At 43.6% G+C, this 142,284-nt stretch overlaps 4 protein-coding genes across 8 annotated transcripts in view; 3 read left to right on the plus strand and 1 right to left on the minus strand.

Moving 5' to 3' along the window:
- Positions 1-225: 225 nt before the first annotated feature.
- GALNT16 (polypeptide N-acetylgalactosaminyltransferase 16) lies at positions 226-72,848 on the plus strand. 3 transcript variants are annotated; one of them, XM_085062159.1, is made up of 16 exons: positions 226-561; positions 37,612-37,787; positions 40,605-40,703; positions 47,105-47,172; positions 49,581-49,646; positions 50,657-50,778; positions 52,832-52,919; positions 53,895-53,979; positions 55,020-55,123; positions 57,764-57,890; positions 58,816-58,908; positions 60,971-61,054; positions 62,009-62,150; positions 63,102-63,218; positions 69,149-69,288; positions 71,646-72,848. In XM_085062159.1, the coding sequence occupies exons 1-15, from the start codon at positions 358-360 to the stop codon at positions 69,284-69,286; spliced, it is 1,713 nt and encodes a 570-aa protein (XP_084918285.1). In that variant the 5' UTR covers positions 226-357; the 3' UTR covers positions 69,287-69,288; positions 71,646-72,848. The 3 variants fall into 3 exon arrangements, with proteins under 3 accessions (XP_084918285.1, XP_084918284.1, XP_084918287.1); XM_085062158.1 differs by having other exon boundaries at positions 69,149-72,848; XM_085062161.1 differs by lacking the exon at positions 226-561 and adding an exon at positions 28,612-28,712 and having other exon boundaries at positions 69,149-72,848.
- Positions 72,849-88,511: 15,663 nt separating this feature from the next.
- Positions 88,512-95,849, minus strand: ERH (ERH mRNA splicing and mitosis factor). Of its 2 annotated transcripts, none has more exons than XM_085062166.1 (4): positions 95,694-95,849; positions 92,746-92,833; positions 91,537-91,657; positions 88,512-89,010 (listed from the first exon to the last, which is right to left on the minus strand). In XM_085062166.1, exons 1-4 carry the CDS (start codon positions 95,694-95,696, stop codon positions 88,908-88,910), a joined length of 315 nt encoding a protein of 104 aa, XP_084918292.1. In that variant the 5' UTR covers positions 95,697-95,849; the 3' UTR covers positions 88,512-88,907. The 2 variants fall into 2 exon arrangements, with proteins under 2 accessions (XP_084918292.1, XP_084918291.1); XM_085062165.1 differs by lacking the exon at positions 95,694-95,849 and adding an exon at positions 94,549-94,572.
- A 109-nt stretch (positions 95,850-95,958) lies between these two features.
- Positions 95,959-115,567, plus strand: SLC39A9 (solute carrier family 39 member 9). The gene is made up of 7 exons (XM_085062164.1): positions 95,959-96,509; positions 100,294-100,402; positions 103,451-103,642; positions 106,077-106,145; positions 107,246-107,331; positions 109,218-109,352; positions 111,136-115,567. Exons 1-7 carry the CDS (start codon positions 96,414-96,416, stop codon positions 111,364-111,366), a joined length of 918 nt encoding a protein of 305 aa, XP_084918290.1. The 5' UTR covers positions 95,959-96,413; the 3' UTR covers positions 111,367-115,567.
- A 4,790-nt stretch (positions 115,568-120,357) lies between these two features.
- Positions 120,358-142,284, plus strand: part of PLEKHD1 (pleckstrin homology and coiled-coil domain containing D1) — a 31,903-nt gene continuing 9,976 nt past the window's right edge. The window contains exons 1-8 of one of the 2 annotated variants that reach the window (XM_085062163.1): positions 120,361-123,637; positions 124,029-124,126; positions 131,124-131,217; positions 131,629-131,718; positions 132,226-132,302; positions 137,035-137,126; positions 139,926-139,978; positions 142,036-142,130. In XM_085062163.1, coding sequence (XP_084918289.1) covers positions 123,596-123,637; positions 124,029-124,126; positions 131,124-131,217; positions 131,629-131,718; positions 132,226-132,302; positions 137,035-137,126; positions 139,926-139,978; positions 142,036-142,130 — 641 coding nt within the window. In that variant the 5' untranslated portion in view covers positions 120,361-123,595. Of the gene's footprint in view, positions 124,127-131,123; positions 131,218-131,628; positions 131,719-132,225; positions 132,303-137,034; positions 137,127-139,925; positions 139,979-142,035; positions 142,131-142,284 lie in introns of both variants that reach the window. The other variant, XM_085062162.1, reaches the window with a different exon arrangement.

A 142,284-nucleotide genomic window follows, 5' to 3' on the forward strand; every position in this document is an offset into this window, starting at 1 on the left:
GCAGCTGTCCCCTGGGGCTGAGCCCGTGTCACCCGCTCCCCGCCACGGGTACCCTGCCGCCCCGTCCCCGCTGCAGCCGAGCGCATCGCCGTCGGCAGCCGGCCCAGCTCCCCGCGCCGGCCAGGCCGGGAGGAGGAGGAGCGGGAGGAGGCGCGGAGCCCTCCGCCCCCTGCGGCGGAGCGGGCGAGGCGTTAGGACCCGGCGGCGGCGGCTGGGCGGTGCGGGGCCGGGGCTGGGGCCGGAGCGGTGCGGGGCGGGGGAGCCGCGCCACCGCCGCCTCCTCCTCTCCTCTCCTTCTTCCCGCAGCCGCCCCTACCCGTCGAGGCAGCGCTCCCAGGCTCCCCCGGGGCGCTCGGCATGAGGAGGATCAGGGCCAATGCTATCGCCATCCTGACCGTCGCCTGGATCTTGGGCACTTTCTACTACTTATGGCAGGACAACAAGCCCCGCTCGGCAGCTGCCGGCAGGTCCGCCGGAGGCGGTAGCGGCGGCGCCCGGAGCGGGCAGAGGGCGGCCGGCAGGCTGGAGCTGCGCCGGGAGGAGAGGACCATCCCCCTCATCGTGAGTGAGCGGCGGCCGCCGGCATCCCGTCCTGCCGCGGCGGGGAGGATGCTCGGGGAGGGAGCCGCGGCGTTACGGCGGGCGCGGGGTGCGCCGGCGGAGGGTTGCGCTTTGCCTTCGGGCTGCTTTCTGTTTATTTTAGCATTCGTGCTTGTCACCATGGCAGCCGGTACAATCGGGGAGCACGGTGGGCACTCTCGGGGGAATTGAGTAATGCCGCGGGTAAAGTGTTTGCGAGTTGTCTCCGCCGCTCTCAGCCCGGGCTCTGCTGCTCCGGCTGAGAGCGGCTGCCCTTGGCAGGGGAAAAAGGCGGGTGAAACAGCTGGAAGGTCGTTGGTTCGCGCTCAGGAGGCGCACATACACAGATATGTACACATGCACTCATGTATGTGATCGCAGTGCTTTCCCGTCAGTACCAGTTGGGAGCCATGACCTCTCACAAGCCCTTCCTCCAGCCAGCTGGGCTCTGAGCATCGGGCCGGGGGATGCGAGTGGCACTTGCAGTGGGGGCTGTACAGCTGGTACCAACCTCTGCCTCGGCCCCCTGCGCTTGGCTGCCAGATGGGGGACCTGGGCGCCACTCGCGACTTTTGTCTCTTTTAAGCCAGAGACAGCAGTGTGTGAGTCGGGCTAAGGCTAGGGTTTGGGCAGGGAGATGGAGGGAACCCTCAGGGCTCCTTCCTAACCCAAGGGATAATAGCAGTGCCCTGATGTGCTACTTCAGTTTTATTGAAAGCCCCACACTGTCCTCCCTGGGTATCTGTGGGCTCTGTAGGAGGATAAAATTGAGTCCCTGACATAAGGATGATGAGGACCTTTCTGCTCTGTCCGTGGGGGTGATTTGTCCTCCCTTCAGCCTGTATAATAGCATCAGTAAAGCTCTCCCAACTCTAGGCAATAGCTTAATAAAAAATAAATCAGCCCTTGGAGCAGGAAGTGGCCCAGCAATACCATTCCCAGGAGCGATCCAGCTGAAGCAGTTCGGGAACTGCACTGTGTGTCACTCTGGCTGTGAATCCATTTGTCAGCTGGTTACGCACACATGGAAGTGAATAAAAGCAGCAGCCTGGTCAGAGTCGGAGCAGGGGCCAGAGGCCAGGGCTGACTCCTTCCCTCCTTGGCTGGTACTGGGATTTTTTGGCCTGTGTCTCACTTTTCTTCACCTGTGAAGTGGGGATGGGAGGTGTTTGGGAAGCCTTGTGAATGTTTGGAAAGTGCTGTCAGAGCAGCCCCAGCCCTCAGGCATCAGGGTGGAAACCCTTCAGCTGAGCCCCTTGGCCGTTGCTTGCAGCTGCTGAAATTCAAAAGTCAAAGCTGAGGCTGTTGGGCAGAACTCTTATGTCATTTGCTGCGTGCTATTGGGCTGCAGGCAGTTGAGGCTGCTCTGCTCTGCAACCCTCTGTGGACCAGGACTGTGGAAATGAGTATGGTGAGGCCAGGAGCTCTGTGCAAATGCTGTTATTGCTGTAGCCATTTGGGTGCACTGGGAAACGCTCTCAGGCTGGCCAGGCTGAGTTGAACAAACGGAGGATTTGGAGCACTCCTGCTTTTTTGATTCCACCTTAGTGGCAGAGGAAGCTGCCCCGGAGCCTCTGATTTCTTGTGTGAGCTTGAACATGCTGCTCTGGCAGTTTTATTTCTCTGTTCCCCCGCTTATCCCTTCTGGTTTTTTATAGCATTTACTTTACTCCCTCTCAGAGGGCTTGTGAGGTTACATGAATCCATATCGTCTGCCAAGCACCTTAAAATCCTCATGAGGAGGATGCTGTGGCAGTGCCGCATGTTGTTATATTGCCGCTGTTTGGGGGGAGGCAGTATGTGCTCATGGCTAACCACAAAGCCTCTTCTTACAAGATATAGTGCCGTGCAACAGCCACTCCAAATCTGGTCCTGCTCTCAAAACGGTGTAAAGCATCTCAGCTCTGCTCCATGCCTGAAATCCCGTAGCAAGGGAAAATAAACACCTTTTATGTCTCCTGTCCTATAACTGGGGTCTCAGGATGTGCCAGCCCTCCCAGCAGGGCTCTCAGTAGCAGCTGAGATGAAGGAGGACCCTCTCCTGATGCACCTGGCAGTGGGGCATGGTGGAAATACGACATCCTGACCTGCCATGATCTATTCACATAGAGAAGGGAAACAAGGAAGGGTTTGTGGTGTTTGGGCTATCCCTCATGCATGCAGGTTTCCCGAGGGTTTGGTGGGCTGTCGTAAGAGTCAGGGTGGTAAAATGCACTATGTACTCCTGTAACTGTGCAGTGCCATGGCTTTGGAGAGCCTAACAAGCTTAGCAGTGACGTGCACAACGAGCTGTCCTGTCCATGGTCTTTGCCCGCACTGCTGGGCCAGAAGCAGGGAAGTGACTGTGGATGGCACAGGGCGGCAAGGTTGGTGTAGGTCTGGGAACAGCACTGTCCCCCAGGGGGTGGCATCTAGCAGGGTCTGAGCAGTTTGTCTCGTGGGCTGAGCTGCGTGTGTGAGCCTGAGGGTTGGTGAGGCTGGGGCAGTAGCTGTGTGGACAGTCCTCAGCATGCACCCAGCTTCATCCCTGGCTGCACAGCATGTGGGCTGTGGCACAGCCCACCACCCTCTCCCAGCCCGGGGGGAACATGTGCCAGTTCTATTGCCCCGCTGGAGAAATAACAGATCTAGAGAAGCAGCTGTCCTTTGGCAGTGCAGGGCCCTCAGCCCTGAGTTCATTCCCCCTTGAAGTTAGATTATTTGACTTAATGTATCATGGCAGTCATGTATAAGGGGAGGCGTGCCTGTGCTTCTCCTTCCCTATCCTTGGCTTTCTGCAGAGCTACTGAGACAAGCTGCCCATTCTGATCCAGCTTCTGGTTTTCCTCTGCTCTGCATGAGTGATGGTATTGGAGTTCAGGTTTGGGCTGATCTGCAAGTAAGGGTGACTCATGTGACTTACGGGTCTCTGGAAAAATATTTTTTCAGTTTTCTAAAATTGGCTGCTTTTCTGTCTGGGAAAAAGAAAAAAATCTTTCTTTTGGATGAGCGAGTCCAAGAGTTCTGCTCTTGCATTTATGGTATGACATTTCAAATCCTGGGCAAGTGAAAGTGTACTGCACGGGTTTAAAAACTGAAGTGCTTTCTGGGCTTGTGTTTATCTTCTTTATTGTCTCTTAATGTGAAGACTACAAGTCACCTCAGGTAAACACTATAGTCAATTGCAAGTCTCAGCTTGAAACTTTTTTATTTGTTGACCTCATATTTTTTAGCACAACTTTGAACTTAAAATCTGGATGTCTGATTCCTGGAGTCAGCCAGGGAAATCTTTGAATATTTAAGCTGGGGCATGGAGCTGTCAGAGATCAGTGTCCCAGAAACAGCTTGTGCATTAATAGTGATCCTACAGATATCTGCTTTATATATAGAAATCTTGACATGTGGCCTCTCTGCAATAGGCTCTTCACAAACAGGCTGTACAGGTGCTTGAAATGAAAATTCAGAAATTGGTGAATGGCAGGGTTCACTTGGTGGCACACCGAGCCCCTGCTTGCTTCCACTTGCCACAGAGCGTAGAAACAGAAGTGAGTACCACACTCGTAGAAATAAATTTTTTCTCTGGAGCACAGCACAGTTTCATATCAATTAGAAGGAGCCCTGGGACCTCAGATGGTTGGTCTGTGTGTTTTTGGAAGATGGACTTCTTCCCTGGACTCTCTTCTGTCCCTCCCAGGCAAAAGGTTGTCTCCTGTCTCCAGGAAATTTCCAAAGGCCAGAAGCTGTGCCGTGTGTCTTTGGAAGGGTTTTGGCATCATTCCTGCACTATGTACAGGTGGTAATTGTTCACCATGTGCTGCTTGTCTTTTTTAGTATGGCACTGATGAGCAGGGCCCAGGGCTCTGTTCTTCCTTGTCTAAAGATTGCAGCATGGGAAGCTAGCCCAGTGTACTTGTGTCCCACTGAAGAGAGCAAGGCCGTTGCTGCAGTGTGGGCAGAGCTTGTTTTAGTGAGAGGGATGGTTGGTAGGCAGCTTTGAAAGGAAAATTTTTCTGTTGGCTGACTGTGAGCTGAGGGTGGGAGTATTTGCTCCTATTCCCTAGTTAAAAGCGGGATGTGAGGCTGCCCACAGGGCTCTCCAGCTTGCTGGCTTCTCTGGGATGGCAGGAAAGCAGCAACATGCCTGGAAGTTGGAGACAGAAGAGTATCATTATTTAAATGCTCTGAATTGTGTTAGGCTGATGCCTGATTGCTCTTTGGAGCAGGTATGATGCCTCTTACCTTTGTCAGTTGCTCTTTGGAGCAGGTATGTTGTCCCTCGTCTTTGTTCTGCCAGCTTTTGTGACCTGTGTAGTTGATCTGTGACCCTGCTGGAGCCAGTCTGGCAGTGGAGAGGCCCTGTATTGTAATGCTGGCTCAGGTTGCCTGGGCTCAGCCCTCCTGGCTGCTCCCTACCTCTGTGCTCAGCCGTGTAAAATGAGCACTGGGGAGATGAGATCAAGGCATCCTTTTTCCTTGTAGCAAAGGGTTTATAAATGCCCTGCAAACATCACTGAACTGAGTGTCACCTGCTTGTGGTGAGACAGCAAGCAGGAGACTCCACTGGGATGCTTTGCTCAGAACAGGTGGTGTGTGTAGGCAAAGAACAAGTTGGCGAGGAAAGATGTCAATTGTTTAAATCCCACATCTTGTTTAGCCAGAAAATAGGCGGTGGCTGGGCTTTACCTGCTTCTCTGAGTTACTGAGCTGGCACATTTAACCATGCATGTACTTGCCACCAAGTAAGACCACCATGATGCATGCTCTTCAGACCTTGAAATACCAAGTTAACAGCACTCTCTGCTGTTTTTGTTTTGTGTTGCCTTTGGCTTCTGGGTATCTGAATCCCACAGAGCAGGTGCTGGCTGATGTTCACTGTGCATTCATGAATGATTTCACTCTCATCCCCTCATCACTTTTCCTCTGTGTGCTGCTCTCAGAGGATGCTGTTTTCCTCACAACTGGGATAAGCTGCAACTTTCATGGTTTGCTAAATGATACCATTTTTCAGGGACCTGTGTCCCATGAGGCTCCTGCATGTGTGTCTGCCTGGAGGCAGGTCTTGTAGCCTAGGCCATGTAACTCTGGAAACTGAGGTGGATCCTAAACAAGTGAAAAAAACCCAACAAACACAGCAAGAGGGGGAACAGCACTAATTCCTTGCACTGGCATATTGTCAGGCTCAATTTCATGACCTGCTGTGCCTTGGAGAGAAAAGGCCTAATTTTTAATGAGATGCCACAGCTCATTTCAGTAGCTTCCTTACCACTTTACTCATAGCAGGTTGCTCCCTCTTGAGAGTCCTGCATTTTGGGGCAAGGCTCGGGCACATGACTCTGTAGGTTTCTTTCTGCTCTTATGCTGAGTGTCTGTATTTGGGTTTGCACACATGTAGACAGAGCACAGGAGGCTCTGTGGTCTCCCCAGGGCTGGGATGCTGCCTGCAAGCCAGACCACCTTGGCTGCAGCAGCAGGAGCTCGAGGCCAGGAAGGTATGGTGAGCAAGCCAGTGAAATTGCCATGTTCAACAGCTCACAATGCTCTGGTCTTAAAACAATTTCCTTTCAAGTTAAAGGAAAAGTGGATGAGACTCCACCTCTCCATCCTACCAACCTGCAAAGCAGCTCCACTCCCTGTGGCTCTGCAGATATCTGGGGTGTTGGAAATGAGATGGAAAAGAAGCTAGAGGTTGCAGTGCCAATGCTTTTGCAGGTGAAGGTGTCCCTGCCAATTGCTGGGTTTGTCTGTGCTGTTCAGCCTGGCCCATTTCAGTGCCAAAACCCAGCACCTGCCTGGCTCTTCCCAGCACCTATATGGCCTCTGCTCTTCCCAGTTTGTATCAGGGTGGGGGACACAGCCCTTAATGCTTGGAGCTTTGTGACAGCCATTCCTGCTGTGGCCAGACCCTTGCAGCACTGATATATTTGGATCTCTGTGGCATCTCTCTTATGGCACATGAGGACTGTGCCAGCTCCCTGGGAAAGGATGACTTAGTAACTTTTCTGTAAGGGTATTACTGCAGGAGGAAGATTCAGTGACAGCTTGATGGTTTAATATTTTATTTACAGTGCTTATGTTTTAAAAATGTGGGAATGACTGCTGTTTGCCTAAATACCAGAAAATGATTTTATATTTAATTTGTCCCAGTGGCCCTTGTGGTGCATTAAAAATAAAAGAAAAATAAAAGAAATGGTTCACAATAGTAATAAAATCCAGCTGGCAACACTGGCCTTAATTGTTAATCAAAGTATGCTGTAGCTGCAGCAAGGTAGCTGGGGAGTGTGGTGGTCTGGGCAGCCTAGGACAGTGTGTGGAAGTGAGGGGAGTGCCAGTGCAGTGCTCCTGAAGATGATTTATTTTATTAGAGCCTTTTCATTAAATCAGTGGGTGAAGCAGTTGCAAGTTTTAGTGAGCTGAAGCATTCTTTAGTATGCAGCTGCTTTCTCAGTTAGATCTGTCTTTGCATATACAAAACTGTCTTAAGATTTAGAAGCTATAAATTTAGCAGTGTTGCTGGAAACAGAAAGCTTTGGTAGACATCTCAGGTTGCTTCTTGCCATGGTGAAACTTGGTCCAGACACTTCATCCCAAGGCAGTGTCACTTAAAAGGCAAGGGGAGAAGATGTTGTTTTGTTTCAGTGGCACTGAACTGGGACTGCCCATTTTGGAGCACTGAAAACTGACTTAATTATTCCTGTTAGAAAAATGTGGAGAGCACAAAGGCAATGAAGCAAACAGAGGCAAATGTGTTGGGGATGGAGCATGTGGGGCCAGAGTGCGGGGCCTCTGGCTCACTTGTGCATTGTCTCCCTTCTGCAGGGGGAGCCCCAGGGCAGGGCCTGGCAAGGTGGGATCACTTGCTTTTCCTTTTCTCCCCACAGAATGCCAGCTAGTTGTTTCTGTTTTACATCACTTCAGTGACAGTCCCAGGACATTGGCTTCTCTTTCCTGTTTTTGTTTGCCGCTCTCATGTGCCTCTCCAGCCCTATCTGCCAGCTCCTGCAGTAGGCTTATAGGTGCTTTGGGGCTGTCCTGTCAGCTGTCACTGCTGTTCTGTCTGTCTGGTGCCTAGTGCAGACACTGTGATCCACAACACATCCCATACTATTGTATTAAGGTAAAGATTGAACCACAATGAGACTCATGGACTGGGAGTTGGGCTGGCTTATTGACTGAGCTGAACTCATCCTCCTTACAGGCTCTTCACGTGCCTCAGTTTTCCCAAAGTCTAAAATGAAGATTTTATCATTTCACAGGGCTTTTGGGCAGTTTAGCTGGCAAGTTCTGTTGAGCGCTGGAGATGAGAGTGATAACCTTAGCAAAACAGTTGGTCGAGCTCTCCCTCTGTATACTTCTGAACCAGGAATGGGATTAGTAGTACTGTAGCACATCAGGGCTGATCTGCTGCAAGAGGAAGTTGTTAAAGGCACCGTGTGGGCTGCTCTGTGCACTGAAAACCAGGATTTGTTAGAAAAGGCTGTGTCTTACCTGCTGCTGTCTTTTGCCGTGTCTTTACAAGCAGATATTCTTGCAGCTAATAAAAGTGATAAAGGACTGGAGGTGGACTGTCCGCTTCAGATATCCATGCCCCAGCTGTGCTTGGGGCTGTGGAGACAGTGAGATATATTGCAGTACATCTAAAACAAAATCAAGAACAAACTTAAAAAAAAATACAGTAGTCTCTTGGGCACCATCTCTGCAGAGAAATTACCCATGTTGTGATGTGCCTTGAGCATATGGGTAATTTCTTGATGTTGGTAGAGACTGGGTTTTTGATAAGCAGCTGCGTGCTCCCTTTGGAGCTACTTTCTTTCAGCTCCTTCAGGGACATCATTCCTGCAGAGACCTGCCTCAGCTCCCTCTGCAGTGCTGCTGCAGGTCTTGCAGCACTGTTGGTGTCCCTGTGCCGTCCCCAGGATGTGAATGAAGCCGTCACATGGGGCTGCCCCTGGGCAGGGAAGCTGTTTTGGCTGGTCAGATGATGCTTGGTTGGTCATCCTGCCATGATGGAGCTGTGGGGTTGACTTTGCAGTTCAGGCTTCAAGGCTGCCATGGCTGGACTGGGGTAGTGCTCTAACTTCTGACTGTTACAGCATGGTCACTGATGATACTCGGCTAAAGCTGCAGAAAGTTATCTGCTTTAACCTCGTGTTTTCAATTCTCCCACTTAAAATTTTTTTTTGTCTTGTAACCTGTAATGTGATCCTTTTGAGGAGGCTTTTTTTAACAGTAGCAGAGAGAGAAAGCACCTGTGCTCAAATCTGCATCAGACATTTTGTGGGCCTGTGAGGAAAAAAAAGACTATTTTTCTTGCCTTTATTGTTTTGGATAACGGCCCTGAAACAGCTAGGGCTTGGCTGGAAAAGTGCTTCTAACTGATGAAAGTGTCTTCAGAGGTTCTCTGAAAAAACCTTTCTGCAGCACAAAATTGGAAAAATGATGCTTTCCATCTACTTGCATGCTGAGTGCCCTGAACAAAGTATTTGGTGCCAGAGAGTGTCATGCCCAGAAACGCCATGCTGTAACTTTGTGCCTTTTAGTACCAAGTATGCAGTAAAAAGGATAATATAATATCCTTATAATATATAAGGAAGAGCGTATAAGAGCTGCAAAAAGCAGTGCAGCTCCTTGGGTAAGGTCAGCTAGTCTCTGAGTACAGGAATCTGAACACAGTGGCAGTGCAAATGGGAGCCATCACATCCACACAATGAAGTTGAAACAATTGCATGCTTCCTATGTAGTTTCTGGTAGTCTGTGAAATGGTAAAAATTAATAGTAAAGTATTTGAGTTAAAAACTGTGAATGTTGCAAGCACTCATTGCAAAGTCCTGGTGCATGTGGTCATGCTGTATTTCCCAGGCGCTGTAATATGCATGTAATTTTTGGTGGGGTTTTTTTCTTTTTTTTATACCTTTCAGTGAGATTTTTTCAGATGTGGCTGTGTGGCAGGAATTACCAGCTACCAGGCTGCTGATGGAGTAGGCTGTACGTGTCTCCCAACCTTTTGAAATGTCTCAGTTTGGCTGAACTACCTGTTTTATGCCTAAAGATAGGGAACAGCTTCTCACAGTGACCTCTGAGGGTGTTGGCAGGAGCACTGACAAACAGATAGGGGCATAACCCTGTCTCTGGCCTAGGGATGCTGAGTTGCCACATCCCTGCTGGTGCTACACTTGCAGAGCTGGCTGCTCTGTCAGGGGCAGGCTGGGGTGAGCACAGTTATGTTTCGCTCATTGCTTGGGTGCAGGGTGGTGTTTATACTGAGCTTGGGTTGGCAGCAGAAGGATGGATGTTCTGCAGTGAGGTAACTCTTCCAAAAATTCTGTTGGAGCAAATCTTGAATGAACTTGGCTTCTGTTTGTGTCCTGCCTGTGTTTGGGTAGTCTGAGTCTGGTTGTGCTGTGCCTTGGAATGCCAGACTGCTGTGCCATGCCTGCTAGCTGAGTGGCCCTGTGGGACATTTTGGGGCATTTCCAGTCTGTGCTGGGAAAACTGGATCACACTGTCTGGGCAGCCCCAAAAATTTTTTGGGAAGGGCTGGGAAATCAGTGTTCCTTCAGGACTAGCTGTGAATCTGTCAGACCAGGCAATGATGAGATGCAGTCAGCTGAGGTCTGGCTTTGGAGAGGCTGCCCAAGTACCTTTCAAAAGCTGCCTTTGGCAGTGTGGAAAAGGATTTTAAGTGAGCAGTTGGACTGCTTGGTCAGGTCAGGTCCTTGAACAGACATGTCTCGTGCTACATGTTAGGCGAGCTATGAGGAGGTGGTTAACAGTGAAGGCAAACACTGTCCTTACAGCACAGGATGCAGATTGAGTCACATTGGGTAATAGGAAAAATCTGCTGATCTGCCTGCATTACTCTTCTTACAGCAGTATTCAAAATTATTAATTGTAAATTACTTACTCATTAGTTTTCTTGGGCCCAAAGCCTCACTTTCGGAAAGGATGTGCTGGAATTGAAAGGAAACATAGTGGGGTGATACAAATCATTGTGTGTGGCAGGGCTAATGTAATGAAATACAGGTTATGGCTACATTCTTCTCCCTGCTGCTGTTGAGCTGTTAATTGTGCAGTACTGCCCTGTGTGGTTGGTACCTTTGCTATCACTTGTATATGTGACTCAAAAGGGCTACCTGAGTGCTTCTGCCTCCCCCTTGGGTTTGGATACATCAGTCATGGATGGCAATGCCGTGGCAGTAGTGTTCTCTTGCCCACTGCCAGCATCCTTGGGGCAGTGGGTCTCACCAGCTCTCACTTGCACTGAGGAATTGGAGGGGACAGTGTTCTGTGAGGACCTTATGAGAGACATTTGATGTGTGCAAAGCTGAGCCCTTTAAATCTTGGTGCCCTAGTTAATGGGGATTTAGTCCTTCCAACCTGTCACAGTCCATCTCATTTTTCACCCTCTTTCCTTTTAGTTAGAGGATTAAAATTGTCGCATTGAGCTTAAAGGGGATTGGAATGCTCTGTATTTTTCGTCTGCTTTTGCCCAGTATCTCCTAAGAGACATCATAAAGAATGGTCAAGAATGAATAAACAGGTATTAACACCACTGCAAGTGCTCCCTACCCTGCATTATTGCAGGGTCTGCACAGGATGCTGCATGACCTCCTGAGCTGTGGCAGCTGCTTGACACACCAGCATTAGTCTGTGTCCACAGATTGCCTGGGGGCAGCAGCAGGGACTTGTAGCACTCCTTTGGGCAGGACCAGCAGCTGCAGGAGGGGAGAGTGGTGATGGGAACTGGATGTGTGAAGGGATTCCCTTCTTACTCTTCTGTGCCTCCCGTGCCACAGGAGCTTTTAGGGCTCCCCAGCTCACCAGTGCACAAAAGGAACTTGCTTCTGCCAGTGGGCTGCATGTTCAGAAAACCTAGTACATGGTTCTGCACAGTTTCTTCAGCAGAATCCAAAATCTAAACTTTAAATGAAATATCTTGACTTGTTTTTCGGGGGGGACAGGAGAGGAGGGTGTAGCTGGATGGTGCTGTTCACCATGCAAGAATACTTAGAAGTGTTAGAAAGCAGAAACACAGGGTGACCATTTGGATTCCTTAGTTCATACTACAGTGAAACTGAGAAATTAGGAAATAATGCCATACATGGTATTTATTAAATATCCAGGAAATTGCGTAACTAAGTCTTGTGACTGATTCATAAAGACTAAGTAAACAATACATCATCAATTTTCCTTTCCAACTTTCTGTTAGTGCTTTTATGATTCTGCTGGAAATACACCTCCCACTGCTATAAAGCCCTGCATGGAGCTTTAAGTGTGGTCTTCACCGTTCTCTGTGGCAAGGACAGCCATGAAGCACATTGCCAGAAGGTTATTTTGAATCATTAGAGGCAAGTTATATCTTTCTGGTCTTGAGTAGGTGGGTTGAATTTGAATGGAAAGTATTTCCACAGAGGTCAGAATTTGCTTTAAGTTTTCTGTTCAATATTTTTCTTTCCAAAGTAAATTCCCATATCACTGTCCCATATCTGACAGGGGTAAATTTACATGTATTTTGATCAGTGGCTGTCAGCTGGGAGCCATTTGAGAGTCAAATGGTGCATAGTCTGGGGTGGGCTCAGCAGCTGTGCGACGCAGAGATCAGATTTGCGCTGGGTCACGATGCGGGTGACTCCAGCCTTACCTGGGACTGCTTGGCAGGAGCTGGGTGAGGCTTGGCAGTGTGCTGAAGGTTCAGGTGCAAAAGGAGAGACATGGAGAGAAGCTGTTCTCTGTGAAAGCTCCTTTCCCCTGCCCCTGCTGTAACTCTGCGTGCCAGGGAAGTGCATAGCTCACTGTTGGTGGTGTGTTTCTGTAGCAGGTTCTTCCTGCATGTGAGGGACTTGTTTGGGGGCCCTTGGTGGAAGGGAGAGTGAGATAGGGAGACTAGCTGAATAATAAACCATTGGGGGCTGCCACAAATCTGCTTGGAGTTAACAGTTGCCTTGCCATCCTTTTTCAAGCAGTTTGCATGTAAGAGTTTTGTGAGATCTCGAATTTGTCTTGCTCCTATCCAAGACCTCACACAAGGCCTGTGCTGCTGGGTGCTTCCTGCTTATCTGCTGATCTCCTTGGGTATCCAGACTGCGGGCTCTTTTGCGCAAATGTGAACAGAAAAGACAGCTTCTCTCCTGGAGTTTATAACCTCTGTAGATGAGTGAGATAAAGAGTAGGGGATAGAATGCATTCTTTCCCTCATTTCCCTGATACAGAGCTGAGATTAACCCTTGAGCTCTGCTGAAAGGAAACAAAGCATTTTTCAGAACTGCTAATCTCTGATTATTAACTCTGATGAAAATACCAGTGAAGCCAAGATAGCTTGGCTATTAATTGTGTACCAACACATGTTCAATGAATTTGCTACTGGATTCCAGTTACTATCCCATAGACAATTAAAACTCTGTCCTGTGGTAGCTCCTATTGTAGCTGGCCATACCTTATTATATTTTGCATTGGTAATGTGTTTGGACCACCTCCCCACCCCTTGTAATTTCTATCACCAGTGAAGGGTTGGCACCTAAAACCACTTTGGCACATATTGTATGTGACCTGAGTGGGCTGGGACGCCATAGGGGGAACAAATTTGGCTTATGGCTGGAGGGGAGGTCTTGGGAAATCTGTTTCCCCCAATTACCTCAGTTACTTCAAATGCCAGCTCCGGTTTTGATGTGCATTTCTTTCTGTGTGTTCATTTTGGGGGAAGAAGCAGCATTTGAGAATAAGCTGCTGGGATGGGAGACAGGTTAGGAAAAGCTTCTAAGTGATGTGTAAATGTTAATTATTAAACCTGTTACCATGTAGCAACATGACTTACCACGAAAAACTGCCTTGCCAGGCTATACTGAACTAAATCTCAGGGTGTTTGCTGAACTCTGGAAGCTGGACTTCAGTTTCTCCCACCTCAACCCAAATACTGAAACAGTCAGTTGTCAAATACTGAGTGTTTCAGTATTTGAAACACTCCTTAACTGACTGCGGTAGTGACCAGCAGGGCTCCTTGGGGCTGATGCTGCTTCTTCATTCTCAATTCTGCTTTTGAAGACTTAAATTCTTAACTTAATCAGGGTAAAGTGATGTTCCCCACGTTACGTGTTTTCAATGCCAAATGACATCCTTAACCATTGTGCTTAAACCAGTATTCTGTGTAATTTGCTCTTCTGAGTGGAAAATACACTGTAGCACTTTTAATCATTCTCTCTGCAGAAAAAAAAAGAGTGTTTTCATCAGGGAATATGTTCCTGGCTTTTGTAGCATGTACTCTTTCATTGTCTTGCTACCCAATTCTTTGCACAGATAGGTAAAACTAGGAGTGCTTGATGCTGAAATGCTTATATGTCTGGCCAGTGGCATGTGGCACAAGTTGTCACGGGCAGTACCATCTGACTGGGCATATGGCCTTTTTCCCACAAGTTATTAATAGTCAAATGCGAGTACAGCAGCATTGTATACTTTTGTAGGAGCAGAATTTTACAAGGGTGAATGTAGCTGGTTGTACTCATTTTCCCTCAAATAGGAGTCTGAACGTAGGGCACCTGCTGCTGCCACTGCACGCCCAACTTTGTGTTGAGAAGGGGTACTTGGCTACTCCAGACTCCAGCAGTCTGGACAACATCAGCTGGATGATGACAAGTTACAAATGGGATGGCCAGGCCTTCACCACCGTTGTTCTGGCAAGTGATATTGGGTAATATTGCCAATAATTCTGTAATACAAGCAGGGAAAACTTGGCAGTCTAAGTGTGGGGCCCTGGGGATACAGCCTGTACCTGGGCTGGATAACCCACTCTGTGAAGCATGCTGGAGAGCACCTCTCCTGGTTGGAGGGGTGAGGGGTAATGTTTCTAGGTCAGCAGCAATATGCCACCTCAAAAAAGCTCCTAACAGGTGCAAGCAACTCAACATCCTTAGGTAAGTCTGTCCTGTTTGACACAGACTTGCTACTGCTTTTTGAATATCTCCATATAGTGCTGTTGGAGTAGTGACAGTGGGACAGAATTGGTTCTTCAGAATGACACTGCACTCTAAGCAGAAATGGGCTCTTTGGACTTACTCGAGGGGAAAAGATGGCCAAAATAAACCAAAAGCCCTGATGATCTCAAACAAATACCTTTGCTCCTGAAAAGAGTGAAAAATCCTCACCGGTTTGGTAGTGCCATTCAGGCTCCCTGTAGGCTGTGCTTCCAGGAGAACTACGTGCTATTCTCCTCCCAGTTCAGTACCTCCAGTGTTACCAAAGCATGTGTGAAAAACAAATGCATGGGAATGTCTTCGATGTTAGAGGGCAGCTCAGCTATCTGTTCTCATCACAGACACCAAGTCTGGCAAGGAAGAAGGTATTTATACTGTGGTTTAGTAAGTGTTGACCTGAAAGGACTTGTCACTCTGCATTTCTCAAAAGCATGTTTAAAAAAATGTCTCTTGGCTTTAATTAAATTGATTTGGTACATTTCTGAGAGTGTGATGGTGTGATGGCAATATTCTCCTTGATTTGCTGAATAAGCTTATCTGAATTGGGAGAGCTTCCTTGGTGCTTCCTTGGGATGAGAAAGGTGTATGAAGAAATGTGGGATGCAAGTACTTTTTTGTTTTTAGTGTGTTCTCCTAGTATAGAGAAAGTGTGGAAGTATTAAAATATATGTAAATCAATTTTAATACATTTAAAATATTTGAATGTTCACTGAAATGTAGGCTCTTCATATTGCCTTAAAATAAGTGCAGCCTCCCTGCAGATGCTGACTGCCTCCTGTAGAAATGGCTCCGTGGCTCCTGGAGCTTCTGGCTTGCTTTGGGAGGTACAGAAACCATCTGATAGCTCTTCCTTTCCTCTGTTCCATTAAAAAGGTTGACAATATGAAATGCAGGAAGCACAATGCTGTGGTTTTAGTCTATATTGAGGCAGGTTAGAACCAGTCTGGAACCAGCAGGAAAGATTACCTAAGCATGCTGGGGTTACAGTGTAGAATTCAATGTGGCTGGGCTAGAGCTGGCTGCTCTTTAAATATGTGTGGTTTGGGAGGAGAGGATTGCTGTTAGAAAGGCCTGTCTGCTCCTTCAGAGGTAATTTAACAGCCTGTCTTCCATTCAAGCAAGGGAAATGCTATCAATGGATTTTTTCCTATTGTATTAAATGACCTGTCTGTATGTCATGGCCTAATTGTGTTACCCCAGAGAGCAGTGAATAGAGGATGATTTTCCTTGAAAGTTTTCTTTGCTGCACTGGAAAGGGACTGCTCCCATCTGATTCAGCTGCCAGGCAGCCAGATCTCTCTGTGCTGGTCAATAAACAGAAACTGCTGTTTTGTGCACCAGAAGCTGGGGTGCTGGCTGCTATAGTTATGACTTAATTACTAGTGTCAGATTAGTTAGGACTTGGATATTGCATCAAGCCAAGGACCTATCTACTAGAGATGTACAGTTTGAAAGTGAATCCATATATCTATGTTAAACAGATTTGTAGTGGCATCTGTTCTGCCCAATGGTTTTTACAGGGAAAACAGTCCGCAGACAATAACATTGAAACACTTCAATAGGTACTTTTGTTAATAAACATTTTTCGCATTGACAGGTCATGTCCACTTGACTCTTCAGAAATGTGGTGAGTGCTTAAGCATTTTCTTTTACACATCAAGAGTCTGAAGAAGGCTCAGAAAGGTTAAAGTCTTGATTTACACTGATTGCTCAGGCTCCATTGACTTTCTTTTTGAATGTCTTTCCCTCTGGGCATTTAACTGACATCCCTTTCCTTAGAGCTTCAGTGCATGTTTAAATAGTCATGGCTCTTCTGCAGGGAAGGCAGGGGTAATAAGGAAAATGGAAGTGAATACACCCTGCTGATGCACAGTGCCAGCATCCTTTGCCCCCCAAGGATGATGCCTGTCCTCATTGGGTATGTTTAGGGTGCAGCATTGAGAGTGCTCAGGTCTCTGTTTGCAAGTGGGACATCTTGCAGTGCTGTCAGGTGAAGGCCTTTGTAATGAGTGGCTCAAATGAGGCAGGCAGTAACGAGTTCTCCAGGAATGCTTCATTGGCTCTTGCCTGGCAGAAGGAAGAGTGTCACTGTGATTTGTTGCTCACCTAGCTATGCAACTGAATTTTATCCTTGAACTGGGTTCCTGGTTTAGACAAAATCCCTCGTGTGAAACACATGCCATTTGCGCAGGGTTCTTAATTAGAAGAATTCATCATAAACATGGGCATCTTTCTCTTGTTATTATGGCAGGGGATAGAGATTAATCACATCCTCAGAAATTCCTCAGAAATGTGTCTGTTTACTGTTTCTATGAAACTGGCAATCCTTGATATCCGCAGAAAGATGAGGTTCCATATGATATTGCTGTGCTACCACTATAATGCTTTTAATTAGTTAATAAACTAGTGACTTTTGAGTTCAGATAGCTCCACAAGCCCTTGCTATCTGTTGATCATCAGATACTTAAAACTTGCATATTCAAAAATATCTGGATCTGCAGGGATAAAGGGGGAAAATCATGGCATATTTAAATTTTTAGCAGCAGCCCTCTCCTAAAACATCTATGTTCTCTTCTCCCATACTGCCACTAGAAAGGAAGGGATAGACTGCAAGAAAATAATTTGCAATGATAATTTCGAAGTGAATAGCTTGGTTTGGGGCACTTCTTGCACCCTGCTTTCTCTCTCTGCCCTCAGGTGGCCAAGGCATGCCATTTTGACAGCATTCAAAGAAGAGAAAGTCCATTGTCTGTGCAAAGCTTGAGAATTAGAGGTTAAAAATGGCTTATTAGGTTCTTCTATGTGAAACCTAGCTTCCAGCATCAGGGATTAATTGCTTACCTTCAGCTTTTGAAGGGTCTTTGTCTTTCTCAGAGAATAAAGCAAGAACATCTGGCTGGCTGCAAAGCACATAAGCATTATCTGAAATGCTTGCCAGGGGGATGCAGCAGGGCCCTCCTCCTAACCTATGAACTATTGGACTACTGCAGAGTTGATTTTGGTGGGTATTTTAGCCAATAACCCCCATTTATCTCCTTGGGAAAATTTTCTTTTAGCTGGTTTGTCTCCTTTCTTCCTCTCCAGATGGATATCATGGTATTAACAGATGGCTAAGGAGAAATGTTTGCTTCCCTGACTAAAAAGGAAGTGAACGTATGGAAGCTGTCTCAGACATGAATTTTGAGCCCTCTTTTAACTTGGCAAAGACTTTGCTCTCAGCCCTGAGTCTTGAGGGGCAGCAACACCAGTGTGGCAGGCAGGGAAGCCCACACAGGCGGCTTACAGGAAGAATGGAGTAAGGGTGTTTTGAGGAGGCCAGTGTTGTAGCAGGTGGGCACACTGGTACTGTACTGGGCCAAATCCCACTCCAGCTCTCACAGTGTGTCAAAGTTGGGATTTTCAGCTGCTTCTGTCCTTTAAGCATAAAAGCTAGGTGATCAGTGGTATTACTGGAGAGGAGATGAATATTTGGCTATGTGTTTAATGAAGACCTGCTCTTCAGTGACTGCTTTGCACTGCTGGAAGCAGTTAATTACATAAAACACTGCGGGGTTTAGACTAGCAAGATCTTTTGGGTGAAGGACTTGGGTAGATCTGGAAGTAGATGTTTGATGAAGCTGTTTTATGCTTTGTAGTTTTCCCTTTGAGCTGAGATGGAAAGGGAGTGTTAATCACTTCTCAAGGGTGCTACAAGATAGGACATGCTGTCTTGTGAACATCTTTGATTGTGTCCTCCAAAAGATCTTGCTGGGACCATGCAAATGGCAGAAGGAGTAGACAGCTGTGGTGGCTTGCTGAAAGAAGCGAGAATATTTGATTTGAGAGTCTGCAGGTAATTATTACTGCTTCTCTTGCTCTGAGAAGGCACTAATCTTATATTTTGCTCTGCAGGTTATGATGAGCAACTATGCCATTCTGTCAGATTTTGCCAGCTGCCAGTAGGGACACTGCTTGAGAAGTCAGGAAACTAGTCTTACCAAGGCATCCCTCTGTCTGCAAATAACGCCTGTATTTCCTTGTCCGTGGGTGCTGCCTACCCTTTGGGTTGTGGCAGAGGCTGAGCCAGTACAGTCCCATACTTGCAGGAGAAGTGGGCTCTGCTATGTCATGATAGGTCTAGAGACAGAGGTAGTCTTCTAGTAACTGGCCTGAGAAGACACTGAGGGATGTTAGTTGTATTTGGAACAAGTGTAGGGGGAAACAGGAGAAGCAAAAGCCAAGTTATCTCCACCAGATGCTGGCTGTGGTTCCTGAGGAAAACTTTTTTGTTCTGTTGCCATGATGTTTATACTCGAGGTTAAAGTACTTGGGTGGAGGTGAAGACACCATTCAGGTAATGTTTTGCTTCAGATGGATTGACTGCAAAGAGAATTCCTGTTGTTAGCCTGGTATTAACCAGGGGCTGTGAGAGGGATGATGGCTGTTACTTGCCTGGTGACATGAAAGTGTGCAGTGAAGGGTAACAGAAAGTCACTATTAACCAAAATAAGATGAGGGAGTTTCTTTCCCTTTTGGATAGAAACTTACTGGTTCACACAGGTTAACAGTGCTCTGAGAAGAGACTGAAGGGGTGAATGTGTGTAGGAAAACAGAGGGTGGGGATGGGTGTTCTATGTATGCTTTTTCTGCTTGCTGCTTCCCTACAAAATTTATCAGTCATTTGGAAATTGGTTCTGGCAATATTGCACTATATGTTATAAGAGGAGGAGTCTGTTAGAGGCATGTCTGATGGATGAGGGAGTAATTATAGGATCTTTCATCTGTTAAGATATTACCAGGTTAGAGATGGTTGTTTGCTGGGGTGGTTGCTGCACCCCCAGCTCCAGCTGAGCACTGAGTGGAAGATGGGGTGGAAAGGTGCCAGTTGGACTAGCAGCTCTCAGTTCAGCTCCAAGGGCTGCTGGAGCAGTCTTGCTGGAAATACCCTTGCAGTTTGAGACTGGTCTAAATAGCTCCATAACTCAGAGAGTGAATATTAATCTGTAGGTAGAAAAGTTTCACAGCCTCTGACTCAGTGCATTTAAGTGACATGGGATGGGAAGAGCTTGCAGGGGGCCTGGCAGGATGGATGAAGAGAGGTAATTTGGAGGGGAAGTATGTTGCAGCTGGCAAGATAGGACCAACTTTTTTCCTTGTGCTTTTCCTCCTGTCCGTAAACTGCAGAGAACACAGCAATTTAACATCCCTGTAGACCTTCCTCTCTTTCAGATGAGGGGAAGAAGGCACAATATTTTTTTAGGAAGCCGAAGATATGGCTACATTCAGTTTCGAATTGAGTTGTCTGGGAAATGTGTACATGTTATTTGTGTGGGTATATACTGAAAACCTTGAGGTTCTTGTTGCAGAGACTTTTTTCAGTACAGAGGGTTTTTATCATCTTTGTACTTACTTTCCTATTTTGTTTAAAGTAGTAATTCAGATCTCGTGTTTCTCCTACACCTCTGAGCAGTACAAACAAAATACTGGCAAGCCATTTGGACACCTGAGCAAAAGCACTGGAGATCAGAACACCTCCCTGCATTTGCCAAAGGAATTGACATACCTACCTAAAAAGAGGCCAAGCCTGATCAATTTGGCTGATGCACTTCCATCCCCACCAAGCAGAGGTTCATCTTGAATACCTTTCGTTTAAAAGCCCCAGAGCCATCCTGCAGAAATGGCTGATGGAGCAGGCAGTTTTGGGACCCATCTGCCTTCCTTCCTCTGAAGCTTCTTTTATCTGGGGCACCCGTAAGCTGGATTTGAGGCATCCAAGAGCTGGGGACAAGCCAGGTTACCCTCCTGTGTGAGGGTGGGCTTGCTCAAGATGGGATCACTCATGTGTGCATCCTTTGATAAAATCCCCAGTGACTTGCAGCAGGTAGACCTCTCTTTAGCTGGAGGTGATCTCTGAGCCTTGCAGCAGAGGCCCCACCAGCAAAACTAGTGAAGCACTTTCAACTCCATTGATTAAAACCACAATCAGTGAGCATTTACTTGTGATTGCTGTGTGAAGTTGCAGTACCTCAGCCTGTGAGATTTTAATAGAATTTTTTAGTGTTCCCAAGTTAATCAGCTTCCTTGAGATAGGTATCTCTTTTCTCTTGACACTTATCAGCATGTTTTAGATGTGGCACAGTAGGATTTGAACTGTTGACACTGCTTAATGCAGAGATATACATTGCTATTGCATTGCCTTCACCACAGCGCACAGTCTGTGTCAAGTGTCTCTCTCAAAGGCAGCCATTTCTGAAGCAGTCTTCCTCATGTTATAATTTTGCCTTCAGTGAGGAAAATCACTTACTTTTCTGCAATGAGAAACATGATTTCTTCCCTAATCTGTGACTAAAGATCAGTGAACTTTTGAAAGATACTTTTCTACTATCCTCTAATGAAATTATTAATTTTCTTGTTCTGCATGACTGACAGACATCTATCAATTCCAGGCCTTTTGTATTGCAGTACAAACCTCTGCTGCTGTGTTTATTATTTGTTTGCAGGAACCATACCAGGCAGTTACCCTCTGTGAACTGGCATACAGACATGGCTAATGTGCAGTCCAAATGCATCAGCAAGATAGGTGTGCAAAAATTGCTCCACTTTATGATGGACATACCTCACAAGGGTTTGATGGTGGGAGGCAATTTTCTATTGTTTAACTTCACTGGTTTTAATGAAGTGTGCTGCTAAGCTCTTCTGCTCCACCAACTTGGGGCATTGGTTGCTAAAGCATCAGCTTTCCAAAATTGCCCAAACATACCAAGTGTTTGACTCCTAAAAAACGATAAAAGAACTCTTCTAGCAAAAGGATACCTTTTTTTCTGCTTTTGGAAGGATTCTCCTGTGGGTATCCTTGATTCTGAACATGATTACAGTTAGTTATATTTGAGGAGTAAATAGCTGTCTTTTTCACATTTTTTGGAGTAGCCTGTGAACGACATGCTGACAAAAAAGCTGTTGACCAAGTTGTATGTTAATATGGCAGGCCTGGGAAACAGTCTTACGACAGTTGTTTTGACTTCTGTAGATCTCTACCAGATCCTGAGGTGAGCTCTAGCGTGAAGGAAAAGTTGGCTTTACATTATTTGTGCTGGTCTTGTAAGCTGCTTTTGGCTGATCCATTTAGGAGAGAAGCTGAAAGTGGATGCTCCTAACAATTTGATGGGTGTTCTGAGAAAAGCTCATCCCAAGATCTCTCCGAGAGGTAAGAAATGCAGTGGTGTGGTGCTGATCAGTGTGGGTAGGGAGCAACACTATGCTGGGTGCAGGCGTCAGGAATGGCTGTGGTGAATGAAGTGGGCAGAGCCCTGCAATTGCAGTGGGGCTGAGGCAGGAGCTGAGCATCTCCTCTCAGCACTCTGCTCCCAGGGAGGAGGCTCTGCCACATCCACGGCACACCGTGAGGTTTCCTTCTCACATAACTGGGAACTGGCTCTGTGTGTGCTGCGTAAGAACCTAGCTTAAAAAAAAACCAAAAGCAACAAAACAAGCTAAAAAGTACTGTGGCATTGCTATGGTAACAAACATCTAGGAATGCAGGCAGATCTCTGTATTAACTGTTGGCTTGGGCTTTGTAGCCTGTGCCCTGGTGTGCCCTGGTGGTTGCATATGCAGTCAGGAGACAGAAATGTTGCTGTAAAGGGAAACAGCAGCAGGTTTATGATACCTTGGGATCTTTCCAAATGTGAGACCTACTGCTCCCTCTGCTTGAGGCACGCTAGGAGCAGTTGCAGGCTGTTGGTGTCTGTCTGTCACTGTCTGTTCGCTACCCATCCAGGCAATGAGAGATTAGTGGCCAAATGCGTTTTGCAGCGCTGGAATATCCTGCAGTTTAAGAACAGCTTGGGTCTTTCATCAGACTTTTGAAGGGCTTAGACTAGTTGAAAGAAAACAGGTATCATTTGCAGCTTCCAACACCAAATTCAGTGGCAGGCCTGGGAGAAGGCAAAGGGGGTTCAGCTTTTTCCCTGGTGTGGTGCTTATTTGTGTGGGCAGTAGTTCTGGGTTTTGCTTTGTTTTCATTCTTGTTTTCCATTTTTGCACTGTTTTGGGCAGTGTTAAAATCCTACTGGGGGGAGGTACCAGTAGCAGAGCACATTGAGTTTCTGGCAGAGATGGAGCAGGTCTTTCCAAAGCACCCCTACAGCGTGGGGTTTCTTGGTAGCTCAAATAGCCATTTCCCTCTCCACAAGCATCTACCAGAAAATATGGCAGGACTGGGCAATAGATAAGGAGAAAAAGGGAAGAAACTTCCAGAATGGTAATTATGGAGGTGTAGGGGACCCTGCTATAATTATAAAGGCTGATGTTAGAAGAGGAAAAGACCTATCCTGAGAAGGCCTGGCTTTGAAGAGGAGAAAAGACCTCAAAATGACAAAGATGATGAGGGAACTGGACCATGGTGAGGAAATGCTGAGAGAGCTGAGCCTGCTTAGCCTCTAGAAGATATGACTGAGAGGGGACCTTTTCAGAATATGTAAATATCTTGAAGGGAGGGGGTCAGAGGATGGAGCCAGGCTCTGCTTGATGGTGCTGGGCAATAGGACAAGAGGCCATGGGCAGGAAATGATGCACCTAAACATGAGAAAGAACTTCTGTCCTCTGTGGGTGACCATCCACATGGAACAGAGAGGCTGTGGAGTCTCCCTCACTGGAGATATTCAAGAACCATCTGGACACAATCCTGTGGCATGTGCTCTGGGGTTACCCTGGTTGGGCAGGGAGGTTGGCCCAGATGACCCACTGTGGTCCCTTCCAACTTTACCTGTTCTGTGATTCTGTGAAAATACTGCCTCCTAAAAAAAAAAAACCAACCAAACAAAAAAACCCTCTTGTTTCCTACATCCCTCCCCAGGGATGATCCTGACAGCATCCTAGCATGTGTAAAGGAAGCTGCCTCTTGGAATACAAGGACTTCTCTAGCTTGGTGCTGCTCTGGCTCCCCTTGGGACCAAGTTGCAGGCCTGACTACTATTTCAGGCTTCAAATTTGGTAAAGCTACTGTGTGTGGGATTTCACTGGGTACTTGATCTGGACACTTTTGGCATACCACTTGTTTGTGTTCTAATTTGCACATGATTGCAGGGAAGCAGAGGAAGAACTCCAGGGAGCTCAGTCTCCTGCATGAGGTTGCATTGGCATGTAATGTGTAGTCATGCCAGCTAATGCTTTTAGTGGACATGGATGGTAGAAGTAGCTTTGTATTGACACTTATGATTCAGGATTGCCCTTTTTGCTGAGTTCCTAACTCTACAACCTTAAGTGTGCCTTTTGATATTGGCTTGGGGAGGAAGGGGTAAGAGAAAGAGCTGTAAGCTGTATGAGTTACAGCTGTATAAAGAGCTGTATGTGTTGACAGATCATGAAGAGTCCTTCACCAGTACATGTTGCTTAAACATCTATTAATTAGGGAGAAGTATTGAAGAATTCTGTCTTTGCAGTTGGCTGGATCATGAGCGGTCAGTGTTACTGGGCATGGGAGCTATTGTGCACATTCTGGCTGCAGAGACCTCACTGGTAGCTGCCTTTGTGCCAATCAAAAATAAGATTTGAACAGTTAAATCTGTTTTATTCAGAGCAAGGTGCTCTGCTAGAGAGTGTTACTCTTTATTGGCATTTGGGTGTGTTGCTGGTCTAACCACCTTCAGCACTGGCAGGGACGAACTGTCTGGAGTAGGGCATGCAGATGAATACCTTGCCTGGGTGCTGTTGGTCCACAGTTCTGGCATGGTCAGACTTGTTATACAGAATATTTTTTTACATTCAACCAGCTATGGTAAGAAATGCTCATTCTAGACTGTGATGCTGAATTACAAGCTAATTTCTCTTTCTCATTCACCTTTTGTAATCTAAAGAACAGGCCTCCTGCATCTTGTTCCCTGTCTATAACAATTCTTTCAAGTTTTGGGCAGTTGGTTTTCAGGGTTTGGAGGTTTTTTAAAGTTTATTTTGTGTTATCTTTGGTGCTTGCAACAACCGTTCTGCTTTTGTTTGTGTTGTTTTGTGTTTTTTTTTTTTTTAATCTACTTTGAACAAACTTGTCAGCACATTTCCTTTGTTCATGTTTGTTCATCTCCCATGTTCCTTTGTAAAGCCAGAAATGCTGAAACCCAACTAGAGCAAGCCAGAAATTTGAAGAATGTTGCAACTTTTTTTCTATTTGGGAGAAAATGAACTGTTTTACAGACTCCATATCTTGAACAAGCTTGTTTGCTTTTAACCTTTACATTACCACCACAACCTCCAGCTATAAATTTATACATTATTTGTTTTCTGGTAATGAAGGCCATTTACAACATAGTTAAAATGGTTTCTAAATATGAGTCATTTTCCAGAGCAAGTAAAGAGTTGTAAGAAAGGGAACTTTAGTGTGCTGAGCAGTTTAATTTTTCCAAAGGTCTGAAAGGTAGCAGGAAATTGGGTCTTCTGTGAGTGTTTGTTTCTCATGGTTTATATTTTTGTTGTGGCTAAAATCCTGCTGATGTCACTGGCAGTTTTACCACTGAATTTGACCATTTAATTTACAGTCACTCAGACTTTTACACTGTGTTCTTCTGAACACAGGCAAAGCCTATGTGCTTCATGCAGCTCTCTGTGGAGAGGAGAAAGCAGAGCTCACTGAGCAGTGTTCATCCTCATAAGCAACCCTGTGGGTTTTGTGGAGCTGTGACAGGACTGGATGTGTCTACATGTATTTTTCATTCATATTTAAGATGGCTGCTGAAGGCCTGGGCAAGGTTCTTTGGCTAGTGGCTTTTTGAAGCTGTGCTGTCTCTTTGGTGAAAGAGGTCCATGTGGTGAAAAAGGCACCTGCCCAGTGCTCCTGAGGCTGTGGGAGGTAGCAAGGCTGTAGTGTTGCCCAGGGTGGTGAATGGAGCAATCAATCCTTCTGGTTATACTCAGCTGTCATACTTTGGAAGAATTGTTAAAAAAGCATCCAATGGATCTTGAGAAGGGAAGACTGTGTCCTCTTGACAATATTGGCTGTACTCATACAACACTCCTCTGGGAAGCCAAAGGTTAGGATCACAGCCCCAGCTATCAGAAACAGACACCCGCATTTCTTGCTATGACCCATACATGAACTTTGAAAAGTGAAAACTTGCTCACAGAATGGAAACTGCTGAGCTGGTGACTGGGTTGTAAGCCAGCTGGGTGGCAGGGAGCAGGGGGTGGGTAGGGCAGGAGTGCAGTTTTTACAGTGAGAGGGAAGTGGGACGTGGTTGCCTGACTCCGGGAGATTTCTAAAAATTAAATTTGGGCAAAATTTCACTAGTTGAATATGTGGAGAAAAATGTCAGACATACCTTTTCATAAATGAACTCAAAACCAGCAGCTCGCAAAATCTGCCTGATCAAATTTAAGGTTAAGGCAGGCCAAAGGAAACAGCTATAGCCCAAGGGCTTCATAGTGGTGTTATTGCTGACCACAAAACATTCAAACATTACCTGATTTGAAAATCAAGTTCTGTGTCCTTTACCTTTTAAGTTTTGAATTTCTAGACATCCACCTTTTTCTTTTTTGCGACTGTGACAGCAAAAGTTCGTCCTATCCATAGAAAAGCTGTGAGTTCTCTTAAGAGCATAACACAGGAGTTGTATCTTTACAAGATGATCTTACAATGCAGAACTTTGAGCATTGTGTGTGCAGGATCAGATGATGCCCTTTTTGTTGGACAGGGATTGATTGAGTAATGGATTTTAAAGATGCTCACTATAATTGACTTTGTTTTCCTGCAGTTTGCACCTGCAGAATGAGACAAGGACCTATGTGAGGGGCTGCGGTACTTTGTGTATGAGCAGAGCTGTATTTCCATGAGCAGTGGTTGTGGCCATACCTGTCCTGACTGTATTTTTGTGATGCTTCAGTTGTTCTGCTCTTCCTGATGTGCCCAACTCTCTCCTGGTTGACAGTGATGAAGTGGCAGAGCCGAGAGGCTGTTGAGGAGGCCTGTATTATTAGTGTGATTGAAGTCTAGAATGGCAGAGGCCTGCATAGCGTAACACAGGTGTTTTTCATATTTGACAGACATATATGAGCCCATTGCATGATTGTTTGTTGGCATGCATCCTTGATTACATTTGCTGTTGGGGAGATGAATTTAATGCCTTTGCAAATGGAGACCCAAGCAGGAGCAGAGTGCAGCTCTGAGATTTTGTCAGTTCACATTGATTGCTGAGTCCTGGAACTGGAGCAATGTAGTCACTGAAAAATTAATCAATTAAAATGGAATATAATTTGGCTCCTAAACAAAATGGCAATGGCCTGATAGTCTCAAATCTTCATGGACAAATAGGCAGTGTGTTTTTCCACTATTAGAGAACAATGTTGCATGCCGCAGGGTTGAATGCCTGGCAGAGAAGATGTCTGAGTGAAGAAAGTCTTACACAAAAGGACTCATTTTTTTAATAAATCACGGATGTATATGCACCATCGCTATTGTCACTACAGAAGGAATGTCAGTACAGTCTTTGGGAGTAGAGCTTATGGCTTCAAACCTCCAAAATACAGATCTACATTGTGAGCTGAAGGTCATTCTTGAAATTCTCTAAGAAACCAGGTCATGATTCAGTGGCGACATGAGGAGCTATATTAAGTCACTCTGCTAAATGTCACTTTGGTTGTTGGTTTACAGATAATTTGCATTTTCATATTGGGCCTGTCTGACTCCCAACCAATATGTCCTGCCAAAAGCCTGTCTCTGTGATGTTAAAAAGTTAATGTGAGGAGGAGCTGTGTGTGGAGCACTGTGGTAAATTAACTTTACTGGTGTGGAGCATTGTGGTAAATTAACCTTACTCGTCAAGGTCCGGTCCTCCTCAGGTGTTATTTCCTGGGAAGACAAGGTCTGTGCAGGCTGTGGGTCAGCTTCCAGAAGCAGCATGGGACTGGGCCCAGCTGGCACAAAGGCAGGAAGGAGTGTGGCTCCTGAGGTCAGATTTCCACCCAGCTTGGTCTGCAGGATGTGCAGTGCTTCTCACCTGCCTGATGCAGCTACCTGTGACAGGTGTGACAGGATCAATGTGGTGATTAACATGGGGAGAGAGGAGAAAGTTGGTGCAGAATTGGATAATATTTAAAATCATGACTGTTTGAGCAAGACCTGCTGACAAAAACACATTAGGGAAAAAGCTTTCCTTTTTGGAAAGGAGAGATTCCCACCTCCTGCTGTGGGGCTGAGTTTGTCCTTGGTGGGAGTGTGAAATGTTCTGAAGTGCCCCTTGTCTTCCTGGCTCATCTGTGTATGTGCATGTGCACAGTATTTCTGTGGAGTGTGAATGTTGGCTAGTTTCAAAACTACACTATTTTATTCTTAATTTTCTAATCTCCATTTAAAGCTCCAACTCTTGAGGATGAATGATTAAAAAGGTACTTTAGCCTCCTTTCTCTAGCCTTAGCAAAAAGCCCTTACAGCATGATCTTGAAGGCAAAGAAAATGAGCCCCAAGCTTAATATAATTAAAGACTTTAATACTTTGGGTGAGTGGTGCCTGCTTCTCAGTGCTGGCTGACCTCTGTTCATCTCTTAGGCAACCAGTTCACTGCTTACTATGTTAGCAGCTTATGAGGCCTAAAGTTGCTTTCTCTTTTTCCGTGAAAATATCTGTGGCGGCATCTGTCACTCCAGACAGTTGTGATTCACTGGGAGGAAAGGACTGAATGTAGGTCACTCGAGTTCAGAGGGAATAGATTAGTACATCAGCACGGCAGGCACATACACATGTTGTGTCTGTGCAGACAGTGTAGGTGGGAGAGTGGGCAGAGAGAGATGCAGTTTATGATGATTTGTGTTGCAGTGGCTGATGATTTATGAAGACACAGACCACCCTCATTTGAACTGTCTTCTTGGCTTTTTGGGTGTTACCAGGTGACCATGGGGGCATTATCTTGATACAGAATGCTGTATGTCAGTCTGTCTTGATCCAGGTGCTATAAATCAGGGCTCAGGTAACACACAAGTGGCCACTGAGTATCTGACACTTAGAAGACAAATAACAAAACATCGTTCCTTTTTCTGCTTTGTTTTCCTAATTCAAAATCGCTGGGAAACCAGAAGCATTCTATGCATATCTAAATGTCTATGAAGATGGGAATGTTTTTCCAAAAGAAAAAGATGCATCTTCACACAGCAGCTTTTTTACTCTGAAGTATCTCAAGACACACTTTTACAAATTGTGTAGGTGTGGCCTTTAGCAGAGCAGTATTCCTACACAGAGTAAGTAACCTGAATGGCTTTGGCTGAGGAGATTTTCTGTGTGACACTAAACAGATGTCTGAATGCAGTCAGCTTCATGTCCATGTGACCATCTTCTCTGTGTGAAATCCTCATACCCAGAGGCACTGTGTCCCCAGCTACCCACTGGGATCTCTTTCTGACAGTGCTGCTGCTTTGGTGCGGGTGCCAGCATGAGCAGCCTAGTCCCTTAGGTATTCAAAGAGTGTACTGTCCTCTCTGTCTTCTCCCTGGCACCAGATGTTGTCATGGATATTTATGGATACAGGGAGGTGTGCTTGGAAAACAAGTGCTGTTTCAGGGAACAGCAACCCTACGAACCTCACAGTCCTCTCTTGTGTTGGTGGTACTCTGCAATTTTGAAGACCATCCACTCACTATTTTTCATGGGGTTTTCCACATTGTTTTTCTCCTGGAATGAATTACAAAAGGATAAAGGTTTCTGTAAGCAAAAGTGGCAGTGTTCATGTCACAACAAAGTTTGCCAAATAGGGAATAAATTACTTTAGTCAAGGGTATGAGATGAAGACTCAACAAACATAGAAACCAGATGTATGCAAATCTGGATGTGTGGGTGTTTATACAAAATCAATGTATGTAAATATCACAAATATATTAAAGCAAAAAATTGTGTTGTACATTTTCATAATAGACATCTGTGTGCATTAGACTTCAAACTGAGACAAGAAATGGGCCTTGGCAATTGCCTTACCTCATCTGAGGTCTGGATTTCTGTGGTTCTGAGCAGCCTCATTTCCTCCAAGCTGTTTGGAAGAGAGTGTCCTCAGGCATCTGTCTTTCAAGCCCTTTTGGTTTCCATTGCTTTGCTTTATTCAACACTCCTGAAAACAAAAGACCAGAAGGGTACCTCCAGTTATGGGCAGTGTCTTTCTGCCTCTGGGCAGTTGGGCCAGAACACTGTTTAGGGTCCAACCCTTGTTAGTTGCTGAAAGTCTATTCAGGACTGAATAGCTGGGTCTAAGATGGGCATACCTGGTAGAAGTAATCTCCTGCTATGTGTTTTGTCTATATATACCATATCTGCCTTGGCCAGCAGCAGAGCAGGATAAGCAGTAGTATTGTGCAACTGTGACATGAGAGGTTGTATAATAAATTCCAGCTTCTCAGGTTATCATTCTACAACGAATATACATCAGGGCTGTATTCAGAGGGGAGTCCAGCTTGGCAGGATTTATGCACTGATTGTTAATCTGCTTGGGCATGGAGTTGGTGCTGAAGCCAGTGGCTGCACTGGCTCACTTCCCCTTATGTGGAAGTAACTCGTTTGCCCACAGTGTGGTGCTGAGCTCTTGTAACGGGCATGGCAGCAAGTACCCCACACTCTTTGGGGCTGCTGTTTGCAAAATGAATGAGACTGATGTGTGTTGTCATGCTGGCGCTTGCACACTTGTGTTACTTTTGGCTGTCCTTCACTTGTCAACCCATGTTGCCTTGCATATATTTGAGACCTGGGCAAAGTGATTCAGACATGCTTCCTGGAAGCATCTCTTCCCCCCTATAGATGAGGACGTGCAGAATCTGGGTGAAATATTATGGGAAGGGTGCTTCTGCACAGATACAGTGAAGAGATGGCTAAAGTGGGATCGTTAGGCAGAGGCCACATGGCTGCCTCAGAAGCAAGACTGTGAGTATTTACACATGAAAGCAAGGAGTTGGGAGTGTGATAGGACAGACACCACCTTTTTGTGTACTGAGAAGTTGGATGAGGGTATCAGACAACCACGCCTCATGATAGAGGCAGTAATTTAATTACTTGAGGGTTTGTTTTTGTTTTTTTTTTCTTTTGCTGCTCCCTCTGTAAACTACCCATACTGTTTTGCTTTCTTCTGTTGCTTTCTTTCCTAAAACTGCCCAAAAGACCAGCTGTCAGACTATGGCAAGTCTGCTTGAAAGTTAGTGACCAAGCTTTGTCCATCAGCACACTGTTGTGTCCTGTAAGTCAGCAACATCTTGTTTCTAAACCTGTCACACCAACAACCCATGTCTGCTTATGACAGACATCATAGTAGCGTATGATGTTCGTCTAATCCATGCTGTAGGAAATAACATGGAATACATTGTGCCATCTTTTTTGTCCCTTGGAGGAGGCTCTGAAAGTGGCATCCAAAAATTGATAGTTGTGGGAAGAACATTGCTGTGGAAACCTAACACAGAAATGTAGTTGTTTCTCCTTTCTTACCATGTATGGAATTTCCACCTTTACAGGCCAGATTCTTGAGGACACTTTCCTTGTCAGCAACTCAATGCCTGGCAAAACTGTGAGGGAAGAAAAGAAGAACAAAATAGAAAATATTTGGTGGAATGGCATAACTTTCTAGTCATGAGGCAGGCATAGAGAGAAAGGGCTTCTCAGGGCAAAACCAGAAGAGAGTAGAGGTGCAAGTCTTGCAGTTGACAGGGAATTGCCTCTGCATGTACAGAAGGTACTAAATGCCCAGAGACTATGGAAAAGAGCAGGGTGGTGGAGAGGAACTTTGGGCAAGCATCGGTACTGGAAAGCAAGCCCCAGCAGGCAACCTCTGTTTCTTACTTTCACCATCCTGTGGCAGCTATAGCTCTGCCACAGGGCCTGGAGAAGCCCTGGGAGCTGGTGAGCATGGGTTCTTCTCAGAGGACATTGGAAATAGATCCTGCTGGGTGTCTGCTGCTGGAGCTGACAGCAGGCCTCAGGATTGCCCAGTGTTCATGGCAGGAGAAATCCTTTTGTGACCAATTAGGTGATGAGCTGATCAAGTTGCTTTGCTGTTTCCATTGTGCTACTCCAGTTTGTGCAAGCTACAAGTGAAACATTCAAATTGGTCTCTCAGCTCTGCTGTCAGCACTTGCACTTCTAGAAGAACAGTGATGGTTCTATTTAACTGTGGTAATTTTTATTAAAATTTCATAGTGGAAGTTCCATAAGTGCATGGTTCCCAAACCACATTTAAAATGCTTTACACAGTTTAACAAAGCATGAATAAAACAGGTCTTGTGCTGTCAGGCACAGTCTTTTGTCTCTGAGGACTATGAGCAGTTTTTTTGAGAAGTGTACAGACTATTTCATGAGACATAACAAAAACTATGTACACACTGGGATTCCTAGTCCCAACTGGAAATGGAGCACACCCTCTAAAACAAATGCTTTTGGCAACAGGCGTTTAGCTCACATGATCTTGCAGGTTCAGCCCATAGAGAGTAGCTTGCTCCCTTGGAATTTCTGGGGATTTGCTACAGCTCCCTGTCCTACCCTGCCTGTGATCTGTGCCGTTCATAGCCCATCCATGTGCCAGTGTATGGCTTACAGGTCTGAGCAGCACCTGTCTCTTTAGCATCCCCAAGCACTATTCTGCTTCCCAGCAACTCACTGCTCATGGTGGTGCTGTGCTGTCTTGTCCTCTCTGGGACTTGTCTTCAGGTCACTGGGACAGTGTATGGAGCGTGTGGAGTGAGCCCACACAGAAATGTCACCCCATGCAGGCGCCAGTGGGGTTTGTAGAGGTGACTTGGCTCTGACCTTTGCTCTGAGGGATGAGGATTTGTACAGCCAGCAAGTTTCTATCTCAGTTTGATGGGTTGAAATTGGCATTAAACCAGTTCAGAGGAGAGAAATCTGGTGGGGGGAGTTGGTCATGCAGAGCTGGTGGGAGGGAGGTGCTGGCTGGGTTGGGAGTCACACAAGTGACAGTGTGTGAGGCTGTGGCAGTGGGGTAAATTGAAGGGGGGCCTCAAGAGGGAAGAAGGTTTGGTGAAGTTATTACTCCCTGGCTAGCTCTGTGTCCATATTGGTCAATTAGACCTTCCTGGTCAGTTGGGTCTTCCTCAAAAAGACACTTATTGGGAATGGCTTGGAATTGATGCTTTTCACTTATGGGGTTTGACAGAGCTGAGGCAATTGTGAAAATGAGCTTAAAACAAAGGAAAAGCATGGCATCCCCTGCTCCATTTGTTGTACTGGCACTAGACACCTGTTCTTACAGCAAGAGCTGCAAAGTATACGTCCTCTCACATAAAACTGGTGTGGGACTAATTTCACAGTAATTGTAAAATGATTAATTGCACTTACCTTTGAGAGTTTTACATACCTTACTCTAATTAAGTAATGATTCCTCATGACCCCTGGAGTATGGTTATTCTTTTTGAATTTGGCCAAGCCTGCTGTTAAAAAAAAAAAGCATCTTGGGACCCTGAATTCCCCAGCTATGGTTTTAGTGGCTGTTAGCACGATGTGGAGCTGGTGTGCTTGTGTCTGATGGCAGACTGTGACAATGCACAGAGATGAATGGCACTGTCTGTATTATAGTCTTGCTGTTTCACAAGGAATCAGGCCTAGAGGAATATCCGTGTTAGTCGAGAAATGAGGCTCTCAAGTTTTCACAGACATGCATGGCATTAATTCCTTTCCCTTAATCCCTCTCTTACAAAGTTAATTTTGCTATTTAAATAGTTTCTGGTCTCTTGAACCATATCAAAACACAAATAAGAACATACTTTCAACAGCAGAAGAGCATCTGGGTCCATTATGTCACTGAGAGGGAAAAGCATATGTGAAAATGAGAAATGGTGAAATAAGATTAGAAGGTTTATAGTATTTCCTGAAATTTTGATATGTGAATTTTTTTTGGAGATCTCAACAATGGTTGGGACAAATCTTAATTTGTGCAAACTGTTTGCTAATCCCTAGTCTAGACACTCACATTTCCAATGCCTATTCATCTTTATTTCTGCTTTCATGTACCACTTTTTTTTTTCTTTTAATCTATCAGAGAGCATCAGTCATAAGGAACTGGGCTCTTCTTCTCTAACTTGCACTTGTAGTTCCGGCCCCAAGCATGGGGATACAGGGTGTGTAACTACATAAGGGACTTAGGGATATGAACTGTCCTGTTGGGATGGTAAAAGTCTTGACTCTGCACTCGGCTGTACATACTGTGCCTTTAATATACCAAAGCTAATTCTGCTTATATTGACTTCTTCCTGAAGTGAGAGGTGCTAATGTGAAGAGACAAGAAAGAGGGGGGTAGACATTAGTCTGGCCTTCTCACAGCCTTTGGCAGGGTTTCACAGAGAACCTGTACTGTTCCTGTCAAGTATCATTTGACTCCACAGTGATAAACGTCCTGTAGTCCAACATCATGTTCTAGGAAAATAATCTGATAAAGTAAGTCCGTCCTTAAAGATAAGCTTTATATTCACTTTGTCAGGCTAGTTCATAGCTGTCTAGGCTCCACTCAGGACTGTGTTTACTCTGCTTTTTTAATCTGACTTTGCTGTCGCGTGCTTTGTAATGAGCTGTAATGTCTCAGGCTTTTCTGAGGAGTTGCTGCTGTGCTGTCTCTACCATATTTTGTATCAGCATGGGCCTGGTGAACTGTAAAGGTCTGCAGTATCCTTATTGAATTGCATTTACTGTTTTCAGATGTTTTTCCCATGTGTTGAGATAATTTTGAATTCTAACGCTGTTACCCTATGTTCCTTGAGATTTTTTCTGGATTTCCTATGGATTTGATAAACATACTGTGTCTGAATATCTGAAGTATTTATGAAAATACTGAATAGTGATGGATCCAGAACAAACCCCTAAGACCTGCTCTTGCCATAGCCCCTCTGCTCTGACAGTGAACAGCTAATAATTCTGCTCCAGCAGCAGCTTTCTAACCAGTTTCACCCATTCTGCAGTTGCTTCACCCTGACTATTATTTCTCTAGCTTGCTAATGACAACATCTTAACAGCCCCTACCAAAAACATTATCAAAGTCATGATGTATCTATCTCCTGCTTCTCCATACCCTTGAGCCTGAGTACTCCATCACAGAAGAAAATTAGATTGGTCTGACATGATTCAGTCTTGACAAATCTCAGTTAGCTCCTATTTATTACCTTGTTATCTTCTTGGTGCTCATAGATGGATGTTTGGTTACTTGTTGATTATCTATTGATTAGCTGCCTTTCTGGAAGCTGAAGCCAGGCTCTCCTAGCTGTCATCCTCTGAATCCTCTGTTTTCCCTGGCTGAAGAGAGCACAAAGAGATACTGTCTGAGATAAAACTGCAAGTGGGACTTAACTCTTAACTGACAATCAATTCGCATCGCTCTTCATCACTTTTTGAAGTATAAGTAATGTGAGAACCGTGATATCTAGGGGAATTACCCCTGTTAGTTCAAGTCTAAACATGTCATGGCCTTGAGGGCAATAAAGGGCCTTCTTGTCCCTGCCCACTCCCCAGGACTCTCCCCTCCCTTCCCATGGCCAGGACCCCACAGTCTCACAGCCGCTGCCCCAGTGATACTGCAGCAGGGCTGGTCTCCAGCTCCCAGTAGCTTTGCCTTGACCAGCCATGGCCCTGCCAATGTGGGTGCCCATCCCGTCCTGTCCCCAGAGAGGTGCCCAATTCCCAGGGCTGGGGCTGCCTGTGTACCCCCACCTGGTGCTCAACTTCTGGCTGGGGTGTAGGATGGTTCGTGGCTGCCAGACTCTGCTCCCACAAGGGAGCCCCCAGCCCTTGTGCTGTGCTGAGAAAAACGTCTCCTGAAGGTTTGTTGTCATTTCCAGCATTTTCTGGTATGTTCCTGGCAACAGAAACCAAGAACAGCTGTTGCTTTTGCAGGACTTGGGGAAGCAAGAGATAAGGAGGAAAGGGCAAGTGAATGACAGCAAAATATTTGAAGGTATGTGATAAACTGGGCTTTTGCTGCCAATCAGCATTGTTTTCTCGGTCAAAAAGAAAAAGAGAAATGAAAGCTAAGTTTGACAGAACTCCTTGTATGATTTAAGGAAAGAAAAGATTTCACTTTTTAGAGGTATGAAAGTAAGTATTTTCTCATCATACCGAAAATAAAATTTCAAGGAAGATTCTAGGCAGCAGGCTGTGAAACCAGCCATAAAAGTAGCCAAGATGTTCCAGTAACCCAGCACCATGCCCAGGCAATGTGGTGGTGGTGGCTGCAAGGGGCAGAGAGGATGGTGGCAGTGTCCCTGGAGAAGGGGTGTCAGAGCAGGGCACTCTGCCTGGAGAAGTGGAGCAGAGGCAGACTCACGCACTGGAGTGTGCCTATGAGTGTCCTACACCAGGGCAAATCCATAAACATCAGCTTGGTTGTGCAGTGGCTGAAGGAATTTCTTTGTGTTGAAAATAGTAGCACTTTTTTTCTCCCATGAAAAGACATTTCCCTCATTCTTGTATGCTGAGAAAGGGAAATCTGAGCATCAGGCTGACCTTGGCTGTACTAGGCATAATTTTATGGGCCCTTCATTTTTTTTTCTGACTTAATTAATCTTCTCTCCAAATGGAATAGTCCTAACCTTTAATTTCTCTTCATCCTCCAGTAGCTTCCTTCCAGATATAGGCTTGACAAAGCTTGTGCTCTGGCTGTGGCTGCTGAGCTGTCACTGATTTCATATAACTGCTCACGATGGTTTCAGTTTTCTCTGTCCCATTTGCAGTGCACTCAATTTGCTACATTTCCCATCTTGGCAGACCGAGTGCAGGGTTTCATTTGAGCTGTCCACGGGGATGCTCAGATCTGTAGCCTGAGTGGTCACGGTTCATTTGAAATCCATCAATGTACATGAGTAGTTCAATTTATCTTTTCTAATGTTTATTGTCTTGCACTTCTCTATGCTGAAATTCATTTGCCATCATGTTGTCTGACTGTCTGGTTTTCCTAGAGCTGTCTGCACTGCAGAGTAGCCCTTGTCAGAGAAAGGTACAGAGATGAATGTCCTTCTGAGCGCTCTCCTGCTTACGGAATTTGCCGTGGTGCTGGGTCTCTTGGAATTCTTTCCCAACCCACTAGGATGGCTCAACCAACATGCTAAGTGATACTGGGGATCATTCTCTGATCTCTTGGGCTCTATAATTCCTAAAAGGAGCCCTTTAGCAGAGGGAGAAAGAAACATGATCAAGCCTAGTATTAGAGGGTATCCAAGCTATTTTACATGGAAGGATCTCAAGATCTGAGGATTATCTAGTGCATTGAATGAGATGTGTATGTGCCAGTATCTGTCTCTTGCAGTAGTTCTAGGGTGCTTTAGCACTCCCTTGCCAAGATGGGAGTATTTTGTCTTCTTCATGATTTGGTCTATCAAACAACTATCACAGACAATTTGTTAAACTACTTTTATTGTAGAAACAATATTGATTGCTTTATAAGCTGATACTTTGTATGTTGTTTCCAACCAGAATCACGTACCTAAGAGTTCAGCATGGGCCAGAGCTGTGCCTGTCCTCCCTCCTGATCACCCCATTAAATGGTTTTCAGGCACTGGTATTGTACTGACTCTGTGGCTTAGGAAAGCTAGAAGAAAACTGGGAGAGGGATGGCCTAGGTCTTTTAACTCTTGTGGGATACTGGAGACACTCATCTGCAGCTTTCAGCTGTATCAGGGACATCTGTGAGATGGGGCAAATCTGAGTAAGGCACAGCAGGAAACCTGTTAAATCAGCTGCCTGGGTGTTTGTATGCTGTAATGATTGTTGGAAGGCTGAAACTGCTTTCTTCAAAATACTGTGTTTCAGCCACCTTGGCTGGAGGCTGTTCTCAGACATTCATTGCCTGGAAGGATTTCCAAATGCCTGCAGTCTCACACATTCTGTGTAACAAGCGCTAAAGGGAATTTGGCTCTGCCTGTGCTATCAGGAACAGCAGCTTTCATCCCAAGCTCAGTCAGTAAGAATAGCAAATCCTGCAATTTTCCTTGGAGATGGCAGTTTTAACACCCTATCTGTGAGGATTTCCTGCTTTCCTTTCCAAGCTCTTGCCTGTCCTGCCTTCCCCCCAACCTGAGCAACTTCCAGATGTGTGGCAGTGTCTGAACTTATTCCCTCTGTCTAAACATGGGCTGGCTGCTCTGCCTGACGCTCTTGATCTTGTCTCTGCTCTAGATGACGAGGGCTCCCCAAGGAGAGAAGAACAGCCGTCGGGGTTTTGACGAAAAGGCTTACTTGTCCTCCAAGGTGCTGAAGGCTGGAGAAGACCCCTACCGCCAGCACGCTTTTAACCAGCTGGAGAGTGACAAACTCAGCAGTGATCGCCCCATTCGGGACACCAGGCACTACAGGTACCCTGCAGCCCCTGCTCCAAGCCACAGCTGCTGCTTGGTGTGGGGAGTCCACTGCCCTCCTGTGTTGGTCTGCAATGTTGGTAAAGGATATTTTGGGTTTTTCTTTGCCAGCTATGGTCCACTACTTCACTGAATTTCATGGTTCATCTGGAAAGGTCTCAGATGGTCAGAGAACTCTGACTAATTCAGCCTCAGCTTGTGACTTTTCTAGTATCTCCTTTTCCAGGTCCAAGCATCATCTTGTTTTAGCACAACCCTCCACTGCAGCTCAAATTGCATATCAGACAGTTGTTTTTTGCCCAGCTGCTCCCACACTCAGGGCTTCCCTCAGCATCCCTCTGTCCTGGCTGCAAAGCGAACCTTTGTTGCTGCCTTGCTTTGCTCTGGTGTTTCTCACCTGCTGTGCCCTGGCTGTGTGAAGCTGGTTTGGTGCTTCTTTCCAGCCTCAGCATCACTGCTTGGATGAGGGCTGCTGGCATAGAAATGAAACTAATGTGCAAATACAGTATTTCTTGGCTTGAAAAGTACTTACTGTTCTGTCCTTTTTTCACTGGGGGTCAATTTATTCTGCTGAAAAATCTCATCCTTAAATTGCTAATAGTGCTCAGATAACTATTTTGTAGTTTCTGGAGTACAAAAAGGTAATGCTGGGTCTTGAAAACTGTAGCTTTGATAGTAATAGGATAGTGTACAGTAGTCTACTTCTGTCCTAGACTCTACCTAGAACCTACCTGTGGTTGCAAAGCAGCATTTCACAGCTTTTGGGAGCAGGAAACCAGGCATCTAACTTGACTGAAACTGTGAAAGGGATGCCAGGAGACACAGAGCTGTGTGAGCCTGCCAGCACTGACAGCCATCAGAGTGCTTTGTGAAGGCAAACAGTTGGGACCTTGGTTATGAGATCCAAGTCTTGTGCTCCTATTCTCCAGCATAGTATTTGGGATTGGCTTCCTAGTGACCCGGAGGCAGTGGTGCCATGTCCTATGTTACCGACAAGTCTCCCTGCCGTGCAGAATTGCTGTTTTCTGTTAATCTGCTGTCATGTCCTGGCCTAAAACCAACTCACTTCAAAGGTGAATTATTGTTTATTTTGATCTATGAAAGCATGCAGAGCATGCCATTTGTGCACTTCAGTCAGAAGAGCAACATATATGTGATTCCCTACAAATGTATGGCCATTTCAGACCCAGCTTTGCCAGGATTCCCTTGAGCAATGGCGAGTCCAAAGTAGTGTATAGTCAGAACAAATAAACCTATTTCCATGTTTCTCCCCTTTAAAGGGTGGCAATTTGGGAATGAGCGATCTGCGTTTGAGTATCTTATGTTGTATCAATATTGGAATAGTTGCTGGGCTGGCAGCTTAGGATGAGGATTTATTTCAGCTGATTCAAGTTAGATTGTGGACATGACTCTTTGTTTGTCTGTAGGTCACTAACATACCAATTTTTCTTCAGGCACCCAAGCAGAGCGTGGACATACTTGTCTCCACATCCTACAAGCTCCTTCTGACTTAGCACGTAGCTGTTTCTTTGATCCAAAGCAAAGAAAGGGTCATCTTTCAAGCATGGACCTTGTCCTTGTTCTCTGTGATGCTGTAGTAATGCTGAAATATTGGGAAGACTTCCCCAAATAACACATACACCAGCCTCTTTTGCTTTTCCTGATTCCTTAATACATTTTGTATGCATTACATCATGGAGTTATTTTGAAATAATATTAAATATGGTCTGTCTCATGTCTGGTCTCATGTTTTCCACTTTATTCTTTATCAAGGTTTCTTTGTATGAAAATTGTTGTATGAAGCTGCTGTCCCCTTAATAAAACATTGCAATGAAAAAGTCATAAACCTCTAGGATGGGAAGTGATGATAAAAACAGTAGCAGTTTAGCAATAATCATAAAAGAATAGTAAGTAAATATGGAGGTACAAGTAGTGTGTCTAAGAAGTGAATTGTATTCCCTCTCAGGATGGAGGTTCAGTCTTTGCGAAGCCTTGAGTTGTTAAAGGTAGGTGTGGGTTCTGCATCAGACAGCGAATTAGAGCAGACTGAGTGCAGTTTGATGCTGTCTGGAAGTAAAGAAGGCAGACAGTTTGGAGGAGCAGGTCAGCCCAAATCTGCCATGCTTAGCATCTGCCAGAATTGGATTCAGGATTCACATCTGTGAGTTGTTCCCCTCACAGAAACTTTGTTCTCCACAGGGAGAAGCAGCCTAGAGCAAGTTAATCCTTGGTTCTGAGTGTGAGAATGTATGTATATACCTAACATTACAAAGTCAGATGAGAAGATTGAAGGAATTGCTCTTCATTGCCAGCGGTGCTATTAGTGTTGAGCCTCAGCAGCTCCCCAGGGCAGATCACAGCACTAGCTGTTCTTTTCCTTTCTGTAAAGTTTAGTGTCCAAAGAATTTGAAGTGCTTTATACAGCAATTCCTGTGTGTACCAGCTCCATGCATCCTTAGCATGTGCCTGTCCTGTGTGTGAATATACAAGATTTTATGTGAATCACAGGTAAATCGAAGGACAAGAGTCCACAATATTGAAACTTAGTTCACTATAAGACCCATGTGGCCTCTTTAGCATGCAGCTTTGTGAGCTTAGGTATCACAGCCTCCAAACTTTGCCTTTCAAAAGGCACAGTTCTTTTTAAGCTCTGCCGGCCTTGATGCAGGAGCTGCTGAGACCTGCCTTGCTGCAGCTCAACTGTGCTGATTCTGATTTTAGCATATTACTCTCTTTTTTGAAATTCCAGGTAGGCTGCTGTAATGGCTACTGCTGGTTATGTTTGGCTTACACTTCTGCTCTCCTGTGCTGCAGGTGCACTTCTGTACACTATGACACTGACTTGCCAGCCACCAGTCTCATCATCACCTTCCACAATGAGGCGCGATCTACCCTGCTCCGCACGGTGAAGAGGTGAGTTCAGCTGGGCTGCTGCGCCTGGGTGGTGGAGTCTGGAAGTGCTCTGGTGGAAAATCAGGCATTTTCCAGCAGTTAGACAAGCAGGGTGGCTGCAGTTCCCCAAGTGATAGTGTTTTACTCTCGAGCTGGCCCACTAGGACAGGCCAGGGGCTTGGATTGGCATTGTGGGCATATCTTCAAGGGTAGAACATATCTGCAATTAGGCAGTGTATATCTCTGATTGGAGGGATCATGAGCTGCAAGAAAGGCTAGCTGGGCTTGCATCCACAGGTGAGAACAGTCTGTATGAGCTTGGTTTGGAAGAATGAAGGGGGAACCAAAGAGAACACTGTGTGTTGCTAGGTGCAGCTGAAGAATGGAGGCTTGGGAGGGACTATGTTCAATAAATGGAAATAAGCAGCCAGCTCCCTGCTAGGGCATGTGTTACAGGAGCTGAGGCTGGCTCAGTGTGGGCAGGGGCACAGCTTGCAAGTCTTTCAAGCACAAAGTGGTGAGCAAGTCTCATGGAGGCCAAGCCTTTGCTCAGAGTCCCTTGCTGGTAAACAGTTGCTGGACCTGATGGCCCACCAGGTGCTCCCTGGGGCGTTGCACACAGACCCTGCTGAGCCTGCAGGACGCTTGCTATCTTGTACCAATGTCTCTTCATATCTGAGTATCAGCAGTGGCCAAATCTAACGAAGTAAATAGGTGTCATAGGGCCTGTCAGCATCCCCAGGTAGATGGAAGCTTGCAGTCTATACCACAAAGCAATGGTCCAGCTGCTCCTTTACTGCCCTCTTCCATCACCACCACAGAACCCAGGGAGGCTCTTTTCCTTTTAGTTTCCACAGAAAATATGCCCTCTGCCTTCTCTGACTTAAGTAATTTCTCAAATGGTTTCTGAAGTCCACAGGCAGGCCCTGGAACAGCCTGTTGAGGCTGAAGGACAAGTGAATTGTCTGTGTGGAAGGTTGAGCTGCTGGTATCACTAACGGGAATGCATTATTCATCACTGCCACTTCTTCCCTTGACAGGTCCTACGGACTTAAGGAAATGTGCTATGTGAATAAAGAACAGGCTTTTTCAAGTTGGCCTCATGTCTAGAAGGCTGGGTTTCTGCCTGCCAAGTTTGGTGCTACTGTGTTTCCAGAGACCTGTATTTTGCATTAACACTTTTTGTCTTTTTATTTCTATAATTTCATTTTCATTTGAACCATACAATGAGTTCTACAGAGTCACTGTCCAGAAAACAAGCAGACTTGTTTGGAATCATGATGCTGCTAGGGCAGCTGGAGGAGATTTCTGCCATTTCAGTCATAGGTCAGACAGTAAATAGTTAGGTGCTGAGAAACCATGGTAGTAAGAAAATTTCAAGGCAGGCAATTAAATAGCCAGATACCATGATAGTTCAAATGAGGAGAAAGTGATATTCAGAGCAGAGTGTTACACAGAGAGATAAATTGATATCCAGATCCTATGGAAGTGATGTGTACTAATGAACAGGTGAGTGTCACTGATGCCCAAACAAGCCAGGCTTTCTCAAAGCGAGGTCAACTGGAGTCGCTGCTCAGGGTTGTCTCTGGTGAGTTTTTAGTATCTCCAAGGACAAAGACTCAGCAAACTCTCTGAGCATTTTTTTTCTCAAGACTAAACAATCCCAACTCTTCCAACCTCACCTTGTATGTCTGATCCTGCAGTCTCTTAATTATCTTAGTGGTCCTTCACTCAGCCTGCTTCAGCATGTCCCACTTTCTCTTGTCCTGGAAAGCCCAGAGCTGGACACAGCACTTAAGATGTGATATTACCAGTCTCTCCGATGAGTATTCCTACAACCAGAGCCCCCAACAAAGACCTTGAAAAATGATGGGCCATCTGTTCAGATTGGTCCTTGCAATCCTGCTGCCACTGGAGGAGTGCTGTTGTGAGGAACTGGTGGCACTTTGCTGTGGTATGGTGGATGGAATTTTCTCGCAGACCTTTGGCTACAGCTGGAGTCTTCACTGCCAGATGTTTTACAGCCAATGCATGTGATGGATTTTCTCCTTCCTTAAATCATGTCAGAAGTGTCAATAATTTATCACTATCTCATGAGATATCCCAAAGACCGAGTTTTTGGGCTCTTCAGTATTTGCAGTGCCACACAACCAAGCATTGGCTGGTAGTCTTGTCTTTGAGCACAGAAGGATTGACAACCATACACACAGAGGGAAAGGCTGAAGTCATAGCTGCACTGCTAGAAGAGGCATAGGCATAAGTCTGACTTACAGGTTGACACTGATCTTACAGAGGGATTTGAAGACTTTACAGCTCTCTTCAGGGCCTCTTCTGTAAGCTGAGAGTTCCATTTTTCAGCGAAACTCATCTGAATGTGCCAGGCTGAATTACTGCTGTGACTGTAGTTGTTGCTCAAGTCATATACGCAGTCAGTGCACCAGTGCTATGTAATTACTGTGCATCCCTGGCACTTTGGGATAAGTCAAGTATCAAAGCGATAGAACTGTTCTGTTCTGTTGCGTTTATGACCTGGCTGTGAGTCTGCAGAGGACCACAGTGATATTAAGCAACAGGAAGCATAAAATTGCACTGCCTGCTTACCTGCTGACTGGTCCAGCTTGCAGCTTGTCATTATTTCTGTATCTGTAAATGCTTTTTTAAACCAGGTAGAGCATGATTATGTAGAAAATTAGAATGAACCACTTGAGATGCATCTAGTGAAAGTTAAATATGAGTCTGCTGTTACTATGGGCCTTTCCCCAATTTCAGTTATCATAATTACACTGTGAGGATGCTATAAGAGAAATGGGTGTTAAAGAGGAAAACTGATGGAAATGAGCAGCATTAAAAGCAAAATTTTCCATGTCTGTAAACATTTTTAGAGGCCTAATCTTTTGAGATTAGTAGAATATGTATTACCAGTTGAAGTTTTCATACATGAGATCTTTACAGGTGTGGCTTTTGAGTGTCTGAATTTGGGCAGTCAGAAGCCAGCTGTAAGACTTTGGGAAATTCTAGAATGAAACAAATGAAAAGGGTACTGGGATTGAACTGATCTTAAGCCCAGAGGGAGCCCAAATGCACTCCCCTGAGCCAGATACTGCCAGGTCACTCAGCAGAGTGGCAATGCTGGTACCAAAAGATCTTGGGAATTGACCCAGGGATGATACTCCTGCATTACAGGCTTATTTCTGGATGATTTAAACGTGGCAGCTGTAGAGGCCAGATCCTGATCTGAATATCTTTCTTACTAACCCCACATGCAAGTGTGACCATAGGGACTTAAATGCCTCTGGCAACTCAGCAGTTACAAGGTTCTCCCTCCTGTCTCTGGCATCTCTGCTGCTGGGTGGAAGCAACAGGAACACTGTGCTGTTGTTGCTCCTTGAGGAGGGAGAAATGTTTGTGTATGAGGGAGAGGGGGAGATAGAGGAGTGACTGTGAGGAGGAATAACTTATTCCCTCAAGCACCCTGTTGCTTGTCCCTCCTGGTCTCCAGAGGCAGCATGGGCTGCATACCTGCCTTCTAGTGTGGGCTCCAGCAATATGTTTTCAGTGTAGAGGGAGACAACTGGTTAAAAATATCCAGCAAGAGACTAAGAAGGGGAATAGGGAAAAAAAACAAAGGGGGAAATGGGCTATCAGACAAAACCTGTGAACGTGCCAGTTCAAATAGCTTGTTGCCGGCATCCTCAGTCCTGCAGGAGATGTGTGTCAGTCAAGAGCTGCTTGCCTTCTTTGATCTTTTTTCCTTTCTAGGACATAGCTGTCATTCTCAAATCAGTCACTTGCTTGGCATACTGTTCTCCTTCAGAAACAGCTGTCACTCAAAAGGCATTTTGTGTGATTGATGTCTATGCATGATTAGTCATTAAGCAATACCATCACTTCTGCTGCCATGACCATTCTTGCAGAAGAAAAAGTCAATTGCTTTGTTGTTTGGTCCCTCTCTTTCTCTTTCTGGTTTCAGTCACTATTGCAGGGACTGCTTGGTTTTGGTGCAAATGTAAAGGTGAATTGTCAGGCTTTAAGTCAGTGGATTTGAACAGCTGTCAGTGGTTCAGTCCCTATGCACAGAGCCTGTAAAAATTCTGATTAAGAGGATGCTGTTGTAATGCTAGAGCATTTGGTGTAACATCTCATTACAACAACAATTTAAATAATGGCAAAAAAGGATATTATTTCAGAGCAAAGGGGAAAAGAGATGTTTTTCTGCTAACATCCACAATAAACAAGATTATCTGTGAACTGAGGGGGGATGAGCAGAGGAGAGAAACTCATTGGCAGTCCTGATGTCATGTCATGCAAGGAGAGTAAGGGCTCTGATACTGAAAGAAGAAGGAAGCTGTGAGAAAAGGCAAAGTAGGCAGGGAATCCATGAGATGAAGTGGGGAGCAGTCCATTTTTCTGCTGTGAAAGGCAATTGTCATTTGGATTTTGGAATTCTAGTAATAAATTTTCTGCCTAGAAGTGATTGTCATGGCAGTCTCTGCACATCAGTGAAGGGAAATATTAGGATTACTGTGCTCCTTATCAAAAAGAATGGCAAGACAAAGTGCAAAGACAATTAAGTACCTTTCCCAAGGATCCCCAGCAAGTTATTGCAGAGCTGAGAGAAGAATGGGGCACTGTACAATGAGCTGTGAACTCCTCAAGGGATGTGTTTTCTCTGCTGGAGAATCAGTGGACAGGTGAAGAAGAGAGAACAAAATGGTTTTTTTTCCCCAGTTATGTTGAGTTTAAAGACCTGAAACTTGTGGAGAAAATGTGAGCATTGTCAACAGTCAGGCTAGTGGGAGAAGCTGTAGAATGCCATTTTACAGCCATTATACTGCAGCATATCTGGGTTGTTTTGCATTGTGTTTGCACAGACAAAAATTTCAGCAGGGCAACCTTGTCTGTAAAATATGCAGATGATGGCAGTGCTGGGAGAAGCTGCACTTAGAATGGCAGAGGAACATCCCCCTCACCTCCCACCCCACCATACTACAGGATCCAGAGAGGTATGAGCCAAGAGAAGCAAATGAGATTTAGCTTTGGAAAATGCAAGCTCAGTCATCTAGGGACATGTAAGTTCAAAACACAAATACTATCAGAGGCATATAAAGCAGTGTGAATCTGAAACAGAGTGGGATGTGATACTGAGCAGCAGAACAGTCAGAACTTTGCTGTGTGAGAAAGCAGAAAACTCTTCCAAACTTTGGAAACTTCGGCTCTGTATGCAAAGCCATCAGTGATGTTACTTAAGAAGATGGTAATTTGTTTCTCTACAGCTTCATTCCTGGGAGTAGGAGATTATTCTTGTTGTCTATTATTTATGTTGTTTTATATTTCCTATATAAAACAGCAACAACAAAATCCAAAAGAGAAAAAAACCCGAAATTTTTCTCCAGTATTGCACAGAACAGTAGGTGCCACTGAAATGAGACAGGTTGCTAGAACTAGGAGGACCATGTTTGCTGCTGTTTTTAGTATTAAAATTTGCATTGCTGCACTCTTCATTGGACTGCCTAAGCATCACTGAGCAACCTTGTTGAAGTTAATGAGAACCTGCCTATGCATAGAGACATTGGAGGAGGCTTGAAGGGGGAATATACTGTGTGATGGTAGTAAAGCCAAGTGAAAGACATGAAGAAGCTCGTGGAAAATGAGTTCAAGCATTTTAAACAAATGAGGCTGATAAAGAGGTCAGAATCAAACTGTTCAAGACTCCAGGGTACCAGAGTGCTTTGACCTCTGAGGAGGGCAGAAGCTTTTATCTACTCTCCTTGTGTGTGTCCTGCAGATACAAACTCACTGCAGACCCGAGGGTATTACATGGTGTGGTACAACCAACCTGAGAAAAGGGGATGCTTTCAGCAAGTGTGGTGCTGGTTTGAAAGACAGACATGTAACAAGCAAAAGGTGGGGGGAAATCCAAATCCAGAATATTTGCAATATTTCCTTCCAGAGAAAGGAATTGGTGAGAAAGCCTGAGCAGGTCTCACCTGTTGCATTGAGATAGAGCTCCTTACTGGGGAGAGTGGCAGCTCTTTCTGCTCCCCAGCAGTGATGAATTTTGCACAGAGCCTGGCAGATGGGAGTGGCCATCGAGCTGCCTTGGGGCAGGTGGTGCTCTCCATTTCACCTCTGTTTAGAGGCAGAGAGCATTCTGTGCTAGCTGTCCTCAGGCAAGTCCACACTCAGCTCCTGGCTGTGGGTTCTTGTAAGGTCTGGCTGAGATGCCATAGCTCTCTGGGATATTCTCACTTGCAGTTTGGCTCCTCCCAATGAATGCTGTTACAAGGGCAAGGTCACTGCTTTCACTTTACTGGAGTTTGGTATTCCTGCTGTAATACGTAGCACAGCAGATTTCTATCAGTCCTAATGTTGTTGTTATTATGGCAGCTCACAAAGTGTCTTTTCCTCCCTTGTCCTTGCAGTGTTCTGAACCGCACCCCTCCCAGTCTCATCCAGGAGATCATTTTGGTAGATGACTGCAGCTCAGATCGTAAGTTTGGACCTATTTCCTTTACACTTATTTCTTCTCTTCTGTTTTTCCACTTTTTCCTTGCTCTGTTGAGTCCCCCTCCCTCACACATTCCCTCTTGTATGCAGGAGAAAAAGAAAAGAAAGTCTTTCTGTGTTTAATGTGCATGGCAGAGGCCAGAACTTCTTCCTCTCTATTTTTTTCCTTTGGGTCTTCCTTTTCTGTCAGCGTGGCAGTTTTTGCTTGGTTGCCAGAGATCTCTGTCAAGTTTCATGATGCACCATTAGGTGAGCTGTTTAGCACAGATATGTATGTGGCAGTGGTGTACAGGAGCAGAGCAGGTAATTACAGACCGAGAGACAGGAAGAGGATGCAGTGGAGCCTGCAGAGAATTGCTGCCTGGGGTCCTGCAGGCAGGCCAAGACAAGGCTGTCTGTCTGCCTCCATGTGTCTAGGATCCCAGGTGTGCCTGTGGGAAGCTGTGGAAGATCTACTGCTTTGGACATGACCATACCTTCTTCTGCAGCTTGGCACAGGGAGTGTCTACTGCATGAGTTCCACCAGACCTGCCAACTGGAGGCTCTGGAGTCTTTCCATCTGTACAGTTGCTCCTGCTCCTGGCTGTTGTGTTGTGAGGTGGTGGGGATGGAAGATTTCTTGCTTCTCCCATAATGTGTTCTAGATTCAAGGACAATCTAGTTATGTACCATTTATAACAATTGATAATTACTCCTCCAGAACACTTTACAGATAGCTGCGAATACCCACCTTGGCCTACTGAGGTAAGGAAGTAATGCTATTTTGGTTTTGCAGCTAAATACTTATGGAGCTTTGGCCACAAAAAAACTTTAAAATGGTGGATTCTGAAATGAAGGGTTTAAGTTTCTGAGGGCCTTGCAGTATGATCTGAATAAGTACCTAGCTGTGCTCAGCTGTTTTAAGTTCAGTGTTTCTGAGCGCTTCCAACAAACAATCCTAAGTGTTCCACATTCTGCACCTAAAAATTCAGTTCTCAATGGGCAAAGTGCTCCAGATCAACACTGATGAATTTCTGGTACCTGTTCTGCACAGGGTTCAACCAGAAACTCTCATTTATGCTCCTCAGTAAATAGAAAGATTTTTTAAAAGCTCCATCCTATCACAGCTATTTTTTCACTGGCAGCTGGGTATTTGTGGATATGGCCACTTCCCTGAGGCACTTCAGCACATTTGAGGTCTGACACTGCTTTAATACCTGCCTCAGTTTCTCCAAATATACTGAGAGTCTGTCATCTCTGTCAAGTAGCTACTGGCAGTGATGTGCTCCACTCCTGCAGAGTGAAAGACTTAATAAGGATTCTCATTTCTGAAGTTGTGACTTGGCCAAGATAAGAGCATTGCCTTCCCCTGTAGCAGAGGTCCAGCAAAATCTTGATGCTCTGGAATTCAGAGCACCTGCCACTTCTCTTGGATGATGCAGCATCTGCCAAAATTCTGACATAAGAGCAGTACTTTAGATTGCACATATCCTTGAGAGTGGAAATGCTTGTACAAGAACGTGCTAAGAGGTGCACTCTGGCTAAGGGCCTTTGTGTTCTCTCCAGAGTGCTCTGTCTGTGGGAAGATGACAGCACGAAGGAGGTGGCATGAGATATGAAAAGGAATATGGAATAAACATGGAAACTGGGGTGAATTTGATGGAGTGAGAAAAAAGAGCAAGTCAGAAATTGCTGTTCCTATGACCTCTGCTAGGGCAGGAATAGAGAGAGGATGACAGAGAGCTAAAGACTCGGTGGTCATTGGTACCTGGACTGGAGCAGGTAACTGTCCCTCTCCCTCATCTTCCCTAGCTAATATAAATGAGGGATGCCAGGAGTTTCTGGCAAGTTGCTAGCAAAGCCCTCAGTCAGGCATCCATGTGTGAATGTGATGGTGTCTCCAAGGAAGCAGGGTCACATCCCAGTGGCCTTCATTAAGTAAAATCAAGCAGAAACTGCCATGAGAGCAAATGGCAGGAAATGCCCAGATGAGGCACTGAGGGCAAAGAGAGCAGATAAGATCACTTCATGTTACAGAACTCTTTTTTCCTTGGCACCTTGGTGATTTGCAGTCCCGGTTCCCTGTGTTCCCTCCATTTCATTAGTGCCCAGTGCCATGCTGCCAGCACATGCCCCATTGTTCTTGTGAAATGCTGAGCAGGGGAGATGGAGGCCTAGCTGCTCGGAGAATTGGGAAACACGGGCTCAGCTGCCTGAGAAGGACAGCAAGCAGGCAGTTCTCTTCTGTGTATTCTTTAGACAGCAAGATTAGTGCCATCAGGTTGATGTGATTTTAAGTGAAAGCAGAATTTCCCCTCCCATGGAGAAGCAGGAGGACAGTTAATTTGGGCTCTCTGTTGAAACCAAATAATTCATGCATGTATCCCAAATGTCTTTTTTGCCTTCCCTAAGCTGAGGACTGCCAGCTCCTTACCAAGATCCCAAAGGTCAAGTGTCTACGAAACACCCGTCGAGAAGGTGAGTATGGAAAGCTTTCCAAGTACAGAGATTTTTTCTACATGACCCTGTTTTCCTGCCAGCTGATTACATGTTGTTTCTTAGAGTTTGTTTTTCCATGTAAGCATTTGGAAGCTCTGTGGAGGAAGAGCGTGGCTTATCAGCTCTCAGGCTTCAGGGGTCTCATTTAATACTTCAATAATGAGAAGGCCCTGGCTGGAACAAAAACCACATTTTAAGATCTTTATAAATAAAGATGCAGATGTAAGTCTTGTCCTTTTAAACTCAAGCTAACTAACAAGCTGTGTAGGAGACGTGGGAGTAGGAAAAACAATCACATATCTATCATAAAGAGATAAAATTAAGGAAAGCTTTTTTTCCTGTATCTCCTATGTGCATAAATGGTAACTCTGACTTTCCCAAATGCTCTTTAGTTTGACTCACATGTGCTGGCTTTTATCTAGAGCTGTCAGTGCACAGCAGGTCTGGAGCAAGGATCTAGAAGGAGAGACAGGAATCACTGTTTAGTTCACAAAGAGCATCCCACATAGTGGGATGGTCTGTAAGAAAGTAAGGAGTCATCTGAGAGCCAGGCTGATATCTCTGCAGGGTGGAATAAAGGACTGACGGGAATAAAGCAGATAAGCAGTAAGGAAGGCAAGAAGCAGAGAGCAGAATTTGGCCATGGGGAATTGGTGAGGGGGGCAGTAGGGTGCTCAATGGGAGAGACAGCAAGCAGGCAGCAGCCAGGTATCTGTGGGGAGGGCTGGAAGGGAAGAGCAAGGAGCCAGGTGAAAGTTCTGTGTCTCAGAAGTGACAGGAGAGGACATTCATTGTATGCTAGGAGGGCTCATCTGACTGCCCCAGGGGATGCCCTGCTAAAGCTGCTCTCTGCTTCTGATGGAGATGTGATATGGGAGAATCACCCGCTCTTCCCCTTTAATGGCCACACAAAGTATGTTTTCTGAAGGAGGCTCAACTGTTTCCCTACCCAACCTTGCTGCTCCTTTGCTGTCTTTTCGTCCTTGTAGGCCTGATTCGCTCTCGGGTGCGAGGAGCTGAAGTGGCAACTGCTGACATCCTCACCTTCTTGGACAGTCACTGCGAAGTCAACAGCGAGTGGCTGCAGCCAATGCTTCAGAGGGTGAAAGAGGTGAGCACCATGTCCTGCTGTGGGGTGGATGGAGCTGGCCTGTCCTGTGCTGGTGGATCTTCTGCCCTCACATGCCATCAGCAGGGCTGGTGAGGACAAGGCCTGCAAGGTGCTCCTCAGCCAGGCTGCTACAGAGGAAGGTACAGGCTGAGCTGGATGGGCAAGAGATCCCTGATGGGATTCTACCTTCTGCCAGCATGACAAGGCAGGAGGTGCAGAGTGATGGGATGCAATGGTGAATGCTGGAACCACCAATTTGTACCTTGTCTCCTGCAGGCATTGTGCTTCCTAGTCCTGTTCAGCTGTATGTAGGACAGGCACTTGGTCAGCATACACTGTGCAACTTTCCCATGGTTTCCATCTCCTTTCTTGTTGCTGGACACTCCCCTCTGCCTTGTCACTGCCAAAATTTTCCTTCCAATAATGTTCCCACTGAGCTGCCAACATACATCACCTGCATGTGGGCAGCTTCTGAGCACAGAGAAGCTGCCTGTGAGTGCATGGATGTCCCTTTGATGGTTCACTTGGCAAAGGATTGATGTAAGGCTGGAATAACGAAAATGAGGTGGAAATATTAGCAGCTGTCACCCTGACTGCACTGTAGGGCTGGAGTGGGGAGACCATACAGCTCTGCTGTAAGAAAAGGCAGGGGAGACGTGATGGGAGAAGCCATGTTTGCAAATGGATATGATTGTTCCCCTCTGAAAGGAGGATCCCATGAAGTAATGGGCCTCAGGAGAAGGGGTGGAGGCTTTAATGATGCTTTGTAAGCATGTCTGATTAGCTTTATATGAAGGAGCAGAAGAAGGTGAAACTTCAGGATTGATGAATTAAAAGCTACTGCTTTTTATTCCTGTTCAATAAATTCTCTGACTCAGAAGCCCATAAATGTTTACTTTACTATTGATCTTTAAGTCAAACTGCTGCACCAACATAGGGGTCCCTAAGCAGAAAGAACCTCACTCATTTCTTTAGGGAAGGATCTAAATTGCAAAAGTCTGGGAGCTGACTCTAGTATACAAATTTTTTAGTGAGCAGATTTCAAGTCAATCTATTTCTGACCAATTTTCTACATTCCTGATGGGCATCCTAGTTCCAATTTCAGTCTTGCCATAGCCAGTCCTGGCACTTACTGGTTGGAGTAGGGGGTGGCACACCAGGCTGCCAGGTGGGTGCTGGGGGGCTCAAGATGGGCAGACACACTCTCATTAAGCAGCCATCACAGCTCTGAGGGGAAAAAACATGAATGATAGCTCTTACCAAGGATGTCCCATCCTGGCCAAGTGTTCTACATCATGAGGAACTATTGCTAGGCACAAAATGAAGGTTTGACAGGAAAGGCAGGGAAGCTGGCAGCTGTCCAATAACAAGCTGCTGTTTCTAGCACTGCCAGCTCAGTTTCATTTTATATGTCAGCTGTCACAATGCTCTCTTTAATGCCCTGTCTCATGATGTTGAAAAGTTGTTTAACTTCTACTTACTAAAAGGATTGTGAAGGAAAACTATAAATATCTATATGCCTTAGTGGCAATAGTTACAATATCTTTATATTATAATATATACACTGCATCATATGTATTATAATGTTTGCACTATCAATCTTAAATGTGGGGTCCTGATTCATAGTACTTCTCAGGAAGATGTTTTATTAGGGGGTTGATAATTTCTAGGCTGATAATAATGAGTTAATTCAAGGATGGCTGAGCAGAAGGTATGCCGTTGATAGATATCAAAAGCAAGCACAAAACCCTTGGGACAGTGATTCATGCCCTGTGACTTGGGCAGGAAGTAAAGAGCTGTTTCTTAGCAGCATTCGTAAGTGTTGGAGTCTGACTCCATTCTCCACATCCATGAAGTGCAGCTGGCTAGTACCCACAATCTCCATGTTTGGATGTAGTGGCCACAGATCCCTTGCACAGCTAGCAGAATCATATTGGAGAAACCAGACAAAGATTTACTTGTGCAACTTTGTGTTTCCTGATCTCTGGCAGCTTTGCCGGACATTCAAGAAAAGCCTGACTCTTTTTTTCCCCTCTGTCTCTCTCTCCCTGAGGATTATACCCGAGTGGTGAGTCCAATCATTGATGTTATCAGCCTGGATAATTTTGCCTACTTGGCAGCATCAGCAGATTTGAGGGGAGGTAAGTACAATGAATGGCTTATGTAAGTTAGACCTGAGGGATGTTGCATGAAAAATAAATTGTGTTCTCTTCAGCTTTCCAGGAAAACAGAGTGATGATCTTTCCTGATGGGTTACCTGTCCCTTTTTCTTTGCAACTTGCAAAGTCAGATCTTTTGAAGAGTTAGAACAAAACGTAGCTCGTATTTTCCTCTTGAACTTGGATCACTTTCATAACATTTAGCAATTTCAGGACTTAGTTAATTGATTAAATACCTCACCATGTCCTCACTATGCTACATGTATACTGGAGTCTGACAGGCACTTCCAGTTGCCGCTTTGATCTGCCAGGCTGTTTCGTGGCATCTTCTGAAAAACATTTTCACCTCTCTCCTCACAGCTGTAACTCCCACAGCTGTACCTGTGTTCACCTCCCTTCCTGGTGCCCTTCTACATCTTTTATGGCTGGGGCTTGCTTCTGCACTGCTTGCCAGCCAAAGGCTACCTGTTCTTTGGCTACTCTTAACAATGGTATAAAGTTAGCAGCTGTGCTGTGCTCTACTGTCCAGCACAGGCCATTGATAAGTACACAGTACTTGAAAGACATGGTGGTTACAGTGATCTGCAGGCCTTTGTTCCCAGAATATATCACATCCCACAGGTTCTTTATTAAAACCTCATAACTTTGGCAGACAGGGTTTGCCTTTGGTAAGACAAACTGGCCAAAATACAATTACATCTCAGAATGACAACAGTCTCCTGAAGATGTGGAGTGAAACAGAGGAGAGATCTGTAATGCTAAGGAATGATGGTGCCAATGCAGAAGTTGGTGAGGTCTACATTAGAACAGGCTATTGCTATTTTGGGTAGGCTGTGAGGGAGGTTAGGGAAGGAACATAGGGGTAGCCTGTCATATAATGGTGGAGATTATCACTGAAGCTAGTAGCACTGTTTTTACAATAATGAAACCAATTTGGCATGTCTTTTTCCTTTTCAGGGTTTGACTGGAGCCTTCACTTTAAGTGGGAACAGATTCCTATAGAGCAGAAGATGTCCAGAACAGACCCAACTCAGTCTATAAGGTGACTGTCTCTGATGGACAGGGTACACTCCTCCAAGTGCCTTTACCAAGCCTTCACCAAGGTGGCAAGGAGGGCACAGGGACTGCCTTGCTGGGTGTGAAATGCCACAGTGTGCACTTGTTGATGACAAACTCTTCATGTTATTTTCTGTATACACTGAGGTCTATACCGTAAGTGTGAGGGTATTGCTCTCTGAATATTGTAAGAATAGCAATTATATACTGCCATGCATTATACCTCTCCAAGCCATCTCTTCTATATGTTTGTTCTTGTGGTCTCCCTAACTGAACACTCTGAATGCCTCCGAAATCCCTTTGGGGTTTTTTAATTACCTCCATGTTTCAGATGAAAACTTAGGAGTGAAACAGATAAACAGTCATTCAGCATGTTTAAGACAGATTAGAGAACTGAATCTTACCTAGTTATGTGGGCATAGAATTACTCTCGCCTACTAAATCTGCATGTCCACAGACAAAAGAGATTCTGTTGGCTGGAACAGTTGTTGCCAGCCTCACCGCAGGGTGCATGGCTCTGAGACATGTAGAATGTAACAAATCATGGTAAGTCACAGTGCCTGTCTGTATAGGCAGACAGCTCCCTATTTGTAATGTAAAAAGTATCATTTAATTCTTCTGTGTAATTTGTGAGCCTCTGTTTTGCACTGCAGAAGCAACCAGCTTGCAAACAGCAGAGCAGTACAGGCAGCAGCCTGTCACACCATGTCTAATTGGTGAACACAGTCATCAAACAGTGCCCGTCATTCCTTCACACTGTGTGTATTTGTATAAATGCAAAAGACACAGCATTACTCTTGTAGTGCTTGCAAGACCATCTAACAAAGGCAAGAGGATGGTCTACTAAGGGGCATCTCAGAAACCTGCTGCAGGCCCACATTTCAGATCTACTATTTTTCTCTTTTAAATGAGGTATGATTTGTGAGGCATGGACAAGTTATCTGCCCTTTAAAATTAGGTTTGTGGTGCTACTTCAAAATTAGGTTTGTGTGATTATTTTGTCTGGATTTCTGTTTTCTCTTCCAGGACCCCTGTCATAGCAGGAGGCATCTTTGTGATTGACAAGTCCTGGTTTAACCACCTGGGAAAATATGATACCCAAATGGACATCTGGGGAGGAGAAAATTTTGGTAAGTTTAGGATGTTTCAAGGGAATGACATGCTAATGCAGAACTACTTCCCAGTCTTCATGGCTCACCAGAACTCTTTTTTGTAAGAGATCTGATCTGCATGTCAGTGTCAGGTTAGGGATGTGGTTGGGTAATCCCCAAGGTGGTCAGAGCTGTATGCTGTCAGCATGAAGTAAATGGAGACTTTGTGTGATCAGGGCTACACACTCCTACAGGCATATGTGGTATTATAAGGGAGCTTTCACAGTACAAGAAAGAAAAAGGAACCTCCTGATGTTTAAATTGTTGCTTGTTTTTGGAAAATATTCCTCCAGTTCTTCACATGACAGTCTGTGTTGCCCCAGCTCTGAAATGGGCAGCCACTCCTACAGTCTCTTCTTATACCTCTTCCTGTCTCGAAGATGTCTGAATTGCTCTCTCAGCTTGACAGGTCAGAAAGATATTTTTCCTGATAAAACAAGCTTTTTTGTAAATGGAATTTGGTTATAAATAGATTTAGAAAGCAAACATTTTAGAAGCAGACTAGGGCATCACAAACATCTGAGGAATTCAGAGGCCCAGTGTAGTCTGTCCACTCACGTGCTCTTACAGGGCTTGGTGCTTAAACCCATCTCCTTGCACTTAATGGTGGCACAGATATTCCAGGCATCTCTCTTTGCCCCGTGTGAAGGGATGCTGCAATGTCACCAGGTGTTAATGACAAAAGCAAGAAGAGTGTTAAAGAGAGATTCAGGGAGACCTCAAGTATCTGGGGCATTCATTTAGAAATGGTGCAGGTGAAGCTGAAGAGATAAAAGCCTTCTGTAAATTCAGTGTCTCCTGTCACTTCACCCTCATCCTCCATCAAATCTGTTGCTGTTGAAAGCAGAGGGATAGAAATCAACCTGGATTTGACACCAAAAAGTATTCATTTTCCTTGAAGAATTCAGAGTGGTTAATTTACCCTCTTAACGAAAAAAAAGTGTACCATACTTAATTGAAAACTGGGGTTTCTGATCAAGGAAAAATATTGATAATGTTCTGAAACATTATTTTTACTAAATATTACAATTTTGAGTGGAAAGGAACTGTTTGGATTAGGTCAACATTTGTAGATAAGATGAGAGAGTGATTCTGTCTAAGATGGTGTGAGAAATCCTCTCTTGTGAAGTGGACATAACTTTTAAGTTACACATGCCAGACTGAGAGTTTAGTTTCTGTTGTAGGCCAAAGTGAGTCAGACGCTCATTTCAGGAAAGCAAATGTCAGCTGAACACATCACCAGACAGAAACTTATGTCTTGGGGTTTTTTTTGTTTCTAAAACCGTTTTTCTCATCAAATCTGGAGCTCCCTGTTAAAAAGAATCTGGAAAGATTACCCTAGAAAACTCAGGAGAGAAAAGAGCTAGTAAGAAATACAACAAAATACTGTCTAATCAAATGGGTTTTTTACTTAGGAGCTAGATTAAGTACACCATCTCCCCACACCCTGCAACTCACTGTTTGAACTACCTCTCAGTATGCAGAGAGGAAAGCTATGGAGAAAGATGAAGGCTGGGGAGATGTTAGTATGTGTACATGGTTTCAAACATCCATTAGGTCTGGATACATAATTTCTCTTTAATTTCTAAGCATCAGAGCCGCATAAATAAGGCATTCATGGAGGGAGATCCCAAATGAGTAAAGTTTTTGTAGTAATCATTCTATTCCATCTGAAGCCCTTTCGGTAAAGACTACCAAACTACCCAGCTAATTTTCATTTTCCTTGTTCCTTCTCTTCTCATCACCACATGAATTGCAAGTGGAAAACCCCTCTGGTGTGGCAGATTAAACTTGTGAGGACAGACCCATAAGCTTGAGCCAGGTCACATACCTTCTGTGATGCAAATCAGTGCCTGTACATCAAAGCTCCATGCTCTTCTATCCTTTAACAAAATGCTGAATCTAGCTTCAGGACAGAGTGGATTTCTTCAAGTAGCAGGATTCTCCCTGTATTTTCACAGTCATACTATATTAGACTGGTATCTGCTCTGAGCAGTTCCCTCAGCAGAGGCAACTGTTAAACAGTCATCCTCTTTTTTCTTTTCATTAGTAACAGAGCCAACCAGAATGAGAACAAGGAACTGTTGTAGGGTGGGTAACATAGAGGTATGAGGGAGGGGACTTCACTCTGGACATTGACTCCCTATGTCCTCATATTGTTCTCTTCTTTCCTCTTGTCTTCTAAACTCCCTTTCTTCCTCACAAGATTTGCTTTACACAGTAAATTCTTCCTTTTTAATTCCATCTATGTGCAGGGATGAGAGTGACAGAAGGTCAAAACAAGGTGTGTGTGTGTGACTGGTCTTGGTCCATTGCCAAATGCCATCCTGAGGGCCTGACATCCTGAGCAACCTCAAGGAACTGGTCGAATGCAAAGGTGTCTCACTGAAATGAGACCAAATAGAAGCAGGACTGGAGAATGCTTGGAAGTCCCTGAGCCACAATGGTTGCCTCCATTTTTACAAAGAGGGGACAGTTTCTGTGCTCTCACCATGACATTGCTTTCCCTGATTTTGCTGTTGCAGGCAATACACCTATAGCAGAGGGGCAAGGCAGTTGCCCTTCTTGGAGCTGTTGCTAATCTGTCTGCAGCTGTATTACTGTTGGGGTTTCTTCCAGAGCTCTCTTTCCGGGTGTGGATGTGTGGTGGCAGCTTGGAGATCGTTCCCTGCAGTCGAGTGGGACACGTGTTCAGGAAGCGCCATCCCTATGACTTTCCTGAGGGCAACGCACTGACTTACATCAAGTAGGTGTTGGGTAGCTCCTGGTAGCAGCCAGGCCACCTTCGTGTTGGACATGTCTAAATAAGTCTGAATTCTTTGTTGTGCTTTTGCCTGGTAACAGAGCACAGCTTGTGACTGAGCATCTGCTCTCAAGGGAAGGATGAGTTGCTGTTTTCTGTGAGCAAAACCTGTTCCCTTCTCTGTTGTTTGTATTATTGTGCCTTATTCCACCTCAGTCACTGGTGGAGGCAGGGAGCAGTATGGCTGAGTGAGACCCTGGCCATTCACGGGTGCTGCCCTGTGGCATGTGCCTGTGTGTCAGCAGTCCTTGGACATCCCTGTTGTCTCTGAGCTGTACATGTTCTAGGATAAGCCTTGAGGACAGCTTCTACTGCAGAACAGATGGGAAGAGAAAAGAGATGAGACAAAGTGCTTGACAGTGAAAGCAGTTAGGCACTAATGCAGGGCCTCAGAGAGATAGTGAAATCTCCATCACTGGAGATTTCAAAACTCAGCCAGTCAAGACCCTGAACAACAAAACCTAATCTGAAGCTAGTCTGCTTTGGGCAGAAGATTAGAGGTTAGATAGAGGTGCTTTCCAAGCTGAATTATCATATGGCGTTATTCTAATCTGGAGAAAGGGATACTGGTAATGAGTGTGATGGTGACAATCAGGCCTGGTGTCTCTGCCGAGGAAGCGTGTGTGAAAAAGTCATTGTAAACTATGGCAATTAAATTTTTACCTTCCAAACTGAAGTGTTCTTGCAAGGCTTTGTAGACTTAATGTGTTCAATCTCTATCCATCCATACTGTTTCGTGTTTGAGTGTGTCCCCCACTCCCTCCTGGCAGACAGGCCTTGGGTCTGCCCACCCAGTACCTGCTTGCTGGGAGGGCAGGTTCTGCAGCACAGCATCTCCTCAGCACAGCCTCTGCTCATGCCCATGCAGGAACACCAAGCGCACAGCAGAGGTGTGGATGGATGAATACAAGCAGTACTACTATGAGGCTCGGCCGTCTGCTATTGGCAAGTCGTTTGGAAGGTAAGCTGCCCCAGACCTTGGAAGGTGGGCTCTGGTAAACCCCTTGGTAACAAATAGTTTTTAGGTCTTATCTGGGGCTAAGTGTGAGAAACAGAGATGCTCTGAGCAGCTGGCTTGCCAGAGAGGTTGAGTATCTGTCTAATGAGGTTTGCTTCTCATTCACTTTATTTCTTCCCCAGTAACCTTGCATAAATCATTTGTTAGCAGAACGCCAGAGAGATCTGTAATGACATTAAAAGACCAGATATTTTAAGTGGATAGATAGGGATATTTTTCTAACACAGCATGCAGCTGTTCTGGAAATGTTCTGGCTGTGCAGTTACTAGAGCTTGATCTAGTACAGTTCCTGTGCAGATGTAAAATCCTAGGGCAAGCACGGCTGGCTGGCACATGGGGCGTGTTGCACTTGGTGCACTCCCCTCTTTCCTGATGGATGAATGCTGCTTTGCCTGGTTTGTAGGGCAGGAGAGAGCATGGCCAATGGAACACAGTCTGCAGAACTGTGCTCCTTACAGCACCTTTGTTAAAGATTAATTGTTTCAGCTTAACAGTTCTCTGTGACCCAGAAATCAGTGATGGACACCAAACCTTGGATGAGGGGAGAGCTTGCTCTCTTGTGGTCTCAAGCCCCTATGACTCCCAAATAAGAGTAAAAATCCCAGGAGTGCTGTGTTTCTGTGGGTTGTATCTGCCTGTGAACAAATGGCTATTGTTGTATCAGTGTCAGGACTTGGCAAATGTGGTATTATCTCAAATGTGTAGCTGTGTGCACAGGATAATGATGCATCTCTTATTTATGACAACCAGGCCACTTTTTCTTGCTGTAGACTGTGCTTTATTATCATGATGCATTACATATCTTCATAATAATAGCTTTGCCTACCTAATTTATCAGTTCTTGAGCTGACTGCAGCAGCTGGGCTGGGACCAAATAGCAAGTAACCCTGCTGCTTGTGAAGGAAACCAGACTATTGTATATTGTATGTGGATATATTGCTCATGCGTTTTAGCAGCAAAACCTGCAGTTCTTGCTTACACAGATTTCCTAGTAACTTCACTGGCAGCACTGGCTGAATAAAAGCTGAAGCAGAGCATAAGGCTTTGATTTCAGGCAATTTCCTGTAGTAACAGCTCTGTGAACCTGCATTAAATCTAGATTTTAGGGTGCAAATGCCTTTGACACCATCACTGACAACTGGGCGTAAAATGGACCCTCTTTCCCCATAATTCTGATGTGGATATAAAATCTAAAACATTCCCCTGAGGTATGTAGCCTCATGTATATGTACAGTGGCCTCTGTGGGCTGAAGATGGAAAGGTACATGGGTACAGTTGAAATTACTTCCCAACACACAAATGTAGTATTACAGCTTAAAAGACAAGAGTTCCTGGTTTTGCTGCTTAGTAAGACTGCTGGAAGGAAATCCTCTTCTTTAGCCAGCTAAAGCCAAACAAATCAGCACTGGGAAGACTGCCACAGCAGACAGCTACTGAGATGTTGAGGTAATCTCCCCTTATATTCCCACCCTTTCCCCAAACTGCTTAAGAACAAATAATTAAGTTCACCAGGTCTGAGTTCTCCAGCCTGAGACTAGAGCAGCTGCCATGAGCTATACACATGCTTTAGCATACACAGATGAATCGTCATGTACCTGAGCACAAACTCTTTCTAGGCCTTCTCAGCAGCTGACTTGTGCAGGTTTCATGGTATGCCTCTACAGGGGCACCCAGAGGCAGAAACACTTTCCTGATCTTACAGCAGTTTTACTGCAATGTATTATTTAACAAGGTAGGACCTGGGCTCTGCCATCGCTCTGAGTCAAAGGAAATGCAAGAACAGCTCTCTAAAGTGTTTGTCTTCCATTTCTATTTCTTGTCACTTGCCTCTCTCCTCCTTTTCATCTCAGGCCGCTGCTAGTGCTCTGAACCCAGCAACAATTATGTGGGAGAATGAGTAATGGCAAAAAGTCACATAATTTCCCTCAAACCTCCTGGCCAGTTTCCATTGTTCCCCTCCCTCCTGTTCACTGTCTTATTCTCATCAAACTGCCTGTGTTTCCAGTGTTGCAGACCGAGTGGAGCTACGACGCAAACTGAACTGTAAATCCTTCCAGTGGTATCTGGAGAATGTCTACCCTGAGCTCAAGTGAGTCAGTTCTTCACTTGTAGAAATCTCTGAGGGATTTGGGAGGTGGGTCACAATGAGAAGATGAACCTTGACAGCACTGGGCGAAAGAGAGACTTATACTTGGAAAATGTTTCCCTCTGTTCTTTTGGTGAGAAACCTCCTGTGTTTTCCTGGCTTGTATTACCACAGCTCTGCAAAAGGTCTGACTTCCATTCTGCCCCACATAGCTGTCCCTTGGAGATGTGCAACAGTGGTGTTTTCAGAGGTGTGGGGTGTAGACAAGTGCCAGAACACTACACCCCTCCCAGTCTTCACTTGGTCTCTGCCCTTTGGATGTTCTGCCTGGAGGTAGTTGAGCCAAGTAGAACTGAACAGCTTCAGTGCAGAGGTTTGGGTGGTTCAGAGAAGGTTCTAATGACTGCCAGAACCTGCTGTCCCCATGGCTTCCCCTGCCCTGGGTCAGGACACAGTAGTGTCGTGTCCTTTCTCAGCTGGGAAGTAGCCTGGGTAGAGCTGTGTTTTTGGCACGTGTGTGCCAGCATGCCCTGGCAATGCATCTTTACCACTCAGTCTGTGGCTAGCATGAGCTAAAACAATGAGGCAATGAATATGTGTTATCTGGGGAGAAGACTGAAAAAGGGGGAGGCAGAAGCAGAATAAATCCTTGTGGATATGGCTTTTTGCTGGAAACAGCCTCTTTCAGAATTTCGGAATCATCACATTAAACTGCTTGGGGTACCTCTAAAGATCCTGGTATGCCTTATGAGAAAAAAAGGTGCCAGTCCTCTGACCAAGTTCTGCTTTGATTTTTGCCTCCTCCAGATATTTCCAGTGGATAGCATGATATTGTACATTCTCTGTCAAATACAGGCAACTGTGTTTCAGTCAAGGGCCAATTACGCCCTTATAATGTGAAAGTACTTTGGACATTTCTCTGTATGAAGTGCCATGCAACTGTCATTTTACTTCAAGGATTCCTGAAAAAGAGTTGATTCCAGGAATAATTAGACAAGGAGGAAACTGTCTGGAGTCTCAGGCACAGGATACCACAGGGAATATGTTGGCTGGCATGGGAAACTGTAAAGGAACAGTGAACAATCCACCTGTCACTCAGGTAAGGCAGGCTTCAGTTTGGTGCTTTGCTCCTGCTCCTACCCTTTTTATTATCTGAGAATGAAGAGGCAACGCTGGCCTTGGTGGGTTTATAGGGAGGTGAATGAAGAAAGAATTTGACCCTCTTAATGATTAATGTGGTGCAGTTCTCCTAAATGCACTGGAGCTATGATGGTTTCTGTGAGCTGAAGATATGCACTCAGACTCTCCTTTGGTGACTGAAAGCAGCAGGGAAGCAGCTTGAGAAAGTTAAGGGTCACGGTAGAATATTTTGTGCCAGAAAATTCAAAATATTCACATCTGTTAACTGTTGGAAACTAGTTTGCAGCCAGGATTCAATGTGCTGTTTAATCTGACTCATTGTTTTTTGTCATTACCATTTGAAATCTCTAAAACTTACTGCAATTTGTATTCCTTTCCTTAAGGAAAGTATAGTAATAATAGTTAATTGGATCAGGTATCCATCTAGTCAGAGGATGGAAAAATGAGTCAGCTGTCCTTTATGCATGCTGGTGATATATGGATATGCTTGGATGTGTTTTGCTTTGCTGGACCATCCATAGGTCCTGGATACCTGTAACAGATCATGTCTTCTCTGTGGAATATGCAGAAGCAGGTGCACATCACGTATGTCAGGGCTCGGGATCCACCTTGCTTTGTAGGTCTGAAATCTGTAAATCTGCAGAGCAGAGAGTTGCATGGGATTCAGGGTTAATCAGGCACCTCAGATAGTGAGGGGAGACAGCTGCAGGCTTTGAAATGGTCATGATGCACCAAGCCTGAGCATAAACTTCTGATCAGGCAAAGACTGCTGTGGTAGTCTTCCCAGGGAGCCTTCGGTAGGAAGAGAACAAAAGGTAGAGGTTTTTTGAATATCTGATAGAAAAAGCTCTCTCCCTCATCTGATCACTGTTTGGATCCTAATGGAACCTTTCTTTTTCTTATTCCAAAGGAGTGGATATTCAGTGATCCTTTAATTAGACAGCAGGACAAGTGTCTTTCCATTACCTCCTTTTCTACTGGCTCTCAAATCACACTGGAAGCTTGCAATCAAAAAGATGGCAGACAGGTAGGTAACTGTGCACCTGTTTCTAATGCCTCCATTGCCACACACCAGTGTACCTACACCAGTGCAGCCAGCAGGGGCAAACCCAGTGCTATCCAAGCACATAGAAGTCCTTTCCATCTTCTGCATCTCCCTCTCTGCTATGTTTCATAAGCTTGGATGTATGAGAGTGCATTGTGACCAAGAAGGAGGTGCAGTATGTGGGTGTGTGCTCTGCCTGGGCCCTTGGCTGCATGGTTGGCTCCAGTTCAGTAGCACCCCGACCTCACTTGGATAAGTTTATGTGCAGCCAGATTGATGCATGGATGAAGCACAGCACCAAAGAGAGGTAGATTGGGCAACTGCTTTGACATACCTAAGGGAAGAGTGGTGTGTGCTATCATTTGTTTATTTATTTAGAAATGGGAGAGCTGTGTCCTTTGTGCTGTCTTTGGACATGTGAGCAGACCTTTAAAGCTGAATGCATGCAGCTGGTTTAAGAAATGCTGACTGACATAAAGCACCGTATGTTCCACCTGAACTGCTCCCTAGAGGAAAAGTACACGGCAGCAATGTTCCCAACAAAATGCAGCTCTTTGACTTATGCTGTTCCCAAGATGTGCATCCCTGATCTGTCAGGACAAATCAATCATTTTGCCTTACAGCACTAGGTAAGGGATGGCCTCTGCAATGGCCAGGGTGCCCTCAGCAGCGATGTGATGTGCCTTTTTATCAGAACTGGGCAAAGCACAAAAGGGAACAATGCTACACTGGCAGACAGCAGATTGGATTTGTTTCATTCCTAGTTCCCTTTACACCAAGAGAGAACAAATTTTCTGTCATCGAAGCCTATGCTGACTCTGTGCTTTCTGACGTATCTGTTACTTTGATAGCCCAAAAGTAAAAGATGGCTCAGCTTTGACCAGTTCTCAGCAGCATTTGCTTTTGTCAGTACTTTTTAATGCTATATGAATCCTTGAAATTAGTTCTTCCTGAAAGAAAGCACTGAAATCCAGTCCTGTCCATTTATGGAAAACCTGTGTAGACTTTCCTCTGGAGGGCTGGTTAATGCAGAAATGCCTTGAAGACTTGTCGCCTTGAATACGCTGGGAAAACTCTTGAGTTTGGATTAGTCTGTAAGGATATCCCAGGTGGACTGTGCTTGCCTGCTCCTTTTTCTTGTTGGCAATCACTCACCACCTTGCTGTGTAATTAGGTCACTCAGCTTCTCCTTATGTGCCTTGCAGTATTTTCCTCCCTGGCAGCTGAGAGGACTCTAGCAGCTGCCAAAATCAGCTGTCTTTCCCTGCCTCCCCTCTCACGAAGGGACAAGGGTCCCTCAAGGAGGGTGGAGTCCAAGCTGTATCAGCCAGAAGAGAGATTAATCCACAGTAATACAAGCAGGCTTATTCTGCTGCTGGAATAGGATTTATTGAATCTTGATGTGTTGATTATATACAGGCTCATTATAAAGACATGCACACACACTTAAGGATGTGAGCTGTTGTTTTCCATTACCTTATGTGAGCAAACTGCACTTACATCAAGGACTTGACCTAGCAGATGATTTAACCAACTGAATCTAAGCAAGGATTTTGTTAAAGCATTTCAGATAATTAGAGACTGATTTGAATTGCAGCTGCCATTCCAAACTGCCTTGCAGCTGATGGGATAAGGTGGGGTGAAGTGGGAGAAATGCATTTGAATTTTTAATGTAATTTGGGTTGAAGTGCTCTTAAATGTTTGGGTCTTTTTTGTAGTCCCAAACTCCCATTTCAGATTTCTACTTATAAAGCCAATTCTACTTGAAATGCTCAAGTTTGTTGTGTTGCTGGGGAATGTTGTTATGGTTCTTTCCTTTCATAAACACAACAGTAATTGTTGTTAACACTGACATTAGATTTTAATTAGCTAGAAGTCAGTCAGTTTGCAAACTATTCCATTCTCTCTCCTCCTGATATTTGGGAGGTTGATTTCCAAGAAAGGGCAAAGCTGGAGGGAACAAATTCCCTCAGTTGCCCTGCAGCTCTCCTGTCTCCCCACGGATACTCACAGCCCAAAGTGCAAGTGCTGAGGGGGAGAGCAGTGTTTTCAAACTGTGCATGGGTGTATCCACTTCTCAGTTCAAGTGGGCTTCTCAGAAAGCCAGAGGAGCTGGGTGGAGGGAGGGGAGCTGAGCTACTTCAGAGAACTGGAAATGACAAGCAGGAGCCCTGAGTAGGTGGTCTGAGTGCAGGAGGGTGAGCCTGGGCAGCATGCATCACACTCATCACACATACAATATCCTAAGAGGAGATGGCAGCATAAAGAAAGTCCAGCTTTGAGCATCTTTCCTGTCATTGTCATCAGAGATCTGTGATGAAAGATATTTGGATTTTCCTGAATCTAGACTTCATGTCTGTGTCTGAGTAATAAAAAAGCAACGTTTCTGACAAAAGACAGTACACGTGATAGCTTTGGTTTTTAGCGTCCCTGGAGTAGATTGGTTAGATCCTTATGACAGCACCACACAGCTCCTAAAGTTGGTTTCTGCTTTCAAGCATACTGAAGCTGTGCCCATGCTACACAGCTATTCTGCATTAAGCATGTCCCAAGGACAGATAATTCTGTTGTTAATTGTGAGTGCTAATAACCGTCCATTTAATATATAGGTAATACTCTAGCAGAGGCTTTAGACTATTATGAGTTGTGTCTAGAGTATTACCTCAAAATAAGTCTAGAATTTTGCAAGCAGGAGGATATGAGACAATAGTCACACTTTAGATGATTTTTGGTTCAGTCAGACTCCCTTGGGTTGAAAGAAACCAGAAATGAAATCTATTTGGCAACATGATCCTATTGATCATTCAATAGCAACAGCTGGCACTGCTAGCAGAAGACCAGCCAAAAGCTATTGTGCATAATCAGAACTAGATTTCAAACCAGATGGATGTTATCCATAATGTTATTTGGAGAATAGCATTTTTAGTTGAATACACAATAAATTATTGCCTTCAGCTTTGTTTTTTGGCTCTGACTGACAGTAGGAGTGGTGTTTTAATTTGTATTGTAGTGAGGACAAATAGAAGGCAAAGTGAGAGTCAGACACTAAAACAAGAGAATGAAAATGAGAAACATTGGCACAGTATTTCCCAACAGAACAAGAAATGCTGAGAAATCCTATTAAACAGCTATATTTCATTAAAATGTTCTGAAGGAATGTGACCTCAGCCTGAAAATGAGGACACCATTTTTTTGTGAGACAAACAGTATTTGAAATCCTGTGTCTCTTTGTATGCCATTGGGAGAATTTTCCCACTTCTCTGTGTATATTACCTGAAGTGAAGATGAATGCAACTTTATACAAAGTATCCAAAAGAAAAGCAGTGAAAGCCTGTCTATTTTGAAAGCTCCTGACTCAGCATCTTTATGATAATAAGTAGATAAAACAATGCTGGCAATATGCCATACTTTGTAAGTAGTTTTCAGGAGACAAGAGTTTCTCTCAGTTATGATTTAGTTTTACAAATTTCAGTGCTCAAAGGAGGACAGTACTTGCTGGATGCTGGTGTGAGCTTTTCCATCACACTCTGTCTGCTCGTATACTTAAAATTCGGTGTTCAAGACGAGCTTCAGGCTGCCCATGGCTCTGCAAATACATTCAATTACAACATCCTCAGCTACTCCAGTTATCAGCTCCCCATACATTTCTGTTTGAAGCATCTCAGTCCTCATAAGCAAAATATGCCTTTCTCAGCTGTGCTTTCTAAGCTTGGCCAATTCCACAGTTAGGATTTTGAGAAAAACCCTGGACTGCCTTGGGTTACTGGGGGTTAAAAGAAAACTTTTGATTATCATGAAAAATTAGACTAGTGTAAACAATTTCAGCTCTTGTGTATATTGGATAGAAGAGCACTGGCTATTTGTGACTTTTCTCTTAGTAACTGCACATAGAGTACTTCTATCCAGCCACCTATAAGTACTTTGAAATTATAGATAAAAAGGGAGAGAGAAATTTACAAAAAAGTGTGGGAAATAGCATGTTCTTTTACAGCAGGGTCTTCTGGTGAGCTGCAGGGTGTGTGGGAGAGGCAGCTGGCAGGCTTCCTGTAGCACATGCACAGGGGAAGGTGGAGACTGGGAATTCACAAATAGAGAGAGGTAGTAACAAAGTGGAGGGCAAGGAGGTAGGTGTGCTTTGGAGAAGGTCAGAAGGCTCTTCACTGAGGTGTCTGTGACACTGGGAGACAGTGTTGGGAAGGCTGTCATGCAGCAATGGCACCAGCAGGCACAGAGCACAGCTTTCCAGGGAGAAGACCCCCTCCTTTACACTCCATCATTACAGCTGCTGCTTTATGGTATTAACTCTTCCCCAGCTCTTTGTGGGAAGGCTTCTGCCAGATGGGAGCCAGATGGCTCTGGGACCTGTGTAGGCAGTGGGTTGCAGCAGCTGGTGAGGGCATTGCAGTGCAAAGACTGCATTGTATCTTCCTGTCCATCATCACTGCATTCCTCTGCCCCCTTCTCTGTTAAAATCAGCTTCCTGCTGCACAAACTCTCCTTTAGTGGTATCCTGTCGAACAGGGCTAGCAGTGCTGCAAATTGATGCTGCCTCTGGTATTTAGTCTTGAAAAAATATGTGATACAGGAGCAACAGATTACTCTGGGCTTTGCAACTGCCCTGCCCTCCAAGAAACATAGCAGCTGCTAGCAATATGTGAACATAACTGAATATCTTAAACCACACAGCATGTGGCAGTCTTTTTGCTATGCTACTCAAGAATTTAAATGTTTGTAGGTTTTGACATTGTCCAGATATTGCAGGAAATTTTTTAATTCCCTTTGCTTATCTTTTCTGCAATACCCTTGAGGTCCATCAGTGTTATCAAACTGATTCTTTTTCTTCGTCAGTCTCATGGGTTAGCCAACACGTCCTCATAATATTCGTAAACTGTTTACTGACTGAGCACCCCGACTGTAATTCTAACTGGGTCATCTGTATGACTGAAAAGAATGAAGAGAAAATCCCTGGAGCCTGGACCCCTCAACCTTCCAACCTGTTGAGCTCAGCTGTGCCCCACTGGAGGTGAATGGCACCACCTCATCTGGGAGATCCCAAATCCACAGACTCATTTCTAGTTTTTTCTCTTCATTATCAGCCAGTGTTACCAGTTTTTTCCAGCAGGGATAGAAGGTACAGCCCTTTCCCAGCAAAATTTTCAATTCAAGGTTAGGATGTATCTTTGTTTCTGGTAAGTAGCACAACCAAAGTGGACCTTCAGGAAAGGGGTGTATATGGGACCATTTGAATTTGATGAAAGAAGAGATGAGGGGACAATGGAAGAGAAAGAGATCCAGTTGAACAGTAGGAAGTGTGATTTTTGCTTTCTGTGGATGGGTTGCTCTCTGTGTTGGGAGACCTTTCAGTGCTTTGCTTTCCATGGATTGGAAAGGAACCATAGAAAGGTTTCAAGTTTTGACAGGTGTCTGGGTGCCCAGGACAGAGAATGGCAAGGAAACTATGAGTATAATATGCTTTGAAAACACCACTACTTGCTGATTTTTGTGTTGATAGAATCAAACAATCATAGAATGTGCTTAGTTGGAACAGACCCATCCACATCATTGAGTCCACTTCCTGGCCCTTCACACAACACCCCAAGAGTCACATCATGTGCCTGAGAGCATTGTCCAAAAGCTTCTTGAACTCAGACAAGGACTGGTGCTGTGACCAATGGTGTTGTTGGCCTTCTAGATGTGTCTGAGTATCCAGCCCTATAACTCAGCTAAACCCTACCTCTACCTAACTGCAGGTATCCTTAGTACAGGAAACCAGTGATTTAGAGATATTGGCTGTACCCAGATTTTCACTCTCCACAGTTACTGGAATTTACTTGAGATTACCCTCAACCTTGAAGTTACAGTTCTGTAGGGGAATGACAGTAACATCATGTTTTTTCTGTGTCTTCTTGCAGAAGTGGAAAATGAAAGGCAGTTTCATTCAACACTTTGTCAGCGGTCTCTGCCTGGAAAACAAGACTGGAAAAGTGGTGACCAACCCCTGTCAAGCAGGAGTACCTGGCCAACAGTGGGAGCTGCTACAAGCAACATGATGGTAGCACAGAGATCTCCTTGTTTCTTTGTGCATGAGACTTTGGGAAGAGAGGGGGATCAGGAAGGGAGGAACAGTTTTGTATGTCTGACCCTAAATGTTTTCATTGTGCCCATCAGTAAGCACTTCAGCTGAGCACTTGACGTTTTTGAGCTTTTCAGAGAAGAAGCTGGGGGTGATAGGGATAGGAGAGTTGTTGAAATCTTCCCATCTGTTGTCTTAAGTTCTCCTTTGTAGCTGATGCCTGTGCACAGCTTCACCTGGAGATGGAGGAGCACCCAGCCCAATACTTGGAGTGACCAGAAGTACCTTGCAACTCTCCCTATCTTTTCTCTGCATCCAGAGTCCATGACCTTCAACTTAGGCTATGCTTGTACAAACATTGGTAGCTCTTTGGCTTCCCTGGCTTTTTGTGCTAACATCATGCATCATTTATGCATATGTCTCTCAGTGAGGACTGGCCAGAAGAGTCATCATGATCAGCAGAGAGGCTAGGAAAGAGCTAGCAGATCATGGGGGCAGGTTTGTCACCTCTTTTTTTGTGATCCCATTCCTTCCTCTGCCCACAGTAGCTGCCCTACAGCAAAATGTGCTGAGGTTGGGGCAACCCTGACAAGAGAGATTGAAAAGGGACAATCTGTTTTAGCAGACTAACCATGGATTGGTTTTAGAATTCTTCCTTGTAGCTTTTTTATGTGTGGAAGGCCAGCCCTGCCTCCAAGAGTGATCCAAGCCTGCAGGTTGAGGGTACCACGCTCTGGTGGAGCCAGAGACAGGTGCCAACACTTTGGGGTGTCAGGGGAGCTGGGACTGTTCTCTGGCTGCTTGTCCTGGTGCTACCAACTCACAGCTGCATGGGCAGCACACACAGACACAGGTGCTGCACATGGCTCAGGCCTGTGGCAGGAGCCCACCTGGATCCCCACTGTGAGAGACAGGAGGGGACAGCCCTAGGTGATAGCAGACTTCTTGCTGCTGGCTGGGCAGGGCCACAGTCCTCATGCCTGTCTCTCCAGCTCTGCACAGTCCCTGTGAACACAGCCTGGCATGACAAACCACCCAATCCCTCTGTCTAGTTGCTTTTCCACCTCTCTTTGAGAAAAATGAGGCAAAAGGGCTGGGGCTGCTATACTTTTGTTGCTGCTCTCTCTTCCCAGTGAGCACCCTGGGGAGAGGTTAGCTGGTGAAGCTGAAAGTGCCCCCTGCACAAATGCTGCCACAGTGTAAGCCTGCCCTGAAAGATCTCTTCTTTGTATTCTGGAAATACCAAAGACACTGGTGTTTCTAGCTAACATCCCAGTCCTGCTCCCAGTTACCAGTCAGCTCCAGCTGAGTGTGGTTTTCAAACCTGCCAAGGGAGGCTTACCTAGTCAAATAAATAAAGTCCCCCCAACCTTACCTTCTCCTAACTAAATCTGTGAAATTTTCCTCTTGAGCTAGATTTTGTAAACCAGCCCTCTTTGCCAAGAAACTGACAGGGGAACCAGATGGTGGGACCATCCACTTTCATAAGGCAATTCCCTGCCTGGATCCTTTCTGATCTGGTGCAGAAGAAACAGGTTCTTCATTTGGATTCTGAACAGCAGTTGGCTTTTGGTCATGTTTGTATCTCTTTTTAATTCTTTCTCAAAGCTTGGCATTAGCCCAAACAGTTGACAAAAGAACAGATAATGTTCTTCATACATTGCATGTGCTTAGTGTGAAAACAGGACAATGTTTTTTGTTCTTGGTTTAAAACAATTAAATCCATCATGTGTCAGGAGCTCTTTTCCTGTCTTCCCCTTCACTTTGACATCAGCTCCCCATCTTGGCACTGATTAGCCAGAAGAGTGATCTGCCTGCACTGTGTAAACTCATGAGGGAGTTCCTTTTCATCCTTACAGAATGGTGCAGCTGCTCTTCTGTGTGGAAATGAGGGCACTGACTCTGCAGTGATTTCTCCTTCCCTGTATAGGGATGCTTTGGGCTGGAACCACTGAGGTCAGGAGAGGGCAGAGAAGGAAGGAAAATGACCTAGGAATGGAAAGAGAGCAAGACAGACAGGCCCACCAAGGGAAGAGATGCCATCCTATCAACTACTGCATTTTTAAACAAGAATATACAGGATATATACTACTTCCTGAGTAGCATCATTATGCAGTAGGAGACAGGAACAGTCAAATTCTTACACACCTGCTTGAAAAATATTGATGCAAAGGGCCACTGAAAAGGTGCTGTGTGTAAGCTCCACATAAAATGAAGCATGAAAGGATTACATATTTTCATCAAAACACAGCCTAAGTGGATCATCTGACCTCCCCCCATTTCACTCTCCAGCAGCTTATGGGCTGCAGCTAACAGCATATTCACTCCTCTACCAGGTACTGCATCCTTCCTCCCTGCTCCCACTCTGTGTGCAGCTTTCTTGCAGTTCCTTCTTCATAACCACTCTGGGGCCAGGGCCCAGCTCCTCCACAAACACTGCTCCTGACTGCTGCAGACCTCAGAAACTCTGCTTTATATATCCAGTCTCCAAGCTCTGGGCCAGGCCTAATTCAGTGGTCTCTTGTCAGCACGATGACTACTGCCCTTGACTTCGTGTTTGGTTCCAATGCTGGAGGTTGCTGACTGCTCCTGGAGCAGAATTACCTGGACCAGCTGTGTTGATTTGTGCCTCTCTTCCTACTGCTCTCCTCCTGGCAGAGTGTGAACTGGCATCCTTCTTGGGCTGTAAGCTGGGGCAGCTGAAGAAGATACTCTCCTTCTTCACTCTCCTCCTGGGGGAGGAAAGGGCAAAGGTGGACATATGCTAGATGTCAATAACTCAAATTGCTTTTGGAGTATGAAGTTTAATTTTTTAATTCTGCCTGGTTTTGGACATGTTCTCCTGAGGTCACCTCCCAACTGCTCACTCTTCTGTCAGCTAAAGCATTGCTTTAGCTCAACCTAGACCCTCCCCCCCCTTCATTTTTCGGAAGCCATTGGTTTCCAATGTATTTTAGCAGTTGCTGAAAAGGAGGTACATTACAAAAGGCTGCTGTCAAGTATGGGCAAACTGAACTTCTTGGAATAAACAAAATCTTGTCCAAGCTTATTATTAGCATACTTTCCATTTCCCTTGCTCTGAAGGGAAGAACAATATTATCTCTGTTTTTTTTCCCCAAAGTCCACACAGTGCCATGTTTTGGAACAGGTCTGTGTTAGGATATTTTCAAGCAAATGGACTGTTTTTAACAGTCAAAACAAGCAGCTGCTCACTGTTGTTTTCCTGTTTACTTTAAACAGCCCCCTAGACTGTCAAGACAGAGCATTTGCATTGGTAATACCTTTAAAGAAAGCTGTTATTGTATCAGAGCATCCAATGTAATTTCCTGTGCTATGAACCAATGGGGGCTTATTTAAGAGGAGCTGAATCTACTGTTGTACAGAAATCAATTTCACAAGGTTTATTTTTCCCACTCACTTGTAAGTTGCACTTTGCCAGATGTAATTTATGTGGAACCCAGATTAGTTTTCCTTTTTCTTCAAAAAAGCATGTGCCAGAATCTGTTTATTGCCTGGAATAAAATCCATTTTGAAATAAATTGTTTCAGCCTGTTCTTATTCCCCTTTGCTTCTTCTGTTGGAAAAGAGCATCCTTTCTTGTCTGATGTCCTCCTCTGTCTCTCACTGGGTTTGTTCTCCAGATAGACGTACCTCAGTCCTTTGCATGGGTTCAGGGGCTGCCTCAGGAGGGATACTGCTGGAGCTGGCAGAGATGCTTCTAGGGTACAAGGATGTGCCAGCTGAAAAGGACTGAAAAAGTCCTTCTCAACTGAATAGGGAGACAAGTATCCTTCCTGGCAATTAGTGAACTGACTTACATGCTGAAAGAAATCACTGGGGTTGTGGGGAATTAATTCTTCCTTTACTTCCTCCTTGATATTTTCCTTAAGCTAGCAGCTTGCCTTTATTTTACATAAGCCTCCCAAAGACCCTTCTTCTGCTTCTAGCTTGAGGGCAAAGAAGCATCACCACCCACATATGTCTCCTAGCATGTGCATTGCTGAGCTTCAAATATTGTGACTACCCAAGGAGGCTGGTAAGCTTTTCTAACCTCATATTATTTAAAAAGAAAGGAGAGGGGACAAAAAGAAAAAAAAAAAAGACAAAGGGAAAAAAAAGAGAGGAAAAAAAAGCCCAGCCAGCAGTGTCAATTTGGAGACTTCGAGTTTAAAATTGAAGGACATAGTTGGGCTGTGTCCCTGGAGCCCTGCCATGCACACCCTGAGTGATGACCACCAAAGTGCCCTAGAAACCAGGAGGTTCTCCAGCTGTAATGATGGCTGGAAAGTCTTTAATTAGTCCTGCCTAGGACAATGATATACTGATCTTCTGAAGAGCCAGACTGGAGGGGGTTGGGAGGGAAGGAGAAATGAGTGAGGGATGAGGAAATGAGGAGGATAGGGTCAGACATGCAGTGGTCTGACACATACACAATATACAGAAGAGTTTGGAGTAGAAATAGGTGCCTCAAAAGGGACTAGACCCTAGACTGGGAAAAATTATATGGGAGTAATTTCTCTGCTGGAGGCTGAAAACATTGAAGCACTATGTGCACAGCAGTCATACAGCTGGGTCAAATTCAGTAGATGCTTTATCTAAAAAGGAAAATCAAGTATTGTTTGGATTTGTTGCCAAATTGTTTATTTGAGTTTTTTAAATACTCACATACTTCACTTTAGAACTCACAAAGCAGATTACTTTCTTAGAAATAGAGGTATTCTCTAGGCTACATTCAGTAACAAATCTAGGTGCTAAGGGACCATCATTTTCTGCAGTTTGTTAAAAGGGATTTGCTTCATACAGAGACCTGATGGGAATGTCTCTTAATTCTCAATACTCTCTGCTGTTGGGCTTCAGGGGGTGTGGAAGGAGATATCTCTAGTCCTTTAATTGGACTTCTTCATCATTTTATAAGTACATTCTAAGTTCGGAAGCATCTGGAAACCCAACTGTTGCTCTTCCCTAGGGCAAGCATCCTAACATGCTCCCTGCATCCTTTCTCCTTTGGTCTTTACTGCTTGGTCCAAATAGGAGCAGAAGAGCTCCTGTATCCCTCCCTTTTAGGGAGCCAAAGATTCGTTCCTTCATCATGACTTCTGAGAACTTTAAAGAGAAGCAGAGTAGCCCTGGAGAACTGCAAATATGGAAATTCAATGTTTAGATCTACCTGAAGCAAAACTTGTTTTCAGTGTGTTTGCTATAGCAGCAAAAAATCAGCAGTGAAGTGCCTTATGAAAATAAACAGGATATTTGCAGCATGCTGTGCTTCTGGCTCTGCTTCTCCAGTAGAGAACTCTGTGCCCATGCTCAGGCAGGAGGCACTGTCCCTCCATCGCTCTCCCAGCTTGGCTGCAAGGTAACAGCCATCCATGTTTCTAGGGCTTTGTTTCTGTAAAGTGTTTTACAGAGCTGTGTCCAAAAATGTTTCTTTGCTGCAGCATGTTGCAAAGGAGCCGCTGGCAAGGGGAGCCTGGGGATGGAAGTGAACAACCTTTTGCTTTTTTGACTGATCTGCATCTGTTTGAGAAATGCTGCTTAAATCTCACCAGTGACTGACCAGTAATTAAAACCAGGCCAGAACAAGGTAGTATTTCTGTGCTGAAAGTGACACTGGTAAGTCTTCGGATATGCCTATTTTTGAGACATCCCATCTGAATGGAAAAAGCAGCTTCTGCTTGACTTATTGATGAAACTTGTGCTATACAAATCCGAGTCATTAAAATAAATTCAGCTTCACTTCTACTGCATGTTGGGAAAATAAAGAATGGGAGAAAAGATAACAAAATAATCCACTTGGGACGAAATTGTGTTTTTAATGTGATTTTGGTGGAAACCAGCTTCTCTTTTATTTCCATGGAAACTAGTAGAGCTTACCATTGCCTGCAGCAGAGCTGAGCTTGGCAGTAACAGCAGCAGCAGTGTGCTGGGTGATGAGCTGGCCAGTGCCTGGGGGAGGCACAAATTCATGAGCATAAAGTGAACAGAATGGGTTCACTGACCCAAAAGGCCACCCGTGGATCCCTCTGCACCTCCAGGTCTGTCTGCTTTCTTTTCCCAATGGCTCTTCTCCCTGAATTTTGTGTTCAAAGAGCAGTGCTGCTTTGCTTTCCCCCATCTTAGTCTCAGCTGAAGGGTGGATCTCAGTGTCCCCTCTCTGCAGCAGCCTGAGCTCCTTGTAAGCATGGTGGCTGTTTCCTGCCAGGGTGGTTGTGAGCTCTCACAGGCTTCATCCCAGCTCTTGAGGTCCCTTCCCACCTCATAGGGCTGTCATGGGGTCTCCTGGGGGTTAACTCTAACCTGTAGTCCTGCTGCTGTCTGCTATTGGCTTCCCTTCAGCAGCTGGGTGACCAGAACTGGCCCTGCAGTATAGCTGTATTTTGGAAGTGCCCACAACAGTTAAAGAAGTGGGACAGCTGCATACAAAGTACAGAGAATGGTTTATTTGAAGAGATGACATATTTTACAGTTCACCAGAGTTTGTATGAATTTCTTTACCCACCAAACACCTTGTTTCCCAGTCCTCCCAACATATAACGCGGGCAAACCAGAATTGTCAATGCTGGTATATTTTGAAGGCAATGGCTTGCATTTTCACCCTTGCTGAATAGAAACAGTGTTGTTCCCAGCACTGTAGCGAGCAGAAAAGCAGAGAAAGGGGAAATGCTGAAATAGGTATGAGGACACTCAAATATGGCTGTAGTTTCCAGTGTAGGAGAAATGGGAAGAAGCTTGAAGAGTGGCTTTCAGCCCAACCAGTAGTAGAGCAACAGGGTGAAGAAGAAAGGTGTGAAAGGAGTAGGAGTCTTCCTGTGATGGCTGGGAGTGTTTCTAGGACAAGACTGATGGGTCAGGCTCTTAGGACAACAGAGACCTGTCTCTTGTTCCTAGTGCCAGCTGCCCCCAGCCCTTCTGCAAGCTGTCCCACTTCCCTTTCAGGAGACAGATTGGCCTGTGCCAGCCAGCCAGGACTTGGAGGAACATGCTCAGACTGTGACTTTCAAGCCTGGCTCCCACTGAAGGGATGTTATGCCCCTGGCAGCATGGTGCACTGTGTGAGGGATCTGTATCTCAGGCTGCAGCAGAATGTGGGGCACTGGGGTGAGCTGAGGCTGATGTCCCAGCCCAGTCTTGCACACACCTGCTTCTCTCCTTGCTGTCTCTGAATATTGTTTTTTTAATCTTGTGTCTCTGGATCTCAGTGAGGATTAGGCAGTCCATGGCTGGCCAGGACTGAACTAGATCTTTTCCACCACTCATCCCTTATAAATTAAACAGTGATTCCTTATAAACACAAGAACCATCAGTACTACAGCTGGAGGTTCAGTGTCGAGAACATAAATAGGACAGTTAATTCTGAATTTTGCCTCATCTTAACGAGGGCCAGAGCAAAAACAATGTGTTCTGCTGTCAGCTGGGATCCTCAGTAACTGCAAACCAGTCACATCAACCCCATACTGCAACATGAAGTGACCACCCTGCAGCTGGTGTGTGCACCTACACCTATGGCCTTGCCTGCCCAAGGATGAAATTCTTGCTCTATTTAGTCCTTGTGTGTTCTGCCATCACCTTCACTTACATCTGCATTCTTCCTTTCTGGTCTTTCAACAGATTTTATGGGTGAGGAGACTGAACAGAGAAACATTTTTCTTAGCAGAAATTGATGTTGGGCTTTCTCCTCACTGCTGCATTTTTCTTTCTCTTTTTGCAGGGTTATATGAATGTTATTCATTAGTGCATACACTTGTCAGATTTGGGAAACTTGGCCTGAATTATTCCTGCTTGGACTAAATTTCTGTTTGTGTATGTTAACATTATTGGCTTTAAGAAATGTCAGTGGCTGGGAGAATGCTGCTGGGCAGTCACTGGCTTTGTGGCAGAAGCAGCAATAAAGAGCTGGAAAAAGGCAGTTGTGAGATTGAGAGCTAGAAGACAGCTTGGTGGTTATCTTGCTTGGTATTTCTTCAGCAACAGACACAGGGAAACTGGTAATATGAATCTTGAAGGGGCTACTAGGAGGGAGAGAAATACATTTCAAGAAGGAATGCTTGAATAGGGTCTGCCTTCTGTTTTGGCAGCATTCAGGGGATGCTCTGTACAGATCCTCCCTCAGTGTCCAGCATCACTTCCCTTTTAATGCACCCTACCTATCTCAAGTTTTTAATCTGCAACACTGCTTAATGCACTGATACTTCTGCCCATTAAAATTATCTTAGTGACAGCTGTAGATGAAGACTGTGTTGGCTTATCACCTGGAGTGCCTTTGCTGCTCAGTGTGCTGCAGGGCAGGTGCTTGCCAGTGGTTTCAGTGACTCAGGTGTGGTGGGATTTATTTGAGACAGAAGTCGTTCTCTTCAGGCCATTTCTCAGGTTTTTGAGGAAAAGTAGCAAATTGTAGCAGAGACTTATTCTATATTGCTGGTTTTGCTCAGCCTGGTGTATTAAGCTTGCAGGTTGCTTTGTCCTTTTGGCCTGAGTAGCTTTAATCCACCCCCTCAACCAGGCGTCCTGGCACAGGCTGGCACAGTGCAGCCTGACTGTGGGTGGAGATATTCAGCTGCCACAGGGCAGTCAGGTTCCTTGCTCTTACCTGCTGCCGTATCTGGGATTTTCATGGAGTGTTTATCTCCAGGAGTTTTGTTTAGCCTAAATCACTCGGCGTGTGAGTGCTGATAATGTGGCAGCCTGTTGATGAACACGGGGAATTAAACATGCAACAGATGTAGCTAAGTCTAAAAGCATACCAAAGGGTCTTCTGCTTGGGGTGGAGTTATGGAGTGTGATTGGGTTCGAGTTCCAGCTGGTTCTTTCACAGCTCCTCTCAAGGCTTCAGTGCAGCATGTTCAATCTTTTGTATTTTATCTCTGAAACACTACTGTGCGGTTCTTTAACTGGAGGCTGCACGTTATAACACTGTTTATAAGGACGACCAATGATGTCAGAGTGCTTCTAATTACCCCAAACTGAAGTGTCTCCTCTGCTTTCTTTCTGAGGAGATGAAAGCAAGGTTCAAAGAGACCCACTTGGTACCAGAGCATTTTTCAAGGCAATCAACTCTTCCAAGTTCTTTTCCCCCCAAGCAATCTAAATGCTAAATAGATCTTTAAAATAATTACCGTATCTAAGGCGAGGAGCCATTTTCCCCTGCAAACACCTGATGCTCATTAGCAACATTTAACGTGTCACATCACGTCTGGTTACTCTAAACTTTCGTGTCAGGAGTTTGTCAGCTGTCTGCAAATTCTGAGCCTATGCTGAAAAGTCTGAGGAAGGCTCTAGAGCACAAGTCCTATGTCCTGAGAGGGAAGAGGTCTGTATTTCTTCGAAGCTCTTCCATTTCTCCCCTCACAGTTTCATTTTGGTATTATTAAAAATAAAAGTGCCAGTGAACGACACCAGCCAGGTACCCAACTCAGAGATGAGCTTAGCCCAGAGCAGCAGGGTTATAGGAAAGTTGGCTTCTGCCTCTCTTTGCAGCTTTTCTTTCCCAGGTTAGAACGGGACAGAGCTGGGTCACTGGTGGCTGCTTGCAGCATCCAAGAGGCCTTGGCGGGACCAGCAGCTCCAGCACAGTTGCAGCCCCTTTGCCCAGGGACATCTGTAGCACATGCTGAACTGTGTGTGAATCCCCCGGGGCTGCCACTAGCCTCGAGCAGTGGCTTTCCCACTGCCAGCAGAGTGTCCTGCTAGGGGAAATATGTAAGAGGGGGCTGCTCATTGTACCTCATAAGGCTGCCAGGAATCACTCCCACCCTTGTACCAATGCAATACATCAGACAAGGAACAGACTCTTTGGGAAACAGAAGTTTCTCAGGGTGGAGCTGTTCTTAGCTCTGCCTGCTAAAGCTGTTCTACGTCAGACTTCACATGATAAAGCCTGGTTTGGACAAAGAGTGTATGATTCTAACCTAGTGGTTCAAGAGCTTTTCTCTGGAGCAAGGTCTGGAGCCCAAGATTGCTTCAGGAATTACTTTGCATTTTTATTCAGCAACTATTTAATTTCAAGCTCATAAACAGCCTTTGGAACAGTGCCTGGAATGCAAGACCTTCCTGTAAATATCCCAGCTGCTACTAGAAAACTATAATTACTTTCCCTCTGGTACAGGGCATCCTCAGATATTCCATACCAAGGATTTCAAAAGAGCCTCATCATAAGACATTCAATGTTTTGTCCTCTAATCCCTCTTGCTAGCCCCAGACAAGCCTATACAGTTTGGTTAAACAGAGCAGTGACTCTTGTCTTTCCATTTATTTGCAATGGCTATGTTTGGAGAAGGCTTATCAAATCAAGCAAACTCTTTATGAGTTCCCTTAGCACTTATGGAGGTGGTCTGAACACAGCTGAGACCAGAGTGCTTCTGTGTGGGTGTTGAAGTGGATCCTGGATTGTGAAGACTGAGATGTGCATATCTGAGGTGTATCCAGCTTCGGACAATAACTGAACAGAGACTTTTTTAATTCCAAAAATCTAGTGATCCAAATGATTCAAATCCCACCTACACCCTTTGGATATGGACTTCTGGACATCCTACATCATCTGGGGTGTAGCCTGGAGAAGAGTTTGAAATCGTCTCTCTTTGAGTGGTGTTTTGGCTAGGATGCCACACATCCCTCTTAATGCACACTTCTTAAACTTCTTATTCAAATGTCTCATTTGAATAATGTGTTCTTCATTACCACAGAGGTTCTTATCCTGTAATACACTGCAAACAAGGCTGAGGGTCTCAACTGAGGGGAGTTCACAGGACCCTTTGGGTGTGCTGTGTGTGGTAATGCTGTCTGTGACCTCTGTGAACCCAGAGCTTCCAGACACCATGTTCATTAGTAAAAAGGATGATAAAATCTCAAAAGGGTTATTTTTGGTGTTGCTCAGAGGAAAAGCAAGCACTGCTGTAGAAATTTCCTCTGAATTAGATAACTAATAAAACCTGACCCAGAGGACTGTGAGCATGTGTGAGAAGGGTTATTTGGGGGCTCTCCCTCATACCCCAGGGTCCCCACCAGCTGATCTGTTCAATCACATCTTAATCCAACCATAACCCTAGCAAGCAAGTGAAAGGGAGCTAGCAGGAAAGGTCCGGTGCCTGCTGCAGTGAAGAGTGACCAGGCAGATCCTGAAAGCTGTGAAAGGTTTTAAGGAGATCAATATTTCCTGTGCACTCATTTCTAATTGGGCTTTATTGCAGGTCTCTGATTCATGTAGTTCATTAAATGGACTCAGATGGAGTTTCTATAACTGAGTTTATACTCCTAGGGCATAGGATCAAAATAGCAGCAGCAAGCAATTGCCAAGGCCCCTAGAACTCATCTGGAGAAGTAATTGCAAGAGTGCTGAAGCATTAGACTTCAAAGAAATGCGGATGTGGCTAAATCAGTATTATTAATTACATTTAAGTTTACAAAAAAAGTTATCTGCCATGTTAAGGGTCACTTAAAAAACCACCCAGTGCCATGAAGAACATATTTAAACTAATTTATTGTACCACTTGCATTCTGGGGCAAGTATTTCCTGAGTTTTCATGAAGCCCATGAGTAAACAGCTCCTAAACAATGACTGTATCAGCTAGTTACATCATCTCCAGTTGTCTCATTCTCAGGACACCATGCCCAAAACATCAAACTTGTGGATATAATGGGGAAAATACATGGAAAAAACCCACTATTTTTCTACCTTGGGGCTGCATAAACCCTTTCATCTTCCCTGCAAAACATCTGTGGAAGGTGTCTGCCAAGTAAGTAAAAAAATCCAACAAGACCCCCAGCAGTAGAGTGCCTCTGTGTATGTGATCAGATGCAAGTGCCACCAAGCCAATTATTAGCCTGTTTCTGTCAACGGCCCACACCAAGGGTCTGAGGAAAAACATAAGAACAGGGGGATTGCATGGTGCTACTGCACCATGTTTGGTGTGCCCAAAACACTGTCAGGGCCCTCAGTTACTTCTGATGCACTGGCACCCTGAGCCAGGACTGTCATCCTTGCATTTAACAGCCTTCATGGATTTCTCTTTATAAGGTTTATCTAAGTAAATAGGAAAAGGGTGTGTTTCCATTCTCTAAGGATCCTCTGCATTAACTAATTAGCACTGCTTATTGCTAGTTAGGCTGAGTGTCAGGTTTTTGATGAAGGTAGAGCAGGAGATACCAGGTCGATGCATGTGTGAGGATGGAAGAGGGTGAACTGCATGAAAATGCTGCTCAGCTGGCATTGGTCTGGGACCTGCATTTTACTCTGACATTGCTCCAGGAATCGAAGGAGAGTCTGGCAAGACACACAGGTAATTTTTTCAATCTGAATTATGTGTCAGATACATTGAGGGTGGACCTCTATTCTCTCTATCCTCTCCAACTACATTGGCGTGATGACTAACTTCTAAAGGCAGCATGCCTGGAGGTAGTCATGAATTTTCCATAGAAATAGTTTAAACAGAGAAGTCAGATTTATGGAGCTTAATATGTGTTATTTGAGGTGTCTTTGGGTGCAGGTGGAGGCTGATAAAAATTCTACTGGCTGCTATTCCCCCACAAGAGGAATCTGGGGCTCTAAGTGAGCTGCCTAGGTGTCCTGTACCTGAGGAGAAGGGGGTCTGAGGAGTGAGGCAGACAGTGAAACCAGCACACTGAGCAGAAACCTGCCTAGGTTATGCAACATGCTATCAAAATGTTTAGTCCAGTAATTATAAGATGGAGGGAGGTGCCTATTTTCCTCGGGTTTTTCAGAAGGGAAATACCTCCTGGAGCTATGGCTGACCTGATTTGGGTGCCTTTCTGCCAAAGAACAGAGCAACACAGTTAAATGTAGCTCCTACTGTGCTTATTTCAGACAAGCTTTGAGTTCCCTGGAATAGCCGAGGTGAGCGTCCTCATTAAGATCAAATACTTGGTTATTCTCTTCTGTTTCTTTCTCAAGCTTTCTAGTTGAAGTTATTAAATTTTGTATGAATAATGAGTGCTTTTACTTGGAGATGATGGCAGCAGGGAATAGAGGGTGCACTGAGTGATCTCTGAACAATTGTGTTGTAAACACAAAACCAAAAAATGCAGTTTGAGGGGGCATTAAATGATTCATTCCTGGTTAAGACTAAGGCAATATCATTACTACAGTATGAAATACTGGTAATCTTCCTTTAGAGCTGCAGGTGCAGTTATTTAATTGAACTAGGTTCCAAAGACAGACAGGAAAACCTGCAGAAAACTGCTGGGATTAACAGGACACAAACAAAGTGGATAGAAATTGCAATTAAACTTACTTAACCCAGAATTTAGAAAGATACTAATGAGCTGAGAAATGTGTTCTAGAGGACCATTGCAAGCCAGGTATTGGTTTGGCACTGGCTAAATTTCTAGAGACAATGAGGAGGGAAAAGAAACAATTCTGGATTTGAGAAATGCACTTTGAAGAGAAGATTTGAACACTGACTTTTTTTTTTTTTTTTTTTTTAATTGTTGGGGGCTGGAAAGGTGTGGGGAGCATGGAGGGTTGCTTCTGGGTGGCAAGTCTGATTACCTCTAGGGACTAAAACTCTGTGACAAGGCATTATTCTCAGTGTCCCATGTGAACCTTCAGTCATACAAAGAAAATGATAACAAAATCAGATTTGACTGTTCTGCACCCTGTCTTTATCACTGGGGAGTAGTTGTACTTCGTGTAGCCTAGAGAATACTACTCTTGTGTCACCCAAACCCACTTGAGGATACTTGATGGATTGCCATTTTCAGCACTGTCCTTGGTGGCCTGGAGAACACTGAGTATGAGCACCTGCATGAAACTAGTTGGAGTAGGGACTCAGTTTAGATTTCCCATCTTTCATGATGTGGGATTTTCTAGTAGTGACTCTGATAGAATGATGGATAATTTAGGTTGGAAGAAAGCTCCAGAAGTCATTAATCAAATCCTGCTCAGCATGGGTCTAATGGATATAATCAGATCAGTGCTGTGTCCAGTCAGGTCTTGAGTCATCCCCAAGGATGGATATTTCCCATCCTCTCAGGGCAGCAGGTGTGTGCTGCATGTGTGTGAAAGCAAATCCCCTAGGTAACCAAGAAGATAATTTAAATTTAGGAGCCTGTTTCCTGTGTGGGTAATGAAGTGTTGCAGAAGCAGGCATTAAATACCCTAGATGGAAGAATCAGTGCCTTAGAGATCTGGGAAATACAAGTGTTGGATCTAGTCAGTGGTAGAGCCCAGACACAACAGCCTCTACGTACACTGGCAAATGTTTCACCTTTGCAGGTCTTGTTGACTTACATGGCACAAACACAAGGCAGGCAGCAGCTACAGCATTCCAGAAGATGCAGTCCATAGCAACAGTCTTGGTTGGGGACTATGGGGACACTGCAGGGGATGCAGCAACAGATGACTCAGGTGTGTACAAAATTGGTAACAAAACCCTTGCTAATGCTCACCAGGAATGGCACTGCCCAGGCATATGTAGCATGCAAGTTTTACTTGTGTGTCATTGCAAACTTGGCACAAAGAGTTGGAATAAAACCTATTAATTGGAGTTATGCCCAAACTTCATCCAGATAAACTGTTCCTACAGGCATGGTTCAGACTACAGTAATGAGAAAACTAATTCCTAGAATCTAATGTTTTCCTGTAAGAAATCAGAACAGGTTTTACTTTAATCCTTTTCAGACACAGTGAGGAAGAAGCATGTATTAATGGGTGATAGTAGAGAGCTGTCTTGTACTATGCAAACCCAGACATCTCCATTCAGTGAGTTTCAGTGGCAGATTCATTCCCCTGCTTTTTCCATGAATGGTACCTTGTATTTGGGCAACACTAACATGATAGCAGACAATACACTCAGTGTAGAAAACCTAAGGAAATTGACTAGTATGACAGAAGTGCAAAAGAATTTTCTATTTCAACAGATTTATTTTTGCAGTTTACCTATAGCTAGTACAATTTATCTTTTTACCTTGAGACAAATACTGAAGTCAACACTTTCAGACTTCAAAGGCAAGTGGGTACCTAAGGTGAGTGGCTCAGATGCTCAGTGAGGCTATCACCCATAGCCCATGTACGGCTGGAGAATTGCTAACTTGTGCTCCCTGGTCCCCCAAACATTCCCTGGCCCCCTCAACCTATGATAATGGTAAAACAATTTGTTTCAATGCTCACCAGGGTCTAGGAGACACCAATTTCATTGCAGTTGAAAAATTGGGAGCTTTTAATTATTTTGCACTTGTTACCCAGCTACCCTTGATTTTTCAGTTTATTAGCTTTTTTGATGGATTGTTTGAATTTTCAGTGTAGCTGAGTTCCAGAACAATCAGACCCTTATTCAGTGGGGATTACGAATGTACGTAACTGTTTATATACTCTAAAGTCAAGCAGCTGAAGCTTTCCTCTCTTCCCTCTGAGAGTAAGTAATCTTAAGAAGTATCCACACTTTCAGTGCATCATGTACTAGCACAAACAGCTTGACATATGGTAATAAGAGCCTAACCAGTATCTTTGCAACACACAGTCTTCAAATGCTAGTGAAAAATCTGGTAGTTCGTTCAACCTTATAAATACTGTGGGTAGTCAAGTCTCCTGTTGCTGTAAACAGGTTTATTAGTTACTAAGGAAGATAACGAGGTGGTCTTGGCTACTACTTTCATCTCCACTGTATGCTGACAGCGGTGATAAAACACAAGAACAGACTGATCTAGCAATGACGCTACTTTCCTGCTGTGCTTATTGTGATGGATGTCAAGATTTCAGTCTGTTTTAAAAGAATGTGATGGAAGTAACAGTAGACAAGTATTTTAACCACCTAACTTATTTTACCCTCAGAGCTGGAATACAAACTCAATTTTGCTTTTCACAATACCCCTTCAGCATACTGAAGGAGGCTGCAGAGTGGATTCCTATAAGAGTGATCCTGTTATTATGGTGGTGTCAAAAAATTCTAATCTTAGTGGGATTACTCCCTCACTAAGTGCATCACTGACTGGCAGGAGCATGCAATGGTAGACAAACAAACGCTTTATATATACACCAATTTATCTACCATGCTTGTCCTTGTTCTCAAAATGTCAGGTTGTTTTTGTTTTTTGGTTTGGTTTTTTTAAGTGACCAGCTGCTCTGCCTGTTGGTGTTGACTAGCAGTCCTCCCCTTCCCCACAACACCCAGTGTCTCTTTTATATATACTGTGAAGTAGCATTATGCCTTTCAACAGCAGGGAACTAGATCAGCTCAGCCATCTCACACAACTTCACTCTAATATTTACTTAGTGAACAGTCATACCGAGAAATTAGTTGTACCAGTCTGGTCATGCATTAACTTGAAATCCATGGCAGGCAGACCAGAAACTGTAGGAGGACTTCCCAAGGCTGTGATTAGCAAAGAAGCAGCATGGCTCATGGCTCCACAAGGCAAGCAGAAGTCAGGCAAGCACCTCAGTTGCTCTGCAATCCTGGCAAATAGTTGAGGGCTCATACCCCTCCTTGGTGTGAGGCAAAGCTTCCTTAACAGACTTGCCTTTTAAAAAATTAAGTATTTCCACACTTTGAACTATTAGTTCTCTGGATTGCATTATTAATCCCTGTTTTAAAATACTGTACCACTCTCCTGCAGAAAGCAGCCAATATAATTTCCTTTATCATTCACTCCCACACTGTAGCAGACACGACCAGCACAGTTACTTGCACCTATTGTTATGTAAGAAGCACCAGACAATTTGCTGCAGGCAAAGCATGCATGGGATGACAGATCCTTTTCTGACATAATTTCTGTAATCATGCCTTTTTTTTTTTTTATGGCTTTACTTCCTAAATGCTGCTGCTGAACCTCACTTTTATAGTAGCTGAACTTGGGCAAATTATCAGTGTCTCGTTACCAAAGTGCTATCTGATGCCTCTGAGGACAAGTGCAACTGCAGAAGGTACTAAGCACTCTGCTGTCATCTGTTACTCCACAGGACCCAAGAAGCAAAGTCAAGAGTCACTTTTCACGGCCTGCTAGCGCAGACTATGTTCCAAGAGCACCAGTCTCCTAGCATGTAGTAAGTTCCCAAGTGCTTATAACCCACTTCACTAAATTTCTGAAGACAGTGGTTAGTGGGAGACAACTTTCCAGATTCTTCTTTCTAGCTTGATGCACATCAGATAGATGCTGTAGCATTTTTTCTTCCTTTCAGGGTATTTGGTCAGCTGCTCAGCTAAGCAGCAACTCTGTTGTTTCATGAATAGTTAATCAAGTCAAATGCAACTCTAAAAGACTATGGAAAACAGCAGCTCAAGAATTAGGCACTGGAGATTTAACTAGTAGCTTATTTCAGAAAAAAAGACTTGTAGCTGGGTGAAAAGGGGGAAAAGAGATGATGCCCAAGTCCCTTCTCTAAAAGTGGCCTACAGACCACACTTTTTTATCAGCAGAAGGCCAAGTCTGGCTCCAGAGGTATGAAAGGACTGTTTACTTGCATTTTCCAATTCTGTGAAAACTTCACTTACTGAAATGACCACAGAAGTGAAAAAAACCCCAAAACCCAAAGTGAACTAACTTTGAAGTTAAAGCTTGGAATTTCTGCTTTTCAAAAAACTAAAAAACATACCTTCACTAAGTCCCTTTCAGAAAGCAGAAAGGTTAATTACCACATACTTTAAAGTACCTTCTTCCTATTTTCTGCTCTGATGTAAGAAATTTGTATTTTATACTTGTTTAGTGGTCTGAGTTTGCAGTTATTGTGCTAGAACCAAAATCAAGGATGATTTTTTAAAATCAGACCAAACTTAGGTTACCTTTGAATGAAGAGCTATGTTGTGTTCTAATGCCTGATTACTAGAGAGTCAGCATATTCTTTGTGCTTTTCACAATAGGAAAGAGCCCACACTGCTGGTTTTCCTTAACCTGAAAACAAGTTCACAGAATGTGGTAAATATTAAATCACTATTTTAAATGGGATAGTGAGAAGGGATAGTTTTTTGGCTTCATTTAAAGACCGCAAAATTGCATCCATGAGAATATTGGAATTTTTATTAAAAAAAAAATTGAAGTTAACCTCAAACATGTTGGGAAAGAACATGTTACTTTAGTATGTGCTATCCAGGAAGATAAACTATAAAAGCTATTTAAATAACATTGCCTGTATTAAACCTGAATATTATTATAGGGGCAAGAGTGAATTTTCCCATTATTACTTACTGTGTCAAGCTGGATATAAAACTTCCATCCCAAAGTGTTTAGAGATTTAAATAACCTTAAGTGGATTAATATACTTCTAACCTACTATGTTTTGAAAATTATAATTCATTATAAAGGAAGCATGTTTTGATGTTAGCAGATTGAATTTATTCCTGGTCAATATAATTCTAGAGCTAGTAGGTCTGATCTCCAACCTGTATTTGTGTTGAGAAAAAGTTTAACACCCTCACCCAGTACCTTTCTAAGAATTTATCTCTCTTCAGTAATTTGATTCCAAGTCTTCAGCAGCTATTACTTATCACTTAAGTAAAGCTGTTTTCATTAAAGCTTTACTGTCAATTTGACCTCAGATGCTTTTCAGCTGTTGCATTTGCTATGAGCTCCATCAGAAACTACTGATGTGTATTAGGAAGTTAAATGCTTTGGAGAGAATTGCAATCCTCTGTCAATCCCAGAACTGCTCTTGGTTGAGTGTATCTGTAGCCTCTGTAGCTATAGTAGGCAAACTCTAAAGGAACATAGCACCAGCCTTTCTTTTCTACCTGCTCTATTTTTTGGTCTGATGTGTCTTCCAACCCAAACCTTTCCAGTACATCAAAATTACCAAAATATCAGCATTCAAGATAGATGGGGGCAGATATAATTTTACAGTGTGTGTGAACAGCTAAATCCTTATCTTCTGTAAAGAGAAAATGAAGTTTGGGGCAGATTCCCATAGAATCAATCAGTTTTGACTTTTAGTTTATTGGGGGAATTTTTAAGTAGACTAACTCAGGGGGCCTGTGATGTGATACATTTAGCCTGCTCTTACCCATCACCTATTTCAGAGCTGACACACTTGAAAACAAATGCCTCACAGAGAGATCACTTGTGGTGTGCAAGAGGGTTGCTGTGTTTCCCAAACATACCCAGGGAAAACAGTATCAAGAGTAAGCAAGAATTTGAGCTGTTCTGTTATACAGGAAACAACTGTTGGTTCAGTCCACATGACCTTTCAAACCCTATTCCTTGGATAACAAGGAAAAGAGATTTGTGTTTTTTGGCAAGAACCACAAAATTGAGCATTCAAATTTAACTAAAGGGTAGTTTTTTATTTCCCATTAAGACCATCTCAAGGACATAACTGAATGTTGAAAAACCCACAGAAGGGCACATACAGCAAAAGTGGTGAAGTACAGTGTGAACAGCCCCAGGGGTTCAAATAAGGTAGGACCATTAGCAAACTGGAGGGAAAAAAAACCAAATTAAAACTCCACTAAAGATGTTGTATTTTCTTCTCCATTTACATTAAAAAAAAAAAGTCAAATCCAACAAAATCCTTGTATCTCTAAAAATACAATCAGTCCTGGCTAACGAGTTTATCAAGATGGCAACAGGATGACTATAATACAAAACGCTCACTACTACACTCTGTACACACCTGTTGTCCAAACCCTCCCCCAACCCACGTAGCAATGGTGTCCCCATTATTTGCTTGCTTGCTGGGCCTGCCTGCGGAGGAGGACATAGATCTTCTCCTTTATCCAGTCTTTGTTGTATGGTTGGTATGTCTGAGTATCAGCACGGTAACTGCAGAGAAAACAGGAAGGAGTGTCAGTCTGCCCTGTAGTACATTTACCAGAAGAACTTCACTAACAATCAATTGTCCTCAAGTGTATGAGGCAGAAACTTGTGTACAGAAGACAGTATCAGAAGTAGGTGGGAACTGCCACTTATCAAATGGATTTATCCTGTTCTCTAAGAAACAGTTACCCAGCAGGTCACTCTGAGCCTGAAACAAAACTAGATGCTCCAAGGATTACTGAGTGACTGAGTGTGTGTTCACATTTTAATTCATGCTTTTAATTAGAGACAACAAGTAGAGAATTTTAGTATTCTAGAGCTCAGAATGCAGAAGAATAGTTCCACCAGGAAACAATCTAACTTGTCTAAATAAGTCAAGCACTTCTTCAACATTCTTTCTTTATTTAACTTTTCAAGGGTTCAACTTCTGTCTGGAATTTTTTGAAAATTAATAAAACCGAACTTTTCCAGGAGCAAAGGCAGACTCACAGATGGATGATGAAGGATTCTTGCCAGTTGGCAATGAGGGCAAGCTTACATCTAACAAGGACACTTCATAAAAAGCAAACTGAAAACAAGAGCCCACAGATGCATTTTTTTTGCTACTCAAGGACAGTTGATAAAAGCAGGTTGCTAGCAAGGGCCAGAGAATTCAGTCACTCGAGGCCTGTTGAAGTGAACCAGAATGAGACTGAAAAATGAAAGCAAACTGTGTGAAGTTATCTGTGTAGGCTCATGCCCTCCTTTCTCCCTCAGTCATGAAAGCTGAATATTTTGTTCATGGAGATGGTGCTTTCAGTGAATGCTTCAAAACTACTAAGCTCCTGGTCAGTCTTTAAATCTTGGTATACTTATTGCTGATCAGATAGGAAGGGTGAGATGGTCAGTGGTAACAAGCGGAGTAAAAATCCGAAGTTCTTACTTAGGGAAAAAACTCCTAAGCATGCTGTTTCTAAGAAAGTCTTGTTATTTGAACCCCAGCATGAGTGGATCAAGGCCAAATAAAGAGAGGTTCGGTATATGTTCATACAGCAGTAGTACTAGTGCAGTGTAAGAAAGGTTAGTTTCAGGAAAAGTTACTGATTTCTACCCTCCACCCTCAAATCCATTCATAATGCTCTACTGCAAGAGCAGACATCAAGTACTTCAGGAATTTCTGTGAACACAAGACACATCTGATACACCTCGTGCTACGTGTGCCATCTGCTGGAAAACTGGAAGCTCATGCAGAATTTGGCACAATACTGATTTTACAAGCCCAATTAAGAAAAGCAAAACCCAGAAAACAGTTGCTAGTATCCCAGAAAACACTTGCTACCTCCTCAAACAAATGGTTAGTTTCTCTGTTAGGTAAAAATTGTGTTTCTCAAATAGCATCAGCCCAGCACTATGACACCTGAAGATCAAATGTGTCAGAATGTGTAGGGACAATGTAAATCTGCAGAATTGTGAGCTCATTTTACTTACTTTACTGAAAACTTTGACAAATGGCATTTGTAATAAGTCATTGCCAGTAACAGATTCTGTCCTGTACACCAGAATCCAAAGGAAAACCATCTGATGCTCAGGTTTTAAAAATAACTTTGTATTTTGAACTGGGAAAGTCTGTTCACTGGACAGCTACACAAGTACTTATGCTGGGATTTCAGGCACAGCAGTACAGCTGCAGGAATGCCTATACCAGAATCTCACTCACTTGAACATTTTCTGGAATTCTGAGATTCAAAAGCCTAATACAAGACTTTTGTTACTTGAGTATGAGATTTGTATCCTTATTTCTACAGCATTTCTGCCAAATTGATACCACTGTTGTATCAAAACATCACCTTGAAATTTATAGTATGGACAGTACTCAACCTGACATTGTAAATTTTGTTCTGAACAGTGAAATTTAACATCTGATTTCACAGTGAAGTCAGAATGGGAAGTACACAAGACCATCTTTGCTTGCCTACAACTTTGACATACAAATGAGAGCTGAAGGTGTTTTCAGAAGAGCAAGTAAACAATTAGCTAGGGCTCTCCAGAGGATTCATGTGTTCCTCAATAACTTCATCATGATTTACAGAAACCTGTATCTTGCTGTTTCTTGATCAAAACAAACTTTTAGCTGCAATGCACTTGTGCAGCCTTCTGCCCTACCACTAGTACTGCCCTCAGCTGAAAAAAACTCTGTAATCATCCTGCCTCTTGAAGAATCAGACCAACACCACAAAATTGAACAGATTCTAGCAGTAATGAAAGGAGCAGCTGTAATGAACAGTTAGATTTCAGTATCTGAAATGCTGTGAGCTTCAATGTCAGTAAAATCCCTGTGCAACTGTCTATTTCTAAGCCTTCTTTAGAGATACCTTATTTCTATGCAATTAATTGGATTGGGCAACATGTTATGGCAGCTGCAATACTGCTGCATTACAGTTACTGCAAAAAAAGACATAAAACAGGATTATGTTAAACTCACATAAAAGAGTTTAGAAGGAAGACATGTGACTTTCCTAAGTCACTGAAATGGACTTGTACAATTGAACTTACACAAGACAGCTGAGGTCTGCCAAGTCATCGATGAAGTCAAACAACTGGCTGATATCATATGTAATGGATGGACTGTTGGGATTCATTCTCTTCAGATGCTCTTCATACATTTTACAGACTCCTACAGAGAAACAAAGATTAACAATGCAATATTAAAAAAAACCCTGTATTTGTTGAAAATTTTTCAGCTATTGATCCACAAAAGTTTAAAGATTACTACCATGAAAACAACCAGATTTTGCAGAGTTGAAATTCTTTTGTTCCTAGTGATTTGCATTGAAAATTATAAAGTAAGATGTAAGGAAAGTAAAGTTTTTATCATCTCAGGGAAAAAGTTTTAGTTCTGTCAAATATGTAACTTTCCTTGCAGTAAGCTCCAGCAGATACCTGGAACTCCTCCTAATAATTTTAAGACAGAAATTACAACATATATTCCTACTGCACAAACACCTAAGAAACAGAAGAACTCAAAAGATCATTCTTGATCGAAGAGTCAAAACAGGGCTACTGAGGTAAGAGTGACAGCACCAGCCTTGTATATGGATTTAAACCACTTTTATTTATTTAAGCTAGTCCACTAGCAATTCAGATACATTTGAGAAGAAAGTAGTATTTAAATGAGCACAGAGACTTTACATGGTCTTTATTATACTTTTGTTTGCCTCACAAAACTTCCTGGAAGATTAATGTTAAGTGAACTACAGCTTTAACATTTCAATCTTCTTTCCATGCTCATTGGGTTTATCAAAGTCTTGTACGATCTTTACTCTGGCAAAAGTGCCATGAGACAGCATATTATGTATCAAGTGCACACAATCTTTTATTTAATATATTGCTTCCAGTAGCAATCTTTCCTTTACAGTGCTAGGACAAAGATTAGCAACAATTAGGTGCTGATCCTGCAATGAAATGCACTGAAACAAGTCTACTGAATGGCCCCAGCAAGAATACTGTCTACTCTCCCAAACTGGATGTGGTTTCATCTAGTTAAACCAAAACCAGACATTTAATATAAAAAGGAAGTTTTAGAAACAAATAATAATTAGTTTTTAGTTTGCTAGAACATTAATAAACTAAAAGCGTAAGGTTTTTTTGTGAATTTCCTTTAAAAAAACATGAACAGCGACTTACTTTCTTACCAAGTTTGTGAATAGGTCAAAAATGAGGTTTTAACAACAGTTTTTAACTACCATGTCTGCATCCACCCACCTTCCATGCACTCATTCACCGATTCATAATCAGCATATGTTCTGCCTTCTGGCCTCTTGGTAGGCTGGACAAGTAGAATTGTGTGAGACTGAAAAACAAAACAAACACACACAAAAAAAAGTTACTTGCACAATTTGAATGATTTTTGTTTGAATTAAGTTATTTTTCTGAAAGAAGGAGTAAAAAGAATAGTAATACTAAAATATTTGACTAGCAATCAAGGACATAGACATTTTCCAAATAGCATTTACTATTTATATAAGCTGTGTTAATAATTTTAACAAATCCTGTCAATCCTTATGGAATTTCAAAATGTATAAAATCACCAGTAAAGCAGCTACTGTGTTGAAAAAAAATACTAGAGAGATAGTAGTTTCTATTTAGACAGACAAGCAAAGCAGTAAAGTCAATGCATAAAAGCTGTGGCATTAGTGCGTTTACTTATTTTGCTCCAAATGCAAGCTGTTAGCAAAATTTTCAATGCCCCAATGAAAGAGCCAGGAGGGGATACAACTTAACCCCATTGCCAATCTCACCTTAAAGATTTTAACAGAAATAGCTATTTTGAGTTATCCATTTAACTCCAAGGGAACACAAATGACACAATAAATCTGCACTTAGCATTCAAGATTATTTTCCCCAAAACAGATGTACTGGTTTTTCACACTTCAATGAGTTTACTTAAATAGTAATTATGGCACAGAAAACTGTTCCAAATGTTGGAGTCCATAAGCCTGTTCTTCTGCAGAGAAGACTTCAGTGACTGTACACTCTGTGGCTTGCATTATTTCCATAACATTTTTCACTTGGCTACAGCAAGTAATTTGAGCAAGGAAGCAAGATTTTTGAAGTGTACACAATCTGTGATCTAATTAACAGGTTGCATAGCACAGAAAGTTTGCAAGCATGCTGCAAATGGCCGTTTCCAGTGCTGCTAATTGGATCCAACATTTTCAGTGCTAATATATGAGGTGAGCACACAACATAGAGGCAACTGCAGGGTAAGACATTATTTGGCTTAGATTAATCAGCTGCTGATAGAAAAATCCTGACCCTCGTTTGGGACATCAGTGAAGATACCTGTTTGGTGCTCATCAAACGCAGTGACAAGAAGAGGAAAGGCAAATGTTAGGATTTACAGGAAAAAAATCGAAAAAAAGAGGAATTCTGAGTTGCATATTGTAACAACAAAAATCACACAAAGGAGAGTAGATAATTTAAATCCACTTTCACGTATGCCAGAGGATGTTAGATTTGAAAGGCATTCCCCAAGGGGGGGCTGGTATCTGGCTGTTCCAAAGTGCATTGTACTTGAACAGGCATGTCTTAGCAGGGAGTCCAAATGACTGCCAAACATTATTAAAAAATAGTTTGTCCAGCAATATCATTTTAATTAGCTGGTCACTAAAGAGCATTAAATGAATGCATACGTTCTGAGATTATCCACACAATCAGTTTATAGAAAAATCAGTAAGCCAGACATGTAAGCCAGTTTTTCCAGAATTTCACAGTGGAAATCATTTGGGCTTCTGAATTTAAGCCACTTATCACTTCAGACACTATACAATATACATTGTCAGATACTGGCCTGTAAAAATACTAATTAATTAAAATTAATGTCATTGGGATCATTTGTATTGTAGAATTAATGCTTTCCAAACATTTCTTTGGAAATTGGACATTATTTTACTTTAAGGGGGAAAAAAATTGATTTGATAAAATTTTTGGTCCTATCCTATCACACAGGTACAGAAAAATTACAAGTTCAGAAGCCCGAGGGAAGTTTCCTCCAACTATTATTACCTGCCCCATGTGCCTAGGTGACATAAAACCAAAACAAGGGAAGATCCATAAACCTTCCTGCATTAGCACCAGGTTACCTGGAATAGCCCAACATGGACCCTTGTTACTATGATGCATATGTTGGATTTCTTTGCATTTTCATTAAAAGCACAGTTGTACTGGCTGCTTTTAGGCAGGACACTGAACAAGACACCACATGGTTTATATTATAACAATTTCGAACTTCTAGCGAGAGCTTTAGAAATTGCTCCTGTTACTGAAGGCAGAACCCTGTAAAACTGGTTAAGGCAGTGCCAACAGCCAAACCAGCAGGACTTAAAAGCTAGGCAACATCTGCTCAAAGAGGCTTCCACCAATTGTAGTCTATCAGACAATAAAATGTAAAAAAAAAAAAAAGTCCCAAAACAATCAAGAAGGAAGACAAACACGTATTGTAAGGATAAGATGTGCAGTGATGCAAATACCAGCCGCATACTGCAAACACCTAAATGCCTTGCAGTCACCTCTGCCAGGCAGAAAAAGTGGTCTAAGGGGCACCTTTCCCTGTGGCCAGCAGGGACAGGGCTGGCAGCTGCTCATCATGGCCGAAGCCAACGGCTTTGGAGCAAGGGCCAGGCCGGTGTGCAACTCCGCTGCCAACCGAAAAAGCCGCTGTCCCACCCGCCGGGCAACAACTAGTTTCAGCAGATGTTCATTTATTAGATGAACGCAACAAACCGCGGTGATCGGGAGGCCTTTGAGCTTCAGCGTGCCATTCCGACAGCCCACCAAGGCAAGCTCCCGCCTTTCCCTCCTCCGAGCAGAGGGGAGGAGCAGGGAGAGCAGCATGGAAAGCGCAAATCAGCCATTTAAGGCAGGCTCGCTCCACGGCCGAAACTCTTCCAGCAGCGCTCTGAGAAGGGGCCGAAGCTGCCGGGGAGGGGAGCGGGAGCCTCCAACGCGACTCTCGCCGAGCGCCGCCGCCGCCTTTGTGCCCCCGCCCCGTGCTGCGCTGCCCCGCCAAAACGTGCTGCCGCCCGCCCGGGCCCGCACTGCCGGCCGCGGCCTTCCCGCCCGCAGTGACCACGCGGCAAGGGAGAGGAAGGAAAGGCAGCCCGGGCGGGCGCGGAGCGCGGCGATCCCGTCCCGTCCCGTCCCGCTCTCACCATGGCGGCTCCGCTCCTTCAGCACCGCCGGGCAGAAGTGGCGCGCGGCGATCCCCCACAGGCCCTCGCGCCCGCCGGAAGCGCCGCCGCGCCAACGGCCGCCACCATCGAGCCGCGCGCGCGCATGCGCTCACAGGGCCGGCCGTCAGGCTAGCGGGGGCGGGGCGGGGCGCGGCCATCTTTGGTGAGGGAACTGCTCTTTGCCCACTGCGGGCCGTGGCCCCACTCGCCATCTTGGAGTCGGGAAGCGCGCGGGGGCGGGGCGGGCGGCGGCGCGTCCCGGAAGGGGAAGCGCGGAGGTGCCACTTGGCCGCCCGGGCAGCGGCCGTGGGTGCGGGGTGGGATCACTGGTCCCGCAGGCTCTCCTGGGCTCTGGCTGAGGCCGCCCCGCCGTGAGGAGCCGCCCGAGTGCTCCCTGTCCGCCAGCGCTCCCTCCCGCCTCCCCTGGGAGCAGCGCGGTGCGGGTAAAAGTTGCCCCGCTTCAGGTGAGGGCCGGGCCCACCTGCCGCCGGCCGAGCCGCTCCCGCCCCCCGGCCGTGGCCGGGCTCTCCGCGAGCCCCTGGCTGGGGGCCGAGCCGGCCGGAGCCGGCGGGCGAGAGAGACATGGCTGAAAGCCTCTCCTGGGAGCTCGGTGTCTGCACGGGTTAAGGCGTGCGGTGGGGCGAGGTGGAAAAGTTGCTGTTGGATTTCACTTCAAGGGACCAGACAGAAAGCGGCGAAATGGATGACTTCCCCTCCATCTGCCTGCTGTCCCTGGCCATGCTGGTCGCCTGCTATGTGGCAGGAATTATACCACTGGCAGTTAATTTTTCCGAGGTAAGACAGCTCCGCCAAACTGCTCGTTGGTTGCTAAAGGAGAAACAGGAGAAATCTCCCAGTAGGAGTTGGTGCCGTCCTCTTGCGTGCGGCAGCGCTGTCGAGGATGAAGCTGTAACTTTATGGGTGCAAAATTAATTGTCATTCAGAACTGCTGTGTAAATTTTTGTTTGTTTCACAGTGTGTATAGAAGCCATTTAAACTTGCCAGATTTGGGTCTCTGCTACAGGTGAAGCGAAGTCTCAGCGTGTAGTGTGAGGACACGAATAGGCATGGCTATTCTTAGAAGCTTGTGTAAGAAACTGCTGAAGTGAGAGATTATCTCTCATTATGTGCCTGTGGGCTACTCAAATTAAGGCTTTTAAAAACAATTCCAAGAATATTCTCAGAAAACTTTGATTCACAATTTTGTTCACAGCCTACACTGTTGAAAATTAAACCTTAGCTCTTTGATTGCCATACAATTTCAAGTTACTGCCCCGTGTAACTCAAGGCATTCTTCTGAAAAATACCTTGGATAAGTAAGGTACTGTTAAAGCAGAGAGAGACTTCACAGATTGGGTGAGTTTCCAAACCGTACAGGAGTTCCTTATTAAACATACTTGGGTGTTTCTAAGAAATAGTTGTTGAGGTGATGATGATTGTCACAGTCTTTGGAAGTTTCTTAATATCCCCTGATGCCCGAGGGGTATTTCTCTTTCTAAATGATAATTGTCGTATATAGCGGTATGGTGTAGTGAAAGTTTAGTTGTTCCAAGGTAGTAAGAGCACTCTTATGAGGGGTTTCCCATTTCTCTGGAAATGGTGCTGCTTTTGGGAAGCAATGTGCTGGTGGAGAAATGTGACTTTGTCTTCCATCAAGTCCAAAGGCTCCTTGCACCTGTCCTTTTGTTCCATTATTAGGAGGCTTTGGGAGCAGTAGACCTTGAGCAGCATGGAAGGAAAGGCTGTTCATTTGAGGAAAAGTACAACTCAACTAAATGAATTGAAACCTAAGAGTGTATTGGGGAGGCTTATATGAACATCACCAGAGTTCTGTTTTGCCAGTGCTTCTTCTGATTCTTTGGTGGACCTTCCCTTATGTGTCTTCACTGTTGTTGCTGCCACTGTCTTCAAAACTTGCTTTTGCCCTGGAGCTTACAAAAGGTTTTCTTGCAAATTTGCTGAGAGCACTGCTTTGTGTGCTAATATTGTCTCTCTTCTTAAATTTAATATTGCATTTTGTAATGTATGTGCTTGACAGTCACCTGTTAACTTTATATTCAGTGTAGTTTGAAGGTAAGGTTCCTGATCTGTCTTTGTTTTCCCTTTGTATAGTTGAATCAGTGGTCTCCTAAACCTTTCAAGGCTTTCAGCAGCTGCAAGAATACAGATCTGTTGTGAATCCAAAACTCTGCCTAAGTAGTAATCATGTACTTATTAGCCTTTTGTGTGTGTTGTATTTTACCATCAGTACACACATGTGCAGTCAGCTTTGTTATGGTATCTTAAGCTATCAGAAATTCTTGACACAGTTTTGCACTTGATTTAAATATGATATATTTTAAGGGTTTGCATGCAGTGCTTGTTTAAAAGAGGAGCAAAATATCTCTGCATGTGACGTACAAATCCTAGCTAATCCTGGAAGTGTCTAATTAGAAGTTACAATTGTTTTGTTTAAAGTTACTACTTAGGATACTGCAACAAGGACAATTTCAAACTGAAAGGAGTTTGTTCATTCTACAGTTTGCAGAAAGTTTTGCAGGTTGCCAAAGTGAGTAAAAATGCCTCTTCCCACTGGGCATTTGTGATAATTGAGTTGAAGACAAAAGTGAATGCTGTGCATAATACACCCCAGATGCTGGAGAACAATAAAATTATTCATTAGTGTTAATACATTCCTTCAGGTGACTTTTTTTGCCATGGAACTGATTTACTTGTGTTCTGATCTCATGCTGTGTTCTATTGTTTCAGTTAGATTAGGATTCTTGAAAGTATAAAACTCTGGGAGAGCCAGGTATGACTACACATGGGTGGTAAAAGGTACAAACTGAACAGAACTTAGCCTTATTTCTGTGTGCAGAGGTACCCTTTCAGGTTAATCCTAATTTACAGGACTCTGTTGGTCTAATTTAGGGCTGGAAACAACACTGTACCAGTTCTGAGGCAGTCTCTTAAGATGTAGGCTAAATGCAGAAAATTGACAAAATAGAGTTGTAGTAGTTTGAACGTTTTGGTAGTGTGACAGAGTCAGGAACTGGGGCCACTTCCTGCTGAAAGTAGGTGTAAATTTTTGATAGGTCCAAGTAAGAGTTCCAGTGCCATGCAGATTAAAAAAAATACCGAGCGGTGGAAAAGTTTGCTAATTTGAGGAATTTGAGATTTTTCCCATGGATTTTTAGCACTGTTTACTGTGTTACTCTTGTTTTTTAACATGCAAATATCTTTAACAGAAATGGTTTGATTTCTTGGATAAAACTGTATTACTTTTGCCTGCCTATGTAGGCTGTTTTTAAATTCCTGTATTCACCATATCTAACTATTTTATACTGAAAAGGAGGTGGAGACTTATCTTGAAATAAAAACTTGTTAATGTATATTATTTTCATGGATCACAGGTGCCCAAATGAAATAAACAATACTCTGTATTTGCAGTTGTAATAAATCAGTATTACTTCTGACACTTTTCCCTGTGTTTATGTGTGTATGCAAAAGATACTATAGTGTTGCAGATAAAAATAATCTATTTTCCCCTTGTAAGATACTATATTTTTGCAAAATGACTTTATGAACAGCAGATGTAGAAAATTTATCCTCTCGTGTAGATTGCCAGCGTATAACAATTTACCAGGTATAGTTATTATAAATGCTAGTATACAGTGCATGTTTGTGGAAATTCTATGCTTGTTTTCCTCTCTTGCATGTTACTATTTGAGTTTTCCCCACTAATGCTGCAGTTGTTCCCTTATGGCCACATTTGGCTTTCTTTCAGGAAGCTGCTTGTGCATCTCCCTAGTGCCTCCTTCTTCTGTGCAAGTGCTGCACGACTCAGTGACACTGACCAATTTGTGTCATTATGGTACATTAAGGAGAATGGATGGCATAATAATGATATGCAACAAGTGACTTCCTGTTAATCAAATGCTGACCTCTGTCTCTAGGTCCTCAGTAGTTAACTTTAGTATTTTGGTAGCACTCAGACTTCTCACTGAGCACAGAAGACGATGACGGTTCTGCCTCAAAATGAGGGCTACACGGTTGTTTGGGCGATCTAAACTCCCATGGTTGCAACACATTATTTGAGAGAGATTCTTACAGAAATTGAGTAATGGCCTCTGCAAACTGTCATACTTTGATGACTCTGTCATATTTTATTATGTTTATGTAATTGGATTTTAGTACGTGGCTTTGACTTTAGCCTGTCATTGTAGTCACAAGGAAGTGAATTGGTGAATTTATTGGTAAAACAGAATGTAGTTAGTGTGGGTGGAAGATACCTCTAAGCTTTTTGCCCCAAACTAGAATGTAACTATGAAAACAAATCTAAGTAATAGTAGCAAGTACTGATAAACTGTGCTTGTGTTGTGTTTTTGTAGTAGAAATTCTTCCCAGAGTATGAATAAAACTATTTTTCTTTACTATACTATAAAAAACATTTTTATGTATTGTTGCTAAGCTAAGGTTTAATTGTAGATTCTCAATATTTATGTCACAAGTAACTCCCTTCCCAACCTCTGTTTATAAGGGAGAGTAAAGAAAGCATTTTCATTCTTAAACATATTACTTGTTTTGTACTTGCTTGCAGGAGAGATTGAAGTTGGTGACTGTTCTGGGTGCTGGGCTGCTGTGTGGAACTGCCTTGGCTGTCATTGTGCCAGAAGGAGTACATGCACTTTATGAAGACATTTTGGAGGGTAAGAACCAAACCCCGATGGCCTAGTTCAAGATTATTTTAGGTCATGGTGTTATGGTATACTGAGGCTTCTTTTTAGGGTTTTTAACATGAGGTTAATGGAAGAGCTTCACAGCCACGTGACACAAAGCAGGCATAGAAATGCAAAACTGCTGTAAGCCTGATATTGCATGTTGAAGAATGTGATTAGACTGTAGATTGATGACTTGCTGAGTTATCCAGTCATTTATGGGTCTGGATACTGTACTGTTCATGGAATAACAGCCTTTCATGACAGGTCATTTGTAGTGTTTCTTATTCTGGGGAGAGTTAACTTCCACTGCAACTTCAAAGGAGGTGTAAGGATGCCTTTGGCAGAGAATGTAATTATGGAGTATTTGCTGTTTCTTTTTGTAGTTTAGACTGCAATTAAAGCAATTGCAGGAGATGTTTTACAGATCTGTGTCCTTGCCATAATAAGAACTTCCTCTGAAGCTGAAGAACATCTTGAAATTAATATACTTAGCTGAAAATTATGGTTGTATAGGGCTAATTCACAGAGTAGCAGGCATTTCTTTCTTGGGTTGTGGTGTACACTGCACATCTAAATCTCTGTGTGTTTCCAAGTTCAAGCATCCAGTTCTAGTCTGCTGCCACTGCCTTCACCACCTCATCATCTCTAATGAAGAGCTCAAAGTGAGCAGTGATCGTGTCTTGCAGGGATGTGTGTGTGGAGCATGTCTTAGAGGCAAAATCCTTAATAGAGCTCAATTTGAGGTTATGACATTGTTTTAAACAGCCAGGGCTCATCACCTCTGTTTGGAGTGCACTTTAAATTTTGCTTTATCTTGGAGATTTGTGCTGTTAGATGACTGTTACATGTATGAGATTTTTCCAATATGCTCAGAATCAGATGTTTGAAGGTAAATGGCAATTACTTACTGGTTGCAGGGGAAACAACAATAAAGTTGAGGCTGTAGAGAACTTTGCAAGCATCTGGTGTACTGTTGTTGCTAATCTGGGATTGGGAAGTAACTGTAGTCCTTTGCTTTTCTTGTAGTACTGGGTTTTTTCTAAGCTTTTAAAATTCGTTTTAGTAATATGCTTTAATGTATACTGTTTTAGCTTCCACTAAATTTATGTTGTTCTGATTAGTTTTAGAATAAATAGAAGATAATACATAAAATCAGCCTTTATCAAGAAGTGAAGGAAGCTCTAATTATGCTTTTATACTGTACTATAATTTGTGCACTCCAATGTCGGATGTCTCTAATGAGCTGTAGTTGTGGTTTGCTCTCTATTGAATTTTAATTCTGTGTAGACTAATTTTCTCTTGTAATGGTACAGCTAGCAGCAAATACAATTGCTGTGAATGTTTGTGGGTTTAAATACTTTTTCACTAAATGGGGTATACTGTTCATGTATGACATCTACAGCTTGCTGTGTCGAGGTGTATGGGCTGCGCCTTTCTTTAGTGTATGGTGAAAAAAGACACTTCACAGTACTGCAGTTGTAATAACAGAAGTATTTACCTAGGAGAAAATAATTTGTCTGTGAATGGCTTCAGACGCAACGTCTAGCTCACAGTATTGTGTCTAAAGCCAGTCTATCTGTAAGGATATTTTTTATATTGTAAAGAGTAACAATTAATGGGTATTACAGATTTAACTACAAAAGTTATTTCTAATGCTTTTCTTAGAAATGTTGGATATTCAGAATTAAACTTAAGATTATGAGAATAGATTTCTCTTTTTTCTTTTTTTTCCCTCAAGTTCACCTATTTACATAATTAAACCTAGAAAGGTGCAGCTAAGGGAAACACTGAAGTATATTCACATAAGTGGAAAAACAAAGAGAAGTCTTTGTTTTCTCTGTTTCAGGTGTAGCTTAACTCTGGTTGCTTGTTATCAGTCATTTGAGTGTTTTTCATTGATAGGGAAGTAATTTACTATTCTGTATCTACCCACAGGCCATGGAATAAATAACTTCTAATTTTCAACCTTGTAGGCTGAGAGCAAACAGCATATAATGACTTGGATTATTCTTTAGTCATAAACCTGTGTATATGTGTGGAGAAACCTTGGTTTGTGTACTGCCAGCAAATGAAATTCCTTTGCTGACTTCAGTCCTTTGTTTTAACTGCTGAAACTGTATAACCACTGTCAGAAAGATTGCCCTGAGTTACACACTATGTTTTATGGCTTGAAAGGATCTGAAGCAAAGTCAACTTCATAATACAGATGGCAGCAACCTTGTGTGGTCTAAAGCAGTTTTATTGATCAGTCTCGTTCAGCAAAGATATTTTGAAGTCTTTGCTACCAAGCGTATTCTGATGTGCTTTGACTGTAGTAATGGCATTGTGACATTTTGTACAGTGTGATGAATGTATACTTGTGTCATCCAGGAAGACATATGAATGTTCAAGCAACACCATGACTTGCTAGAGTAAGCTGAGTTCTGATGTAAGCTTCTAAAACTTCTGAAGAGAAGTTGCCATCTAAAAAACCTGCTCAAAATGAAAAAAGCGTGGACAAGCTTTAATGGCTTGTGTAGGAAAAGGCAACAGCCACACATCATTCATCCCCAGGGCTTGGACTTTGGGTTTCTGGGACGGTATGGCATTTGTAGGTCAGTGTGCTTGACTTTTGTTCTAGTCTATACCAATAGGATGTATCAATATCTCAGAGCATCAGTTAATCTTCTCAAAGGTGCTATTAAATTGTTGAGTGGCTGGAACCTATTTTATCTCCTCATCCTGTATTTTCTCACTTAAATCAAGATAATGAAGTAACTGCTTTATGGTATCTCTGAATATTGACAAAATTGGCAACTTCAGTTAAAAAAGGAATTATACAGCAATTTTTATGAATTAATTTGTATTTAAAATGCAGCCTGGCTTTGTTATAAGCTTATCAATGCTTTCCTAAGAACATTGTCTAAGAAAGACCTTAAACAAGGTCTTTTGTGTTTGTCCAGGAAAATGTGAGGAAGACTTTTGGCAAAGGAGGAAAAAAGTGACTATGTCATGTCTAGTCCCCTGTCCCCTAACCTGTTTGATTGCCTGTCACAGGGAAGCATCACCCAGCGAGTGAGATGCAGCATGTGATTGAGTCTGAGAAGGTAGCGAAAATCCCAGCTGTACATGAGCATGGCCATGACCATTCCAGGTTGCATGCCTACATTGGCGTGTCTCTTGTCCTCGGCTTTGTCTTCATGCTGTTGGTGGATCAGATAGGCAGCTCTCATGTACACTCTACAGATGGTAAGTAAAGATTCACTTCAATTAGACTTGCTAATTAGTCTTAATTAGCAAGTTGGAATTTTTCTTTTTTGAATGCTGCCAGGATTTAATTTGTCCAGTCATGTCCAGAGTTTCAGTAGGTGCTTTAAAAACATAAAGCAAGGTCCATGTGAGGTGTTTATGCTGGAAACCTATCTTAAAGTTCACCGTAATTTGAGAACTTGCCTCACTAACATGAAATAACTGTATGAGCGCGTGGGGATGAAAGGTGACCTGACACTTGAGTTATTGTCTGTTTTACAGTATCACCCATAGGGGATTTCTTTGGCTTTCCAAAAAACTTCAGGTTAGTCATATTAGTTTGTTTTTTCCTACTTAATTGTCATATATGTAGGTAAAATTTGCAACAAACAACAAGATATCTGAAGTAAGATGGCAGAAATAAGTAGATGTAAGCTCTGGTATTTTAACTGCATAGCTGGGTCTCCCACACTAGTCTAGAGCCTTACTTACTTCAAAATACTTTCCGCTTTTTCTAGAGATTTGTCAGCTTCTTTCAAGACTCTAAAAATGCCTACAGTTGGCTTTGTTTTCTGCCTGTGACTTCATGCTCAGAGTGTAGCTTGAAATGCACAAAAGGTGTTCTGTCATTTGAAAAGCTATTTTATTGCTTTTGGCTGCTTATTTTCTCCCACACAATGTCCTCTGACAGTGGAATTTGGCCCTGAAAAATTAAGGAATTGATCTTAAAGTAAAAGTAAAACACACACACAAAGGAGGGGGGATATGTTTTGGTTGGACTCTTGTCTGTTTTCAGTGTAGCTTGTATGGGGTTAGTGTGGTGGGACAGATGAAAGGCTATGGCGCTATGTCACCTTTGTGCTCCTGAAGAAGTGTAAATGGAGCCACAGCCATGGGTAGCTGATTTTCAGAGCTGTTCTAAAGAAACAATGGCAATGAGGATGTCAGGGAGATACAGGTGAGCAACTTCCAAAAGAATCCTTGATTCTTTTGGAAGGTTGTGACTCTTTTCTATGTCTCTGATCATAGCAAATACCAGGAGAAAACTGACTCTGATCTGTGATAGAGATACACACTAGAAAATAGAACATTAAGTAAAATTTTATCTAGCCAGTACCTGTCACAGGAGATGTAGTACTGTTTTTGTAACGCTTTTTAAAGCAACTGAAGAAAAACACTTCTGTCTTGAATCACTGTCTTGTAGTTTTATTGCCTGCCAAGCAACTAGATATTACTTTGTCTAAACTAGAAAAATTCAGTAGGTCAGAATGAAGATATGAAGTCAAATGTGACTCTTTCAGTGTGTTTAGTAGTGGTCAACCCAAAACAATGGTAAAGGAAATAGTTTTTGTATCTCTTCCCATTTGACATGAGTATACCATTGCTGTCAAGCAAGCTGAGCTGATGCAATTAGTTGTTCACACATGCTCACCTTCATTCAGAAATTTAAGCGGACCAAGGACAATGCATTAGTTTTAGCCAACTCACTTTCCTGATCTGGCATTGGGAAACTACATGGGTGCCTGGAAATAAAGAGAGACTGGAGGGTGAGAGGGCAGGCAGGAGGAAAGAACAGGACTTGAATTTCTGTTTCAGCACCACTGCACACTTAGTGAGGCAGCTGTGTAGGTGTGCATACAGTTCTCTTACAGAACACTGGGAGAATTCAGTAATGGCTGTTCAACTGTCTGGAATTAAACAGTTGAATAATAACATGTTTCTATATGTGTGTAGGGCTTACCCGCCCTGCAGTGATTCTTTGTAACTGTTTCACCACTGGTTTGTGGTGGTGGATATTGATGTTGCCCTGCCATTCTGTGTAATGAGCTAACCTGCAAATGCCAGACAATTCTGGTGAAAAAATTGGATCTCAAACAGCACTGGCTGCTTTTCTCCTTTGTGGTGTATAACATTGAAGGGAAATCTTTGCAACTGGCGCCATGACACATAGACTTGATTGTATACTGGTAATTGGCAGAGAATCACTGCAACAAAAGCTGACCCAGATTGTCACCTGAAGGAAACTACAAACATTGAGCTGTGTGGGGAAAAATAACCCTGACTCTTGGAGCAGCTCTGGATTCTTGGGATCCAAAAGTAACTTTTCTTTCCCTTGATGCCACAACCTTTAACATTTCATTTCAGGAGGTAAAGAAAAACATCTGCTTCTGCCTGTGAGAGAGATCCTGCAAATTGCAAAGAATTGTCTATTAGTCTGTCACTTATTTGTTGGCAGAACTTCCGATGATTTGAAGGTGTTAAGTGTCAAACTGTTTTACAGTAAATCTAATGCAGAAATACAGAAGCTGGTAGTTTTGAATATAACTGCCTAAGCAGCTGGGTGAGATGTGTACAGTGATACTTAAAATTTTTTTTTCCAACATAATTTATTCATTTTATCTCTGTATCCTAACTGTTCTCATTACTGTTTCAGATCCAGAAGCTGCAAGATCAGGCAATTCCAAAATCACCACAACACTGGGTCTAGTAGTCCATGCTGCAGGTAATGTGAGACCTATTGTTAATGCTTGACAAGGACATGCATTGCTGTGTGTCATCTTTAGGTGTGGTAGAGACACCTGGGTTTTGCTGTTGAAGGTGGCTTTTTATACAGAAGAAAAAAAAAAAAAAAAAGGCAGGGAGAACTAAAGATCTTCCCCAGAGTTAACTGGGAGCTCATATGCTTCACGGAGTTTTATTTGGGTACAGAATTTTCTCTTTACTCTTTTATTTTTGCCATCTGAGAGGCTGTGTGATGCTCACTCTCTGCCTCTTTAATTCTTTTGCTGGCTCCTTTAGTTGCTAAATTTCAAATCATGCTAACACATTTGATAAGTAGCATGAAACACCTTTGGGTTTGCTTGTTGGTTGATGTATTTTTTTAGGAAATACTACTTTAAATGAATAGTATCTTATAGGGGAAAAAAGGCCATTATAAGGTGGAGCACAAAGACCTGACTGAAACACATTTAGGCTGACTTGCAAGGACTGACTGTTGGGTATGTATAACAGTCAAGCCATCATGTTGTAATTCTTCACTATATATGTGTAGCATAAATATGGTGCTTTTTCATCTCCTGCTGAAGGTTGTTATCTAGATAAGGCAAAAGATGTTGATCAAAAAGGTACTTCTTCACTAAGCAAGTGTTTATTAAGGACTAGTATAGTATCCATTTTCTATTTCATTTAGACAGTATATATAAAAATAGTATTTACAAAAGTATTTATATTTGAAAAATCATTTAAAGGGTAATAATGAAAATTCTTGCAATGTTTAGTACCTAAAACAGATTTTTTTAATTTAGCCTTTTCTAGTGCAGAAGACTAAAACAACTACACTTGTTCTAATTTGAAAGAATGTGTCAATACTGAGTAGATTCCCAGTATGGTTTTTATGGTCTTGGGAAACATGAGACAGCTCCTGTTGAGGGTTGTCTGATATTCTGGAATGTTATGGCTTAACAAAGGCAAGTGAATTCTGTGTTGGGTTGCTATTTTTAATGGTGATTTTCAGTAAATCAACATGTTTTCTACTGTCAGCCTTTGCGGGGGTGGGGGAGCTCACGTGGAGGAATAATCCATGATTCTGCACTCCTTTTTCAGCTGATGGTGTTGCATTGGGTGCAGCAGCTTCTACTTCTCAAACTAGTGTCCAGTTGATAGTGTTTGTTGCGATTATGTTGCACAAGGTGAGTTATCATCAAAAATATCTTACTTCTACAAAAGACCGTTCAAGCTCACAGGAATTGCTTAAGAGCTACAGTTTCATTAGTGATGTAATACAGAAGTGTTTAGTGCCATTGAAACAAAGATGTTGGTAATACAAAGACCAAAAAGCACCAAAAAGTATGATGTATGACAGAAGAACATATGATTGATGCTAAGTCTGAGTGGGGTGCAAATTGAGAGAGAATTCTAACTGCCTACAGCCTACCTTGGTTGCAGTGGTTGGGAAAAGTCTCCCAAAAGTAGGGATAGAAGAGTAGCTCGTGGAGAAATGTGTCAGCTTCACACTGAGTTCTTCTGAAGCTAGTGTGGTAGTGTTTATTTAACAAACAAAAACTCCTAGGTTATTACTGCTGTAAGAGGCATATTCAGAGAAGTTTTAAAGGGTGAGGCACAGAAGTATATGCTAGTGCACTCAGAGAGGAAAAGCAGTTTTATGCTGATTACAACACTCTTTTCATTCTGTGATGTTTGTAAGAAAATGGGAAGGATATTTGTCGTGAAGGGTTTTAGTGTTTAAAAGGTTAGTCTTTTGAAACCACTGAGTATCAGAGTGCTAAATTACAATTTCTGGTTGCATCTGTTGTAGTAGCTTCAACATCACATATTATTTTTGTAGGAAAACAAATGTTTTGCTGATGGTAATATGCAAACAGTGCCTCTTGAAGATAGGGAGATCTTTGTTTAATACTTGTGTGAATGTACCTACTGGCTATATAGGCTCTAAACATACATGTGCAGATGAGATTTGCCTTATGGTAGCACATGCATAGATCACAGGGGTTAGTTATAAATTCATCAGAAATCTTGCTTGCATAATTACATGTTCAAAATGTTAGGAAATGCATATCTATTGTGTCTTTTCCTCAATGTTCACACAAGAAATTGTGGTTTACACAACTCTTTGAAGGTGGCAGTGTCACTGTTGCCTCTTGACTTACGGCTATTGCCAAGTGAAACTTGCTTTTGTTATTCTTCATGTTCAAATTAACTGACTTCCGAGATTGTACAGTTTTAGAGGAGGGAAATTTCTCCTATGAATATTTGGTATTAGAAGAGAAACTTATTTCTTCTCTGGTGTCTTTTTTCTATTCTTCTGATCTTGATTGATGCTTTAGTCTTTCTCATTTTTTTTCCTTCTTCTAAGTTTAAAAAGAAAAAGGATTCTGTGTATAAAAATGCTTAATGTATTTTAGTTTTATGTCGTATCTCAGAAATATCAGGGTGGATTGCATTGTCTTTATGCAAGAAAAAATGTAGTAAATTCTGTGAGTAGTGGGACACATATGCCTTTTGTATAGGAAACTGGATGCCAGCAGAGAGAGAAGACGGAAGTATTTGGTTCCTGGTGAGAACAGGAATGAACTGAATGATAAACTAATCAAAAGAGCTCTTAAGTATTTGTTAACATGGAGGCTGACTGTTATCTGTCTTTGGGCAATTTTTTCCCTCTGTGGGTTAGTTGTAGAATTTTTCTACCGCAGATGAAGAAACTATCTATCTAAGGATGTGTGATAGTAACAGGATGAAAAAAGAAATAACCTAAATTAATGGAGTCTTAGGAATTATAGCAATGACTCAAGTAAAAATGAATATTTTAGTATTTATAATGACTACACAAGTACATGTTTTCTGATAGCCAGAACATGAGTTTTCATTAGGTTTGGTTATTAAGGTGGGGCAGTCTGCAAAATGCTCTTGATTTGTGTTAGCTGCAGCATGCTAGTGCCTGCCCTGAATGTTTTCCAGATCAGTCCATTCCGATGTAGTAAGTAATATTTCAACTTTTTCTCATCTTTCAGGGGTTTTTAGAAGGTATTGTATTACCAGTGAATATTGTTTTTTGCAGGCACCAGCTGCCTTTGGCCTGGTTTCCTTCCTGATGCACGCTGGGCTAGAACGGAATCGAATCAGAAAACACTTGCTGGTCTTTGCGTTAGCAGCACCTGTTATGTCGATGGTGACATACTTAGGGCTAAGCAAGGTAGGTCCATGATTTTGTTCTGCCCAAAATCTGGCTTAGTGGTGGAGTTTGGGAAAAGGGCTGTGATACGAGTTTCGTATTACATAATTCCAAACTGCTTGAAAAATTCAGCAGAATGAAGATTTAAGAAAAGTTGATGAAAAGGTAGCAATATGAATGCACAAAACAAGTAATAACCCATGCTTTTCCATCAGAATCAGTGACATAACTTCTTTACAGAGTTTGGTATAGTGTTTTTTAGAAATCTGATTTCTGTCTTTTATCATTTCTGCTGCTCCCCACTGAGAACAATTTTTTTATATAGCAGATTTTATCTGATGCCTGTTTAAATAAGTAATTTTCAGCATTGCTGCACACATTCTTCTTTTAGTATGCAGGTAGGAAATAATCTCCTCTAGTTTCCCCCACCATCCCAGAAGTCATCCTCTTACATTCAAAGTCTGTGTCAGAAGTTGAGTCCTCAGCTAGAACAGTCTTTTTTCCTTACTCTGTAAAGTGTTGTGTCTTGGGTCTGTACAACAAATGGCCTGTGAAATGGGATGCTGCACGTGAGTTTATCATCTCTGTCCAAACGAAATGTTTCTGCTTCTCATAGCATATCCTGGGATGCTCCTGTATTTCTTAACTGTGTTGTGTCATGCTGGTGACACGCTGTGATGGTCTGTTGTGAAGGATATAACACATGATCTCACACAACTCAAGGCATGAGAGGAAAGATTAAATAAATCATCTGGGCTAATCCTTTGCTTGCTGGAGTTATATTTGTCATTACAGTACAAGACACAGCAGAAAAAAAGGTTGGGTAATAAAAAAAAAATTTAAAAAATTAAAAAAATTTTTTTTAAATAAAAAAAAATTTAAAAAGTTTTAAAAAGGTAAATAGCAAAGAGAATTCATTCTCTGAGTACTCTTTTAAAGTGTTCTTGTCAAGGGTTGGGTTTACATTTTGTTCTTCAGAAAGAACAGAGAATTGATAAGGCATCAGGGCTGTCATAGTGTTTTTATACTTCCAGATGATGTATCTTTGCTCTTTGGAAAAATGACCTGAGAGTATACACAAGAACTAAGATTACGTCTGAGTTGGAGAGTGTTCAAGAAGGTTTTGAATCTGATATAAGTGGGTTTGCATTTCATTGCATTTACGGATGTGTAGCGTATTTTAATCATAGTATGAAGGTGAAGAGACGCTCAGTTTTGATGCAGAAGATGCATTTCTTCATGAACTTTGCATGGAAATCATGGAAAAGTTTTGGGTGTTTACTTCTACATACAAATGAAATATTAAATGAGTGATGTTTTGGGACTTGGTTCCAAAGAGCAGTGACCTAGATATTTAAAGGTTAACATCTTATTTGAACCCTTTGTTTAGAAAAAGGGAGGGAAGAAGTCAGTTTTGAACATCCTCTCTAAAATGTGTGGCTCTGCAATATGAGCTTTATTTTTTTTCAAAATGTTTGCTATGTTGGCTGTGAGATGGTCAAAAAAGATACGTCAGCAGACTGTGACTTTTTTGCATTTCTGAGGGTTCTTTTGTAAGGGTTTTTTTTCTTTTGTAAGTCCAAAGAGAAATAACTAGGAGGACAGGTGTCTTCCTGTTCCCCTACAACTTTAGAGTGCCAGTTACTATATGTAAGGTGCAGGACACAGAAAGTCACACTAAACCATTGTCATTGTGAGGCAGTGAGAGTTGATAGAAATCCTACTGTGCCTGGATACTGAGAGAATTTTTTATTACTGATTGAAGAACTGCTTATTCTCACTTTCTTTGCTCTTTGTGTTTCAGAGCAGCAAAGAAGCCCTTTCAGAAGTCAATGCCACTGGAGTTGCTATGCTGTTTTCTGCTGGAACTTTTCTTTATGTTGCCACAGTTCATGTCCTCCCAGAAGTAGGAGGAATTGCTCATAGCCACAAACCTGAATCAACTGGAGGAAAAGGACTCAGTCGTCTGGAGGTGGCAGCCCTAGTATTAGGGTGCCTTATTCCTCTAGTTTTGTCCATTGGACACCATCACTAAACGCTCAAATTTCACTGTTCTCCTCCTCGATACGACATGAGCAGTAAATGTCTGCTGCTCCCTTTATCATTCTCTTACCCATCGTCCATCCCATCCACTTTATGGAGTTCAGAGGGAATCTTGATTATGAAATGAGGAATATTGGGAAAGTTTTTAGTGTAGCAAAATGTACTTTGGCAGCCGGACGTAAATTCTGTGTAACTTTCTTTTCTGAAGAACATTTGCTATTTTAATTGTTACTTCTGGCCCTATTCTCAGGGAAGATGGAACTTGAAGTTTAAGAAAGGTGAGCGGGGAAGAACATAGCGACTCATCATGAATTTGCAATCACCAAAGTATCCTGCAGTTCAGCTTTCACAGCTGAGAGCAAAACCCAAGGATGGCTGCATTTTGAGAGGTTCAAGTCTCACTAATGAAGAAGGGGGCTCTCCCCCATGGGTTCTACATTGTCCTGGCAATGTGACTGGACCTTGTGATGCTTGTCACTTACTGTATTGCAGAAGTTGGCTACACTGGGAACTCTGGATAACACTGCTATTGTCACAGAAGTGTCACTTGATAGGAAAGAAATTATGTAGACTGTGTAGGATTAGGGTAAGAAATCAGCTGGGTAAGAAAGTGCAAATGAGTTTTGCAGTGTATTCCATTATTTAAGTCAAAGGATAGAAGCAAGGAGAAAAGTGTTTTGATTGTTTATGCAATTGTTAATAAATTCTAAAAAGGCACTGTTTCCTGGGAGATGGTCTTCTGCCAAGTCAGTCAAGTGTTAAGCACCAAAAATGTTAGCAGGAGTTACGTATTGGCTACTGTGATACACTACTGCTTCTGTTGAGCGAGAGACCCATAGTGCCCTTTGAAATAGAGCTGTTCTGGGCTCTGAGGACTAGAATTGTGATGGAGACAGCTGTTGAGGGACCAGAGAACTTGACTAGCTTATTTTCAAAAATCTGAACTGCTGAAATCAGTGGGGGACTGTATGGGTTTTTCACTAAATAAAGGTATTACAGCTAACAAAACAAGGTCTTTAGTTAAATAATTATGCTGCAGATAGAATACAAAGTGTTTCTAAAGCAGTTCTGAACAAAAAAAAAAAAAAATAACCAACCCACAAACAAAAAACCAAACTGGTGGATTCCCAGTGGACCTGTTAGACATTTAGCTTTTCCTTTGGTAATTGTTCATTCACCTCTTGCTTATATGCATTCGTTTTGGTGCATCTGCTGGAGGACTTAATGCCAATTGCTGATGTGTCTCACTGCAGAGAAGTGGTAGAAGATCCCTCCATTTCCAAGGCATAAGCTTTGTCTTATCAGGCACCATTTTCCTTTATGCAAAATATGTTATATTCTAATAACTGTAGTGCATTGAAAAGTCGGGAGTGCTTGACATGCACAGAATCAGCATAAAATTCTTTCTTTAGGGGAAATCTTTTTAATGCTGTACCCCTTTTAAGCTATTCTTTGTCTGCACTATTTGAAGATAACTTTGCCAAATGTATTTTTTCTTTTTGATTTTTTAAAATGAATTTTGAAGTCTTGAAATATCTTCTTAACTGAAGTGCTTCTTGTTTCCATTTGAATGAGTGCAACTCTTTTTCATGTCATTTATTGCTTAAACTGCAGAGCCCATTGTGCCTCATAACTTCTTTACATTTTTGCTGTTGTCCTGTTTGTTATTTCAGTATTGGGTATGGCCTGGCTCTTGGACTAGTGATTGCTTTGCTGTTGGCTCTGTAACGATATGGGTGTATCCCAGGATTGAACCTAGTATTGATTCCCAGGAGTGCTTGTTCATTTGTGTGTTTTACTATATAAGATCAATGCAAAATTATTAAAAGTCATATTTTCCCATGAGACAGTATTTTCAGATAGAATTAGTGCTTCAGGCTTAAACAAGCATTTTTTTTTTATATTAGACCTTCAATATTGTGTTCTGAAAAGCCAGTGCAAAATTAGTGATGTGGATGAGATCCTCTTCAGTTCATTTTTAAATGGTTTTGTCTGTTTTGGTCTTGGGATTTTTACAACATACATAATGCAAATGGTAAGCTACTGGTTTAAGAAGTTGAGCAGGACAGGTTCTTAACACATGCAAATGATACACATGGATGTTTACTCCAGAGTTCTGTTCTTCCTGATTTCTCCTTAATTACCTTCCTTGATAATCTCACTGTTTTACCATATTTAATCTTTCCACATAACCATTTCCAAAAGCTGGAGAGTTTGCAGGAGCAGGAGATAGCTTAGTGCAGCACTTGGTGCTTACATTTAGTGAAGCAGTAAGTTTTTATTCTTTAAACTCTGTCCTGTCACTTGCATTTACACCCCACCCTGGGAGTTAAGCTGACATCCTGACTGCATTCCCCTTCAGCCTCACTTTGTGCACAACAATAGCAATGGTTTAGGGAGGTAAGGTCCTGTTTCATGGCTTTTGTTCCAGGTTGAAGCATGTGGATAGTACCTTTTTACATGGATCTGTGTGTATTGGTGAAGATATGGCAGCCAGGCTTTTCACTGCTGACATAACCTCTGGTACATTAATCATGGGTGCCGCTGCTGAGAGGTCTTGTCATCTTCCCGTTTTCCTGTACCTTCAGATCGTGTTTCCCATTTCTGAGGCAGCCATCGGAAATAGTAGTACTCAGTTTAATGATTCATGAAGTGTAGAGGCCAAGTTATAGCAGCAGGTGAGGGAATTTGAATGAAAACATTGGCAACTTAAAACTGGCACAAAAATTCTGAAAACATACTTTTCATTTTGGCATTTGTTTTAATGATAAACTTATGTATTTTCATTTTTTCTTCTACCCATTTAGAAGTAGCAACAGCATTTTGTTTTGGCTGCCTCTTATATCAGTTGAATTATTATTTTGGATTCTGTAACTTAAACTGCAGTGGCTAAAGAAGCTTTTGGTTATGTTGATACAGAGAATGTAAAAGTTTATATTACCAAACCTTTCCAAATTATTAGTGCCACATGGAGGATTATTTTCTTGAAGCACAGTATTTTAATGAGTTAAATGAAATGGTCCATTTTATTATAGCCCTTTCTTTCTACCTATTTCCCCATCTGTCACAGTAAATCCAAGCATTGCGTGTAGTCAGGGCCATCTGGTATCATTTTCTGCTCCTCAGGAGACCTCAGTGCAAACAGATTCCTCTTACTCTCTCTGTAATAGCCCTCTCTACCTGTTTTTTCTTCTGTGAGGGAGGTGGCAGCAGGTCTAATAGGTAAATGCTTAAACCAAGTGCCAGTCATGTCCCCCTTTACTTCTGTAAGTCCCTCTAGGAAATCCATAATCTCATCACCTGTTTATTTTCAGTTAATGATTTCTTAATTGGCAATAGGAATTGGCCTAAAGCTGTTTCTGTTGATCCTGATGTCTTCAGGTACTTTCCCTACTGTTCTAATGCTTTTATTTTTCCACATATGAAGAAAGAAAGTACTTACTTTTCAGCACTCAATGACAGATGCAGAAGCTGCACTGACATTAACTTCAGTAACAATGGCAGAGCTGTCACACCAAGACAGGATTTTTTGATTGTTATGGCTTGTCAGGTGGCTGGGTGTTAAACACAGAAACCCACTGTTGACTACAAAGAACTATTTCCAGGTGGATTATGTAAAAAGCTAATCTTATCCAAGAGGCCTAGGAAAACCACTGTGTTTATTCAGGAACTAGTTCAGAGCCTTCAAGGAGCTTTTGACAGTGGCAGGTGTGTCCATGTGATATCAGCTGAATGCAGAAAAGAGATGATGTGGAATAAATACTCCTGCTGCTCCCTTCCCATTCTGTGCTGGGACTTGGAAAAAGAGAAGGGAAGTGTACTTGTATTCTTTTGAGGAAGGAGGAGGAGTGATTGCAGTATAGAGGTAAAATCTATGATGAATATCAGATTCTTTGTCACAAATTTCAGATTCCTGTTCCCGTCAAACTTCTTTTAAAATGTTTTCTTTTTTCCTTACTGTTCTTATATCTCTTAGCAGCCTTGGCTTTCCAGGGAAAAATATTGTGTGGTCATTGCTGTTTACCTGACTCCATGTATGGAACTGTAATTTTAATGTCTTTTTTCCAAACCATTTGTACACAAAATCATTCCATGAATGGCTGCCTTATAATTTTTCCACTTTAATTGTGAATGGTTAAAATAATATTGCCGTTTTCAATTTGTTTTATTATATTAAATTTTTACTAGGTGCAGTGCTTTGGAGTTGGCTTGTCATTTACTGCATGGGGTTTTGTGACAGCTCTGATGGAAAGAAATGAGTCTTAAATGGGATGCAAGCAGTGCAGACAGTACATTTTATTTTTGTGGGAGTGTATTTGCTGCTTTTCTTCATGATGTCTGAGCACCTCCTGCAAACCTGGAATGTGAAACTGCATGTCGGGAGGCAGTCCAGCAGGTGGATTTGGATATGGGTGTGAATGTGTTCAGAGGTATTAATGCAGAGATGATGTGACAGCTCTGCTTGAGCAGGACATTTGGTGACTTTCAGCTTTCCTCTCTCGAAGAGTGTTTAGGAGTTGGCATTGCCCCAAGCGATCTCCTGCACCCCAAGGGAAATCTCTGGAGCTTACAAGGCTGAGACCTCTTTGGAGGCCAACAGGGAGATGATGGGCTCAAGGTTGCTCCAGGCCACTGTTAAAAGGCCTGAGGACTTTTGGCAGTAGCAGGTGTGTCCATACCTTTAGCTTTGGAGCTAAAGAAAATTGTCTTTGCTCCATCCTATGCTCTCAGTCTTGTCCGTCCCAAACCCAAAATGCAGCCACTAAGTTCCTCCATTCTTTGTGGTAGTCTTTGTGACAGAGTAGCCTTTCCTATACATGTGTGGGCTTTAATGATTTTTGGATGAAAAGTCAGCTTTAAATCTTAGCCCAGTTTTTCTTCTTGTCTTATGGGGGGAAAGTGCTGGTGTAATATTTCATGCCCTGTTAATGATTCATGGGTTTGTTTGGGTTTTTTTTTCCTCCTATCTTCCTGCTGTTTTCAGGCACTGAGTCACAGCTCAGCTTTCCTTGTGACTGCCCTACAGTGATCCTACTGCTTACCTGTTGACAGCTCTTCAGTGTTGCTTTGCCTTCACTGTTGATGCAGTTTCACTGGAAGGCAGCCTCACCTTCCTCCTGCAGCCTGCAATCACATGGAAGCCTCTTAAGCTATAGCTCCCTTTGTTCTCTCTAATGTCATGGTGGTCATTATGACTGAGAGGGGACTGTGCTCTTGCTGTGGAGAAAACTTGTCTTCTCAGGCTCCTGAATTTCTCTGGCTTTTATTTTCTGCCAACATAACTTTGAGTGGCAAAGAATAGTAGTATGTAAAATGTTAATAGTGGTCTCTGAGAGGTGCTCAGGCAGGGGTTAGGAGGAGTGCTTGGAAAATTAGTTCTGTTTTATCAGAGCTAAAGCTTGTGGGGCTTGCAGTGGGTTGGTTTTTTTCCTGTAAGACACTTCAAGACACATTTTTAGGGTCCATAGGTTTTATTAACAGATTTTTTTAAAAATCCAGTGAATTGTACACTGTGTACTGTGATTATAGAAAAGGAAAACTTTTAGAAAAAGAAATTCAGTGGATTTATATGGCAAGATGCAGCTTTAAAGAATTACCAGCTTAAGCACCTTTGACTGAAAATATTACTTTACCAAATATGGTTGGGACTAGATTTAACATTTTAAATCACATGTAGGGCTCAAATAATTGAATTAGAGGAGCAAATGGAAAGGTGCTTGTGGCTTGCCAAAGTGTCTGACATTGTGTGTATGATATTAGGGGTTTGTAAAAGAAAGTTATTACCACTGCAGCATTCTTTTGCTACTGTCAGGTTTTAGGGCAAGGATGAGAATTTGAGTTGGGATACTTGGAATAATTAGGAAGTTGACTCCCTGTCACAAGGCAGTCCATAAAGAATTACCTCCATAGGCTTTTCAGATCTGTGGGGTTTGGGTTTTGCATGCCAGTGGTCTGCAACTTTGCCTCCTGACCTTGCATGATAAAACTATCAGCTGGAGCAGCAGGAAGGGATAAAGCAATCTGAGCAGCTTACAGATGGACTGACCTCCACCTCCCTGGTGCAGGGATGGTACTTGGCAATTTCTTGAGCATATTGTGTGAAGGCACTAATAAAATGTGGCCTAGAGCACTGATTGCAGAGTGATGGAGGCTGGAAGAGACCGCCAGATGTCATCTAGTCCAATAATACCTCTGCTCAAGCAGGGCCACCTAGAGCCAGTTACCCAGGACCATGTCCAGATGGTTTTTGAGTAGCTCCAAGGAGGGAGACTCCACAAACTCCCTGGGCAACCTGTGCCAGTGCTCGGTAATGCAGTAAAAAGCATTCAGAGGGAGTGCCCTGAGTTTCAGTGTGTGCCCATTACCTCGTCCTGTAACTGGGCATCACTGAAAATAGTCTGGCTCCATCCTCTTTGCACCCTTCTCTCAAGGGTTTGCATACATTGATGAGATTCCTCTTAGAGCTGCTGAGTTGACATGATATATAGATGTTCTCCATACTTCCCAGCTGCCCTGTAAGCAGGACTGGATTTTAGACCTGCATTTTCAGAAAAGAGAAAGGGGAATGTTGCTGTTACAGGATGAGTGATGTATGCATTTGCAAACTTCATGCATCCATTTTAGAGATAGCGCTTGATGGAGATGATTCATAAGCAATTCATTAGAAAAAGGATTTATGTTTTTCTGCTGCACTTGCTGTCTAGAGACTTATCTAAGATCCTGTCACACAGTGTTGTAGCTCTTTCACTTCACCAACAAGCAATCCTCTCAGCTGGTTGCTTGCTTTTGATTTTTCTGGTAGCTCATAAGACTTGTGTCATTAATAAAGAGTGTAATCTCCTTATACTGGCTTAAGCACAAGAGAATATGATTAATGTCAGTAAGAGAACTGAAGCAAACAACAGAGGTGCTGTTAAAGCTGATACAAGCAGATGTAAAGCAGTAAGGATAGAAAGCCAGTGTTTTTCCCAGCCAGTCTTCATTTTTTGGCAAGTAAACTCAGTTTTAATGGTGAAGCATTATGCAGTATATTACCATTCTTTTAGTGTATTTAGTAAATGTGTCACCTCTGTAACTGGAGATTTAATCACTGCAGTTTGTGGTAAATCATTTTGGAGATGTGAGGAAGTGCTTTAGGTGCATTTATGGTATAGAGTTACCACTACAAACTTAAACATTTAGGAGCTGTGGTGTTGCAGACTTCCTGATGATTGCTGTAGAGTGTTCCTTCATTTGTTAAGGCAATAAAAATGTACATCAGCATTTTTATGAGAGACCCATTAGGGATGAGCACAGCAGCAAGAAGATGAGCTGTCATCTATTGTTCCAGCTTACAAATTAAGCCATTCTTCTACTGATATGTGCAAGCCTTACCCAAATATCCCTGCAGGCAGAATTGCACAACATTCCACCCTCCTTATCACAGCACTTCTCCCTCTTGTCTGAGATGCTGAGAGATTAACAAACCCTTATGGTGGGTGAGGGGTAAAGAATAATGCCTCATTCAGAAAAACTTGTAGGCCTAATTAAAATTAAGCTGTATCATACTGACTGACACCAAAGCTACATAGTATTCAGAAAATCTAAAAGCAGATTGAAATTATTAGGGAAAAATGCTTATTCTGTGTCTGTATGCCCAGCCAGTATCTGAAGTGGTAATTAACTTAAGATATATGATTATAGTTACGTTGGAGTCTGTGGAGGTTAATGAGTTTCTGCTGTCTAAAGAAACACTTTCAATGACATACTCATGGTTATACAGAGTTGAAGAGGGCTGCTAAAACCCCTGCTTACAAGCCTTACTACTACTCTAAATGACTCTAGTGTTACACCTCTTACGCAAGCATTTCTTGCCCTCAGAGGGTGATGCTGTTAGTACAATGAATCGAGTTTTAGGACTGCAATGGATTTCCCATGTTCTGTTTTCTCTTTTTGACGGAGAAACTGAGAGGCGACTGATCTTGAGCGAAAGTTGGTACCCCTGATATCTTCTCTGTGCAGACACTTCATGGGAAGGTGACTGGGTACAAGTGGATGACTAGGCAGTAGGTCTGGGAGCTTTTCCATGTTTATCCCTACAATCTAAGCTTCAGCATTATGAAAGAAGCCTCATCTACAAAAGGTGTGTGGGAGCATGGCTCACAGAAGAGTGAAAGGAGATAGCCCTCAGCCTGCTGTATGTTGCAGAGGACAATGTCTTCGATGTCCTTCCTTGCCAGTTTATCTTTCATCTGGCTGCTGGCTCTCCTCAACATTGCAGAGTTTGCAGTAGAGCTGTTATGGTCTGCTGCTATGATAGATGGCAGCAGTAGATCTTTGTGCCTCTTACTTAGATAACCACTTGAGAATGTGGATAGGAAGGAGGCAAGAGATATGTCTTGTGCCTGTCCTGTGTATGTACACAGCAGGAGCCCTGACCTTGCTGTGACTGGCTGGATGACCAGGACCAGGAAGGAGAGACAGAAACTTGAAGATGCTGCTGCAACTTCTTTCCTGTCCCCGTGTATGGCGGTTCAGCCGCTCCTCCTGCTGAGGGAAGCAGCACTCCTGTGGTGGCTGCTGCGCTCTCCCACATCCTCAGAAATGGGACTGGGGTTTGGTTGGCTGGGGCTGCTGGAGCAGTCTGGCTTGCAGGCATGCAGCACTGCACTTCCCCAGGGAGGAACGGAAAGGAGAATGTGGCAGTAGGTTCATAATCTGCGGAAAGAAAAAACAAGTAGAGCAGTATTTATTCACTGCTGTTGAACAAGTTTCTGGTTGGAGGCAGCTTATTTAACTATGGAGGGTCCAAGCACTTTTGGCTTGTCAGCCGTGTGATCACTTTGTGGTATTTAGGCTTCATGGTTGAAAAGCTGGTGCCTTGCAGGAAGCCTGTGGACTATTTTCTGGAGGAGGCTTTCAAATGTAGCTGACCACTCTGATGTATTCTGAAAAATGGCTTTTTAGCAGAAATCTTTGTTTAACTTTGAGATAAATCTTTGTTTATCTTTGAGTAAATTAATTTTCTTTCAGAAGACATCTCTTAGTAGGATTTAAAAAATAAGTTGTATCTCCTTTTCATGCTGAGAGAAATAGTCATTGACTATGGTGTCAGTTCCTGAGAAGCTACCTCCCAAAAGCCAGGCTATGGGTCTGGCTGCTTGCTATCAAATCCCTTTGCTTCAGTAAACTGATACCTTATTTTCTGTGTTCCTCTAAGTCTCCTGAAGTGGCACTATACCCGCAGCAAGTACTTGGATTAATATGACTCCTGGGCTGTCCAACATGGATCTGCGTGGGTTTGAAGGGCTGATGAAGGGCTTTGGCTGGAACAGGTCACTGAGACCACGTAATTCTCACCAAGGGATGATATCAAATGGAGTTATAAATCTGTGAGGGTGATGTCAGATGGGGTTGCAAATCTACACAGGCACTTGACTTCAATGCCATTGCTGAGTGACTTTTCTCTGATTTCTGCAGAACAGCTTTAACTTTACATCTGAAACTGAAAATGTAATCATGTGCAAAAGAAACATGCTCTGTCAGTGCATCTCACTAGAGGTGGATTGATGGTAGTTGCTTTTGTTCTATTTAAAATAGCCTCTGCTCACAACTGTGTTTCTAGGAAGCTAAAGCATCCCTTTGAGGAGTACGTGTGACACTTTGTCTTTGCATGAAAGATACCAGAAATTCAACTGGAACTGGACTTTATTTCTTCACCTTCAGGTACCTGCTAATACCTCCCATAATTGCTAGTGTTTCTCAGTGTTAAAAATGGCTGTGGAACCCATCAGAAGCTAAAAGGAAGTAAAAGGAAAAGGAGTCTATACTGGAAGGTAAGATCTTATCTCTCCAACTCCAGGGCAGCTCAACTTACTGGCCCCAGCCCAAGAAGCAGTTTGCTCTTTTCTGCATAATGCACTATTGTAAGTCTGCCCAGAACATGAAGGTATAACTTTTCACTTAAAAAAAATTAAAAATACAAGCCTTCTCAGCAGCTGAAGTTAGCCAGTATGTGTCTCCTTAAACTAAAAGGAATCAGCTTTGAGCTGGAGAGTGGCCTGTGATGAAGGCACATGCTGTGATTCTTGGGTATGTCCTGTGCAGGGCTAAGATATGGCCTTGATGACCCTTGTAGGTCCCTTCCAACTCAGGATATTCTGTGAAGAAGTGTTACTTCTATATGGCTTGCACTGCTGTCTGCTTCATAGGTTTTAGCAAAATTTCATTGGCTTGGTGTGTAGGAAAAATAACAACAACATATTAGCAAAATAATTGCCATACCATTGCAGCCTGTTGTTCCACAGAAAGGTTTTCTTATTAAAGCTCCAGTGCTTTCTCTCAAGGATGTACAGCTGTGTTTCCCCTTAATTAGGTTAATACACACATAAAGGAAACGTTAAAAGAACTGCTATTACTACAGATTACTGTGACCAGACACCAGCAGTTACAAAATTCACCTTGCTGCTGTCTACTGCGCCAGCACTGCTTGCCTGTCACTTGACAAAAGCAAGTTGTTCTTTCCCTCTCCTGTAGCGTTGACTTTAAAGAACTTGCTGTAACTTCTGAGTGCCTTGCTTGTCTTAGAGGCCTCCAGAGGAAAAAAAAATCTCATTTTTTGATGTTCAAGACTAGAAACCTCTTTAGTCTCTTGGTCTTTATAAGGTAAAAATTAAGTAAAGAAGCAAAGGATGAAAATCTGCTTCTCCTCACTGCAGGTCACTGTTGTCAGATCTTTGCATTATCGGTGCAGTACAGTGGCAGGGGCACTGGGTCATCTGTATGTGGGAGCTCCGTGGCTTTTCACTGCACATTTATAAAGTGAGGCCATTGGGCCCGGAATAATTTTTCCCCTTTGTGCAACATAATTTGAGGGAAAGCTTTCCCACTCCTGGTTATGAGTACTATTTCCTTCTTGGTGCTGTGTACAGAATGGTGTCTATAGCATTAATGCTTCTCCTCTGCAATGCAGTGTTATATTCAAGAGTTAGAGCACAGGTGAGATGGAGGCAGTACCTACTGCTCTCTTCTCCACCCTCCACCTTAATGTCACTCTGAGATGGGACATGTCCCGCCTGGGACCAAAAGGTTGGTCAAAGCCAGGGTGAGAGAAAGTAACAAATCATGGAGTTTGCTGACCCTCTCATCTATTGATCAACTGTGACTTTTGTCAGGGAGCTGCATCTCTAATTTCTCTAATGCTGAATGCAGTCTGTGAACCCGAGGCGGGCTGTCTGCATGTCCTCTTTTTAAGATGCTTTGCAAGTACCTCTGACCATATAAAGCTAAGTGAGCTCATGCCTCGTGGTGTGATCTAGCCTATAACACATCCCAGGTTTCTGATCAAAGATGGGAAAGGACCATGTATCTGCACTGTGTCTCTTCTGAACAACTGCATTGGGAAGGGCTGACATGCAGCAATTACAGCATCAAAATTGATTCACATAGGATGGCGCAGGTTAAAACAGGAGCAGACACCTCAGCATCTATGGCATACATGCCATACAGTATGTATGTGTCTGTATTGGTTATATGATATCCCAAAACCTCAGATGCTTTAGCAGCTAGGATTCTTCCCTAAATTCTAATTCTGGAGGAGAGGCAGGTCGCAGTAAAGAACAATATGAAGCTAAACTGCTTTCCTGTAGGCATTATAAAAGATGGGTTCTTTTGCACAACTGTGCTTGTATCTGTGCAGGGAGGAAGGGTTTCAAGAGAGGAGCAAGGACTTAGGGAACCAGATTAAAAAGCTTGCTGTAGGAGTACTAAGCAGGAGATGAACACAGACTCACCTGAGCTGTGTGACGTATTCATGTGTGTCTGTGTTGTGGCCAAGAAGCTGGTACCCAAGAGGCAGTGCACAGGCTGTCCTTGCCACATCTCCAAGATGCAGCAAGGCATGAAGGCAGGCAGAATTTTATGCTCTAACTTTGATCAGCTATGGCCCTTTAAGGCTGAGCAAGGCATGCAGTACAGACACTGCCCAGTCCAAACCCAGCAGCCACGTGAACTCTCCCCAGGTGGGCAGTGCCAGACTGGCACAGCAAGACCTCCCCCCCACACCCTGCCCTGATGGCAAAGGGGCTCTGATTGAACTTGCTGGCTCCCACTCACTCTGCCCCAATTTTCCTCAGGACAAATGAGAAGAACCTGTCTCCAAGAGCAAGATTTTGGGAATATGTGTCAGAGATGCCTGTCAGTAAAACATCCGTCTTGCCCTAATTTCTGCGTGCAGTGCTGCAATGTCGAGTGAAATAACCTTCCAAGCTGGCTCTGGTGCAGAGGTATTTTGGCTTGCTATTGCTGAGAGCTTTCTCTCTGATGAGCTCTTTCTGCCTCTCTGTGTTTCTGATGTCTGACTCTCTTCACTCTCCTTTCTCCCTTGGGCTGGGATGTGTGCTGTTTGCAATGCATCAGGAAATAATACGCAATGAGAAAACTCTCATCATCTGTGCATCAGGGAGAGAATTACTGACTGAGTGCTGAGCAGTCAAGTTATTGATTCAAACCAAAGCCCAGTCTCTCTGTCTGCTGGGCTGGTTACGTCCTGCTGGTTCATTGCATTTAATCGGATTCCCTGAGCTGCCACGCAGAGGGGGAGAGTTAGAACCAGATCCATCTATGATGTTCGCTTCAAAATCCAGTTCTGTCTCCCCTTCTCCATCCATGGAACAGGCAGATTCGGATGCTCTGGACATCAGCACCAAAGTGCAGCTGTACGGTGTGCTCTGGAAGAGACCCTTTGGGAGGCAGTCAGCCAAGTGGTCCAGGAGGTAAGCCACAGTTGCTGAGGGATGCTCGGGTGAAATACAAAGCCTAAGGGTGCTGGGATAAGTGAAGAGCCTGAGTGCTTGACTCTTCAAGTGCAGCCAGCCAGGCTGAGGCTAAGGGTAAAACGTGGGGCATAGTTTCCCTGCTGTTCTGAGTCTGCTTTACACATGTGGCAGCCCACTGTGCTCTCTTCTTTATCTGTCCAGATCTTGTGCTATGTGAGCTTCAGGGTGGGAATAGAGACTAGCTGCCTCCTCTGGATAATTACCTTATGATAGTTTCACAAAAGAGGAAGAGTCAGCTTGTGTATTTTGCCCCTAAACTGCCTGACTTTGTTCTTTTAGCACTCAAAGCTCTTTGAGTCCTTTGGGTGTGAGATGGCAGAGCTGAGCTGACTGCATGTGGGTCTGTATGTGTGTGTGTGGTCTGCAGGGGTCTGTGGACCAGCATCAGTACTGCTGTGCTGCCTGACAGTGACAGTGCTTGGAACAGCACATGCAGGCTCCTCCCTGGGGAGAAGGTGGCTCTGAATTCTCTCCCATCTGGCATTAGGGAGTTGTAAGCTTCTGTGTGTTATCAGCAGTCAGGAAGGTTAGAGCTGGCAAGCATTTGCTATAACCTTTAACCAAGGACAGAAGTATGTTCTGTAATACTGAAGTGGTGGATTTGAATACTGAAGTTTAGAGCTGATGACGTTTCTTTATGCAAATCACTGAATCTCTGGTTCTTACCTTTTGTAGTTAAGTACGTCTTTGCTGCAGTCTGCAGTGTAGATACAAACAATCCATTTCTAAAGCCAGCTTTCCCAGCTTTTACTACTTCTGTGTAGTAACCACAGTGTTGCCCAGTCTGTGAAGATGGCATAGCCTGAAAAAAACATTACTTGGGAAGCAGTTTTGTGTTTGTAGCAGTCTTTGACCTGTGTGTGGGTTTTATTCCCTCCCCTGCCAAGAGCAGCCTATTTTCACCCAGAAAAGAATTTGTGCTGATGCTCCCTACTCAGCTCCCAAATATTGATACTTAAATGAATTATGTCTGGAAACTAATGTGACTGTATTACGGAAAAGAAGTGGACAGAATAACAGAGGGGAAGGTAATTTGCCATGGAGGAGACATTCTTAAAAGGCTCCCCCTCATAAAAATTTCTTGCAGGCAAATGGCCAATCTCTGCTCCCTCTGTCATTATTTATTTAGTGCTGTTCTATTCCTAGAAGTCACCCCCATCTTCAGCAAGTGGTAAATGTTTTAGTGATGGCAGCTGGGAACAGAAGGGGAGGTGACTGTGGAGCAGAGATGATATAGAAGATTAGTTGCAAGCACAGCAGCTGAGGGTTCTGGGGGACCAGACACAGGTCAGTGAGAGTTGAATACAGGGAATCTGTAGGCTTTGGAAGGAAGTGGGTACTGGAGTAAAAATGCTTGAACAGGAGGAGCAGTGTGTTGTTTGTTTGTTTTTTAATCATAGGAGAGACTTGTTTTAAAGTGAGATAACTTTGCATGTTATTATAACAAATCATTATAGGGAGACACGGAGCAATCAATCAATTTCTCCCTCTTTCCCCTCATGCCCAGCAACGCATAGCTGGTCAAGTGCTTTTTTTTTTATGAAAAGATGTTTCCCACTCCAGTTAAATTAAGAAAACAAGTTAACTATTGCTTCATGTCATTGAGGATCTCAGGTAATGTGTTTCCAACAGAAAAGCAACTGTCTTCTGAGTTTACTGGTGCTTTTGACCAGTCTAAACTTGGGTCACTGCTGGGGTGGCTTTGGGAAATCATACTCTCAGTCCCTGACTTATGGTTGTCCTCTTCCCAACAAACTGCACCCTATTTTTCTTTCCAATGAATAACAAACAATTTAGTCTCTCCTACTACCAAAGTTTTACTGGTAATGGCATTGGCCTAGCACGGAGGCTGGAGAGAAATGCATAATGTGCATACCTGCCCTGGATATGGCGTGAATAGGGTACTGTGGCTTTCCAGGAAGGAAGTGGCACATCCTTTTTTACCATGAATATTCCCAGTCCCATATAGAAATGCCAGGCTCTAAACTCTCTGTCACCATCTAGGTCTGAGACTTTGAGGTTCAGTGGGACAGTGCCAGGAGGGGGCACCTGCTAGGCAGACAACTGAGAATCAGAAAAGCAAGGTGGAGCATGAGAAATTGAAAACAGAAGAGAATGAAACACAAAATGTGCCTATATCAGTAAATCTATCAGAGATGACAGGCTGATAGGAGGGAAACACAACACAGTTAAGAGAGAATTTTTTTTCTTTTCTTGAACCAGTCCTGTCTGTGCCATCGCAAAGTATGCACATAACCTTGTTTTCCACAGTGGCTATTAATAGTCACTGTGTGTGGTCACAGGGCTGATGGAAAAGAGAATTGTTCAGGACTGCTTTCTGCTCAGAAAATCCCCTGGGAATCACACAGCTCCAGAGCAGCATGTGTGTGCAGCACAGGGCAACGGCGGCTGCCGAGACAGCGGGGCTGAGAGAGCGTGTGCTTCCCTCTCGTCCTTGTAAACTTCCCACTTGGCTGCGTGCTGTCAGGGAGCATCCAGCTCTTCCCGCTCCCTGCCGGGCTGGGCGTGCTCCGGCTGTCGGGTGCCAGGGCTGGATGCAGGCAGGAGAGCCTGGGGCTGTCAGGAGAGGAAGAGTTAGGGGCAGGTACTGCGGACTCTGAGCTGCCATGCTGATAAAGATCATTTGCCCATCGGTTTCCTGAGCTGTCCCCAGGGACAGAGAACTGGGCTGATCTAGTAACTGGGATTCGCTGCCTGTGTTCCTGGACTGGTGCCCAGAAAAACACCATCAGAATAAAGGATCAGGGAGACTGCTGCAGTTTTATAGTGTAACTACTTCATCTGGGCCATTGTCATGTCAAAAATCTGTACAAAGATTAGCTAATTAATTTCATTAGCCCTCTGTGATACAAAGAGAGCACTTTTTCCTCAGAGATCAGGTATCTCAACTTTTCCAATATGGAGCTGTTGTTTCTGCTTTACGTTGGAGTCACTCAAATTGTTACTGTTCCTCTGCTATTCTGGATGAATTACACTGTGGTTTCAGTGGTTCCTTAGTGCAGGATCCAGCAGCAGGGATGGGTGACCCAGAGCAGCTGACCACATCAATGGCCATTCTTGTATTAACGTGCTGCCTGTGGAGTGTGGCTGTGCCAGCCTGTCTCACCTCTCACACCTTTGCTGCTGCTCTCCAAAGTTTGGAACTCTGCTCTGTTTTTAAATTGCTTGGTTTTTGGATTCTTGTTTGTATTTAAAATCTTCCCCATCTGTGCCTAATTCAGATATGTGTTCAGTGTCTCCAGTCCTCCAATCAGAGTCCTAACTGGGTGTCTCTCCCCATTCTCCCTTAGCCATTTTTTCCCTTTCTGCTCTTGCTCACCTGGCTGCTGCTTTAGTCTTCAGCCTGCTCTTGAGTCTTGTAACTCTCTCCTCTATTGCTTCATCCCTCTTTTCACTATGCTGCATCAATTGTCCCTGGATTGTTGTATGGAGATTTTGTTCTGAAGGTAAATTTATAGTCATGATCTTGGTTGCTTAGGTGTTGCTTTCCAAGTAAGGATAGATGATAAATAAATACATGAGTACATTATGTCCACAAGCTAACCAGATTTTCAATGCTTTTCCTTCATTACTTGCAGAGGGATTTTGTTCTTATTATTTTTTAAACTCTTATTTCGTATATTTTCATTCCAAATCCCCATTTTTTCTTTCCACATATGTGAGGTCAGGAATCTAAAAGTTCATTTATCTATGAGAGACACATCAATTTTCAGAGATTTGTGCTATGTTTTGTTCTTTTTTTGCTTTGATTTTGGTTTCCATTGGAGCATAATCTATTATATGAGGATTATCAGCACTGAGCAACAAAAGGTATGTAACAAACTAAAGCCTGGCTTTAACTGGGGTCTAACATTTAGACTAAAAAATCACACAGAGTTAAAGATCGATGTCTTTACCTGTCTTGCAAATGTTTCTTGAGATTATTCAGACTGAAAAGAGTGTTGAAAATGATGAGTAGACTTTCTCCTTCATGTGGAGAAAGTTGTTCATGATACTCCGTTTTTATGTGGAATGTTGGCTTTTGGCATCTGTAGATTCATTCCTGTGCCCACAAGTATCTGGTTCCCTCTGGCTCACCGTACCAATCACAGGCCATTGGGCAGGCAGGTTTGTTCTTTTAAGACGTTAATTCTGTATTTATTGTGCAGATATTGTGCAACTTTTACCTCTAAAAAAAATAAGTCCTCTTTAAACTAAGCATAGGGACATAACACCAAGATGCAGCTACTCATAAGAAAACTTTCTTATAGAGTTAATGACCAGAGGTGGGAGGAAAAATTCATCAGGAAGGCACAAGGCTGCTGCTCACAAAAGTGACATGGAGAGGAGGACCAGGAACAAGTCCTGTCTGCTCTATGGAGGTCTCTGATGTCTGCCTTGGCCAGGGTCAGCTCTGAGTCTGCTGCAGGAGTTGTGGCTGCCTTTGCCATTAATGCAAATATCTGAAATACCTGAAAATGCCGAGTCTTGTTTCATGTAGAGATGAGACCTTGATTAATCCGTTCCATCAGTAATGTGTCCCCCAGAGATGTGCCCAGTGCCTCTGCTAAGTGGGCAGGTGTCTCAAAGTTGAGCAGTTCAAGTATGGGACAGCCACCACAGGCAGGGTCACACCTTGCTTTCCCAGCTGAGGGAATGCTAGATGCAGCTCCTCTGGGTGGTGCACTGGAACATGAGTCTGGGCTGGAAAGGAGATGGTCCCCAGGGGGGAAGGTGAATAGCAATTGCTCCTACTCTGGTAACTTTCTGGACAGGCTGCACTGCAAATGGGCGCCTTTTCAGTCCTCTAGCAGCTAAATAAGCTCAGCACAGAGGAGTGATTTTTGCAGTAGTTGTGCTGTTCTGCTTAGAGAGATTTTGTCAGGCTGTGGTCAGGAACAAGAGGTGAGTTGGGCAGTCAACCATGAGGTTCCCAGGGTATCAAATGTGTCCTGCTGAGGAAGCAAACTGCCTGCTTCTCCCCAGCTCTGATGTCAACATGAACAGGTATAGATGAGAGGGCAAGGAGAAGAAAAAAATTGGGGAACAATAACTGCTACCGGTGTTTGTACATTCTGAAGATTTCTGGATGTAAATATGTGCGTATTCAATGACTGTCACTTTTAAACACTTTGGAGAAGGTACAAAGTAGATCCACAGTTTGAGTTTGCTGCAGACTTTCAGAAGTGTAGCTTTGTTCTGCATTTTTTATTGCCCTGAGAGCCCATGGTCTCTGTTTCCGTGGCATTTGGCAATTTCATTTGTGTTACCAGAGCCATGGCAGAATAGCAAGAAATAGAAGCAGATGGAAGCAGTAAAGCTTTCACCCAAGTAAAAGAATGATAATTATTATTAATAGTTATATATTTATTATTAATAATTATATCTTTATTGTTATTCTCTGCCAGCTTCAAAATCTTTCTTTAGCTTTTGGAACTAAACTGGTACCAAATTGCTGTGCTCATCTGTACTGGAGGCAGCACTTGGCTCCATCTGACAGCCCACCCACTTCAGGAGAGGACTGGGGTGGGGTGGGCACATGAAAGCATTAGAATTGTCCTTGTGGATCAGCCCCCTTGGCCTGTAGCTCATCATTAATGGTGGCTTCAAGGAAAGGTGCAGGAATGCCCAAGCTGTAGAAGTCTCCTCTTGTTTCCCCCCAGAAACAGGAGGGTTTCCTGGGAATATTCTTATTATTCACAGAAATGCCTTATCCTTTCCAGTTTCCTCATGATCTCTTGTCCTCGGGACCACATAAAAGTAATTTACACAGCTGTGTTTTGTGAAATGTGCAAAGGCATTTTAAAATAATTTTCAACTTCTTACCTTTCACTTTCTTCCCAAATCCCTCTTTCTCATGTCAGAAAATATGTACAAAACAGTACAATACATTTTCTTTGACATTTACTCTTTTGAAACCTCCCTGCTAAACTTGTCCCTATTTTTTTCAGTTGCTCTTCATAATCTTTGAGTGCTGCAGAGATTTAGACCAAATTGAAACTAAGTCAGATATCTCTCCCCTGTACCATTGCCTGCACAGTGCAAGCAACCTCAATTTTTGAAGAGAGGAGGGACTCTCCCAGGGGCATTTCAAGAATCCAGATAAGTTAAAGGTGGCACTCCTTTAATCATAATTTTGAGGACATGCTCCAGTAAGTTAGAAGCTTGGCTTGCAGAAGCTGTGATATTTTATAGATACTATATAATGATTATCAGAGCATACCTAAGGTTAAGTGTGCAGAACAAGGCATATTTTAGTGTTACTCATATGAGAAAAAAAATTCAATTTCCTTTGTTGTTGTGAAGGTCAATGACAGGAGACTTTGCCAGGTGCTCTGCTTAGAAATATCTCTCAAATTTATTTCTGCTCCTGAATGCTTTGGTGGCCAATTTTTTGCCTCAAGAGTCGCTTGGGAATGCTAGCCTGTGATTCTGTGTTGGAGTGGAAACACTTCCCTTCTTGCTTATGCTGAGATGGGAGGGAAGAGGGTAGCAGGCAGCAGATTGCAAAATAAGCATTTAGTTGGTCTTAGCCCATGTGAGAGACCCTTTAAAAAAAGAACAGCTCCCTCAAAAATGTTGAATGCAACACATGAGGTAGAGAGAGCACACAGAGAGATGCCAAAAGCCTCTGGTCCAGTCTTGGGCACAGAGCATTGTCCCAGTGCCCTGTGAGTACGTGGTGCCATGGTTTGCCCTTAGCTCTGGTGTGTGCATGCTGGAGTAAACTGCAAGCACAAAGTACTTGAACTTGACATTTGCCGTTAAGCACTAACTCTTGGCTATGAGCAGAAATGAGGTACCTCATTTCCCACCTCAGGTGGGAATAGTAAACTTTTCTGCTCAGAAAGCAGCTTTAGTTAGGAGGAGATTTTCTTGTGCTGTGAACCACAACCTCTGTTCTAGCAGAATTTATTTCCCTTCTGTCCTAAAGGTTCTTCATCATTAAGGAAAGTTTCCTGCTGTACTATGCTGAGAGTGAGAAGAAGAGTTTTGAAAGCAATAAATACTTCAATATTCATCCCAAGGTGAGCAGTGTTTGCACAAGGAGGGGGTTATTCTGTTTCTACCTCCCCCCTCCTCCTTCCTCCATGGGCCCAGCAAGCAAAGAAGAGGTAAGTCCCAGTAAGTCACAGACATCTCATAGGTCCAGGGAAGCCTCAAAAGAGAAAGAATCACGTTGGTACCTTTTCGGGTTATTTAATGACTCAGCAGGCACATGATGTCTATCTTTTTTACCAGATAGTAGATATATTCCCTTGTTTACATGATCTAACCAACTAATCTTGTGGTTATAAAAATACTGTTGGCAAAGCCAGTGGTGGGTGTAACAGCTCCATTTGCCTATTGTTCCTATGAATGTGAAAGTTCAGCTCCTGGTTAGTTGACAGTTATACTTGATTTTGCTGACTGATTAGTGTGCTCTGGTTTATCTCCAGGGTGTCATACCCCTGGGAGGCTGCATTGTGGAGCCCAAAGAAGAGGCCAACATGCCTTATGCCATAAAGATCTCTCATGAAGATTTCCATGTAAGTAGCTTTCTTCTAAAAAGCTCCAAACACCACAGAACAGGTTAATGCTGATGAGCAGAGCTGGATTGGCAGTCTTTTTCCTCTCCACCAAGGTATGCCTACCCTCTCTGGACAGACCATCTTGAGAGCAAGGGTGGCTTAGCATCCCAAATCCCCTCAAGGCTTTGCTGCTGCTGCTTTGACAACCAACAAGGAAACTTGCACTTTCTGACACCAGGTTTTATGATAGTAGCCGACAGATTCTCAGAAGCTGTAGAGCTCATGTTGACATATCAATATTATGCCTATTGTGACTTGTGACTGTTTGCCATGTGCACACTTTCCAATGTGTGGTAGCCCGGGGTCATATTTGCTCCCGTGTGATGTGTCTTGTGGAGGTGGAAGACAATGGTGGGCTCTCCTCCCACCACAGCTGTGTCCAGCTCATGCCATGAGTGCACAGAGATGCATAAGGCACCAGCCTCTCTAATCTGGGTTTTTTCCCCCTCCCCTCCCCTCTTCTAGGGTAACATTGTTCTAGCAGCTGAATCAGAGTTTGAGCAGGCTCAGTGGCTGGAGATGCTACAGGAGTCTGGAAAAGTGTAAGCTTCTTTCTATTCCTTATTTGCTTTGATCTGCTCTGTAGATGTGCAAAGGATAAAGAGGAAGAAGCCTGACTAGAAGGGCTACAGGGAGTCAGACAAGCTCCTCAAAACCAGTGAGAGCTTCATTTGCCTCCTGGACCCATCCTTTCCATTAACATGAATGCTCTAAAACTGATCTAAACTTCCTGCCTTGGTGTGCAATGTGTGTGCAGGGTGGTGCTCTGCTCATGACGCCAGGCTGTCATCTGTCAAATGGTGATATACTGAGCTCCATCTGCTATCCCTCTCTCTTGCCTCAGAGAGGTGAAACCTGGGTCTGAATGGGACCCCTCCTGGTCCATTTTGTGTGGGAAACAAGGTTTGCAGGCTTGACAAAAGTGGGGATCAGAAAACTTCTCTGTATGAATTTGGGGTAAAGTAAGAGCAGAATAGGCAAGGCACAAATCTAGTGAGCAACTGCCCATGTGCTTCACATCCTGCTGCAAGCAGGGATCTCACCAGCACAGTACTGATCAATAACAGTAATTGTGAGGCAATTGTGTGTCTGTGGGGTGTGCATTCCGTCTGCCCAGATCTGAGGGTGCTCAGGCCATGCAGCAGCAGGATTTGGCCTCTCAAAACAGTTTAATTGTGAAATATGGAGGCAGCCTAAATCCCGGGACAGGCAGTGTTAGCAAAGCATTCCCAGCCCACTGACAGGGGTGAGAGGTTTGATTGCTGTACGCGTTCAGTACTGGTTCACACTGCTAATAATGCTGGACAGAGACTTGCAGTTTGTTGGCCTCCAGCTTTGCAATTCCTCGTTACCCAGGAGCCTGACTGTGTGATGAGCAGCTGTCCTGCAAAACCAGAGCAGGCTCCCTCTAAATCTCAGCAGATGCAGGAAGAGATAACACTTAAACAGGGATTTGACTTTCCCAAATGAGATATAGAAACTTCCTCAGTCTGTAGAGCAGAGCCTAGCATTCAGCTATGAGGCTTAAAGCAATGAGCACTTTGCTCTGCCCTTCTTGGCTGCATTATGGCATGTGTGTGGTCCCTTGTCACTGTAGGGACAAAAGCTGTTTAACTTGTGACACCAGTGTGTGCATATATGTGTACATGGTAAAGGCAATATCTCAGTTAGTTTCAATGTTGTGAGGCTCAAAATGTCAATTTGTAATTAATGGGGAACCCAGCGTTATGGTGGATCAGCCCAAGCCAAGCTGTGTGCTGCTGCAGCATGCTTGTCTTTGGTGCTGAGGCAAGCTGTTACCTCCATGGTAGTGTATGAACTGCAACACAAAGCTATCCACTGAAGTTTCATGGGAGCAGAATTCCCATGGGACACAAGACCCAAGGCAGAGGTCTGCCACCCACTTTGCATGAGCAGCCTTGGCCACTGCAGAGGACAAGTGACAAAGAGTTAGCCTTTGAGCAATTTGGAGATTTTTATTGAATAGCACGTCTGCATTTGCCTTCACCCATGTTAAGCTAAACTATTGCCAAGGGCAATAATTTGGGACCAAGTTCATCTTACAGATGTGTATGGGATGGAAGGAGGAAGGCAGCACAACTCAGACGGGGTACTCCCAAGTAAGCCCTGTACTGCTGCTTTTGTCACAGAGCCAGCCTTTTCTCTAGTCCATGCTTCAATATTCCAGCAGTAGCATTTAAAACAGAAGCTAAAGAGTAGCTGCTATCATACAGCAGACCACCTGCACCCAGTTGAAAATCTGACTGAGACACCTCCTTCCCTCCACTCTCTGCTTTTGTTACTGCATCAGAGGAGAGTGGTACAGCTCCAGTGCCAGTCTCATCAGTACTGATGGTAGCCTGCATGTGAAAAAAAAGCATAGATTATGTGATTTATAGTTACAGGGTCAGGCTGGGAGCTAAACAGCAGTCAGAAAGGCCAGTGTGGGCCAATAAATTGATCTGCAGTGAATAGAAAAGCTAAAAGAATACTGTTGAATTACTCTAGGCAATCTGTTATAATGTCCTGCTTTTTCTAGATGGAGATTGTACTGCCGGTGGCACTGCAGCACTTAGTTGTGATCATCCTGCTGTCTTCATCATTATTTAAAACTGACAAAAAAACCCCCAAAAAACCCCAAAACCCACAAACAAACATCCTCAAAAAGACCCCCAAAACAAACTATGTAGAGATATGGAAATAGATGAAAGAGGAAAAACAAACCCAAGCTGGGAAGTATCCTCTCTCCTTTGCTTCAATTTTGTCCACTGCCTCTTTACATCTGAGGGGTCACGTATATGTGCCTGCACAACTGGTTATTGCCTCCACCATTACAGTCTGCTCAGTGATCCCTTCAGTTCTTCACTCCTTTCCAAGCCTCCTGCCCTGATGGGGAAATGGCTTATACAATGTGGAGGGGAACTGCTGGTCTCCCCACACTTCTAATGTGTTGTGGCTTGGATTTACCACACTTGCCAGATCATGAAAGCTTTTTGGAAATGCGTAAAGCCCTGACTCCCAGACTGCCAGGCTCTCTTCCCATCCAGAGAGGCTTTGCTGCTTCTAGAGGGGGAGAGGGGCACACATACTCTCTCTCTGTCCACAGCAGCATTCCCTGAAATGGTAGAAAGTAAACTTGGTGGGCAATGGGAGAAGAAATAAGTAACACAGTACTTATGTCCTGTGGAGTATTAAGTGCTAAGTGTCTCCACAAATTGGCTGTGGATGGTCCTGAGAAAGGTAAAATGCAGGCAAAGCTAAAGAGGCATTTCCAGTGCTGCAAAAAGGACTGGAACAGTGATTGAGATGTACATGTGATGGGGATGTCCTACATATTTGAGTTTGTTTTGGTTTTTTTCCAGGCAGGGGCTTTCTACTTGTCCCATGAGCTTTGCTGGCCCTGTGTTTTCCAATACTTTAAGCAATGTAGCATTTTTTGATGAAACTTCACTTGGCAAGAAATACAAAATGAAAAAAGCCCTTGCTTGCCCCTCAGCTGAAGTCAGAGCCTGTACCTCCCTGTAGCTGTGGTTACAGTGGCACTGGTTCCAGCAGATGTAGGAATAAAAGCTCTAATGCTGCACAGTGATATGAGTGCATTTTCTAAGTCACACAGCAGTGGGTGTAGTAACCTTTGAGTAACAGACAAGGAAATGTCTTGTTAGGCTGGAGAAGGGAGGGAGCACTGAAAAGGTGAATCTATGAAGAGACACCTTAAAGGCTACAGCTGTTTGGAAACCCTCCATGTAATCATATGATAAACTCTGTTGTTTCCCCCACTCCCATCTTGACCTGTTTGCTGTTGGCTTCTCTGGGATCAGATTCATCCTGTAACAGAGAATGCTAGTGAAGAAACACATTCACACCCACATATTCTCACTCAAGATGAAGATGCCTACCTGTGGGCAAAACAACACCTTTTTAATTAGTGTTCTAATTTCCTCTGCACTTTAGAAATATCCTCATTAGCTGAAAAGAAACACATCTATCTGCAAAGAGCTTGGGCTGCTGGAGCTGTGAGCTGCCTGGTCCCTGGGGTGGTGTGTTTTTAATTTATTTGTCTGGCTTTTATAAGAGACAATGTACAGGTTGCCTTGAAATAAGAGATTGCCAAATTAACAGTTTCCAAAAAGCTACAATTTCAAATAGTTCACAAAGAGGCCTAGTACAGGAAGCTTTACAGATATTTAATATTAATAAGATCCCTTTGGATTTAACAAAGATGGCAACATTTCTGGGCAACAATTGCTGTTCCTTTATGCACATCTGTATAAACAGATTGGGATAAATTTTATGTATGTTTTAATGTTATGCATTTTATATGTGTAGATTTGTTTTTCTAATTAAACATGAATAGAAGTGAGCAGCAAACTCCATTTCTGGTTCTATTTTGATTTGTGTGTCCTTGTCCTTGGTGTTTAATATCTGTATTAAAGCCTGTCTTGTCTGTCAACTTAATAATGGATATCTGCTCCACAGGCCCTTTTAGTAGCTTGGCTTCATAAAGTATTTAAGAGACCTTGAGATCCTCTGGCCAATGGTCCTACAAAATAAGGTGCTCTTTGGGTATGCCTGCTTCCTTTAACATTCCCTATTTGCCAGCATCTTGCGTGGCTTTTACCTCTGGTTTTCATTGTTGGGGAAAAGCACTTGACTCACAGTGTAGGACCAGACACCAAGTCCTAGTGGCTTACAGCTTTAGCAGAGGAGGGATTGATTGGTTCCAGGATGGATGAGGGATACCAGAAAGACTGAAGGTAGAAGGCCATGGGATGGATTCAAGAAACGGTTGAAGTCTGAAGGGGAAAAGTGACTCTAAGAGCAAAATGTTTGAAAGGCTGCAGAGGACAATGTCACTGGCAGTGGGAAGTTATTAGAGTTAAAAGCTAAAGTCTGGTTCTACAGTCTGTCATTTAAAGGGCTCCAGGTACATCCTGTTGCAATTGGAGGCTGTGGATGTGTTGGATTGGTCTTGAGACCCTTAAAATTAAGCTCAGTGTAGAAATCTCCAAAACACTGGAAAAAACATTTGAATAGCTGTGAGGTATTCACATAAAGCTCATGTATTAAAAAAAAGAAAAACCAAAGAAACCCTGACTACCAGGGAAATTTCTCCAATGCATCTGTGGAGAAAAATTCTAGAGAATCACTGTCCCAACTGATGAGAATCTACATGTTTGATTTCCCTGGTAGTTTGCTAGGCTGAGTCCCCTGTCCTAGTCTGTGGGACCCTTAGCTCTCTTACATTGCCTGCTTTGTGTCTGCTCTCCCTAGGACCTGGAGGAATGCCCAGCTGGGAGAAGCCATGATTGAGAGCCTGGAAGCTCAAGGACTACAGCTGGCCAAGGAGAAACAGGAATATTTAGGTAGGAAACTCTTACTTTGAAAAGCCATAAATGCCAAAATAGTTTTCTTTTACTGGAGTTGTCAGTGTAGTCAAGCCAAGCAGCTGCAGGTTTTCACTGGATGAAGCTTTTGAGTAGCAAGCAACTGAAATTCAGGTCTGAAGGGAGTCAAAACACGCAGAAGTTAAGGTGGGATCTGAACATCTGTGTGAAGTGTGAAGGAGGAATGTGCTTTGGCCAACATACTGCAGTCCTGCAGCTCCTCATGGCTCATCTGTGCAAACATTTGCCACCCCTGAGACGTTTGGATGTGCTGGTTTCAGCTGCACACAGGCAAACAGACAATACCTTTGTCCCCCTGAATCACACAGGACTGATACTTTTGAGGCTGGTCACAGCTTTTCGTGCATGAGTTTTCTTCACCTAGCTGGTGGGTTTTGTTTTTTTTTCTTACTCTACCTAGTCTTTGTGTTTCCTCACACTATTCATATCAGAAGTGGGAGCATTTACATGGGCTTGTTTGAGGTGTCTAATGGCAGTGGCTAACTTGTCAGTGCTCTCTCTGTAGACAGTGGAGAGAGAACAGTTGCTCCAGGTGAACACAAAATAACTTAGGTATGAAGAGAGGTAGGTTATCTAGTCCAATTCCCTACTCAGGAACTGGTCTCTGGGTGGCCTGGTGCCTTGGATGCCCTGACTGCCTTGGGAGGTCCAATTGTCTCTTCCCCACATTGCCTATAGCAAGAGCCAAGGGAGAATAGCCATTTTAACCCAGATGCCCTCTAAGTTAGAGCACTCCCCAGGTCTAGCAGTCCTGTTGACCTGGGAGCTGCTGGTTACTTGTGTGGGCCCAGTGACTTGTCTGGAGAGTCATCTGCTTTGAACAACAGCAGGAATTTGAGTCCTTCAGGTTGGTGATGCCTTGAGCAGGGGCTCATAGTATCTACTCCTAATCATTGAGCCACTGGAGGAATCATGAGGAGCTTTTTGCATTTCTGCATCCATGCTGATCAGGGCTGACCTCAGTATATGGTCTCACATGTAACAGTGATCATAACTCAAGTATCAAAGCATGTTCATCCTGGCCATCTGAGCACCACTCACACACATGATGTGATGGATGAGCTTGGACGTGAGGCAGGAAGGGAGAAGTGGTTCCACACATGAGAAAAGAATAACAGGGGATGCTGAGAGGAGGACCTGAAGGGACAGAAACAAAGGGAAAATTAGAAACAGGAAAGTTTTGTCGAAACATTATTTTTGAACCACCAGAGCAAACTAAAGGGCTTAAAAGACTAAAGAGGTCTCTAGTATGACAAAAGATAAGGTGATGGAGGAATAGAGGTATACACATTCTGTGGCGAACAGGAGATATCTGGAATATAGAATATATATGTCACTGAGTTCTTTGGTCTGTGACAAGAACATTGAGAGCTGGTCAATTGTCACAGCTGATTACTTTCTTTTGTCAGGAACTGTCTATTTCTGTATAACTGCTAAGGCTTCTGCCTCATTAGCCTTACCTTCAATGATCTGTGTCCATCCTGTAAGTTTTGAGGTCAGTCACTGTTCCTGGCAGCAGATCAAGGTTTTCTGGAGGAATACTGCTCTGGGGAATTTCCTGAATCCACACTGAGTTACCTTCCACCCAGCTGGGATCACTGTCCCACTGTCAGACATGGACTTTACAGAAGTCCATCAAATCCAGGGCTTGGGCCCCCAGGAGGGGTAGAAGAGGGAAGTTAGGAGAGCCTCTGTGTAATTACAGTGCATCTGCACTGGGTTCTGGCCAGGAGGAGGAGGGAGAGAGTGGGAAGGAAAGTGAGCAGTGGTGGTCAGAGCTTTGGTAATGTAACTATTTCTCTGGCACCAGGAGCCCTGCCCTGGGCAGGAGGTAGAGGTTTGCATTCCCCCTAGCAGTAGTAATCCTGCCAGCAATAGGAACCTTGTCAGGTCCTCAGCACCAGGGAAACATGTAGCATCCCACTCGCCTGGCATGAGGAAGATAAAAGTGCTGCAGTGAATCTGCCCCTGCTCCCGTGGCAGCTGGATGGCAGGGCTGAGAGCAAAATCTGAGGCTTGACCATGAGGAGTGTTCTCATCTGAGTTCCTGTAAGTGTGGCTAAGAGCTGCCCCAGGCACAGCCTTTGAGCTTAGAGCCTAGCACAGCATGGGTGCATCAGGCTGCAGGGTGACGGCCAGAGCACAGCCTCTGGTGGGTATGTGGCTTCAGTGGACAAGAGCAACTGATGTTGAGGGGAACTGCTCCATACAGCAAAAGTTCAGTGGCTAAGTTAGGGAATTGATTTCTGGGCTTGGCTGGGACATTCCAAGGTGACAGCAGGGAGTTGGCAGTGCTGCCCAGAGGGCCAAGGAGAGGATGATGCTAGGTAGGTGAGGATGTGGTGCTGAGCTGCTAGAAAACTGACTGTTGCTACATGTTGTGTGAACCTCTGCGGTCACTTAACCTTTCTAGGCCTTGTTCTTTATCTTTGAAGCAGATATAAGAATATTTTACTGACTCAGTTAGAGGTCAGTAAAGGTTGGTTCATTAATACTCTTTAAGAACATTGAGAGGAAACCATAGAAGGAGTACAAAGCAATGTGATTGTTTAGTCTATTAAGTTATTTGGCGGGAGGGAAGTTATAGAACATCCCATTAGTGCCATCTCAGCCTTTGGACCCTCCCAGACAGATACACACAGAGGAGTAGGAAATGCTGCATTTTCAAGCTTCAAAAAGTCAGTGCTTCTTGTTTGTAAATATCCCAAGGTTATAAAATCCTTTTCTCTGTGGTTGGACTTTTTTGTGTGCTTGCAGATAAACTAATGGAAGAAACAGAAGAGCTATGTCTGCAGAGGGAGCAAAAAGAGGTGAGTGTTTATCACAAGCCAATTTCCTTCAACTGCCATGTGGCAGGACTGGGAGGTTGGGAGTTGTTGGTTTGAAGGCATATTAGTGTTCTGGGAGAGAGGCTTGTGGAGGCACAAGAGTCTCCAGCCAACCTCTGGACCCTGGGGATGAAGAGAGGAATAAGACCTGTGCCATGAGATGGGTCATGGAGCTCTATCCCTGCTCCCTTTCCCGGTTACTTTCCATGCAGAGTGCTTGTGATTATGTCTCCAGGAAGACGAGGGAGGAAGATCAAATGAAATTCATACTCACTGGATTGAATTACTCAGTTGTTATTTGACAGATTCAAGAAGACTGTGGCAATTAAGACCAGTCTCCACAGCCAGAAAGCAAGTAAACAGACCTGACATTGTTCTAGCATAGAGATACCATTGTGAGAAACAAGGAGCACAAAAAACAAGGTGGTTTGTTCTTTGGACACACCAGAGATGGGGAGAATAATAAATGTTGCACTAGGGAAAAATCAAGAGAGCACTCTCTTAGATGTGATTATTATACCTTAATTTACCTTACAATAGAATGGTTTGGGTTGGAGGGGACCTTAAATATCATCTCGTTCCAGCCCCTCTGCCATGGACAGGGACATCTTTCACTAGAGCAGGTTGTTTTATCAAGTTTATAATTACTTTCCAAATATTAATAACTTACACTTAATATAATAAAAGTAGCACATTCTCATGTTTACACCAAATCTCTACTGATTTTTATAGCACCATCATAAAATCATGGCAAGATAGCTGTGCAAATGGATTGTCCTATTACAGTATAGAAAAATGTGCATAGATCTAGAGCACCATGTTACAACCCTGCAAAGGGCCTCATGCTCTTTTCCAGTTAATCCAAAATGACTGTTGCCTCGCCTTAGGAAAATATGGCAGTGCTGACCTAGACTTTTCAAACCCATTTTTTTTGCTTGCATACATTTCTGGTGAGCTAAAATCCAAAGGTGGGTTTGCAGGGATATATCCCCCTCTGGTGAGGTAGCCTCACCTCTGCTGCACAGCCCTCAGCCACGGGGAGGGAAATGTCTGAAGATCCCAGAAAAAATCTCTGCTCTTCCAAAGCCATGCAGAGTAAATCCATTGCCCACAAAGAGCAGATGGGGCTGGGATAGGTTGAAGGAGTTTGGTACTGGGAAGGGCTGAATGTAGAGCTCACTGAGCTGTGCCGGTCTGACCTGCTGGGAGCCCAAGGCTTCAGAGCAGTGTCTTGGGAAAGCAGCTTGAACCATGTATCTGTACCATGGAGCAGGAGTCTTATTATGAATTTATCCAGTGTCAGTGCTGTTTTGTGACTGGCATGTGCCTATAGCAGGAGTTCTGCGCAGCAGCTATGGCTGCAAGGGAAGCTGAAAGCAAGAGGGACCCTGGCTGAATTTTGGTCCTGTCTTTTTCCATCTGCAGTAGGTCTCAGCGCAACTGCATCCTCTAGACTGTGGGAAGAGACTGTTTCACTGCTTGAAGGACAGTTTGTGCTATATGCTGCTCTCTTAGCAGGGTTTTGTCTGCACAGAGATAGTGACAGGCTGATTTAACAGCGCAAAGCTGTAACTGAATGATTTGTGTTTTCTTGCCCCAGTGGGGGTGGGAAGCAAGCCTGAGCTGGCAGAAGTATCACACTTGAGGCACAGAAATTCTGGTGCCGCTACATTCTGGGGCTGTCTGGGCTTTCTGTACCTGCATGCATGGGTGCCCGAAAATGGTACATACAAGTGAGTCCAGTATCCCCAGGGAGTTTTGGACCTTCTGTATATATATGTCTGAGCTGACCTGTGCAGGGAGTATCTGGGATTTCCAGTTGCTTGGTAGCCTGGCTGGGACTTCTGGATGTCTGAAAATCCTCAGCCAGCCTCAAATCCTTCTAATTGCCCCTGGACAAAAGTGTGGTGGAATTTGACACCCTGTGGCTCTACACAGCTTGAGTTAAATGCCATGCTAAAAGTCCCAGGCATTGTTAACAGGGAAGCTTTTCCTAGCTGTGTTGGCAGAGTACATTTCTGTCTTCTCTTTTGGTGCAGGAACTTGAGCGTCTGAACCAGATCCTGGAAGCAGAGAAGCAGCGTTTTGAAGAGGTGGTGCGGGAGCTGCGGCTGGAGCAGGAGGAGATCAGACGGTATGGCAGCAGACGCTGCAGGACAGCAAAAGGACACAAACTCCCGCAGCGGGCAAAAGCGCCACCATGGTGGTGAATCAAAACAGTCTATAAAATCCACCTATTTTGTGCATATAGGAAGGAGATGCTACATTGACCAAAACAGGAATGGTTG

Source organism: Lichenostomus cassidix, chromosome 5, assembly GCF_008360975.1.
Source record: "Lichenostomus cassidix isolate B80296 chromosome 5, HeHo_3.0, whole genome shotgun sequence".
Lineage (NCBI taxonomy): Eukaryota > Metazoa > Chordata > Aves > Passeriformes > Meliphagidae > Lichenostomus > Lichenostomus cassidix.

Excerpts from the sequence above, each read along its gene's own strand:
- GALNT16 (XM_085062158.1), top strand. The coding sequence starts at position 358 with ATGAGGAGGATCAGGGCCAATGCTATCGCCATCCTGACCGTCGCCTGG. Across the intron at positions 40,704-47,104 it reads CTGCTCCGCACGGTGAAGAG|TGTTCTGAACCGCACCCCTC; the intron begins GTGAGTTCAGCT and ends TTGTCCTTGCAG. Across the intron at positions 58,909-60,970 it reads ATTGGCAAGTCGTTTGGAAG|TGTTGCAGACCGAGTGGAGC; the intron begins GTAAGCTGCCCC and ends CTGTGTTTCCAG.
- ERH (XM_085062165.1), bottom strand. The coding sequence starts at position 94,572 with ATGTCACCTAGGCACATGGGGCAG. Across the intron at positions 92,834-94,548 it reads CACCTAGGCACATGGGGCAG|TCTCACACAATTCTACTTGT; the intron begins GTAATAATAGTT and ends TTTGTTTTTCAG. Across the intron at positions 91,658-92,745 it reads GGTGAATGAGTGCATGGAAG|GAGTCTGTAAAATGTATGAA; the intron begins GTGGGTGGATGC and ends GTTTCTCTGTAG.
- SLC39A9 (XM_085062164.1), top strand. The coding sequence starts at position 96,414 with ATGGATGACTTCCCCTCCATCTGCCTGCTGTCCCTGGCCATGCTGGTC. Across the intron at positions 103,643-106,076 it reads TCATGTACACTCTACAGATG|ATCCAGAAGCTGCAAGATCA; the intron begins GTAAGTAAAGAT and ends TTACTGTTTCAG. Across the intron at positions 107,332-109,217 it reads TTGCGATTATGTTGCACAAG|GCACCAGCTGCCTTTGGCCT; the intron begins GTGAGTTATCAT and ends TGTTTTTTGCAG.